At 44.5% G+C, this 144,179-nt stretch overlaps 5 protein-coding genes, 4 long non-coding RNA genes and 1 pseudogene across 24 annotated transcripts; 3 read left to right on the forward strand and 7 right to left on the reverse strand.

Moving 5' to 3' along the window:
- Nucleotides 1-6,564: 6,564 nt before the first annotated feature.
- LOC120679869 lies at nucleotides 6,565-9,138 on the reverse strand. The gene is made up of 3 exons (XR_005677367.1): nucleotides 8,918-9,138; nucleotides 8,454-8,599; nucleotides 6,565-8,326 (listed from the first exon to the last, which is right to left on the reverse strand). It is a non-coding gene; the product is annotated as an uncharacterized LOC120679869 (long non-coding RNA).
- Nucleotides 9,139-22,753: 13,615 nt separating this feature from the next.
- LOC120679912 (zinc finger protein 593 homolog) lies at nucleotides 22,754-31,030 on the reverse strand. The gene is made up of 3 exons (XM_039961569.1): nucleotides 30,746-31,030; nucleotides 30,297-30,359; nucleotides 22,754-23,332 (listed from the first exon to the last, which is right to left on the reverse strand). Exons 1-3 carry the CDS (start codon nucleotides 30,952-30,954, stop codon nucleotides 23,230-23,232), a joined length of 375 nt encoding a protein of 124 aa, XP_039817503.1. The 5' UTR covers nucleotides 30,955-31,030; the 3' UTR covers nucleotides 22,754-23,229.
- Nucleotides 31,031-38,404: 7,374 nt separating this feature from the next.
- Nucleotides 38,405-38,732, reverse strand: LOC120679039. The gene is made up of 3 exons (XR_005676942.1): nucleotides 38,709-38,732; nucleotides 38,538-38,645; nucleotides 38,405-38,463 (listed from the first exon to the last, which is right to left on the reverse strand). It is a non-coding gene; the product is annotated as an uncharacterized LOC120679039 (long non-coding RNA).
- Nucleotides 38,733-41,769: 3,037 nt separating this feature from the next.
- Nucleotides 41,770-44,542, forward strand: LOC120679933. 2 transcript variants are annotated; one of them, XR_005677393.1, is made up of 3 exons: nucleotides 41,770-42,424; nucleotides 42,549-42,580; nucleotides 42,672-44,542. It is a non-coding gene; the product is annotated as an uncharacterized LOC120679933 (long non-coding RNA). The 2 variants fall into 2 exon arrangements; XR_005677392.1 differs by having other exon boundaries at nucleotides 41,770-42,580.
- An 18,773-nt stretch (nucleotides 44,543-63,315) lies between these two features.
- On the reverse strand, nucleotides 63,316-66,087 carry LOC120677485 (G-type lectin S-receptor-like serine/threonine-protein kinase At2g19130). The gene has a single exon (XM_039958638.1). The coding sequence runs from the start codon at nucleotides 65,965-65,967 to the stop codon at nucleotides 63,565-63,567; it is 2,403 nt and encodes an 800-aa protein (XP_039814572.1). The 5' UTR covers nucleotides 65,968-66,087; the 3' UTR covers nucleotides 63,316-63,564.
- Nucleotides 66,088-83,444: 17,357 nt separating this feature from the next.
- LOC120678345 lies at nucleotides 83,445-88,490 on the forward strand. Of its 13 annotated transcripts, none has more exons than XM_039959470.1 (5): nucleotides 83,445-83,545; nucleotides 83,794-83,919; nucleotides 84,342-84,416; nucleotides 87,992-88,076; nucleotides 88,162-88,490. In XM_039959470.1, the coding sequence occupies exons 1-5, from the start codon at nucleotides 83,499-83,501 to the stop codon at nucleotides 88,180-88,182; spliced, it is 354 nt and encodes a 117-aa protein (XP_039815404.1). In that variant the 5' UTR covers nucleotides 83,445-83,498; the 3' UTR covers nucleotides 88,183-88,490. The 13 variants fall into 13 exon arrangements, 1 of the variants encoding a protein (XP_039815404.1); XR_005676487.1 differs by lacking the exon at nucleotides 83,445-83,545 and adding an exon at nucleotides 86,415-86,514 and having other exon boundaries at nucleotides 83,721-83,919; XR_005676489.1 differs by lacking the exons at nucleotides 83,445-83,545; nucleotides 84,342-84,416 and adding an exon at nucleotides 86,415-86,514 and having other exon boundaries at nucleotides 83,720-83,919.
- Nucleotides 88,491-89,956: 1,466 nt separating this feature from the next.
- On the reverse strand, nucleotides 89,957-93,387 carry LOC120677465. The gene is made up of 3 exons (XR_005676338.1): nucleotides 92,910-93,387; nucleotides 92,546-92,684; nucleotides 89,957-90,647 (listed from the first exon to the last, which is right to left on the reverse strand). It is a non-coding gene; the product is annotated as an uncharacterized LOC120677465 (long non-coding RNA).
- A 612-nt stretch (nucleotides 93,388-93,999) lies between these two features.
- LOC120677862 (BTB/POZ and MATH domain-containing protein 1-like) lies at nucleotides 94,000-95,115 on the reverse strand. The gene has a single exon (XM_039959065.1). The coding sequence runs from the start codon at nucleotides 95,113-95,115 to the stop codon at nucleotides 94,000-94,002; it is 1,116 nt and encodes a 371-aa protein (XP_039814999.1).
- An 11,217-nt stretch (nucleotides 95,116-106,332) lies between these two features.
- On the forward strand, nucleotides 106,333-110,160 carry LOC120677423 (annotated as a pseudogene). The gene is made up of 6 exons (XR_005676325.1): nucleotides 106,333-106,907; nucleotides 107,580-107,673; nucleotides 108,204-108,273; nucleotides 108,356-108,460; nucleotides 109,377-109,580; nucleotides 109,670-110,160. The product of XR_005676325.1 is annotated as a tobamovirus multiplication protein 2A-like (transcript).
- A 1,208-nt stretch (nucleotides 110,161-111,368) lies between these two features.
- Nucleotides 111,369-114,353, reverse strand: LOC120677425 (protein LSD1). Of its 2 annotated transcripts, none has more exons than XM_039958581.1 (6): nucleotides 114,201-114,353; nucleotides 113,393-113,541; nucleotides 112,891-113,004; nucleotides 112,407-112,523; nucleotides 111,835-111,944; nucleotides 111,369-111,695 (listed from the first exon to the last, which is right to left on the reverse strand). In XM_039958581.1, the coding sequence occupies exons 2-6, from the start codon at nucleotides 113,448-113,450 to the stop codon at nucleotides 111,660-111,662; spliced, it is 435 nt and encodes a 144-aa protein (XP_039814515.1). In that variant the 5' UTR covers nucleotides 113,451-113,541; nucleotides 114,201-114,353; the 3' UTR covers nucleotides 111,369-111,659. The 2 variants fall into 2 exon arrangements, with proteins under 2 accessions (XP_039814515.1, XP_039814516.1); XM_039958582.1 differs by having other exon boundaries at nucleotides 112,410-112,523; nucleotides 114,201-114,352.
- Nucleotides 114,354-144,179: the final 29,826 nt, after the last annotated feature.

The following is a 144,179-nucleotide window of genomic DNA, read 5'->3' on the forward strand; positions in this document are numbered from 1 at the left end:
CATCATTGAGTCTGCTGGCTATGAGACTCTGACAGTGAATGAGCTTTTCAGCAAGCTCAAGGCCACGGAGGCGGATAACCAGACACGAGCCAAGCTCAATGGTGCCCCTCCTTCTAAGAGCGTCACTCTTGTGACTGGCCCAGGTGGAACGAGCTCTAATGCTAACTTTGCTCTTGGCTTTTCTCTTGTCTCTTTGCCTTCTGTTTCAGATGGGCAGCTGGAGACGCTGGGCGATGATGACTTGTGCCTCCTCATCAGCAAGTTCCAGCGCGTCTACCACAACAGGCAGAGGAAGAAGAACCCCGGGTGCTACAACTGCGGCGACCTAATCCACTTCATCGCCGAGTGCCCAAAGAAGTCCGGTGGTGGCCAGAACAACTCCTTCGACTACTACCGCCACCGCGACCGCGACGAGGGAGGCTCCAACAAGGAGCGTCGGCGCCACAAGCACCGCAGTTGAGACCGGGTAGGACGCTTCGACAACGAGTCGCTCAAGAAGCACTTCCAGTACAAGGCCAAGAAGCGGGAGAAGGCCTTCCTAGCGCAGCTCAGCGACCTCGACAAGAGCTCCGACACCGACCGCTCTTCTTCACCGACCTCCGATGATGACGACAAGAAGAAGAAGAAGCGGGACAAGGAAGCCACCGGCTTCATCGGCCTTTGCTTGGCGGCCGGTCGGCGCAAGAGCTTCTGCACCATGGCGGGTGAAGCAAATGGTGCTCGTGCGTCTTCAGGTGGACATGCTACACCGATGCACGCCGACTCTGCTCCTGGATCTGAGAGTGATTTAGAGGTAAACTCCACGATTGACCTGCTAGATACAGAGGTTAGGGAGTTGTACGCTGCTCTCGACAACTAGAAGAGGCTGCTTAAGGTAGCAGCTAGAGAGCGTAGAAAGCTTAGGGCTAAGCTGGCTTGTGCTAGGGAGAAATCTAGTGAGGATGAGTGCGCTGGTTGCATATCTCACATGAACGATCTTGTTGCTCTCCATGCCAAGCATGATGAGAATGTCGTGAACTTAGATGTTACTAAGACTTCACTTGCTGACGTGTCTCATGAGCTCGCTAAGGCCAAGCATGAACTAGAACTGGTTAAGGACGCTCCAATTGTTAGCGATGTGTTTGAATGTGATGAGTGTCCTATCTTCAAGTCTGATCTAGCCTCTTTGCAGACCAAGTTTGCTACTGTTGTTTGTGAACTAGAGGAGCTTAGATCTAGGCCTGCTTTGCTTGGTGCTTGTAAGCTTTGTCCCACGCTTAGGTCGGAGCTAGAGGAGAAGAATGCTTTGATCAAGTCTTTTGGGAAGACTAAGGTCGTAGAATCTAGCCCACCTATTGACTGCTCTGTTTGCCCTGGATTGATTGCTGATCTAGATAGTCTTGCGGTAGATAAAGCCAACTTGGAGAATGAGAATACCTATCTTAGGGCGATTCTGAGTTGGGTTTCTAGCAGTGAGCCGCAGTTGGGCATGATGATCAAGCAGTTCAAGCGTGGTGATGGGTTTGGGGTTTGGATATACATACATGAAGTCAGACTTTGACAGGTTGTATGGTAAGATTGGCAAGGCTACTGGAAACATTGCTAGCACGAGCACGCAGCCTTCGCTTGTTGACCCCGCGGATGGTGTGCTTAAAGAACCACCGAAAGCACCTCCACAGAAGCAGGTTTGGGTTCCAAAGCCCAATGAGCTGAGGAATCCCCTCGACACGCTCCCTGCTGCCGCAGCCCAGGTTGCCCAGAAGAAGGGGCTGCTCCTCCCCATCCGCAGGCTAGGCCTCCACCTCCTAAGCGTGAGGTGAGGTACCACTGCGAGTTCTGTGACAGGAAAGGTCACCTGGAGGAGTTTTGACTCAGGAGGAAGCGGGCTGTGAGGCGAGAGCAGGAGAGACGGAATGCGGACATGTACTCTGCTCGGGTGCATGGTCCTCCTTGGCGTGGTGGTAGGCAAGATGCTAGGGCGCGCCGTGTAGGTGGAGGACAGGGAGACAGTGGTGGTTACCATGCTCCAGCGGGTGGTCGCTTTGCCGGCCGTGCTCCTAGTCATTTTCAGTACGGCTATGGACCACGGGACCGAGGTTTTGGAGGAGGTTCTGAGGCTCCATGCTTTTCTCGCGGTGGTGGTCATCAGCCTCGCGGTAGACGGGACAGGGGATACGCTTTACCTGACTTTGCTTACCCTTCTGTAGAGCAAATGGCTCGTCACTGGTTTGCTTCTCACTTTGCTAACCCCAGTGTCGAGACGTTTGCTCCTCCTCGTCTCGATGGTGATGCAGGTTGGAGCCCTGGAGAACAAGTGCTCCATGGATCTTGGTCTTATGCAGGTTTGATCAAGACTTGATGGTTCTCCAAGGCTGATGGATAGCCCATGGTGGCTGTTGTATCCTATGTACATTTGAGTTTGTCTTTTGAGTTCTTTGTACATTTTCTGCGTGTGACATGTTGTAGTTTCTACATCTCTACTTGTTTTGATTGCTAGGTCTGTGCTTGTGCTTTGGTGGACTAGCCACTCTGTATGCTAGTTTTTGTGATTTTCTTTTTGTCATAACTCTTGCTAGCTCAGGGTGTGTGCTTTGTCCAGTCCCCTCATGCTTGTGTAGCTTTTGCTCCTTAGTTCTGGTTGCTAGCTCAAGTATCTTCTTCATATAGTCTTGCTGCCTTGGTTCATATTGTTGAGTGCCTTTAGATTATTCTAGGGATATCTTTTTCTTGATATGTTCTAGAGTGTCTTTTGGTATACCCATACGTGTGGCTTGACTAACACCTAATCATTTGCATGAGTTTTACTCTGGATCTTTGGTGTTTGCTATCTTCTTGTGTCCTAGCTTCTCTTGTGCTAGGTATCATTTGTTGAGGGGGAGCTCTACCTCAGGTGCTGATGATGGTCTGGAGTTACTGTGCCGGCTGCAGGCTCCATCCCCTTCCTACTTCGGCTACATGGATTTGGTCGAACAGGAGGTGGACCCGCTGAGGACGCAGGGGAGGTGACCTCGAGCTTGCTATGCTCTAGGTCCAGCGGGATCTTCATCGAGGTATATAAGTGTTTGGCTTGTACGTTTTCCTCTCAGGATAGACTTGTGGTTTTATGATTGTTACCTTTTCCATGGTACTCAGTTGGATCCATTTTGGTCTAGTCCTGTGTCTTTGAGCCGTTGTACTTGCTGAGTGCTTCATTTGCTTAGCTTTTGGCTTGTCTTTGTATTTCTCTTAGTTTTAGCTTGGTTAGTTGCATTGTGCATATGCATTGTACATGTTTGCATTTTGCATTGCTTCACTGCACTGGCATTCTTGTATATACTGTTATGATCTTCTAGTGCTTGCTAGTGTAGTTTCTTAGACTTGATCATGTATAGCTTGCTCCACAGTATATGTCAAACCATCTGAGTTAAGCTATTTTGATTTGAAAATATGAAAACATGGTCACCCTGTCTTGGCTACTAGCATGATAGGATGTATATATTGATGTGCTTTGCTATCTTATTCATGCTAGTGTGGCTTGTAATCTTTGACATGAGCTAAAATTGTTAAATTTTTTTTAAAATATGTCTGAAATGGAATGAAAAGATCCAGGTGGGATTGCTTGTCGCACTGATCGAGCTTTCGGGACGGCTCACATAGCACTAGTGAGAACCCGGGCAAGGCTGTGCATGACTGAAGCGAGTGCCTTAAGCTTCTGACTGCCTTTGGCATAGGCTTGGCCTCGTTGCTAAGTAAAGCATGACAAGCTTTCAACCCCTGGCAAGATCACTTGCTTGATAAGTTTTGATATGCAGAATTAATTCATGATAAAATATTATGGCTGCTTTGGATCACCTTGTATGAGTTTGACTAGCACTGCTTTCTTTCTCCTACTTACTGTTGCTAGATCATGGGTGATGCTTTTATATTTTGCTGAACTAAACTTGGTAGCTCTAGACTTGATTGATATATCCTGGTGAGCTAGATTCAGTTCCTGTTTATGAAGCACACTTGCCTGTCACTCGATGATCATATCTTTGTATGCCTGAATGTTTCACGTACACCCTCTGCACAGCATTCATTGCATAGCATGTGTTGAGGGGGAGTAGGCATTTAGGTTGAGCATTTATCCAGGGGGAGTTGATAGTTTGAGTGCTGCACTCATGGGGAGTTGTGCATATTGTGAGAGGTTAAGCATTTTGGGGGAGTTTGAGCTTTTGCATGTTCTCGCATCGGTTGTGTTCTCGCATGACTGTGTTGAGCCCTGCCTCTTTCTTGAGGGGTCATGCCTTGTTGATCGGTTGCGTAGAGCCGTTGCCCATGTCTTTGGGGACCGATCTTTGGGCTTTGGTTTGTCTCATTCCGAGTGATTCTTTTTTACTTTTCTTTGGCTGTTGATCATTTGGATGAAATTTTCGGGTTGTGCACTTCAAACCATTTCATTGTGCTTGATTCGTGTCAAGTCACTCATCAAGGGGGAGAAATGTTCCAAACCATGTCATAGATACCTTGGTTTGCTTGGTGATGAGTGATTGACAACGCTTGTCGAAATTGGTTTGAGTGCTTTGCTTCTTGGGTCTTTCGAAGATATCCTTTGACTCCTTGGCGGCGTTGAGCTGTGATCCCTTTCTTTGGGAGCCAAGCAGTTTTTCTGTGGAGTCTTCTAGATCCTTGCTCATGTCGAGTGACCTTATTCTTGGTTTTTATCTGGCTTTTGGGCACTCGTTTGGGTTGTTCTTGCCTTCATGTCATCTTTTCGACAATGCACTCATCAAGGGGGAGATTGAGAGGTCAAGTTGACAAGTACGTTGACCTCATATATTGTGATGAGTGATTGTCGTGATGACTTGGAGGTTTTGGCGTGTTAGCTTGATTTTGGCTTGTGTTTGTGTCAGGCTAACTGCTGTGTGTGCGTTTTGTTTATTCTCTTGTGTTTCCTTCTTCAGTGTCTGTGTGGAGCGTTAGGTGCTGACGGCTGGTCAACACGTGGAGTGGACTAACTGTGGTGTAGTCGCGACTCTGTGGAGATTGCGTCATGCGCTTGGTCTTTGGATTGCAGGTACACGGGCGTCGAGTGTCGACGGAGAGCTGTCGTGGAGGTGCCGTGGCCGATGGACCGTGCGGTGGACGGCGGTGAAGGGCAGCCGGGACCGGAGCTCAGGCCGGGCGGCAGCTGTGGCGTCTACTCCTGGATCGAGGGCACAAGCGGCGACGGAAAGCGGGTTTCTTGGTTTGCGCCTCAAAACCAAGGAGGTGGACGGCGGTCGAAGACGCCAAGTCGTGGAGGCACAAGCGTCGGTCTCGGGACTGATGGAGGCGACGGGCGTCGACGGCGTCTAGGGCCTCGCTGCGGGCGAGGAGGTGACGGGCGGCGGGCGGCATCTAGGGCCGTCAGAAGGCCGAGGTGGGAACGGCGTCTAGGGCCACGGTGTGGAGGCGGGAATCTTCCCGCGCATGGAGTTTTGGCGGTTTTCTAAAAACCGGCCATCTGCCCGGGTTTCGCGGACCTTCCAAAACCGCAGACCAGATCTTCATCAAGATGGCGGCATCATGGAGAAGACTTCGCTTCGAAGAAAGAACCTTAGCCGTCGGATGAGATCGTGTACAGGGGGTGCTGCAGGCCAACCGGTCTGACCGGTCCCTGGCACTGGTCCGACCGGTCTAACCAACCGGTCTAACCGGTCCAGTGTACTGGTCTGACCGGTCCCGCGGGTATAAATACCCCTTCACTTGTGTTAGGTTAATTGCGGCTTTTGTAATCTGTTCGTGGACTCCTCTGTTCTCCAGGCCGCCGCCCCTGCGTCTCCCTCCCCCTGTTCTTCTCTTTAGAGTAGGATTTGATTATGGATTTGTGAGACTTTGTATTGCATTTGATTGGGAAAGGAGGCCCCATCCTCTTTGTGCCCTCTGGGCTTTTGAATCAATCCAATCCCGTCCCTCTTGTGATTTTTGTGATGGATTTTTATTTCGATTTTGGTGCACATGATTGCGACGGTTCGTAGAGCTCTTTGGAGTGATTCCCGTGCTTCCAGTTTCGTGCCAAACCCTCTGGAATCACGAGCTCTTTAGAATTGAAGTTCTTGAGTTTTTGAGAAAACCCCAATCCTTCTTGATCTCCCCTCGAATTCTTGAGTTTCTTTGATCTTCAGGACGAGATCTTTTGGGGATATATTCATGGGTCAATAGTGAAGGTATCCTCCAAGTTTCATCGGATTCCGTGGATGTTTGATCGAGATTCACCGTTTGAATCAAAGTTTTCGAGGTTTTCTGGGTGCCACCGGTCAGACCGGTAGACAAGACCGGTCAGACCGGTCTTCACGCCTTCGGGCGGCCACGACCGGTCAGACCGGTCCTGTGCACCGGTCAGACCGGTCTGTGTCTGCTGCGCTGCGGTTTGAGAAGTTTCTCTCGCCTTTGCTTCCGCGCTGCGACCTGGGTCTTCTGCTTCGAGATAGCTTGTCCATAGCTATTCTCGCTGACCTAGGTTCGAGGGCTTGCGATGATTTTGGGACATAGGCCGACGATTCGAATTTTAGAAGAAATTTTGATCGGCTCTCATTCACCCCCCCTCTGGTCGCCAGTTTCGGTCCCTCGATCTTGAGATTTGGGTACATCAGAAAAGCACATTCTGAGAATGAAATCGAATGGAATATTGTTTACACCTCCATGCTCATCAGTTGAAGACTCTTCTAGTATTTTAATCATAACTTCCAAGGTTCGGCGCCGGATTCTGCGGCTGTCCAAAAGTATTTTAGGTATGAAGTCACCATGCACAAAGTCAATGCGTGTGTTCTCTTCTCTCATCCAGTCACACATCACTTGGGCCTCCTTTGCAATACCCTTCAATTAAAGCCACCCATCAGTTTGTAGTTTGTACTGATATAACTTACTAGTAAAAACAAAGGTGTATGGAACATAATATTAAGTAGGTTTTTGCAGGCAGGCACATACCAACATGGCAGCAGAGGCAGCAACAGTCAGCGGCGGATCTAAAGGGGGGCTGGGGGGCTCCAGCACCACCCTAAGAGCAGTTAATTACACATAAATTACTGTAGCAAGAGTCTCAAATCACCATTAAATCTTCACACAAATCAACATCTCCATTGTTTCAGCCCCCTTGTCTCCCATCCTGCATCCGCCACTGGCAACAGTATAACATGGATGGCACCTCATAAGGCTCAAGGCACACAAGCGTATCTCACTGCTCTGTTCGAATAAGTAGTCAACCATGGGATCAGCGCCACGCCACATCAACTCACATGTCAGGTCAGCCTCTTTGGAAATGCACTGGAAAACATTGTGTTGCTTTAGTAAAAGCCAAGCAAAATAATCCAAATACCAGCCAACTCGTCAAGGTTAAACTAGGTGCCACTTTCTTCTTTATATAAAGCCTTTGGACTAGTTTTCTTATAAGCTACCCAAGATTACAACTATGTTAGTAAAGACGTATGCTACCCATATGGATAACAAAGGAAACAATAAAACTGAAGACTCGGCCACATTTACTATCTTGCAGCTGCTCCCACACAGTACATAGTAAACAAATAGTAACAATGTTTTTTTATTGATAAAGACAAATGCTAAATAGATGGAGGCGCCAGGAACTACTCCGATCCCTCCGTCCCAAATTCCAAATAGTTAGTAAAAGGTCATTGACCTTTGGATACAATGTTTGACCATTGGTCTTATTGAAAAATACATAAATTTTTCGAACAAGACAAATAGTCAAACGTTGTATCCAAAGTCAACAACCTCATAATTTGAGGAAGAAGTATTTCATGCTGCAGGTCATATTGAGGTTGTTGGAAATTAGAAAATGCACCAGGTTCTAGACTGCCAAAAGTATTAAGATCTATAGTAGTGTTTTCAAGCCAACTTTTCGAGAGGGGGTTTTCAAGGTTGAGAGATCAGATCACTTGGCCATTGGACCTACAGCATTATCTTGTAACAATAAGTAGCTTCCTAGGGAACAGCGATAACCGATTTAAGATGATAATAGGTTAAATTATAAGTAAAGAGATATTAAGATGATAATAGGTTAAATTATAAGTAAAGAGAAGAGGGGGTCACTTCCAAATAAAATCCCCTTTCACTTAATTTGGATGCATCATCGAGAGGATTATACAGCATTTCTGGGCCAAATACAAGAAGAAAAAAACTGTGTTTGGTTTGTTAGGGTCAGGTGGGGAACATATATACCATCAGCAGCACTGCAAGCATCAGAAAATCTGCAGCCTGCAGTCCAAATGACAGATTGCGCACACTCATGGATCAGGCAATTCAGAATGATTGATTTGCTCAGTGCAATAATATCCATGTCAGACCTCCAGATCTTCCAGGCAGCCGCAAGATTCTTCTCCTTCGAGAGACACTGCTTGAAACAATCAGCCAGTCGCACACCCGATTACCGCAGTTAAGTTGCAAACAAGGCAGCCGAAACAAATCGGTTGGAGCAGGGTATGATTAGTAGTTTAGTAAAGGGGCAGGAGGTTGCTTACAGTCTCAGCGGCAGCTGCAGTGGCAGGAAGAAGCTTAGCATTGTAACTGTAATATACTTGAAGGTAGTTGATATATTCAGTCCACGGCACGTAAATAATATCGAGTGGTACCAGCCTGTCCCATCCCCATAATCTCGGCAACAGATCTTCCGAAAGAAGTAAATACACAAAAAGAGAGAAAAACACAAGAAGATATCACCATAAAGTATCGTGTTAAGCTCTTGATTCATTTGTCGAACATATTCATATATAGGGGAAATGATAAGGGGACGCAGCGCATCAGGGAATTTAGCACATAGGCATGGAGTGCATGTAAGCATTCAGCAATAACGAAAAAAGAGGAGTGGGAATACGTAGATCGATCAGATTTAAAATCTCTAGATCAGATCCCATGATAACAAATCCACGGATCGATCAGATATAAAATCTCTAGATCAGATCACATAAGCATGGTGTTCACTTACCATGGTATAGGACAATGCGTGACTTCGGCAATGTCTTTGCATCTGTATCCGAGCCGTCGTACTCTTTCGCCTCCGCTTCCGCAGCAAATCTTTTTCTTTCTACCTCACTGCAACCGCGAATGGAATGTCTAACCTTCCTCTCGGAAGGGGTGTTCCGCAACTCCATGTTCGTGACCGCGTACAAAGTTGCGCCGCCTCCCTCCATCCTCGCTCTCGCTCTCGCTCTCGCTCTCCGACTACGACATCGGTTAGTAGCCGCCGGCCATAAATAAGGCCGCGACAGCGCAGCGCAGGCCACACCGCGATGGGCCGAGGCTTCAGATTTTCGTTTGGAAAAAAGTCCACCGGTCCATGTCGAATTAGTTTTCGTCTTTCGACTCGAACCGTTACGGCGGGTCGTAAAACCATATACGTACCGAGGCCGCTCTGATCGGGATCTGACTCCTCTCCTTATCCGTCGTAGCATCCGCGGACTCCCAGTGCTCGGGCACTTCTCCGCCATACGCGGCCCGCCGCGTGGCTGCGCGGACGAAGCGAAAGCGTGTGTGTGGCCGTGGAGAACCAGGAGTCTGTCTGGTAAACAATCGATTGTTTTTACTCTCCTCGACACTCGACTTTTCAATCATCCGATCGCGATCCAACGGCCAGGATCAACCCGCCCCAACCATAACCCCCACCCACCGCTTCGCCTCCTCCCCCAGTCCGCCTTGCTGCCGCCGCCTCGTCGCCTCCTCCTCGCGCAGTCGCCTCAACGCCCCCGCCACCGCCCTCCTACCGCGTGGAACTGCCGGATCCGCCGGCGCCGCCCCTTCCCCACTAACCAAGGCGCCGTCGCCCCCGCCTCCAGCGCCGGTCCGGCTCCGGCGGCATCCCCGCGCCTCCGCCACCGCCCACCGGCCACCGCCAGCTTACCAAGGCAGATGGCGCGGAGAGACGGAGAAGACGCCTCCGCCGGCCCGACCGCCGTCCTCCACCTCCGTGGCCGGCGGCTACCGCCGCCCCGCCGGCTCGCACCGCCACCACCGCCGGCCCGCCGGCCTCCCCGGCCATCCCTCTATGTCCGGAGATGACACAGGTAGGGGTGTAAATGGTACGGATATTATCCGTCCGTATTCGAGTTCGGATCCTTTTAGAAGGGTTGAGATCCGACTATATCCGAGTCCGGACATTCAGTATCCGATCCGTATTCGTATTATATCCGTATCCAAATAATGAAAGTTGGATATATATGATGTCGATGTCCATCTAAGTCTTATCCGACACCAACTATTAATATCCGTATCCGATCCGAATTCGAAGAAAAATATGAAGATAGGCAGTATCCGTATCCGATCGGCAGTATCCATCCGTATCCGATCCGATTACACCCTTAGACATAGGTAACCCCCACCCCAACCCCAAACCCTAACCCTCCCCCCGAACCCTAACTCGTCGGCCGGAGTTGGAGAAGATAGGCTGCGTGCCGTCCGGGGATTGGTTGGGAAAAATCGATTGACCAAATGGTTGAAACAATGGATCGAGCTATAGCATTTCTCTTCTCCAGCCCTATCATTTATCCGCACCTGTCTATGGGCCCCTCGCCTCCTCTTTTTTTTCGCCGACCCCGCCGGTGCCCTCCTCATCCACCGACGGTCGGCCCCGCCGCTTGACCCGAACCCGCCGGCGCGCTGCGCGCGGCGCCGCCGTCCGACCCAACCCCGCGTCTTCATCCTACCGCCGGCGACCCTCATGCTCCTTCCACGCTGGCCTGCTGCGCGCGGCGACGTCGCCGACCCCGCGTCCTCCTCCTCTCGCGTCGGCACCGTGCCCTGCCCGCGCACGCCGCTGGGACCGCCGCCTCCTCCTCCTCGGGCTTCCTCCGCGCACGGCGCTGTCACCGACACCGGTCCTCCTCCTCCCGCGTCGGCGCGCCTGGACGACGCGGCGTGCGCTGGTGTCCTCTACTTGGCCTCCTCACCTGCGTTTCGGCCATCCGCCCACACGACGGGAGCAGCTCGCCATGGCCGCCAGCCCTGGCGGCAGCGGCTCCACTTCCGCGCCGGGTTGTCGCCTGCCAGGTTGCCTGCGCTGGTCCACCACGGTCTGCCTCGCCCGCGCACTCCACAGCCTGTGTGTGCTCGTGGTTCCGCTGTCCTCTCCTCCGCCCGTCCACGTTGGTAGGCCCGTGCGTCGGGGGGAGCCCTGTTTTCTCTTGGCGCTGCTGTCGGTGCCTTTGTCAGCCCTTCCGGCGCCGCTCCGCCCTCGGACCTCACGCCTTCGCTCCAGTCCGCTCCGTCGGCGCCGCTTCCGGAGGTCCTGCTCCGTCTGTAACGATCCGGCCCAGGATAACTGTGACAGAACCGCCAAGTTAAACAGCTTAATTAAGCGTAATGACCATTATTTGAACACATCATGCGCATTTGCTTAATTAAGTGTAACCTGACAGCCTGTTTCCAACCCACAGGCCGATCGAAACACACCAGAAGTCTCGCGCGACGGCGAGCACAGACGGTACCAGCATAATATAATTTCACAAAAATAGATAATAACATAAATATTTACACAACAGCTTTAAATTTAGAATTTACATAAAATAAATGACAGCAGCGGAAGAGAATATGACCTGAGGAAGATTTTCATTAGAACCCAACTGAAATAACTAGTTATAAAACAATAACTACGGAGACATGAGGACGTCACATCGAGCCCACCGATGTTAATCCTGGTTAGCTTTTATACCTGAAATAGGGTAAATAACAAACCCTGAGTATAATAATACTCAGCAAGACTTACCTGACTATTGGGTATACTTAGCCCATATATCTAGACATACAAAGCTTTCTGGCTGGTAGTTTATTTTGCAGAAAAGCAACTAAAAGTGGATCCTTATTTTCCATATTTTAGCCCAGGATTTTGTATGGTAACCATCATGTAATATTTGCCTCCTAACTAGAGCAATCATGATGGAGCATTAAATAACAGTTCAAAATAATCCTCCTCACATATCATTCATATTCCAACTAATTACTACGATGCGGTGCTCCGATCAAGGTGCCCATATCCGAGAGCGACTGACGGCGAATCGATCCGATTTAACCTTGCAAGGTGGACCTAACCAACACGGCACGTATTAGCCCCGTCGGACCATACGAACCAACCATTCCCCTCCCCGCCTCGAACTACATAACCGCCCCACCTGCATATAGTCAACCGAGCCCTACGAGAGACTGCCAAAAGTAAACATATGCATCCCAATTCTCCGCGGCCACTCGACTGCCCTAAGGGGTGGGTAGAAGTTCTGTACTTTCGAAACAAGGCAGTACTCAGCTTACCGGTTTCGACTACCTCCTACTCCCGACATGCGGCTAGTACAATTCAAACGCGATCACAGGGCCAGACAATGAATGGTCCTTAATCGACACAGACGGGGCTAGCCTTTTCCCGCCTGGTCTCCGTTTTCTTTTCCTTCTCCAACCTATTCCAATATTCCATATACTAAAAAATAACGAGATATCCTATATCTCGCGAGTGACCAGAAATCACTCGACTTCTATCGAGAAGTATTAAGCATAGCATTTCTATCGTCCTATACATGCTAGTATAATTCAGGGAAACCTAGGGATCATGCAACTAGGGTTCCAATCAACTCCTGAAACGTAATGCACAAGTAATAAATACATATATAGATGTCATAATTTCAAATAATAGGATGTGCACCGGGGCTTGCCTGGGATTAACACTGAGTCAGTGTTAGTTAGATGACACTCGCTTGGCGAGTATTCCGGTCCAAGCATGTACTCCTGGTTCTTTGCCTCTTCTGGATATGTCCACCAAACATCGTCTTCGTGTTCGGTTCCAATATCACGTCCTTCACGTGGTTCATCTATCGTACCTAAATTTGGTGCAATGATGCATATGTATGAATGCACAGAGGTACAATAGACAATGCATCAAAAAGAACAAGCAAGCCAGACACAAGGTCACGACTGAGCATCCATAAGCATGAAGGTCATGAGCTAGCTTTAGCAAACATGCAAATAATATCAAGTTTAAACAAGAGTTGCATGAGCAACATCTAACATGTCATACATGACTTATGATCACCAGAAAACATAGCATCCAACCCCAAATTAATTTATCTAAAGCCTTTCTTAATTTATTTAGATAATAAGACATATAGGCATATATATATGATCATACATGTAAAGTGCACAATAAATACTACCAAAATCACAGTAGATCACCAATACTCCTAATAGTCTACTGCATAAATTTCACATGCTCAGGTTTTATATTTTATTGATTATAAAACAGACAAATCTTTATTGCACTTAATCGTGTGAGAGCAAGTTAAATGTAAAACTTCATATTTTCTGTAAACACATGTCCATATTATATTTTTTAGACCAAAATAACATCATACAAGGGCAGTGACCTCATATTTTCCATTTTTACACATTTCTATTATTTATAAACTATTTACTTAGCATTCAAGAAGTTAAATAAAAAACTTGGTAATACTGCCCTCAATGAACTTGAAATTTTTTCCACAGCGCACACATCACAAGAATAGCCTACCATAAAAATTTCATATCATTTAGAGCATTATAACTTCAGTTATGAAAAAGACAAGCAACACTAGCATTAAAATCTTAACAAGCATAAATCTATTTTTACAGCAAATATCTTCAACTAACACCCATCATATTATGATACGACTGCATATATCTACTCACAAGGATTCCAAAACATCTTAAATTGCTATTTTACGATTTTTCTACTATTTTCTATGGATTTTCAAAGTTTCATGCGATTTGGTCCCTGAAACACTATTCCTATGAGTCTATGACATTGCAGAAAACCCCCTGCACTTGTTTGAATTTCAGCCCGAAGTCCCTGGTCGCGAAATAGAGCAGGGGCGCTTGGGAAAATGCCGATTCCGGCGACGGGGTGGCTTGCCGGTGGCGAGGGAGGAGTGGAGGAGCATGAGGGAGGCTAGAGCTACCGGGTGGTGCGCTCGGTTGATGCCGGGGTGGCCGGAGGAGGGCCGGTGACGGGAGCAGTACTCGGATGGCGATGGTGGCGGCGTGTGGCGGCGCTCCGGTGAGTGGCCAGCGACAGGACGGCCATGGGAGGGTTCAGCGGGGCCAGACGAAGTGTGGGCGCTCGGCGGCGCGGCACAGAGGCGCGTGCGCGCGTCTCGCGGCGAGCAACAGCATGCCGGCGGCGGCATGGCTCGGGAACGAGCGCGGAAACTCATGGAACGCACAAGAACGAGGAGAGAACGAGCATTAGTGCCTCACCTAGCTTCGATTTGAGCCGCTGGACGAAGAAAACGGTGGCCAGATGATGGAGTTCGACGTCGAGGTGGGGGCTCAATGGCCATGGATGGCCGGTGGCCAGAGGATCAGCGATTCCCGGCTATACGGCGGTCGGAGCTCAGTTCCAAGGGGCTGGGGAAGAAGCTAGGGAGGTGAGGGAGCTTCAGGTGCGAGTGATTTGAAGATGGTGGAGCGGAGACCAGGGATTTGACCGGCGGGACGCAAGCTGCTCGAGCTCGTTCGAGCTCTGCTCGAGGAAGAAGAAAGGGAGAGGAAGGAGAGGGCAGTGGGCGAGCAACAATAGAAGGAAGGGGCGGCACGGCGGCAACGCGGGACACACGGAACGCGCGCGTCGTTCGGCAGTGCCGTGGCCAAATTGGCCTTGGTGCCCCCGGCAAATATCGGGGCGTTACAATTCTACCCCCTTAAAGAAATCTCGTCCCGAGATTTAAGTGGAGAGGAAGTAAAGGAGAACAATCGATAAACTAAGGACAAGGATTGGCCGATGTGGGTGCTAGTTTCTAGATTAATCAATATAGCTGATTTTAATGGTATAAATATTACCAGCTGATTTGCTAATTCCTTGCTCGACATGGTTCTGGAAGACATAAGTTGCGTAGCAACCAGACTGTCATTACCTAACTGAAGATTAACTGTGCCACGGTGTGAGCTAATCAATTGTTTTTCCACACTAAAAAGCTCCAGGGCTTCACCTTTTGCAGCAAGTGACTGTGGATAATATATGTGGATACAATCACCATCAAAGTCGGCTGAAAAGGGCCGGTTGATTGTTCTCGTACTAGCAGAAAGTAGGATTTTTACAAAGAGGAGAGGTTCTAAGCTTCTCAACAAATATGAATCAAGGAGATTTCTTGAAGAATTAAATTCTCAATTTGGTGGTGAATCTAGATAGAAAAGACATCAAAGTGAGTTTTAAGGAACTCAGGGAAACTGAAAAGAAAAGGCATCAAGGCAAGTTTTTCTCAAGAACATTCTCGCTCGATATTGTTGATTAATGAAATTGCATGATGCGTAATGCACATGATGCCATGCCAGTTAGTGGACAATACCCAAAAACTCAAACCTAAACAACCTGTCCGCACTGTTATTCGTCTAGGGCCTACCCCCTCAAAAGATCAAACCAGAGAAAAATGATTCCAAAGATTTCACAAAAAGAATTGGCGATGTAGTTTCGTCTACATGCACTCAAGCACCAGTGCGCACCTAGTAGCACAATCGCATGGTGGCCACACACACGAGGCCCTAGGTTCTGTCGCGGCACTAGAGGTCATGGGACAAATCTCCACCACATAAGAACCAATAATAACACCCCGAATATCACAAATAGATCGAACGAGATTACAGAAGTCGAAAGCAACCAGAGAACGTACTTAAAAGCATGCATACATATGGTCAGCCGAACTACCACCGATGTTTTCTTAACCCTGCCTGGCCCAACAATGCAACGTGATGTCATGCAATAGTGTGGTTGCCATGCAACAAATATGCGACCTCATTCATGTTTATTTGAGCAAGAATGTAAGCGGATCAGAGTTAGGTGTATGAATCAAGACGATTAGAATTGAACGAATATGAACGCTAGAAGAATAACATGATGCTTCTGATCATCGAGAATAGCCGGAGGTGCACTGTGGAACAAATGGATCACCACTAGTGTCACTGATGAAAGAAGCAAGATGGTCGGTCTCAGACATGGCAATGAGCTTTTGGTCCATGACAGCTGGGCCCGAGCCCACATGTCAAGTACAAATATCTACATAAGCATAAACTACCTGCTCCATCCCATGAGATAATAATAATAATACTAAATACTAGTACTCTACTACTCGGTTATTAGAACTACTAGCTCACTCTTCAGTGCTGACCTTGAGACTGAGGCCTGACCTATGTTCAAATAAATAAAACTAGGGCACCAGAAGCTGGTCGAACAAATGGTCCAGAGATGAGGACATACGATTCCCAATTAACATAGATCAAATGTAGAAAACACCAATACTTGAATAAATTGGAAATGTCATTGAGTCATGGCTAGGAAAAAATTTTGCTCGTGCGATAGTATATTAAGAAAATCGACTAGGAGATTCTTCTTTGGATAATATCCTTATTTGGGCTTTCAAAGATAATGAGAATGTTAAGAAAGACCTGACCATTACTACTGAGTCATAACTATAAGCATAGAAGGCACTAGATCCAGGGGCCAAGTTTAGTCTGGAGATCCATATGAACATTCCCCTAAGGTCGTTAAAAATTTCTATAATATGTAAATCTATAATTTCTCACATCCTTCTCATAATCAAGTTTTTCAGGAAAAATTATTTGGATAGCTAGAAGCTGGACCGATAGTAGTGCAGCGCAAAATTTCAAAACAGCGATATATGCTCTTAATGAACGAGTGGGTATTGGATGCACCAGAAAAACCACCCAAAACTCCACACATGATGATATGATAATGCATGCTCGTCTAATTTCGTCCTTTCCAAAATTTGCCAACATAATTATATGATAATATAAGTGAATACTCGGTGGCATACATACGTACTCTCCCTATTATATATCTAGTCATTTTGTACTCATTCTAACTCACGCAATCGTTTGTTATTGTACCTACAGAAAATCACATGATATACATATATATATCCACGACTGGACCCTTCGTGCCAGCACACACGAACGGCCCCCATGTGTCCTACGCCACATGGGTAACGCATATGCAGTTGCCCACATATTCACACATACATCACCATCTACTATAGAGATAGGGCCCATGCGTTTAACGCTGCATGGACAGCGCTGCATACGTTACTGAGGCAACGTATTCACTTCCCGTACAAATCGCCTTATGGGACACCCAAGGGTAAACGTGTCCCAAGGTACACGGTCATGGCCAATCGCATGACAGATTTACATCTCGTAACATTGCCTTACAAGATGGCCGTGATTGCAATCACACGGCGGGAAGTCCACACTCCATATCAGGCGGGAGATAGCGACAGGCTCATTTGAATGGAGCCTTATCACCTCCTCGTATGCTCATCATACGGGAACCGCGCACGTATGAAACACGTGGGCTATTCTAAGGACTACCAAGAATGCTTACCTTAGCGTAGGTGCGTCGTTACAATATTAAATAAAAGTTATGTAAGAAAGTAAGTTTTGACATAAATGTGATGTGCTGGAAGTTAGTTGTTATTATTTAGAGCCACCTGATTTAACTTACACTATATAGGGCTTACGTACTAATCTTCCCTAATCCCTTAAGCGCAAAGAATATTTTTCTAAAACTCATTTTAAATTTTGAAAACACTAAAGATAATCATGCTAGTACCCTCCCTGGTGCATTTCAGCTCTGATACCAGCTGTGACAGAACCACCAAGTTAAACAGCTTAATTAAGCGTAATGATCATTATTTGAACACATCAGGCGCATTAGCTTAATTAAGTGTAACCTGACAGCCTGTTTCCAACCCATAGGCCGATCGAAACACACCAGAAATCTCGCGCGACGGCGAGCACAGACGGTACTAGCATAATATAATTTCACAAAAATAGATAATAACATAAATATTTACACAATAGTTTTAAATTTAGAATTTACATAAAATAAATGATAGCAGCGGAAGAGAATATGACCTGAGGAAGATTTTCATTAGAACCCAACTGAAATAACTTGATATAAAACGATAACTACGGAGACGTGAGGACGTCACATCGAGCCCACCGATGTTAATCCTGGCTAGCTTTTATACCTGAAACAGGGTAAACAACAAACCCTGAGTATACTAATACTCAGCAGGACTTACCTGACTATTGGGTATACTTAGCCCATATATCTAGACATGCAAAGCTTTCTGGCTGGTAGTTTATTTTGCAGAAAAGCAACTAAAAGTGGATCCTTATTTTCCATATTTTAGCCCAGGATTTTTGTATGGTAACCATCATGTAATATTTGCCTCCTAACTAGAGCAATCATGATGGAGCATTAAATAACAGTTCAAAATAATCCTCCTCACACATCATTCATATTCCAACTCATTACTACGATGCGGTGCTTCGATCAAGGTGCCCATATCCGAGAGCGACTGACGGCGAATCGATCCGATTTAACCTTGCAAGGTGGACCTAACCAACACGGCACGTATTAGCCCCGTCGGACCATACGGACCAACCATTCCCCTCCCCGCCTCGAACTACAGAACCGTCCCACCTGCATATAGTCAACCGAGCCCTACGAGAGACCGCCAAAAGTAAACATATGCATCCCAATTCTCCGCGGCCACTCGACTGCCCTAAGGGGTGGGTAGAAGTTCTGTACTTTCGAAACAAGGCAGTACTCGACTTACCGGTTTCGACTACCTCCTACTCCCGGCATGCGGCTAGTACAATTCAAATGCGATCACAGGGCCAGACAACGAACGGTCCTTAATCGACACAGACGGGGCTAGCCTTTCCCCGCCCGGTCTCCATTTTCTTTTCCTTCTCCAACCTATTCCAATATTCCATATACTCAAAAATAACGAGATATCCTATATCTCGCGAGTGACCAGAAATCACTCGACTTCTATCGAGAAGTATTAAGCATAGCATTTCTATCGTCCTATACATGCTAGTATAATTCAGGGAAACCTAGGGATCATGTAACTAGGGTTCCAATCAACTCCTGAAACATAATGCACAAGTAATAAATACATATATAGATATCATAATTTCAAATAATAGGATGTGCACCGGGGCTTGCCTGGGATTAATACTGAGTCAGTGTTAGTTAGATGACACTCTCTTGGCGAGTATTCCAGTCCAAGCATGTACTCCTGGTTCTTTGCCTCTTCTGGATATGTCCACCAAACATCGTCTTCGTGTTCGGTTCCAATATCACGTCCTTCACGTGGTTCATCTATCGTACCTAAATGAGGTGCAATGATGCATATGTATGAATGCACAGAGGTACAATAGACAATGCATCAAAAAGAACAAGCAAGCCAGACACAAGGTCACGACTGAGCATCCATAAGCATGAAGGTCATGAGCTAGCTTTAGCAAACATGCAAATAATATCAAGTTTAAACAAGAGTTGCATGAGCAACATCTAACATGTCATACATGACTTATGATCACCAGAAAACATAGCATCCAACCCCAAATTAATTTATCTAAAGCCTTTCTTAATTTATTTAGATAATAAGACATATAGGCATATATATATATGATCATACATGTAAAGTGCACAATAAATTCTACCAAAATCACAGTAGATCACCAATACTCCTAATAGTCTACTGCATAAATTTCACATGCTCAGGTTTTATATTTTATTGATTATAAAACAGACAAATCTTTATTGCACTTAATCGTGTGAGAGCAAGTTAAATGTAAAACTTCATATTTTCTGTAAACACATGTCCATATTATATTTTTTAGACCAAAATAACATCATACAAGGGCAGTGTTCTCACACTTTCCATTTTTACACATTTATATTATTTATAAACTATTTACTTAACATTCAACAAGTTAAATAAAAAACTCGGTCATACTTCCCTCAATGAACTTGAAATTTTTACCACAGCGCACACATCACAAGAATAGCCTACCATAAAAATTTCATATCATTTAGAGCAACATAACTGCAGTTATAAAAAAGACAAGCAACACTAGCATTAAAACCTTAACAAGCATAAATCTATTTTTACAGTAAATATATTCAACTAACACCCATCATATTATGATTCCACTGCATAGATCTACTCACAAGGATTCCAAAACATCTTAAATTGCTATTTTACGATTTTTCTACTATTTTCTATGGATTTTTAAAGTTTCAAGCGATTTGGTCCCTGAAACACTATTCCTATGAGTCTATGACATTGCAGAAAACCCCCTGCACTTGTTTGAATTTCAGCCCGAAGTCTCTGGTCGCGAAACAGAGCAGGGGCGCTTGGGAAAATGCCGATTCCGACGACGGGGTGGCTTGCCGGCGGAGAGGGAGGAGTGGAGGAGCATGAGGGAGTCTAGAGCTACCTGGTGGTGTGCTCGGTTGATGCCGGGGTGGCCGGAGGAGGGCCGGCGACGGGAGCAGTACTCGGATGGTGATGGTGGCGGTGTGTGGCGGCGCTCTGGTGAGTGGCCGGCAACAGGGCGGCCATGGGAGGGTTCAGCGGGGCCGGACGAAGTGTGGGCGCTCGGCGGCGCGGCACAGAGGCGCGTGCGCGCGTCTCGCGGCGAGCAACAGCATGCCGGCGGCGGCATGTCTCGGGAACGAGCGCAGAAACTCGTGGAACGCACAAGAACGAGGAGAGAACGAGCATTAGTGCCTCACCTAGCTTCGATTTGAGCCGCTGGACGAAGAAAACGGTGGCCGGATGATGGAGTTCGACGTCGAGGTGGGGCTCAATGGCCATGGATAGCCGGTGGCCAGAGGATCAGCGATTCCCGGCTATACGGCGGTCGGAGCTCAGTTCCAAGGGGCTGGGGAAGAAGCTAGGGAGGTGAGGGAGCTTCGGGTGCGAGTGATTTGAAGATGGTGGAGCGGAGGCCAGGGATTTGACCGGCGGGACGCGAGCTGCTCGAGCTCTTTCGAGCTCTGCTCGAGGAAGAAGAAAGGGAGAGGAAGGAGAGGGCAGTGGGCGAGCAGCAGCAGAAGGAAGGGGCGGCACGGCGGCAACGCGGGACACGCGGAACGCGCGCGTCGTTCGGCGGTGCAGTGGCCAAATTGGCCTTGATGCCCTCGGCAAATATCGGGGCGTTACAATAACGGCTAAGATCTACTCTACACGTTGAGTAAACCACACCTGCTAAATAACTCTCTTGCGTTTTCGTCCTCGCTTCGCGCAAAAGGTTCGAACCGGAGTTACTAGCTTCCCAGCGACCGGCTATTTAAGTTAGTTCAACTCCCTTTCCGTTTCCAGTCTGGGACTAAAGGAGGCACTGTGCCGCGGCCGTTACAGTAACCCACGCGGCCCAGCCGGCCCGTGGGCCGTGACAATCTCCCCCCCCCCCCCCCCCTCGAACCGACTAACCCATACAGGACAAGGGAGCAGGATCCCCTCTCTTGGGCCACGTCCCATACGTCTAGTGTTAACGATCCCATGTGCCATGTCCGCGGGTTCACTACCAGCAGCCCATGTGTGTCCGTCCACATGCTGTTGGCATCTGTGTTTCCACGCGCCGACGTGCTCATGTACGCGCATTTCTGCCCGTACGTGACGTGAAACCGCGAGAGTATGGCTCTGATATCCCTGTAACGACCCGGCTCAGGATAACGGCTAAGATCTACTCTACACATTGAGTAAACCACACCTGCTAAATAAATCTCTTGCGCTTTCGTCCTCGCTTCGCGCAAAAGATTCGAATCGGAGTTACTAACTTCCCAGCGACCAGCTATTTAAGTCAGTTCAACTCCCTTTCAGTTGGGACCGAAGGAGGCACTGTGTAGCCGTAGCTACAGTAACCCCGCGCGGCCCAGCCGGCCCGTGGGCCGTGACACCGTCCTCCTCTCCGGTGGTGAGTGCACGCATCTCACGCGTTTCAGTCCCGACCCACAGAAACTGCGTATGACCTGCGAGTCATGCATCGCCGGACGCGATGGAGCTCGCCTGACCGAATGTGAACATGAAGAGAAGGGCAGGCAGGGTTGCAGGAAGCCAGGGCCCCAGAGTTTGACTTGATGGCTGTGTCACATGTGCAATGCAAGAAATTGCCGAATGGATTAGGAGTAGGAAAATGGCAGGCCTTTAGTGACTCCTTCCCATCCAGTTCTAGTACCAGTAGAAGATAGAGAGCGCTGGGCGGTTGGCCACTTGTTAAAGCTGCCAAACCAATTCCACCTTGGCATCACCCACATGATTGAGTTGAGTTGTGTGCCCCAACCGCAACGCAGACACCAGCAGCATACGACTGAATGGTCCATCCCTTCTGAATGAAATGAAATCTACTCCGTACAGTGGAAGGCTCACAGTCATCCTCCCAAGAGCCAAATCTGAGCCAGCCTATCCTCCCAAGAGCTGAGCCATCCGGCATTCCAACAATTTTCTGGGCCACGTACCATGTGTCAAAAAAAAGCCAAGCAACCTTTTTCATTGGCGCAGCAACTAGCAGTAGCTTTCAGGGAATAGCAAGTTGCATTGGTGGTGTTGCGGAGCACAGATCTGAACTGAAACAACAGCCAAATGGAATGGAGCTATCCTTCTACTCTAGTGGATACACATAGGGGGGACATTGCTTGAGATCAAAGCAAGATTTTCATGCCTCCCGGACATGCTCCTGCTGCTAATATCCATCATCATTTCATTTGGACCACGCCACGCTTGTGATCAACATCTCTTCCTCTGGTCCCGTCCAATTGGAGGCGGGGCAACAAACATCATACACAACAGTAGCAATTAGCAAGCTCAAATCCAACCAACATGAAATGAGCATAAACTTGCCAATGGATCAAGGGAAATCATCACAGGGAATGGAAGCTGACAACCCATCTCATCCAATGGTAAAGGAGGCAACAGCAGCCAAAACACCCGTCACGGAGACAATCAAATGGATCTAGGAAATCTTCACAGGGAATGGAAGCTGACAAGTGCTGCTGTTCCTGGTACCACCTCTAGCGTCTGTCTGACTCATGGTACCACCATTCATTACACACATGGAATAGCCAAGGTTACCTAACTAGTAACCCTACCACACTGTGTTCTAAGGGTACCTCGACACCTTGTAAAGTTTGTGTTGGACACCTTTTAAAGCCAACTTCTATTCCATAGACAACACACGATCTGCAGCCAAATGATACAAGACATTATCGTTGATCCATAACTGATTTCATGATACAGGCATTAACCGCCGACCCTCCCAAAAACCCTCACATCCTGATGAAGCCTCTCTTAGAACAAGTCTTGGACATTAAACACCATCTACTAACTCCATTAGCTACTGAGCAAAGCAGCTTCAGATGTATGACAGCAAGAAAAACACGGTACAAGTACTAACAAGAGGTTCCTTGTTCCTTTACATGGACATGAGCTTCAGTCCATTGTCAGGCATTCCCATTCCAGCAGCAAGTTCCGCGTCAAGTTGCGTGTGTGGAGCTGGTCCTGACATTACCTTCACCCTGCAATCGTCCAAAGGTCATAATTATATACAGAAGACGCCACAGTTCATCAAATTATGCTACCCACGGAATCCTTCCTACTACATTAGATATTTCTGTTAAGATCAGTTAGGGTTCTAGGATCGACTAGACACGGATCAAGAGGGGTATCTTCCGTCTTTCCTTTTTTACAAGTGCAAAAGAGTTCCTAGGTCTAGAACACAGAGAGTGCATTAGAGTACAGAGAGAGGGAGAGAGAGACCATCACCACCGGAGGAGCTTGAGGCGGCCATCACAGGTTCGCTGATGAAGATCTGCTCTAGGGCAGCGGCGAGCGATGCAGCAGCTGCATGGTCGTGGCGGCGTTGTCGTGGACGACAGTGCCGACGATGACGAACTAGGGTTGATGGTGGCGGCGGTGAGACTTCCCACTGCTCCAGCGCCTCTCTCTAGATCGGCTAGGGTTAGGGAATGTGAGTGAGTGTGCTGGCGGCGCGATGAACCTCGTGTCGTGTGCCCCGGCCCCTCACCCCTTTTTTATTTTGGCGCTGTGCAGCGGGGGGCCACCAACCATTAAGGGTTGGGTGCCCCCGATCAGGGCGCGGATTAAGGCCCTAATAGACCGTTGGGTCTATTAGGAAGGAGATCAATCCAACATTCTCCCCCTTGATCTCACTTTGTACTTTAACTTTATACTTTAACATGAAACTTTTCCTTTAGTTGTTCCATCACAGATTGATAAATAGAGCATGCTTTATCGTCACGGTCCAAGACCGATAGACTCAACAGCTACCATACACATCACTGTTTTGAAACAAATTCTTTATCTTTTGGGCCCTTTTTATTCTCCAGAAATCACAGGCTTTCCCTTAAACCCATGCCGGCTATGTGTTCCATGAACACATTGGGTGGTAAGCCTTTAGTTAGCGGATCCGCAAGCATTTTCTTTGTACTTATATGCTCGAGTGTAATAGAGTGATTCTGGATTTTCTCCTTCACAACATAAAACTTTATGTCAATGTGTTTGGCAGCACCACTTGACTTATTGTTGTGAGCATAAAACACTGCTGGTTCATTGTCGCAGTACATTCTGAGTGGTCTTTGAATGCTGTCTACAACTCTTAAACCGGGTATAAATTTCTTTAACCATTCAACCTGCCCTGAGGCCTCATAACATGCTACAAATTCAGCGTACATCGTCGATGACGCAGTGACGCTTTGTTTGGAGCTTTTCCACGATATAGTTCCCCCTGCGAGTGTGAACACATAACCGAACGTGGACTTTCGGTCATCGATGTCCCCCGCAAAATCCGCATCTGAGTACCCTTCTATCTCTAGGGAATCGGATTTTCTGTATGTTAGCATGAGGCCTTTTGTGCCTTGCACATAACGTAATGCTTTCTTTACCATAATCCAGTGTGCCTGTCCTGGATTACTTTGATATCTGCCAAGTATCCCGGTAACAAAAGCTAAGTTAGAGCGTGTACAAACTTGAGCATACTGTATGCTTCCTACAGCTGAAGCATATGGAACCGCTTTCATTTGATCGATCTCATACTGGTTCCTAGGACATTGAAATTTCCCAAATCTATCGCCCTTGACTATTGGAGCAGGTGAAGGCTTGCACATATGCATACTGTATTTCTTTAGAACTTTTTCTAAGTATGTCTTTTGTGACAGTCCTAATACCCCCTTTGTTCTATCTCGGTGAATTTCAATTCCCAAAACAAATGAAGCTTCACCGAGATCTTTCATATCAAAATTTGAGGACAAGAATTTCTTTGTCTCCAGTGGCAGACCAATATCACTACTAGCAAGTAGAATGTCATCCACATATAGGATCAGGAAAATAAATTTTCCACTTCTGAACTTTGCATAAATGCAATTGTCCTCCTCATTTTCTTTAAAACCAAATTTTCTTATGGTTTCATCAAACTTTAAATACCACTGCCTAGAGGCTTGCTTTAATCCATAAATGGATTTCTTTAAGCGACACCCCATATGTTCTTTTCCTTTCACGACAAAACCTTTTAGTTGTGCCATGTAAACATTTTCATACAAATCCCCGTTAAGGAATGCCGTCTTTACATCCATCTGATGTAACTCTAAGTCATAATGTGCCACCAATGCCATTATAATTCTGAAGGAATCTTTACACGAAACCGGAGAAAAAGTTTTGTGCCTCAACTTCTGGCACATTTTCCATAGGGGGCTGTTGCACCTCCTCCTCATGTCCAACCGCGGGTTCAGGTAGTTCCTGGATGACAGGTTCCAAACCTTCGCTCACTGTTGGTATGAGTGGAGTTGTGACAGGTGTTGACACCGTAATAACTGGAATAGTTGGCGCAGTAACAACCGAAGAAGGTACTGACGTCACTATTTCAGGAACTTTTGGTGCAGCATCAACAGGTAGTGAGAAAAAATGCTCTTGAATCATAGGAGTAGGCACATACACCCTCTTCTCCTCAAGGTCAATTTCTCTAGGTACCATGCTCTCCCTGATCATTTCACTTTCTAGAAAAACAGCATGTCTTGTTTCTACAAACTTTGTATGTCTGTCTGGGCAGTAGAAACGAAAACCTTTCGACTTTTCAGGATAGCCTATAAAATGGCAGCTTACAGTTTTGGGATCCAGTTTTCCAATATTTGGATTAAACACTTTAGCCTCAGCTGGGCTCCCCCAGACCCGTAGGTGAGTCAGTGAGGGTTCTCTTCCTGTCCATAGCTCATACGGCATTTTGGGCACCGATTTGCTTGGCACTCTGTTGAGAATATGGATGGCGGTTTTTAACGCCTCCATCCACAGACTCAATGGCAATGTGGAATAACTCATCATACTGCGCACCATATCCATTAATGTACGGTTGCACCTTTCAGCTACTCCATTTTGCTGAGGCTCCCCCGGTGTAGAGTATTGGGCAACTATACCATTTTCTTATAAAAACCTCGCAAAAGGTTCAGGAACTTGTCCATAAGGGGTATGTCGACCGTAGTACTCCCCTCCACGGTCTGATCTTACTATTTTAATTCTTTTGTCAAGCTGATTTTCAACCTCAGCTTTGAATATCTTAAATTTATCTAATGCCTCATATCTTTCTTTAATTGGATAAATGTAACCATAGCGGGAGTAATCGTCTGTGAATGTTATGAACGAATCATAACCATCCACACTTTTCACAGGAAACGGGCCACATATGTCAGTGTGGATTATTTCTAATGTTCCTGCACTTCGTTTGGCACCCTTTTTGATTTGCTTTACAAATTTTCCTTTAATGCATTCAACGCATTGTTCAAGATCAGAGAACTCTAGCTGTGGAAGAATTTCACTTTTCACTAATCTTTCAATTCTCCCCCTCGAAATATGGCCTAAACGACAGTGCCATAATTTCGATGAAGTATCTTGAGTTCTCTTTGTTTTCTTTGTTCCTTTCTCTGACAAGGATTCATTCACATTTACATTACATACAGAATGCACTTTATCACGCATAGATAATAAATAAAGATCATTGTAAAGGACAGCATCACTAATACAATTATTATCAAACCATAGTTCACATTTTCCATTCGCAAAATGACAACCAAAACCATCTGTGTCTAAGCGTGATACACTTATCAAGTTTCTTTGAAGCGAAGGAACAAATAAAACATCTTTTAATACAAGCATAAAACCATTAACTAGCTCGATGGAGACATCGCCAACAGCTTCAACCTCTGCTTGTACTCCGTTCGCGACTTTAATGTGTCTTTCGCTTCTTTGCGTAGTCCTTGTCGAACGGAATCCCTGTAAAGAATTTGCAACATGCACAGTTGCACCAGAATCAATCCACCAAGTATATTTAGAAAACTGTAAATACAGGGATTCATTAACAAATGAAATTACATTCTCACCATTCTTTGCCATTATCATCTTTAAGTAAGCGGGACAATTTGCTTTACGATGCCCCTTGTCAAAACAGTGGAAACACTCATCTTGAGCTGGAGTGCGCTGTTGCTGACGCTGTTGCTGATACTTCTGTGGCATAGGTGCTTTGTCTTTGGACTTTGGGGAAGAAGTAGCATGGAAAGGCCTTTTCTTGTTATTATGCACAAAATTGACAGACCCACCATTTTGTTTCTTGAGTCTATCTTTCTCTTGTGCACACATGGCAATTGCTTTTTCCATGTTCCACTTCTCTGGCTGTGAGTTATAGTTTACAACGAATGTTGCAAACTCTTTTGGCAGAGAAGCGAATACCAAGTGCACCATAAACTCTTCTTTAAGATCCAAGTCCATTGGTTTGAGCTTGGAGTTCAAAGCACACATCCCCATGATATGATCTCTTATTGTACCGGCTTTGCCATAGTACCTCTTTGTGATCAACTGCTCTATGATCTGTGTAGCATAAGTCTTTGAAGAACCAGTAAACTGATTCTTTATCTTTGCAAGGTACTCAGCAGCTGAATCACACTCTCCAATTGAACCCAAAATGTTAGGATCAATTGTGTTCTTTATAACTGTCACACATTTCTTGTTGGCGTTATTCCACTTTGTCTTTTCGAGATCATAAGCCATCTGTAAGGGAGCATAGTCCCTTTGCTTTTTCTGCCACTCAGCATCAGTGTCAGAATCTCCTCTCACTGGAGCCGGTGGCTCAGTGGGCTTTGGAGTGGTGATAATCTCATCCACTTCTCCACAGACGAAAGCAAGATCAACCTTCTTGATCCATTTGCCATAGTTGTCTCCTTTTAGAGTCGGGATGTGACTGATGAATCCCATCAAGTTCATCCCCGCTGAAAATTTCAAAAAATAGTGAGAACATAATAACAATAATTGCATGTAAAATTCCAACGTTGGTCAAAATAGAACATACAACTGTTTATGGAATTAAATCTATATCACCGTTGGGCAGAAATAGAAATAAATGCACAAGAACTATAAAATTACAGTATTGTAATTAACAACGTTGGTCAGAAAATTAACAATACCATAATCCTCAAAAAATTAACCTTTTAACCATGCTCTTAAACTTTAATTGTCTCGTTGGTTCGAATTAAAGTATAAAAGCAACTATATAAACTTAGCAGCGGAAACATGTAGAAATTTCTATTTCCAGAAGCAAAACTATAAACTTTTATCTCTAAACAATAAACACGTTGGTGCAAAATTGAATAGAGATTAAATTAGAATCATAACCATTCAAAAAATGCTTCTGAAAAAAAAGAAAAAACGATTAAATCTTTTACTATTCAAGTGGCACAACGCCAAAAACGGCCCGTGACGCGCCGCGCCAGGCCTTCGGCCCGACAGCCAACGGGTGGGCCACCAAGCCAGCCCATCGCTCTCGCCCGCCTGGGCCTCATTTGGCCCGGGACGCCGCGGAGCTCTCACGGCCGTCGGATCAGATCCGACGGCCGTCCGCCTCTTCCGCGGGATCAAAACCCACGGCGACACCGTTCACCATCAAACCCTAGGTCATTCTCCCCCCCCCCCCCCTTCTCTCTCCTCGTGAGCGGCGGCAACCACGGAGTGGAGGCGACAGCCAGGCGGAGCGTGCGGGACGGCGCCGCCGCGGCTTGCTCGCCGGCGCGCGCGCTCGCTAGAGGGTGAGCGAGCCGCCGTCGAGCTGGCCGTGGACGGAGCCAGGCTCTCGAGCCCCGCATGCGCGACCCCAGCGTCCCGGAGCGGCAAGCCGGCGGCTTCTCTGTGCCGAGATGTCCGGCGAGCGGCGGCGCAAACGCGTCCCGCGCACCGGCGGCGGCAGTGACACGCGGACCAGGTAGGCTCCGCGCCCTTTCAACTCTAGGGTTAGGATTGAGTTGCATTTTTGAGTTCGATTTGCAATCGATTCTCTCTGTTCTTTTCGATTTGCATCGTGTTCTTTATTTTCCTTCGATTTCTTTCAATTCACAGACGAATCCGTCTTTGCCCCTACTGGATCTATGCACTAGCATGACGACTGATACCATTGTTAAGATCAGTTAGGGTTCTAGGATCGACTAGACACGGATCAAGAGGGGTATCTTCCGTCTTTCTTTTTTTACAAGTGCAAAAGAGTTCCTAGGTCTAGAACACAGAGAGTGCATTAGAGTACAGAGAGAGGGAGAGAGAGACCATCACCACCGGAGGAGCTTGAGGCGGCCATCATAGGTTCGCTGATGAAGATCTGCTCTAGGGCAGCGGCGAGCGATGCAGCTGCTGCACGGTCGTGGCGGCGTTGTCGTGGACGACGGCGCCGACGACGACGAACCAGAGTTGATGGTGGCGGCGGTGAGACTTCCCACTGCTCCAGCGCCTCTCTCTAGATCGGCTAGGGTTAGGGAATGTGAGTGAGGGTGCTGGCGGCTCGACGAACCTCGTGTCGTGTGCCCCGGCCCCTCACCCCCTTTTTATTTTGGCGCTGTGCAGCGGGGGCCCACCAACCATTAAGGGTTGGGTGCCCCCGATCAGGGCGCGGATTAAGGCCCTAATAGACCGTTGGGTCTATTAGGAAGGAGATCAATCCAACATTTTCACATGTTCAGCTAGTGGAAACATCAGACTGGTAATATCTAAGTATACCTGCTTTCAATCTTAGGTCACTATCATAAGACCCCAAGACTTATTTAGTTACAGTCCGTGATATGCACACCGACAAACAGAAAGGTCGTTCAAGTCTTCAACTTATTCAGCTCTAAATAACTGGTTACATGCAGCTTGTTGTATTACAGTGTTCTAACTGATTGATTGCATTGCTCTGTCAAGCTATACAAACTAAGTGGTCCTCGGACATCTTATAAATTCGCAGCATGCTTTTTCTTCCGCTCAGAATAATCATGCAATAGGGCACATCTAACAAGCTCAAATCACAATTTTGTCCATCACACTGGAAGCATAAATCAAATGTTTTCGTTCAACTGGGTAGCCTCTGCAAGGCTAGCGTGTGTTCAATCCAGATTTTTCATTCTTACTCTCTGAGTAATAGTTACAAAATTACAAAGTAGACTTAGAACAAGGGCGATGAATCACCTTTTCTTGTGGCGCTTTGACCGGTAGTGCTCATCCTTCACGCTCTCGCTTGCAAAGTAACGACTGCAGCCAAAAATAACAAGTGTTATATGATAGCACTTTTGCAAGAGAACTGCAGTTTATCACAAGCATAGTGACACCAATAATCAAACTTATTAAATTCCTTGCAACAGTCGCTAATCTATCTAAATTTAGTCTATACTGAACTCAAAGTCGCTGTTTTATTTCGCCTACATTATTAACAAAAAAAAGGGGAGCTTCTAGTCTGGGTGGAAATCAGCAGCAGCATATAATTGCACACATAAAACTAATTTCATCAAAGGAAGGAACCCTAGCAAACTGAAATCGCCCTACTTTTTGAGTCGATATAACAAGTCGAGAGGATTCATCACAAATAGCTACGAGTGGGAAGAACAGACGGTAGATCGGCTGAAGGGGGGAGAGCATACTCGCAGTGGAGGCAGTAGAACTGTCCCATGCCGGGAAGGTCCTCGTCTACGGGGAGCTCCATGGCTTGGGCATCCTTCCCCTGGTCGGCCAGCTTGACGAGCTCCTCGTAGACGGCATCGTCGGCCTTGAGGAGGAACTTGCCACGACGCGCCGTCTTGTGAGAGAGGCGGCGCTTCTTGACCTTGCGGTGCGGGCACTTGCCACCCATCTCAAGATGATCTGCGGCGGCGGCTAGGGTTTTCGTCTGGCAGCAGAACAGACGAAGGAAGATGCAGGGAGGAAGAAAGAAGGGTTTTTTTTTTAATTCCTACCATTACAATTCTTGTGCTTTGGAGAAGTACCATTACAATTCGTCAATTCGTCTATTCGGAAAGATACCACCACAATTCTTGTTTTGTCACAAGAACGCCATGGAATACGTATGGAACGGCCTCGGGCCCACCTGCAGGCGTACCCGGCGGCTCCGTAGTTCCGTATGGGCGATTTTGCTCTCGGCTCAAGTGGATAACGTCCCCCACGGGGACTCTGTCTTCCTCCTTTCCCTCACTCTCTCGTCTCGTCTCCTCCCCACCCAAACCCTAACCAACGGCGGCGGCGGCGAGTCGAGATCCGGCGGCGGCGAGAACCACCCATCCCAAGCGCGCTACGATGCGCTCAATTGACCGGAATGAGTGATCCGCAGGCGCTCGTTCCGTTCGTGCTGGAGATGGCGGCCGACGAGGGCGACGGCGGGTATGGACCTTGTACCTCCCTCTCTTCCTAGTGATAGATTCTGAGCTCTCGCGACCAGTAGTTTTGCTGATTTGCTTTTGATTTAGTTACCCGACACTAGTGATTGATTCAATTTGGGGATTTTTCTGTTTTCTTGCTAGACCTTCATTGTTCTCGCTTGAGATTAAGGTTGAAGGATTTTGTTCCACAGACAATAGTGGTAGGAAAGTATACAGAAAGGGACGCTTGATTAAGTGGGATGTTGAAATAGGTTCATTTTCTTTCGATATGCTGTTAACAAGCCTGCGCAATGAGTTTCAGTGGTCCAGTAGCCAGTGTCCTAGTGTATGGTTCTATGACAAAAGGATGGGTGAACATGTGAAGCTAGAAAATGATTTGCAGATGCAGAACTTGTTTGAATTGTATAAGGACCAGATGCACTGCCAAGTTCTTGTTGGGGTTTTTGACAGATGTGTTAGAGGTGCTGATGAGTTTGATGATTTAGAACCAATTTGTGTCATTCCATCTGATGTTAACTCTGATGACAACCCAAATAGCAAAGACATACCACCTGGTTCTGGAGATGCGGAGTATCCATTAGAGCCTGAGCCAGAGCTTGAGCCTGACAGGGAGCCTGATTTGTTTGACAACGCTGAGGAGTACGTTGGTATTGATGATGAGGCTCTATTCATGCCTGTACCATCTGCACAGGCAGCTAACAATGCAGAATCATCTAACAATGCCGCCACCTCTAACAATGCAGAATTTCCTTCTTTTCATGATGCTGATGAATTTGATGGGGTTGCTGATGCTGAAGGAGATATTCCTCCTGAGGCAGAGGTAAATGATGCAGATCCAGAGGAGCGTCATGTTATCCATGACCCAGAAAACCCCAAGATAGAGTTGGGGGGAAAGGTTTCCTGATATTGTTGCATTTAGGAAGGCTATGAGGCACTATGCGGTTGTGATAGGGTTTGAGTTATCAAAAGTCATCACAGACAAGACAAGGTTCATTGCCAAGTGTAAAGCTGATGGGTGTCCTTGGCGCATACATGCTTCAAGGATCTCTCATGGCAAGGCAATAGAGGTGAAATGTCAGCACTTATGCTTCTATTTTGTACATTCCTACAATAAATTTCTGATACAATCTTTCCTTGTTTGCAGATCAAGGTATTACCTGCAAAGCACAACTGTCCTACTACTAAACTGAGAGAAGGAAAAATGGCTACACAAGGCTGGTGTGCAGATAGGTTAGGGGACTGGCTGAAGAGAAACCCCACTAAAGGTCCAATGGATTGTAAGGATAAATTAGAAGGGGACTATGGTATCAAGCTCAAGTACTCCAAAGCATGGTCTGGAATGAAGGTAGCACTAGAGCAGATCCATGGAAAGTATGAGGAGAGTTTTCAGCTTCTTTTCAACTGGAAAGCACAGATTGAACAGTCATCACCTGGCAGCATAGTACAGATAGACTTAGAGAGAGTTCAGAAGAAGCAAAGGTTTAGGAGGATTTTTGTAGCTCTTAAACCATGTATTGATGGATTCCTAGAGGGATGCAAACCATTTGTAGGTGTTGATGCATCAAATTTGTATGGCAAGTACAGAGGACAGTTGGAATCTGCAACTGGTGTAGATGGGCACAACTGGTTGTATCACATTGCATATGCAGTTTTTGACAAAGAGAATGGGGACAACTGGGTTTGGTTCATGGAACAGATGCACAGAGCCATTGGCAATGTTCCAAACCTAGTTATTTGTACAGATGCTTGTAAAGGTCTAGAGACAGCAGTTGGAGCTGTATTCCCTAATGCTGAAAATAGGGAATGCATGAGGCACCTGTACCAGAATTTTATGAAGCAGTACACAGGTGATGTCTTTACTGATCACCTGTATCCAGCTGCTAGGAACTACACAACTGGAATGTTCCAGTGGCACATGAAGAAAATATTTGAGTTTGCACCTGACACAATTGAGTATTTGGAGACACACCATAGTAGAATATGGTACAGATGTGGGTTCTCTGAAAACAGCAAGTGTGATTACTTGACCAATAATGTGTCAGAGAGTTTCAATGCTCAAGTGAAGAAGTTCAAAGGGTTGCTGTTGCATGAACTAGTAGACAAGCTGAGGGAGCTCATAATAGAAAAGAGATACTTGAGAAAGAAACTGGCTAGGCAGTGGTCAGAAAGAATTCTGCCTAATGTCATGAAAGAATTGAATCTGATTAGTAACCAGCTCAAGGTCATAAAAGTTATAGTGAGTGATGATTACATAGCTGAAGTCACCCTTTTGGACCATTGGAACAATAAAAAATGGCATACAGTGGACCTGCAGAATCACAAATGCTCTTGCAGGGAGTGGCAAGTTACTGGAAAGCCATGTAGATATGCTTTGGCCTGGATATTGTCCAATAGGGGGATCAAAATTGAAGACTATGTCCATGAGTATTACTCAGTGGCTAGGTTCAAGAAAGCTTATGAAGCCAGAGTTGAGGGAATACCAGATAGGTCCCAGTGGCCTCAAGTGGATCTTGGTTTCAAAGTGCATCAACCATTGTTGGGAAGAGGACCGGGGAGGCCAAAGCTGCAAAGGATTAGAGGGTGCATGGAAAAAAACCACAAAGAAAAAGGTTAAACGCAGCAGATGCCGTGCACTAGGCCATTTTGCAAAAACTTGCAAAGAGCCAGAGGTTGGTGAAGATGGCGCAAAAGGGTTGAGCAGGAATAAAAGGTAAGATTTCAGGCACAAAATGCATGAACTTGAACAATCAATTACTTCATGTCCAGGTACTGTAATTGTTGCATCTGCAATTTGTAGGAAGAAGTGCACAGAAGATGATGCTGGCCCCTTCAACGTGAAGAAACAGAAGACTCAAAAGAAAAAGATAGGTACCCAAAAAGAAGAAGACCCCTGCAAAGAAGAAGCAAAAGAGGGCAGAGGCAAACCCAGCTCCCACTGTTGTGACCAGCATCAGAAAATTGGTGTTTGAAGGACAGTGTGCATGAGAGTGTTGTGTTATATGCCTCTATGCTTTGGCTTTTGGGACAAAAATTGTAAGGTTATGTCATGCTTTTGGACAAAAAAACTTGTAATGTGTCTTGTTATGCTTCTGGCCACAAAACTTGTAATGTATGTGGTATTGATGATGTGACATATTCTGTGTACTAGAATTCTGTTAAGTCTGTGATTTGGATATCAAATGAATCTGAGACACAAGTGATGTCAAACATTTATGTCTAATATTTCTGTCAACTATATCATGACCAAGTGATGTCAAATATTCCTGTGAACTGTATCATGATAAAGTGATGTCAATTGTTGCTTTCCATTTGCACATAAAGGACAAAGACGCTACCAAAATTAAACACCCAACAACAGAATCAAACATAGCTCCGATTAGACAACCATACTGTTTAGAATTGATCAGAAACATAGATTCAATTACAACAAAATATAGGGCACCCCTTCCACTTAGCTCCAATTACAACCAAATAGAACATGAAGCTGCACTCTAAGCTAACACAGCTACATGGATCCAAAGCTACATTACATGGAGCTTCAATTCTTTCAGTACATGGAGCTTCAATTCTTGTGCTTAGCAACCGGCGCCTGGCATTCGGGGCAGTTGATAAGAGGGAGAGCCCTTCCCCGTTGCGAAGAGCTTGAACTCGTGGCGGCCATGTCAGAGGTAGACGCGCGGAGGCGGAGTTGGCGTAGACGGCCGGGTGGTCGATGACAGATGCGGATGCGGATGCGGAGGCGGCGTCCACGGTAGGGTCGGGGAGAGGGCCGTAGGTGGCGTCGACGGCGGAGGTGGGGTCGACGGCTGAGGTGGCGTCAACGGCCGATGCGGCGTCCATGCCGCGGCGGAGGTCAAGACGGTCGCCGGCAACGAAACCCTAGCACACGGGGAGGAGACGAGACGAGAGAGGGAAGGCAAGGATGAAGACAGAGTCCCCGTTGGGGACGTTATCCACTTGAGCCGAGGGCAAAATCGCCCATACGGAACTACGAAGCCGCCAGACGTTATCCACGCCGTCCCATACGTATCCCATGGCGTTCCTGTGACAAAACAAGAATTGTGGTGGTATCTTTCCGAATAGGAGAATTGTAATGGTACTTCTCCAAAGCACAAGAATTGTAATGGTAGCAATCCAAAAAACCCAAGAAAGAAGAGGGCGACGGACGGGCCAAGCAAGCCAAGCAAGCAGCAAGCAAAGGTTTTATTCCTTCCTTTGTCTAGCCCATTGGGCCAAATGGGCCTTCCGGAGCCCAGCAGCAAAACAAGTGCAAAAATACTTAGCATTCATCGACGGCGGTTTTTTTTATTTTTATATTTTTTATTTCCGTTTTTTACAAAAATATATTTTCGATATGGAAATTTACAGAAATATACCCCGGCCGCCCCGCTGCCGGGCAGCCGGGACCTGGCCGCCCGGTTGCCGGGCGGCAGGGGCTTACCTGCAAAAAAAAGACGAAAACAAATTGCAGACAGGTCCCTGGGAACCGGCCGCCTGGCAGCCGGGCGGCCGGCATCCCAGGCCGCCCGGCTGCGGGGCGGACGGCATTTTTTTTTGCAATTTAGCCCTTTTGCGAAATAATTTCACATATGTGCCCTTTTTTTTAACTTTTTGCAGAAATAGACCCTGAGGGTGGGCGCTGTAATATGTGACGCCGAGATAACACGTCTTGGCACCACAGATCACGGCGCCGAGGTGCCACGCACGCACAAGCAATCTAGTGAATCTTCGAACTTGCCTTTAATATTTTCGGACATTTTCAGGAGACTAGAATACTGTGAACCACACATCAAATATAACGGTAAGAATTAAGAACTAAAAACTGCATTACACAATATAAACCATAGGAATTATATCATAATACAACATTAATGAAACACACATCAGACATGCAGTGGCATGGCAGAACCCGTTGCAACTACGGTAAACAGATTCTGAACTAAGCTAGCATGCCTTAGGTAATTTAGAAAAACACAACAAACACAACGATGCAGCATGTGACTAGCACTAGGTAGTCCTAGTAGCCGTACCCCCACGTAGCAAACTGCGTTGAGTCTTCTCCGCAGTACCCACCCATTGCAGGTGGTGCAGGCGGTGGTGCCGGAGGGGCAGGGCCCTTCTTCTTGTGACAAGGGCAGTTGCAGTAAGGAATAGTGCATGGTTCATCCTGTGAAGCGGCAGCATTGCTGGTATCATCATCTTCGTCGTCTTTGTTACCCTCGCTCACTTCCTCGTAATGGTTTACCTTGCATTCTAGATCAAAGATCTTTATCTGGAGGTACTCGATGAACTCCTGAACTGAATCAATTGGTGCAGGATCGACCCACCTGGTAAAACCACAGTTTTCTGGAGCATCTGAAGACTGTAAAATAAATTTCATGTAAGATATCTCAACGAAGATAAAGAAATAAAACAACCGAGTAATACGCATGCGTGTGGGCATTTGAAGAAACGCCGACCGCCATCCATCCCGTCGGTGCACATCTGCACTAAGCAGTCCTCACCATGTCTGCATTTTGGCCACGGTTCTCTACGGTTATCGTATTGTCGTAGAGGAGTTTCATTGGTAAATTCACTCTTGTGATGTGGCGGAAACTCAAACACTAGTTCCGGAAAGGAATAAGGTCCAAGAAGCCCCTCCCATATTATGGGGTCTCCCTTTCTTCCCCCTTTTCCTTTCCCAAAACCGTAGTAATTCTTCCCGCTAGACCCACCTCCAGACATTGGGTATACAATGAGCTTTGTTGTTTGAGTGCTGCTGGGAGTTCACAAACTTCGAAGTATTTATAGGCGCACAAACTTCGGAGTATTTATAGGCGCACAAAGGTCTGATACCCGGAGTGTGGAGTGTAAATGGACCTGAAAAGCCTACATGACAACACAGTGAAGAGGATAGCTGACCGAACACTGAAAAGGCTAGATTCAATTATCGAACTGACTACTCGATGCATCTCTGCGCATGCAGAGCATCTAAGTGCATGCAGACTCACAGCACTGCATCGCTGCCGCTCGGTCGATCGTGCCTAGATGCCGCCTTCCCCACTACACGCCACAGACCTTCGCTATAGAATGACAGTTCCGTCGTCCTCACCCGAGAGACTGCTTTGAATGTGAGCTGGTGTGGTTGTCGTGTTGTCGCATCTTTTTGAAATAGTGAAAGGGCACTACTATTGGGCTGTCGTCTTTTGTCACGTTTGTCTGGGCAAACAATGCGACATATGCGAAACCCGTGATCGCCGTGCTGAGCAGTGGCAACCTGTGATCTCGTACTCGCAGCTAGATACACTATGGTCCCTATTTTGAGCTATACGAGCGTGTCACGAAGTTTACTCAGTATGCGGTAGTCGTCATCATCGTCGGCGGGATCTCGGCCGCTAACTCCTCCCGCAACTAACTTGTCCTTCATTAAATCACGGAAAAAATTCGCAAGAGCTTCCCTTATTTCACGAGCATTATGGAACCCACAAACATAACAAATTCACATCAATAATATCTATAGAAATAAATGACAAGTAAACTACCACAATCATAAACAACCATAATCCGAACAGTCAAAACAGTCCATAATGCCGCCGGAGAAACAAGTGCAAACAACTAACCACCCCCACCATTCCGACCTCTCTTACGTTGTGCGTGTACGTGATCTGTAGGGTAGCTATGACGTTCCGGTAGCCCCACATTTCTGGCAGGACGGCGTAACTGAGCCAGAGGTGTATGCAAGCTGGGATCATCGTCCTGGGCAGGTGTAGCAAACAACCGTGTAAACTCGTCCAAGAAGGCCGCAGCGTTGTCTTCAGACCACCCTACAGGTCACAAAAAAAAATTAAGTAACATTCAAAAGGTGAATGCAATTCCGTACAAATTATTGTACGTACCCTGTGTTGGAGGAGGTGGTGGTGGTGGATAGGAAGAAGCTCCTTCATATGTTCCTGGTGACGGCATTGGGTGATACGAAGATGTCCCCGCTCCGGTGAACTGTTGTGATCCTGAGTATAAATAATAACGTATGAGCCTTCGACCATAAAACATAAGCAAATAAAATTATGCACCACATATTTACCTAAAGTCCCTCCAGCATGTGGCATAGAGGAAAACTGGGTTCCATGAAATGGAGCCCCTTGCGAGGCACCTGGCCCTCCATAGGGCTGAGAACCGGGGTACCCGTACCCTGTGTGGAGTCGTATTTAAATAATGCATATAAACATACGGATCGGTAAATATCACACCATACCTTCTGCCTGTCGGTGGTATAAGGGAGGCTGCTGCCATGCGGGACCACAAGGAACCGATGTCGACGCTTGCGACGATCCGTAGGAATCCTCGTACTCCGTCCGCGTACCAAAGGCCTGAAGCATACCTCGGGCTCTATCACGTTGAGTGGTCCGGGCCTCGAGTTGTGCCGGCACGCTCATCGTAGACCCGCCATGAATCCTCATTATATTCAGTGAGCAATCTAATTCAAGCAGCCTGCATGCCTCGAACTGCAACCAAAAAAACTTAGTATACAAATATTAAAAGATCGAAAATGCCGTCAACATTTACTCACCGCCCCAGCTAATGCCTCATCCCTATGTCGTGCATAGCGATCCTGCGAAATCGCAACATGCGGCTGTGAATGCATGTCAACATACGTCAAATGGCAACGAGTCTTCGGTTCGTACCAGGTCAGGTATGCCCGAAACGAAGGCTCAGTGTGTGGACCGGTATCCTCAGCCAACTGCTCGTCTGCATCATCCCACGCAGCCACCCATGGTTGTAATCTAGTGACCCACATTGTCGAGAAAGGATGCCCAGCCCTTGATAAACTGCACGTTAAATAGAAATTAGTTTCACGTTATTAGTACATGGGTGCTCATACATTTTTGTTACCTATGATCGTGGCGCTGAACACGATCCAACGCTGAAGACACAGGGAAAGACTGGCGTCGACCGAACTGCCTCATGACTCTATCCGGGCAGTGGGCCTCAACTGCAACGTCGTACACCAAAGCTGCAGTAGTCATCCATAGGACCTGGTCCTGTGTGCACACCGAAGATATCCCCAACGGTGCACGTGCGGTTATAGCCGAAGGACTGTATGGCTCCCACACAATGTCTTCTGGGGTCAATCGATCAAATTCGGCAACAAACTCAGGATAAGACCGCCGGGTCTGTGCATGTGCCCATGTTTTCTGCAAAAATAAAAATTATGTGTCCATAAGAAAGGTATTGAGGGAATAATGTATGACCATAGTACGCATAGAATATAAATTTTTATCGGGTCCATACCTGTCGAGAGTACCAGAGAGTCCCCATGGTGGGTCTGTCGTCCTCCATGTCACCGTACATATCCGTCGTGTACGGTGACTGGTCAATCATGGGACGACCGATCGCAATCCTCTCGTAAGACCAAAGCTGTAGCAGAATTGGGCACCCCGTTAGGACAGCATTCCTATCATTCTGCTGTGATGTCTTACAGAGTCCACGATATGTGCATGCAAGAGCCGCTGAACCCCAACTATATAAGGGTATGGCATCCTCATCTGCATCGGCGATCTCCTGTGCGTATGGCTGAAGCACCCTATCCACACAGTGCCCGTGTAAGTTGTTGAACAGGATGTACCCAAATAACCACAGCAGGTATGTCTCGAGTGATCTAGTCACGCTGTAGTCATCAGCATGGGCTGCCAACAGATCTGGCTACAATGAAGTACGAACATTGAGAATAAGAAACACATGAGTTATTTCAAATCCATAAAATATATCAACACATCGTTTTATACGAAATTGTACCTGAAACTGTAGGAGCCATGACTTGGAAGGGCCTTTTGACTGTGGGTGCTCATTGAAATCTTCAGGATCAATCGTGGTGGCAACACCTGCAAAACGTTCCTCAAGATCCTCCAGCCACGTAGAAGGTATCACGCGGGGCCCGACAGCGTCTCCGGTGATAGGAAGACCAAGCAGCATCGCAACGTCCTGCAGGGTCGGTGCCATCTCCCCACAAGGGAGGTGGAACGTGTGTATCTCAGGTCTCCATTTGTCAACGAGAGCTGAAAGTATAGACCTGTCTAGCTTCACCAAAGCACTCTCAGAAAGACGAGCCACTGTGAGAAGACCTGCCTCGCTCAGCCTGCATCATACAGTGCTCAAATGTTAATACATTATATAACAAAATGTATAACGGATAAAAACAGAAAATATACGACATATCACCTGGGCACCCATCGTGGGTCTACAGCAACCAACTCTGCAAGTGGACGTGGACGCAGCACGTTTAGTTCTTGGTGCTGAACCTTCGCAAGGAAAGACCGGTGACCCGAGTCTATTGTTGGGTCCAGCAATGCAGGAGTAACCCCGGCCATACCTACCACGTAAGATCAAAACAATATAATACAATCACACACATCTAAATATTTCTAATATTTCCTAAATAATTTATAAGATTTTCTAACCGTTAATAATAATTTCTAATATTTTGTAACATTTTAGAAATTTTCTAATGTTATCTTGCAATTTTTAAGATTAATTAATTAGATTGCTAATGTATTATATCAACGCTAATCACTACAATTAACTACACCTAAATGTACCACTAATCAGTCCTAATAATAATTAAAATGATTGCTAATCTACTGTTTCAACAAAATAGTTTCTATAATTTTTTATAATTTTCTAACATTCTCTACAATTTTCTAACATTCTCTACAATTTTCTATAATTTTCTATAATTTTCTAATATTATCTTGCGTTTTCTAATACTTCTCTAATAATTTTCTAGTATTTTCTAATACTAAATCTAACACTTAATGTACTATATTAACGCTAATCACTATAAGTAAATGCACCTAAATGTACTACTAATCACTCCAAACAATAATTGAATTGATTGGTAATCTACTGTTTCAAAAAAATAATTACAACATAATCTATTTATAAAATGTGGAAAATTTTAGTTACCTAAAATCGCCGGCTTGAAAATCCGACAGGACTTCGCCGCTTTGCCTCTCCCTCACCCCTCCTCTCCCTCCCTCCCTCTCTTTTCTTTTTTCTAGATTTTTAGCAAGGCAAATGAGGGGGGAGGGGCAGCCAACACCCTTATATAGGGGTGGGGGGCCGGCCGCCCCCCAGCCGGGCGGCCTGGGAGGCCGGCCGCCCGGCGGCCGGTTCCCAGGGATCTGTCCGCAAATTTTTTTCCTCTTTTTTTTTCAAATAAGCTCCTGCCGCCCCGCAGCCGGGCGGCCGGGTATATTTCTATAAATTTCCATATCGAAAATATATTTTTGTAAAAAATAGAAATAAAAAATAAAAAAATAAAAAACCGCCGCATCTCACGCCGCCGCTCCGGTCTGCTCTGTCGGCACCGCTTCCGGAGGGCGCTCGCCTCCTGCTCCGTGCTCCTCTCTGGGCTCATATACGGCTCGCCTTCACATCGTCTTCCTCCTCCTCCTCCTTGCTTCCCTGCTTCTTTTCCCGGCCTTCTCTTGCACTCTCGCGGTCCGTCGCTGCTGTTTCGGCCATGCGCGTGGTCTGTCGCTGCTGATCCGGCCACGCCAGGCCAGATGAGGTCCGTGCGAGCCCCTGAATCAGTAATAGCACGAGGTCTGGTAATCGTTCCTCTTGCTCCTCAACTTCTCTTCACAGCACATTTCTGGGCTTCCCTATGTCATTTTTCTCCTCCCGCCTTCAAAGCTTCCTTGCTTGGCGTTAGGATTCTGATCAGGTTATTGTACCTCTACATACAAGCTCGGACTATGCTTTTCTCCTTCACCTATCTTTAGCAGCATTGGAAACTGTGTAATTGATCTGATACTGCATATACTTGCAATTATCATTTCTAAATGATTCAGTATCTGTTTTTGTACCTGCAACTGCAAATAGCTCTTCTAGATCCCCTTTTGCGCTTTATGGTTCATATACAGGATTTCCAGGATGGCAAGAAGGAGCAGCCTCTGGTTCGTCAGATTTGTAAGCTCCTTTTTCTTCAGCTTCCAACAGCTGGTTCATTAGATTTATAAGCTCCTTTTTCTTGAGCTTCCAACAACTATTTCTGTTAGCTTAGCTTTCTTTTGTGTTATTTTCACATTTCAAGACAGACAAGACGATGTAAACTCAGCCCAACAGGTAAGCTACTGAATAATGTTCAGTGATATTAGACATAAGAAAAAATTATTCAGAATCTAATTAGTTTCCTCTTGGAAATAAAATGCGTCAGTACATGTCAGCATCATCTGGTCTCCATGAAACCTGCAACTTTGCGAAGGAAAACTGTAACTTCTGCCTTACTTTGTAGTTTACATTCAGATGCAGCAAATGGTCCATGTTACTTTGTAGTTTGGTTCCATGCCTTGCGGTTTGCTGAACTTTCTTTCCTTCAAAATGAGGAACAAGGAGGGCCAGCGTAATCATGGCATGGACACCTCTATGCAGGTATATATAGTTTTCTTCATCTTTTTTTTTACCTTCAGCTAAAATGGCAGCAACCAATCAAGATAGATTTGAAAGGTTCAAACCAGTGTACCTTATTTGCCCTTTAGGGTAGTTGCTGCTCTTGCCCAAATTAGATTTTACATTTCCTATCCATCTTTCAAAATATGCTTAGCAATTTTATTTTACTGCTCTGCTAGATCTTGCACACCAGACTCTATGCTCATAAGATTTGTGAGTTAAGCAGATTAATTATTTTCCATGATTGCATTGCACTCAATGGTGTGATGAGGCTGCTACTTCCCTACACAACAGCCTTGACCTCTCGCTAACCCAATTGTGTTACATGAAAAATTCTTTCTAATTTCAGTTTCTATTTCTTTTAATACCTGCCTTTGGATTTCATCTCAGAAAAAGGTTATTTTAAGGATTATCTTGGACATTGTGAATTTTAGAGCATTTGCAAGTAGTTTGGTATTTTCTGTAACAGGTAGGATAATTATTAGATCAGCATGCCTAATTCTTTTCCAGCTTACTTTTTTTGTTTTGTTTTCCTTCCTTTTCGATTCTCTTACAGATCAGGATCAAATTAAAGCCTTACTTGGGACCCAGGAAATGCTGAATTCTAAAATTTTCTTCATGCATGTGTACTTTACTCTTTGGTAACTAACTCTATTATCATCACCTTTAGCTTCCATACATGTTCACCCAATTCTACATCATTGATACAGGCTGAATTTCTATATAACCCTGGAAATATCTGAATATGGTACTAGCACTCTAGGGTAATTTCAGATATTGCAATGTCACAGAATATATGTATCCCTTACAGATCCCCAGCTTGCTTTAATGAAATGGAACTTGATCAACATGTATGTATGGAAGCTTTGATGAAATACAAATAGATTAGCATGCATGCAAGGTAAACATTCAATGTTGGTTCAGTTCTAATTGTCATTTTGACCTCATGCTAAATCATCTGTTTCTGTTCTGATATTCTAAAAAGAGGTGCTGAATCTAGGATAGCTGTGACCTGCCATCGATTGCTGCTAATTGTGAATTTTAAAATTACATAGCCTTTGAACACGCAATGAGATCTCCTGTACATAAAAAATTAGTAGTTTTTGGTTATTAATGCTTTCTATTTGCTTGCCATGGGATTGTACGGTACAATTTCGTTTTACAGATGTTCCTCATGGTATTCTCTATTGTCTGCAACAAAACCTCTGCACTTCTCTGAAGTCTGAACAAAACTTTGGTACAACAAAGGCTTCGAAGTGCAGGGATCCTTTCAACAACACTACTAATTATTTTACACTAGGAAAATTAACATAGTTGATCTATACATGCAGGTAAAAGGTATAGAGAACACCTGCTGCAGTATGGTCTGCTCGGCCTAGCCTGCCTATGTTGCATTGTGTTTGCCATCAAGGTTTGTATCAAGCGATGTTGCTGTCTACTCCAACCAATCTATACAGCACCATAGTGTCTGTTTCCTTGCTATGGATGGTTTGGAATGGCTTTTGCCAAAAAGATTAGGTGTGATTTATGTGTGTAATTAATCCGCAAGACTGTTTCTTACTCTCTTCAAATGCTACCTGTCTACCTGGCCATTGCTACTTCCATACTGAGAAATAGACATTTCTGAACTAAACATTTCTTGATTGCCCCTTGTATACTTTCTCATGTTGCCGTAGGCATAGAAAGATACAACACACCGTCTCACCATGGAAAAAAATGTATTCACTACAACGTTGAGTAGGCATGGGCGCAGCGAAGCGCGCCTATTGCCCTAGTATGTTCCACCCTCGAACGAATCCGACGCTGGTTTCGCTGACGTGTAACTGGGCCTACCGTCCTACAAAATGAACCCCCCTATAGCAATGCATATATGTGTTGTTAAAAGCTTGTATAAGCGTTGCTAGGGCCTATACCAACGCATAACTATGTGTTGCCTATGCTGCCGTTGCTAGGGTCTACTGCAACGGATATTTATGCGTTGGTAAGTCCTATTAATAACCGTTGCTAAACTGCAATGGATACTTATAGGCTACAACAATGCTTATATGTGTTTGTACCACCCATGGTCAGTTGACATTTATACACCACTGCAACATTTAAATTATAATGGTTGCAACGCTTATATACATTGCAAAGAAATAAACTATTTAAAATATAAATTTAAAATTTTCTATTTATTTGGCATCAAATAAATATGCACAGCATATGCAATGCACATTTGGAAATTTCAAAATCACCACAGGCCCACACATGGTAAATAAGCACAAATCAATTATATTAAATTAAATAGTCAATTTACATAGTACCATCCATAACTTATTTATCACATAATGTGTCTTTATACTAAGTTTTATGATATTTACATCGAGAACCTATTAATTTGAACTCATCACTGATCTTCATCCACATAAAATGGGAAGCAATGCGGTCATTCCAATGCAAGTCCTCCCATCATCTTGGCCAGGCTGGTCCCAAACTGAAAACAAAATGTAAAGATAATATTTAGAACAAGTGCATGAGCTAAAACAGAGTACTATTACTAAAAGTTTGAACTATATAGGACAAAAGCCGTATCCCCTGGATAATAATTCTCCCACACTAATACAGAGTACTATTGCTAAAAATTAATAATTCGTAAGCACTGCATGTTGCATAGTTGTAAAATGTAAGTACTTGAATGCAAAAATATTACATGTTCAGAACATACCAATGTTGAGCTTGATATTTGTTATTCTACACGAAAGTTCAGAACATATCCTGTAATATGAACAAATGAAGTTGTAAGCTTCAGTGAGTTGCAGGAATATTGAGATCAACCTTTGAGTCTTGTACAAATTAGTGTCGGATCTATCTAAAGTGCCATCAAAGTACAAGAACACTAATGCTGCAATGAAATGTAATGGAAGGTAACTTAATTAATGACAAGATAAAAAGATATATGCTAGAATGACAAACACTAAAAAATAGTAGAAAGCCCATAAAGAGACGCTAGTGCTAATTGTAATAAGGAATTATAACAGTGATATTTGTGGTAAGTTTAATGAATTTGAAAGAGTCAAATTCCAACTAAAGGATACCAATTTATCAAGATAGGTTATAATATCGGCACAAAATGCATTGTTTGCTGGAAACTGAACAACTGCATGAAAACTAAGTAACTAGCTACTAACAGAAAACAACTAGATGCTTTATCGATCATTTTTCAGTTATTTCAGTAAGTAATATGAAACACTGCAGCCAAAGGGCAAACTGAATCTTAATTAAAATAGTGTGCTTCTAGTTTACTTATTTGTTTGGTCTCAACTTCTTTTCTAAGATACCACATCGTGAAACATCTGCATGGCACAATAAGAACTTCAGTTTGAAGCATGAAAGTGGCGGTGTCTCGTTTGGTTAGTAATTAATAATTCTTTAATAAATAATTGATACTTGGGATCTAAAATCAATGAACTCTCGCCATGAAATAGTTTCACACGCTGAGAGGGCCAAGATGGCATGATTTTCAAGTAATTCAACTAAGAACAGTTTATTATTGTCTGGTAGGTAGAATATTAAGAAGAGAAGTTTACCATCAATTATATACTTTTCACTTCCCTTCACTGCTTTCAGTGCATTGATGTTTCAGCAAAATGAACAGATCGAAAATCTTTCTTATGCACTGGCATACGGTAACTATACATATAGTACTTAAAAAAAAGCACATTCAGAAAGATTGTTCTTCTATAGAAGGATCGAGTGTTAATGAAATTACATTATGGTTGCAAATAAAGTTCTAATTAGATCTCAAGAAAAATATACTGCATCTAGGATTTGTTCACATAGAAACATCGAGTGGCTCATCTGTACAGAGTGAAAGAGACCAGATAGATATTCAGGAAAAGCAAACGCATCACAAATTTTTTTTTTTGAAACGCATCACAAATTAAATTAAATGTACAATGAATAATTTGATGATCTAGGATGAATAGAGTGGGGAGATGGTTGAACGGTTAACATGCAGTTGATGATCTTAATGTGAAGTTCACTAGAGGTAGGGGAGCAGCTTCAACCATATCTAATCTGCCTTGGTGAAAGACAAGAATAGGACATGGATCTAGGAGAAAACAACAGGAGGTCAGAGATATCAAATCGAACACATAGATCGGAAAAGAATGCAAGCAATGGAAAAAAAAACTTAAAAAGCATAATATTAACACAGATGAACAAGGGCGAGGTCACCAACTGCTCATCCAGGAGCTACCAACAGTGCTGCTGTACAGCCTGCGCATCGGGGTTTTGCTGGTGTCGGCATGTGCTTCTACGAACTACAGCTGCAGCCGCTGGCACAACGCTTCTGGCAGCCGCCTCCAGAACTGCACTTGTAGGAGCCGCCACCACCACCAGTGTTGCAGAGAGGCACCACCATCTTCTAGAACCATGCCTTCAGTACCTGATCCAATTGAGCAAAACCATATGCGATGAACGTGGAGGGATAATACCTTAGGGCTTAGGGAGACGCTGTGCAGGGGCCAGGGCAGGGAACCATCGAAACAGAGAGGACACAACAAGTACCTCAGATCCGGTTGCCATGGTGGCGCCCAAGTCCTCTCCGCCGTCATCCTCGTGGGTGCCGGGCTCCGGGCTCCCCACACCTCAAGGCACGAACGGATGAACGGCTGCCGCCGCCGCCTGGGCGCCAGGCTCCGCGGCGTCTGCGCACCCCATGGCACTCGCGGATTAAGGGACGCCGCCGGCCTCCTCAGCTATGCGAACTGGGATTGCCTCCGGTGATTCCCACTGGCCACTACTGCGAAGAATAGGGAGATCACGATTTGAACGGGCTGCGAGCCAATCCGATGGATTTTGGTGGAGGTTACGTATCTATGCATGGTGGGCCAGCGCACAATTTTTGGGATCGTTCCAAAACAACAGAGAATTCCTTATTTGGCCCAGACTGAAGATGGTTTTTTTTTCCTTCCAAAATCAAAAAGTTCCCTATATGGCCAGAACAAAAATTTGCATTCCTTTCTTGGCCATTCCGTGAGCTTCTGTCAATCCCACCGTTAGCCAAAGCCTCGCCCGACGCCCGGCGCCGGCCAGCCTCGCTCAATGCGCCGGCTCCTTCTGCTCCGTCCGCCCGGCTCCGGTGTGCGCTGGCTCCTTCTGCGCCGCCTCCATCCGTGCCATCACCGAGCTCCGTCCGCCCGGCTCCTTCCGCGCCGTCACCGAGCTCCGTCCGCTGCACTCTGCCGCACGCGTCGCAGAACGCTTGGGCGCCCGCACCGCCCACGCCGCCGCCGCCGCGTCCCCGTGCGCCGTCTCGACGCCGGGGCCTGTCCCCGTGGCTCGCACCGTCCCCGTCCCCCGCACAGCACTCACTTGACGCTCGCTCGCTCCCCGTGGCCATGGCGTCCGGTGCGCCCCGCTCCCCCGCGCCGCGGCCATGGCGGCCTCGCGCTCGCGCGCGCCCAGCTTGCCCCGCGTCGTCGCCGCGGTCATGGTGTGCGCTTCGATGCGTCGCGGCCATGGCGTCCACTTCACCTAGCCACAGCTGGCTTGCCCCACGCCGCTTGCCCCTTGCGCGCCGTCGCCGAGCCCCGCCATAGCTGCCACCCGCATCCACCGCCTCCATCCCCGTCGTTGCTGCGCTCTGCCGTGCACGCGGAACGCCTAGGCGCCCGCGCCGCCCATCCCGTCGCCGCCGCATCCCTGTGCGCCGCACCCGACGACGGGGCCCTATCCCCATCGCGTGCACCACCATCCTCCGGCCTCATCCTCCCCGGCCCCTCCGCGTGACCAATCGGCTCGCCGCCCGTGCCGAGGGCGGCCAGACAGGGGAGCGCGGATGCCATGGCCTAGGGTGAGCTGGCCGCCGGCGCTGGGGGCAGTCAGGCAGGTGAGCACGCCGGGGGCAGCCAGGCAAGTGACCACGGTGTGGGGGACGCGGGCGCGGGTGAGCGTCGGGTGAGCCTGGCCGGGTGTGCCTTAAGGCTATCTCCAACCATTCGCCCCATCCAACTCCCCCCAAACGTACTATTTACTATATTTTACTATCTCTCTCCAAAAAATTTCTCCCCCTATAACTCCTTCTCTCCAACCATTCCCCTCATATCTATTCCCTCTATATACTATCACTCATTAACTAACTATTTATTTATCGTTTTTGAATTTAAAAAAAATCATACAGTATTTATACTGTCATAATACACATTATCATCATGTTACGGGGTTCAAACGAGATTAATATTATGAAGAAACAGTGTGATTAGATATATAGGGGGAGTTAAAACTCACTCTATATATGGAGGGAGTTTCAACTCCCCCTTTATATAGGAGAGCTTTGGGGGGAACCGTTGGATCGGATTTCCCCCCAAAGCTCCCCCCTATGTGGGGTGGGGGGCCATATACAGGGAACCTTTGGAGGTAGCCTAACGGTGGGATTGACAGAAGCTCACGGAATGGCCAAGAAAGGAATGCAATTTTTTGTTCTGGCCATATAAGGAACTTTTTGATTTTGGAGGCTAAAAAAGAAACCCCATCTTCAATCTGGGCCAAATAAGGAATTCTCTCCCAAAACAATGGACGGATCGGAAGTCGTACAAACCGGCTAAATAAAAACACAAATATAATAAAATAATTAGGAATATAAATATTTTGAAAAAAAAATACAATGTATAATCCAAACTAATTTCATATAAACTTGATCCATATAAAAGAGAATAATGTATGTTAGAAATCGAGTCATATTTAGTATCTTTAAAGTTTTTTCTTTCATTTCAAGGATATCATGTGTGTGTGTGCGCAGCCATATTAGGAATAAAAAATATTATAAATTTCCATTTTGTATTATTTAATAATATTTGTTAAAGGGAGAGCTGTTTTGCAATGCTTGCAATGCATGACAAACGTGTCGGATAATTCGCATATTTTATTGATGACACTTGCAACGCATGATAAGCGTTGCTAGGTGATTTTCTTGCAACGTATAAGTATATGCGTTGCTAGCCTCCGTTGCTAAGAGCATCTCCACTAGTTTGGCAAATCGAGTTGCCATCTTTGATTTTTGGCAAAAATGTTAAAAATACTCCTCCAACAGTTTGGCAAAAGACTTGGCAATTTTTGGCAATTTGGGAAAAACCAGCCTCCAGCACGTAAATATACGCGCGTGGCGCGCGGTTGGCATCGTGTTTTCTAATCAGGTGGGAGGATGAAAAAAGAAATAAATAACAGAGAAGGGTTCCTGATTTAAATTTTCAAGAGGTGGAAGGGCATAAATATAATTTTGTTTCTCTCTCAGGGTTTCTGATGTAAGTTAGAGCATCTCCAGCAGTTTGGCAAATCGATTTGTCATCTTTGATTTTTGGCAAAAATGTTAAAAATACTCCTCCAACAGTTTGGCAAAAGACTTGGCAATTTTTGGTAACTTGGGAAAAACCAGCCTCCAGCGCGTAAATATACGCGCGCGGCGCGCGGTTGGCATCGTGTTTTCTAGTCAGGTGGGAGGATGAAAAAAGAAATAAATAACAGAGAATGGTTTCTGATTTAAGTTTTCAAGAGGTGGAAGGGCATAAATATAATTTTGTTTCTCTCTCAGGGTTTCTGATGTAAGTTAGATTTGGATTTTGGCAAGTGAATTATGCCAAATTATTGGAGATAAGCTCTTTTTTTACTTGGCATATCTTTTTAGAAGTTGGCAAAACACAAGATATGCCAAGTAAAATATGACAAACTCTTGGAGATGCTCTTAGATTTGGATTTGGCAAGTGAATTATGCCAAATTATTGGAGATAAACTCTTTTTTTACTTGGCATATTTTTTTAGAAGTTGGCAAAACACAAGATATGCCAAAGTAAAATATGACAAACTCTTGGAGATGCTCTAATCAATTTCTTGCAACGTATAACCCATTCCGTTGCTATGTATACATTGCTATAGGGGTGTTTGTAGGGATGAAAGTGGGACGGATATTTTCCGACTATCCGTCCGTCCGAAAGGTTCAAACAGCATTCGGATAGCAAATTCGGAAATTCGGATACCTTAATCGGATAACGGATACGGATATCGAATAGTGTGTCGGATATCAGATACGGATACGGGATGCTCGGTATCCGTCGGATATCGAATATCCAAGCTATTATCCGTCTGGACAGGAGCACACGAAAACGAGCACCAAAGTCGCATACGGACTCCGTTTTGGACGTTCTATATATAGATGGAAAGCTAAGAATATCATCTTTCCAATACAACTAATTTCATTTGATGTTCTAAGACTATTTGTGTATTATTAATTGTTTTTTGCAGTAAATCATAAAAAGGATATTAAATGTAAAAAATATTGCAGTGTTGTCTAAAAAATACAAATAAGTTGCCAAGACCAATAAACATGCTATAATAAAGTGCCCTAAAGTCCCAATATGAAAACAATAAAGTAAAATATTGGTTAGGTTGAAACTTGGATAATTAGGATAACATCACTGTAACCTAAACTACGAATGTAAGCCATATGAAAGAAACACCGGCACCATATGAAGTTTTTTGTCCAAACTTTTTTGAGGATCCTATGGACATATTTTTCCCCTCTGCCAAATATCATGAATTTCTTAATCTATTTGTATATTATTAATTTATTTCTGCAGTAAATCATGAAAAATAATATTAAATGCATAAAATATGTAGTGGTGTTTGAAAAATAAAAATAAGTTATCAATACTAATAAATGCTATAAGAAATTAACCTCAAATCGGTATATGAAAATGATAAAATAAATTATTGGTTATGTTGAAACTTGGATGATTAGGATGAATGACGTGTAACCTAAACTACAGATGAAAGCCATATGAAGGAAACATCGGCACCTATGGAGTTTCTCGTCAAAACTTTTTTGAGGATTCTACATTGAGATATGTTCTCCATCCACCAAATATCATGAATTCCTGAGTCTATTTATATATTATTAATTTATTTTAGCAATAAATCATGAAAAATGATACTAAATGCATAAAATATTGTAGTGTTGTATGAAAAATGCAAATAATTTATCAAGACCAATAAATATTCAATACACAGGTAACCTCAAGCTCCATTATGAAAGTAATAAATTGAACGATGGGTCATGTTGGAATTTGAATAAGTAGGGTGACTTTACATGCAACCTAAACTACGAGTGGAAGCCATATGAAAGAAACACCGACACCCTTTGGAGTTTGTTGTCCAAACTTTTTTGAGGATGCTACGTGGACATATTTTGCTCCTCTGCCAAATATCATGAATTTCTAAGTCTATTTGTGCATTATTAATTTCTTTTCGCAGAAAATCATGAAAATGCAATTAAATTCATAAAATATTACAATGTTGTCTGAAAATTGCAAATAATTTACCAAGACCAATAAATGTTCAATACAAAAGTAACATCAAGCTCCCATATGAAAATAATAAATTGAACTATAGGTCATGTTGAAACTTGAATAACTAGGGTGACATTACATGTAACCTAAACTACGATTGAAAGCCATATGAAAGAAACACCGACATCCTTTGGAGTTTATTGTCCAAACTTTTTTGAGCATGCTACATGTACATATTTTGCTCATGTACCAAATATCATGAATTTCTGAGTCTATTTGTGTATTATTAATTTCTTTTCGCTATAAATCATGAAAATACAATTAAATTCATAAAATATTACAATATTATCAGAAAATTGCAAATAATTTACCAAGACCAATAAACATGCAATACAAAGGTAACTTCAAGCTTCCATATGAGAATAACAAATTGAACTATGGGTCATGTTAAAACGTGAATAACTAGGGTGACTTTACGTGCAACCTAAACTACGAGTAGAAGCTGTATGAAAGAAACACTGACACGGCGACACCCTTTAGAGTTTCTTGTCCAAACTTTTTTGAGGAAGCTACGCGGACATATTTTACACCTCTGCCAAGTATCATGAATTTCTGAGTCTATTTGTGTATTATTAAATTTTTTTCCACAGTAAATCATGAAAATGCAATTAAATTCATAACATATTACAGTGCTGTCGGAAAATTGCAATAATTTACCAAAACCAATAAACATGCAATACAAAAGTAACCACAAGCTCCCATATAAAAATAATAAATTGAACTATGGGTCATGTTAAAACTTGAATAACTAGGGTGACTTTACACGTAACATAAACTACAAGTGGAAGCCATATGAAAGAAACATTGACACCCTTTATATTTTTTTGTCCAAACTTTTTTGAGGATGCTACGCGGACATATTTTGCCCCTCCGCCAAGTATCATGAATTTTTTAGTCTATTTGTGTATTATTATTATTTTTCCACAGTAAATCATGAAAATGCAATTAAATTCATAACATATTACAATGCTGTTTGAAAATTGCAATAATTCACCAAGACCAATAAACATGCAATACAAAAGTAACCACAAGCTTCCGTTTGAAAATAATAAATTGAACTATGTGTCATGTTAAAACTTGAATAACTAGGGTGACTTTACACGTAACATAAACTATGAGTGGAAGCCATATGAAAGAAACACCAACACCCTTGTCCAAACTTTTTTGAGGATGCTACGTGGACATATTTCGCCCCTCTGCCAAATATCATAAAATTTTTAATATATTTGTGAATTATTAATTTCTTTCCGCGGTAAATCATGAAAATGCAATTAAATTCATAAAATATTTTAGTGTTGTCTGAAAATTGCAATAATTTACCAAGACCAATAAATATGCAATACAAAGGTAACCTCAAACTTCCATATGAAAATAATAAATTGAACAATGGGTCACGTTGGAACTTGAATAATTAGGGTGAGTTTACACGTAACCTAAACTACGACATATGAAAGAAACACCGACACCTTTTGGAGTTTTTCTGTCCAAACTTTTTTGAGGATACTACGTGGACATATTTTTCCCTTCCGCCAAATATCATGAATTTCTGAGTCTATTTGTGTATTATTAATTTCTTTCCGCAACAAATCATGAAAACACAATTAAATTTATAAAATATTACACGATTAAGCATAATTTGGTAGTATTTTGGACTCAACAAACATTTAAGTTATCATAACATACACGATATATGTGGATGTTGTTTTTACTTGATATCCGATAGAAGATTCGTATTCGAGGCTATCTGTATCTGTATCTGACAAAATTATGTCTGAATCTGTATCCGAGAAAAAATATAGGATCGAATACGGGATTCCCGATATCCGTTCGTATCTGATCCGGTTTCATGGCTAGGTGTTTGTATTGTAGTGTCTCTTCCATCCCCATCCACACTATATGACCTCCACCATGGACGCATTCACCCCTAGACGGCCGCATGTAGGACCGAGACGTGCGACTAGAGGGGGGGTTGAATAGGAGCACTTGAAAAAACTCAAACTCAATCCCCCCAAAGTGCGCTTCTCACACAAACACACACACCCCCGATACCATCCACTGAACAGATACGTATCGGGGACAAGCGGAAGCACTCGAATCCACGTCCACATAGAAGAACGCAAGCCGAGTCAACACATGCGCTACACAATTGTGCAAGGTTGCATAGCATGGAGAAGCTATCGACCTTAGGACATGAAATCAACTCCTAAATGAAAGCACACGACTCCTAAAACACTACACTAGTCTAGTGTGCAAGGTTGCATAGTATGGAGATACTATCAACCCTAGGACACACTAGAACATACACCAAAATCTATCACCGACACACTACAACTAAACTAAACATCTCAAAGTGCAAAGTTGTGTAGTATCGAAAATTACCAACTTTAGGACACTTGAGAACCTAACTCCAAGAACAAACAAAGCGAGAGAAAAACACGCAAACAAAACACAACACAAACCGAGGAAAAACAAAGCAGAACAAAAACCAAAGACCGAACAAAAACAACCCTAAGACCGGACAGCAAGGCGGACAAAGGAACTGGAGCTACACACGCCAAAAACCACCTCAAGACCGGACAGTCCGCCCTAGGCCATAAGGCCTGACCGGACAAAACAGCTCGAGAACCAGAACATTCAAGAACCAGAGGGAGACCGGACAGTCAGCTTGGCCTGACCGGACAAAAGACCGGACTGTCCGGTCAGGTCTTGATGACAGCCCGAAACTGGAACAGAGAAAAACTGCCGCGAACCCACCAAAAAAATCGACCAAAACCAAACCAAACCAAACCAAACCTCAACCAATTTCTACGATAATTTGCACAGAGGATCTTGAATCCATTCCAAAGCAAACCCCCAAAGAATCAACTCAAAATGATCTAGGGATTTACGGGAATCGCAAATCTCGTGGAGATGGTGAGAAAAGAAGCAAGAACCGAAAAACCCCAAAATCGGCCCTTGCTCGTGGTTGAAAGATTCTAGCTCAAGGCTAGTATGATTTACCACTTCCTAGCAAGGCAAGATCAAGGCAAAGAACGGATCCCATCCATGGACAACGCAAAACACCCAAAATCCATGAATAGAGACCAAAACCGAACAAGAGAGAAGGGGAAACGAGCACACAAACTTGGAGAACGAAATCACTTGGATTAAATTCCCTAGAAGGGTCTCAAGATCTGATTACAACCAAGGAAATTCGTCCCAAGCAACCACCCTCTCCTTCCCACTTGAATTAGTGGTTAGATCTCACCCTAACTCACTTGGAAATGAAGCTCAAAGCTTGAGGACGAAATTTTCCCTAAGCAAATGAAAACCTAGCAGCCAAGAGATTTTCTAATGACCCCCTCTTAGCCTATTTATACCTAGACTCGGTTTTTGCAGTTTTACATAAAGACCCCTAACACTTTAAATGCCCTGAGGTGCTGAAACGAAGAGGTACAAGATATTTCGGAACGGACGACCACGATGAAGTCTTGATCTTCGTAAGTTCCACGCAATCCTCGGATGTTCTCCACGTGGCCAGTAGTCCAATCCGTGATCTGCCCCCGGTTTTGAAGTCAGAAACCGAGAAACTTTAGGAAGTCTCCATTCGGGCCGGATTGGGCCCTTCTCTTCTATCTTGGCAAGTTGTGGCCCAACTCACCAAGGCTTTGAAACCTTGGGTGGCAGTTTTGAGCTGAAGTCGCCAAATCCTCCCTCGCACGCCTTCGCGCCATGCACTCGGGTTGGAGCACCACGGTGGCACCCAGCTTCTCCAGTCCATCGGAGTTGCCTCGCAGTCCATCGGAGGACTTACACCGCCATTGCCGAACCGCCCCTCCGTGTAACGAACTTCCATGGCTGACCGACGCCGAGCTTTGCCTCTAGTCCATCGGAGGGCTTGTGCCTCAGTCCGTCGAGGTCTTCATCTACATCCAGTCCATCGGAGGGCTTTGTCCTCGTTGACAATCACTCATCACACCAGGAGAGCGATGAAGCCGGTCCATTGGCTCTCACCACCCGCCCGCCCGACATCGCCCTGCCCCTTGCGCGTGGTCGCCCTCCTCTGCGAAGAGCGGCGGCAGCAAAAGGAGGACGCCATATCCTCACTGGCGATTTTGCCCTTTGACTTTTCTCTCCTAGATCCTCTCCACATTGTGGCAATGGCAGCGCCCGCTTGCGGGCTCAGTCGTGGAGGCCTCGGCACCCGCCCGTGAGCCGGCTTGGCGGCAACGACGCGACAGCGTGGCCCCGGCACTCGCTCGTGGCGGCGGCCTCGGCATCAGCGCGCGTGTGCTTATGGCGGCCTCAGCGCAAGCGCTGCGGTGGCGTGGCTCTGGTACCCAGTCATGGTGCGGCCTCGGCGCCCACCCGCGAGCTGGCTCGGCAGCAGCGACGCAACGGCGGCCTCAGCGCCCACCTGCGAGCGCAACGACACAACGGCGGCCTCGGTGCCTACCCGCGAGCTGGCTCAGTAGCAGCAACGCGGCGGCGGCCTCAGCGCCCACCCGCCAGATGGCTCGACTCGGCTCCTGTGGCGTTGGCGGCAGAGGCCGTCGCTGCTAGTGAATCTGGCCCCCGGGTGAGAGCGGTGCCCCTAGAGGAGTGCTGCAACGCCACCGCCATCTCGCTGCTCGTCTCTCTCATCGAGACCGGCGGCGCACAGGAAGAAGGATGTAGCCACGGCGGCGTGCGTGAGAACCGCAGCGCGCCGTCGAGGTAGACACCATGCGGCCCGTGCTGGACCTCATGGCGGACCCGAGCCACCTACGCCTCCACTCTGTGGTACACGTGTACATGTTAGGTTAGCGATCCATTAACATGATATGTGGGCTCGGGTACACGTTTACATGAAGACGTGGCAAGGTGTGCGTCCACATCGGCCAAAACCATCGTCGGTTTCATTCGAGGACGCATCGTGACCGGTTTCACAAGTTCAGGAACTCGCGATATTTTCCTTATTTTCCTATAATATTCAACAAAGCATAGAAACAACAAGCATACTTGAATATGGGGTTAATTGTTAGTAAAATATGACTTCATCGTATGATTTGTCCTAGAAAACTCATGAAATCATGTCAATATGGAGCATAAATATCATTGTTATCTTGCGCCTATGGGTTTCAGTTGTGAGCCTAATCAACCATGTGTTTGGTTGGATCCACTTGAGAACTATGCAATGGTTATTCTGAACGCTGGTTGTAATGGTCCTGTGAATATTTTAATATATGGGAGTGATTGGGTTTAAAAAAAAGAGAAGGGTGTAAAAAAGGGCCGGTTGAGATGTCAATCCAGACTCCAAACCCATGGAGCCTGACCCATTGCCCAGACAGCAATTTCTGATGGCCCAAAACTTCGCTGGAACTAGGTCTCATTGTTCTCCGGGCCAGGTGTAAGGAAAATGGCCTCATGTGCCATATTTCCATAGTTGTGTTTTGGTGATTCATTAGAAACCAACACTTGGACTAATGAACTTGTCTAGTTGCACATTCTTAAGTGTTTAGGTGCAAGGGATAAAAGAAGAAGAAAAGCCAAAAGAAAGGCCCGAAGGGCCCCAGATGGTATGGTCTGTGAGACCGTCCTATGACAGGACCAAGTTTCCCGAGATGGCTGAGAAGCTGAAGTGATCAAGTATAATGGACCGGATGGTACGGTCCTATAGATTGCCATAACCATCGGACCATTCTGACCGAGGAGTGAAGATGTGAAGACCGGAAAGTACGGTCTCAAAGGATTTGAGTAGACCAGACCATTTCAGCAAGGAAGCAGTGGAAGCGACCAGGATTACACTGACTGTATGGTACGGTCTAGAAGATTGGACTATAGGTCAGACAATGTTGGTCGAGGGTATGAAGCTTGAAGCCGCGAACGAATATAATGGACCGTATGGTACGGCCTATTGTTGGCGGTCATTATAACCTATTTTGACCACCAATACTTCATGTAACAAGAGTGATTTTTATTCAAAGTTCATACATGTTAACCGGTTCCACGGGTTGTGTATAAAGATCTTGCAGGAACACATGTTGCGGTGCAAAAACACGAAACATATGGTGAAACAAGGTGCACAAAGAATAACTAGGCCAGCCAGCCGGCCAGGTAACCAGGTCGCCCGACCTCCACCTTCCCTTTGGACCAAGAGGCTGACACCAAGGACTAAGTCCCAGGTCGCCGGCTGTTGGCGTTTCGTAGCCTAATGAATTAAATCCGTAAGCGCACGGAAACACGTTGTAGCTTTTCACCCAAGAGTATTCCAGGGTATCGAAATCCACGAGGAACGAGGAGTAACTTAACGTATAACAGGTAGAACCGAACAGCAAATGCAGAGATAAAGATAGAGTGGAGCAGGTTCAAACAACTTAACTTTACTAAACAAACTAGTGTTCTACTCAACAGGTATACTTGGACACTAAGCCTATAGAACCACTTCCGGATACCAGAGTGCTGATAACCCAGACGAGAAAGGCGGGCACTATAGAACAAAGCTATGCGTCGATGACTGCTTATCCGAACGACGGGGTTGGACTACACAGGACACACACCCGCTGTCACTAGGTGGGACTACCAACCAAAACTGCGTGGGACAAGATACCTTCCAAGGCAAACTCTAGTCTAGACACCACGTCTACACAACCGAGTTTACTGCTACGCTGGTTCGAAGCCAGAGAGCAAGCACAATTGTATAGCTAAACCAGAGCACACTTGGCACCCGTAAACTACTGAGCAAGACACTAAGTATGTAAATAAAGTAAGTATGAATTAAATAAAGAAGGGAGCAAGGAACTTTACTGAATCTTGGAAAGAGAGTAATTCCTCTGAGAATAAGAGCTCGGGGACAGAAGACCAGAGAGAATTCTGACTCCTTCACTCTACAACTCGCTACTCACTCTTGATACAACTCGGCTCTCTCTACAATGCCAAGGGTGGCTTCACTACAACACTCTACACTCAACTACACAACCACACTTGTATTCTATTGATCCACCATACCTTGCAAGTGACCTTCACCGGGGTATTTATAGCTAGGATGGCTGAGGGGGGTACTTGTAGGTGTGCAAGGTCAGTTTGGGCAAAGGTTGGTGGTCGGGCGACCTCCCTAGAGGCCGCCCGACCCTCCGATGAACCGCCTCTGCCCTTCAACGGCCTGATCTTGCCTCTTGATGGTGGTTGGCAGTTACAGCAGTTGAACCACGTGGTAAATGCTTCCGGGGGAAGGTCGGCCGACCTTGGGGGAGGTCGGGCGACCACGTGTTAGCCCCAGATTCGTTGCATGGCCTTTCCCTTGGATTGGTGACGTCTTTGATCCATGGGTTGATGGTGTTTCGACGCTTGGATTCATTGGATTCTCCATCCAAAGGTTGTGATTGATGTCTTTTGTGTTTCCTTGCATGCAGGTCGAGGATCGGTGACGTGGCCGGGTCGGGCGACCTCGGTAGGGGGTCGGCCGACCCTGTGGTAGGTCGGCCAACCCTGTGGCTGGTCGGCCGACCGTAGGGTCTGGCCCCTTTTCCCTTCCTCTTGCCTCATCACCTCTAATTTGTACATTCTTCATTGTTTAGGCTGTTAGGTGCTCCTGCATACAACTTTTATGCACAACTTGTGGAACTAGTTAGAGACAGATGAAAACTTGGTAAAGTATACTATAAATCATGAAATATTGGTGGTCGAAATGGGTTTTATTGACCGCCAACACCCCCCACACTTAAATCTTTGCTCGTCCTCGAGCAAAGAGGAGAGTAAAGCATAAGTGGAAAGAGCATAACATCAACGAACACCATAGCAAGCACAAGGTTATTCCTGACTATTTCATCTTGCCTAGGATTTCAATGGTGTCTACACTTGGGTTTTAGGATGTTGAAACATGGAACAAGAGCATCAGAGTTAACTTCAGGTTCCCACATCACATGAGCAGAGAGGTTTTCAAGATTTTCAAAAAGTAAGGCAAACCAACTCTTCTGATCTCAAGTCCAACTCTCAGTCACTCACAGGACGGAATGTCCTTGTCCAAAAACTTATATTCCTCACATCCTACACTACTAAGGATTTTGTGGAGGTTTGGGTAGTGGGGAGAGTGAGGCTTTCCTATCATGTATATATATATTGTCGAATCAACGCAAGTGTCACAAAAGAATTTATAATCAAATGAGATTTGGCCAAGTGCAAGTGTAGTGTATGGAATTGTCTTTTGTGGGTGCTTTGTTTGACTCCCATGTTTGAGCAGAGGGCATGGAGTCCATCTCTTTTTTTTTCTCATTTTTTTCTTCTCTTTTCCCATACTTTTCTGTTTCATTTTTTTCGGATTTCCATGCCTCTCCTTCTTTCAAACGGAACTTGAATAGGATCATTGACAATTCAATGTATACCCTTTTTGAGAGACTTTATTTTATGGAACGTGCATGTGAAGGCCAAAATTCTCAAGTGATTCGAATGCTTATAATGGCACAAGATTTGATAAGACTCAAAACAATCAAGGAAGCATGAACGTGTATAAGTTTTGTTTTTCATATATGTGGCACTGGTGAAAGAAGATAGGAACTTGAGATCATCCAAGATAGAGCCCTTATTTTATTTTACAAAATAAAACTCTTTACTCATGTGGGAGGTTCCTTTAGTTTTCTCTAATTATCTCATATCTCATGAATCAACAAACTAAACATCAAGTGGTTCCCTAATCATAAAAGTATCCAAGACAAGATTACTTTGGCATAAGGAATAAAATGGTGCAAGCACAAGTTGAGTGATATCATGATCATGTAGAGCATAATTTAGCAAGGTTTCATGTGTAAGGCACACAATTTTATGGAGGTGTACAGTATGAAACGTGCAAACCTGGCCTCCAAAACTCAGGCTCGAGATGGGGTTGGGCTAGCAGGCCTAGAACCAAGGTCGGGCGACCTAGGTTAGGGTCGGCTGACCCACCTTAGGTGAGGTTTAGCCCGTGCGCGTGTTCGTTTCTGCTGAGAGAGCCTGGGAGAGATGTGACGGTGCGGTGTAACGAAGTTATCGTGCAGATGCAAGGTCGGGCGACCCTGGTGCAGGTCGGCCGACCTCTCCATCCTGTCCGTTTCTCCTGAATTTTTCTAGATAGCGAGTTGGGTTTGCCTCCGGTGAGCTGCACGTTGCGCCTCTCTGCCTGCTCGTGCCTCTCTGCTTGGTACGAGGGAAGATGGAGCTCCGTGGGAGAGAAAAAAAAGTTTAGGGGTGCAAATGTAAAATTGAAAGATGATGTGGCATTTGGTCCCCGGTTTGGTCTTCATCGCTGTACTCAGGCCCTGTTTAGATCTTTACATGTAAACGCAAAAAAAACCGTAAACGCATTAAAGTGAAACGGAATCTTGCTAATTTGAAGTACTAAATGAAGTCTATTTACAAAACTTTTTGCATGGTTGGGCAGTAAATCGCGAGACGAATCTAATGAGCCTACTTAATCTATGATTTGCAACAGTGATGCTACAGTAACCATCCGCTAATTATTGATTAAACATGGATTAATTAGCATCATTAGATTCGTCTCGCGATTTACAACTCATCTATGCAAAAAGTTTTGCAAATAGACTTCATTTAGTACTTCAAATGCCCTCTTTACATCTTTACACAATTTTGCAAAATGAACTAAACACCCCATCAGCCTAATTGCCGCATCCAGTGCGTCTCGCGTCCATGCCCCTTTCACAGATTGACACGTGTCGTCTGGCTGCCCTGACGGCCTATCATCATACCGTCCAACGTGTTGCGTGGATCCTACGCAAAGCGTAGTTGCGCGTGTCCTTTTGCATGGAATGAATCCTGATTCGTCGGCCCCTACCTTCCTACCCTACACGGCTGCCGCCTCCTTCCCTACGTCCGCCGCTCCTCGGCTCCATCATCGTCCTACCGCGCTGTGCTAGCCGATGCTCGGAAGAGGAGATCGATGTGTGGCGCTCGTGCCCCTCCATCTTATCTGTCACCATCGCCTCCTCCTCCTCCCAATCTAGGCATGGCGACAGCCAGTGGCCGAGCTCCATTCCCACACCGAACATCTTCGGACAGTGCGGCAACATGGCGACCAAAGCACGGGTGGTCCTGCCTCCCCTGTCCTGTCACAACCAAGGACTAGGTGGCGTAATATAGGATTGTGTACCATGTTTTTCCTATATCATGGTTTCCAAAACAGAGTTTTGTAAGAAGCAACCAAACACTTTTTTCTCTGAATACTAGAGTATTCATGAATAGGTACCATTTGGAACCTGTAAAAATACGGAAGACTGGGAAGTGGGGAGAGTTACCAAACAGGCCCTGATTGTTTTTGGGCAGATAACTTTACCGAATGACCTTACTGCCCTTCTTCCACCTTTCTCCATCTCTTCGGAGCACGGAAGAAGCCACTGGCTCTCCCGCAGTCCCACCGCCTCTCCCACGGCCACGCCGCCGGCCCACTCCGTCTCTCCCGCGCCCACGCCGCCGGCACGCGCGCGAGGTGTCGGAGCTCGGTCATGACGACGACGTTCGCAGTGCACGCCCTCGAACGCGGCGCACCCCCGAGAAGGCTTTGAACACCTCCGCCCCCAGTTCCTCCGCCCCGCGCTTCCGGAAGCCCGTCCATTGGATGCACGAACGCACGATGGACATCGCTACTGAAGTCGGTGAACAGGTACGCTCGGTGGTCGGTGCCGAACTGAATATTTGGAGGAGGAAGGAATGCTACTGAAGCCTGGCAGATGATAACTGCCGCTCTCGATCTGGTTAATCCTCCTTTTCCTTTGAATTGTATGGAAGTTAATTAACATAAAGATATGCATTGTGGAACTATTGCTATCTGACGCGAGTCAATCTGATTACAGTTACAACCCTTTCTAAAGATACTAATATAAACAGCCTTACATCAGAGCTGTACTCCAGCACATGGATATATGTACAAAATCAACATCAACCATTACAATTAGAACCCGCTACATTTAATGCTGTATATTTTTTTCTTTTCTCTAATTAACATGGTAGTTTCTAGAGGCTTAGGACTAATGTTGAGGCATCTTTTATTGGCCAATTCCTAAGATATAATGAATAACAACCTTCTTTTGCAAAATGAGAAATACCACAAAGTTTATTTCCTCCTCCTTGGGTATCAAAAGTTTCAAGCATCATACATATGTATTTGTTTTTTTTCTTAAAGACTATCGCCCCCAGATTACTAGCATGCCACAAATGCCAAGTTTACATATACTACTCTGATGTAAACTACTATGTTCTCACGGGATAGCTAATTTTTTTCTAAGTACTATATACAAGTCTGTGGCACAGCTAAACAGATGTCAAATAAACTTATTATGGTGACCCTCCTGTGATAGCTTTGAGCAGTCTCGGCACCGGAGGCATGTCGAGCTCAGAAAGACCCTCAAGAAACTGCACCACCTCGGTCATGGTCGGTCGATCAAACTCACTGTCTTGAATGCACCAGCCTGCAACTCTGCAAACTCTTTCAACCTCGTCAAGATTTGCAATACCATGCAAATTTGCATCCACCAGACTTCCAATGTCTCCGCTCAGAAGCTTGCGTGCAACTTGCAATGGGAAAAATGCTGAATAATCACCATCATTGAAGTATTCCTGGCTTGAATTCCTCCTGCCTGACACTATTTCAAATAAGACCATTCCGTAGCTGTAAACATCCACTTTAGATGTCACAGGTGCTCCGCTAATCCACTCAGGCGCAAGATATCCGATAGTTCCTCTCATTGTAGTTATTGCATGACTAAATTCTCTCCCCAAGATCTTTGCCATGCCAAAATCTGCAATTTTAGGTACAAAAGACGCATCAAGAAGTATGTTCTCTGGCTTGATGTCACAGTGTATAATGCAATCCCGACAACCAGTGTGCAAGTAAGCCAGGCCTCTGGCAACTCCAATAGCTATTTGGAACCTGAGATTCCAATCCAGAACCGTATCACTAGCTTTGAATAAATGCACATCAAGGGAGTGGTTTGGCATGTATTCATAAACAAGTAGCCTCTGAACACCTTCGCAACAAAATCCGATCAGTTTGACTAAGTTGATGTGCTGGATGATTCCGACAGAGCTCACTTCTGCTCTGAATTGCTTCTCTCCTTGCTTGGCGCCATCGAGCCTTTTCACTGCCAAGGTAAATGAGTCACTTAGGTATCCCTTGAACACGGAACCGAAACTGCCTCCCCCCAATTTCTCTGAGAATTTTTTAGTTGCTCGCTCCAAATCAACATATCGGAATGTAAGGATCCCAATGCTACCTTGAATATCTCCCAGCTGTGTGCGAGCGAACCACTTCTCTTTTCTCCTCCAAATCATCAGACCAAGGATCATCAGGCCGAAAGCCGCAGCGCTTGCCCCAATGGCAGCACCAATGCCAATGGCATTACTGTTCTTCCTTGCCGCCCTTGGCACCTCTGTTGCAGCAAGGCGGATGTGCAGTATTTCCCCATTTCCATCAGATCGTTGTCTTACATTGGTCAATTTGCCATGCCAGACAGAGCAGCCTCCTTTCCCATAGGAATATGCAGTGCATGAGCAGTTGCCCAAGCAAACCTGTGAGCAATCATCTTCACTTGTTGCAGCCTGCATTTTCATTGCATCATTGGGCAACCTGACCTGTTGCACAGCATAGAACTTATCTGTGAGATCTGTGTTGCTGCCGTCGTCGATTCGGCAGCGTCGCAGTGGAGTATTCCTCGTGCACCCATCTCTCCGGTTCCCCAGCTCCCAGTCTCTGGGTGAGCTTATTGAGAAACCCTTCATGCAGTTGCAGACTGGGTCCTCATTTTTCTCATTGCAGACAGTGAATGGTCCACATGTTGCATAGGCATCACACTGAAGTACAGGCTGCTTGTAAATTGTCACCCAGTCCTGCGATTCGTCCATCCAAATACTCACCAGGCCTTGGCCAAAGACATCTAGTTGCGAGAGCACGATCATCGTCTGGTCGTGCAATATCCATGTGAAGTACACCTCTCTGTCGTTATTGACATACCTGAAAGTTGTCAGATTGTCACTGTTGCCTATCAGCTCCGGCGCTGCGCTGAAGTATTGGCCATTCCATTCCCCGGTGGACTCGATTTCGACGGTTGAGTTCCATACGAGATGGCCAACCCCATTGCGCTGTAGCTCCGCAGTGTACAGGCCAGGAGCCTGATCTATCAAATTCTTTCTTGAAACAAGGCGACGGTTCAGGCCAGTTACCTTGTCCCAGCCAATCTTGGCACCAGCGAAGAAGTTGTCTGTCGGGTAGTCGAAGCTCTGCCAGAAGATGTTGGATGAGTTGGAGGAGCTTCGGAGGACGAGGTTGCCGTCGTTCTGGAGCACGGCGATGGTGTCGGTGGTTGTGGTGTTGGCACGGGTAGACCAAATGATGGACCTGGTGGCCCCGTCCATGATGACCAAGTTCCCGTCGCCGACGATCGCAAGCTCAGGTGAAGTGGGGTCGATGACAGGGCTCTCGCCATTGGCGCTCCAGAGTGGAGTTAGCTTGGGGACCTTGTTGAACCATATGCCGAGGTAAGTGTAGGGGTTGGTGTAGTTGAAGGACTTACTGTCCATCTTGAAGAAGCCCAGCGCGAACTTGCTGTTGTTGGAGACGAGCCTGCTGCTGCCGGCGAGCCCATTGCCTGGTGTCACCGTGTCCGTGGCGACGGAGCAGGACGGGGCGTGAAGGAAGAGGAGTCCAAGAACAAGAAGGACAACGACATGAAGGAGAGCCATGGTGGAAAATTACAGGATCGATCAGAGCAGGATTGCTGCAAAGTGCAAACTAGCTGGTCGACTTGTTTGGGAGGGCTCATCAGTCCAGTGTATTAGATATAATCTTGTTGTTTAGGAGTTTATGATTTAGATAGTGTGTGTGTTAGTGTGGTCAAGTTGTGTGACCAAATGTGTTCGAGCTGCTGGCCGGAGTGGTGCGGCGCAGTGGCTTGTGGAGTGCGTGGTGGACGCGGCTGTCGAGTGGAGGCCGGGTCGCGCGGATGGTTGGAGAACTGCGCCGTGCATGCATCGTGGACGTGGAGTTGCCGTGAGACTTGGGTGCTGGGTCAAGGTCCGTTGGACGGAGGAGCCGCGCCGAGGACGTTGGACCAGCATGCAGCTGCTGGACGTGCCCCAGTTTTGGGGACCAGATGGAGATCGTGCTTTCGTGGAGACTTGACCAAGCGTTGTGTGTGCAGTGTTAAATACCGGGGTGTGTGCCGGTATGTGTCCTGCCAAGAAGCTCTGTGCGTGTGTTCAGAGCGCAGAGAGAGTGCGAGCTCTGCCGTACGTGTGCGTGCTGTGAGTGTTTTGCTGGTGATTAGTGAATACACAAGAGAGTGCTTTGTGAGTGTGATTTGTTTGTGCGTTCGGTCTTCCATCCACCGAGAGAGGCCGACAAGAGTGAGTGCAGCGTGTGTGAGTTGAGAGAAAGGAGCTGGGCAAACACAGTGCACAGGTCAACGAGATGGGTGGGGATGTGGGTGCGGACATCTCAAATCAGTCTGTCATCAAATGATATCTTCTTGACGTATCATTCAACAACCTTTGACAATTTGGACAGCTTAGCTGAATTTTTTTGGTCCCAGTCAAACTTCTACAGTTCTACGTATGGGGATGCCCACTGTATAGTAAGAAATTGAAGGATGTTTGTTTCGTATTATCTGTTCTGATCGTAATCTATAATATGTGCCAACAAATGCCATCGTCTTGTGAACTCTGAGTTGCACTTGTCATGTGAACTCGTTTTTAGACTTGGCGTACAAACTCTGTGTAGGGCTTGTATGAATAACCAAAGGGCACCGTCTTATCCTTGAATAACCTAAGATTATCTGAATGATCTTCGTCGGTCAATCCTCAAAATTAGAGGGCGTCCATTGTACAGTAAGAGAGGTTTGTAAATTGTAATTTATTTTATCAGTACTACATGTGCCAACAAATGGCATTGTCTTAACATGTTGTTGTATCCATGCTGCTGCACTTGTTTTGTTGTTGTATGAATACCTAAGGATTTAAATTCAAATTTATTTGAATTTATAGATTGTTAAAACCTCAAAAACAAGAGTTTGAAAAGTTTCAAAGAAAAAGTTCAGAAAACATCCCTCCCTTCCCTTTTTCTTTTTCAGCCCAACCCCACGCTAACCTGGGCCTCGATCCAACCTTCCTCTCCCTTTTCCCTTCTCGTGGCCTGCCTCTGTTTCCTCTCCCTATCTAGGCCTTGGCCCAGCTCTCTTCCTCTCTCTCTCTCCCACAACCCTGCGGCCCGTTTTTCCCTCCCCGCCTGGGCCGTCGCAATATGTATTATCTGCCAATAAATGCCGTCGTCTTGTTGGACTTGTCTAGTGAACTCATTTTTGCTCAAAAAAATGAACTCATTTTTACACTTGGGGCTAGTTTGGCAACCCCCATTTCCATGGGATTTGGTGGGAAAATGATGGAAATTGAAAAAAATAGCTAACTTTCTCTCCATTCTTACCATTTTTCCACCAAATCCCATGGAAATAGAGGTTGCCAAACTAGCCCTTGCATATAAACTTTATGTTGGACTTTATGACATAAGTCCACTACTTAGAAGATGCACTTAACACCGACCAAAAAACACATATCAAATCATATATATGTCATAAATTTCTAAATGAACTTTGTTAGATTTGTCTTGATGAGATCTACAAAATGGACCTGACTAACATGTAAAATGATCACTTTACTCCTATTTATGCTAAATAAATGTTTAGTCACTTTTTTCTCATAAGTAATGTTCTGTATATCTAAAAACCTTGAAAAAAATATCAATGTGCATGTTATGTTCTATATGTGCATGTATAAATTTATCGTGGTAAGAAGTTGATGTTTTCTTAAAAAAACAATGACTTTATGAATTATGCTCTTTTACTTGTTGTACTACTCAATAAATTGCACAAAAATCATGTTACATGTATTTTAGTCAGTGCATGTGGAAAAGTTTCATGGATAATGCTTGTTGTTTTGGGTTCAAAATAAATACAAATAAATTTTAATATTTAAATTTGTTTTAGCATTTAAACAGGGGCAAAGTGGTCATTTTACTTGTCAAGGTTAGTCCCATTATGTAGGTATCGTCAATACAAAGATAACAAAGCTAAGTAGATTTTATATTTTTTTTGGCAATATACATAATTTGATATGTATTTTTTTGTCAGTGTTAGGTGCACACACTAAGGGGTATAGACCTATATGATACACTTTAAAAAGTTTATGAATCTAAAAAATAATTTTCTGAGTTAGTGGATCTAAGGCGGCGTTTGGATATTGTGGGATAGGGTTTGGGATAGGGATATGGTACAAAAAATGGAGATGGGATCCACCACTCACATTTATTTCCCTATCCCCTATCTAAACATGGGATAAATCATATTCCATCTTTCTATCCATATCTCACTCATCTTATCCCATTATTAAAATACTCTCTAGTTAATAAGTTAATGGACCTCTGGTGCATTTTTCTTTAAGTCTATATATGTTGGACTTGTCAAGCAAGTTTATTGTATCATCTGAAGCAGTCTATGTAGGACTAGAGGGGGTGAATAGGAGCTACTGAAAAACTCGTATTCAAAACCCCAACATGAAACCCTACCATAGAAGGTTAGATATCGTACACTGCACATATACGTATCTAATCCAAAGCAGAAGAACTCGCTCAAACGTCCATGAGAACAGACACAAAACGAGCCAAACAGCGCCAACAGCTCGCACCGGACGGTCCGGTGTGCAAGTACCGGACGGTTCGGTGTGCACAAAAGCCGCCCGACCAAAACTCGAGAAAACCCGTGAAGAAACGACCTTCCCCGTACGCACCGGCTGGTCCGGTGTGTACAAAGTACTGGAAGGCTAAGCCGGTGCGAAAAGATCCACACAATGCACCGAACAGTCCGGTGATGACTGCACCGGACGAATTGGACAGGGAGGCTTCTGAACCAAGCGAACCCTGAGATGAACGCACCAGGCGTTCTGGACAGCGAGAATCACAAAAGCACCTTGAGGCCAGTTACATGCACCGGACGGTCCGGTAGTGTTAACACCGGACGGTCCGGTGTGTACAAAAATTGCTCCGAAACCCTATTTTGTCCGTGGATTGTCCAAACTTGATCCAAACTCAAATCAAACCAAGTCCAAATGAGAAGAAATTTTATGCCTACAATGTTTAGGCCATATGGAGTGTAATCCCAAAAAGATCTAAGAAAAAGGTCACGGGATCACTAGGAATTGTAGTTTCACTCACGAACAAGGCAAGAACTTGAGCACCTCGAAAAGTTCAAGATCCAAGTGAGCTCACAGGGTTTCAAAGGCAAAGATCACTCAAGATCTATCCACCCACATCATAGCATCACGAAAGAACCAAAAGATCATGAGTTCATCCTTGGCAAACACAAAGAACACAAAAACCAAGGGAAGAACTCGAAGAACCAAACAAGAGAAAGGGGGAGGGTGCGCTGCAGCACAAGTACATGATTTGGACGAGGAATCTTCCTTGTATTGAAAGGGAAATCAAGTTCTTACAAGGATCCCTACAGCTACCACCCTTCATATTATATATATATATATATATATATATATATATATATATATATATATATATATATATACACATATACATATATATACATATATATACATATACATATATATACATATACATAGATATATATATATATATACATATATATAGAGACATATATATACATATATATATACACATATATATATATACATATATATATATATATACACATACATATATATATATACATACATATATATACATACATATATATACACATATATATACATATATACATACATATATATACATATATATATACATGGTTTATAATGTTGAGGGTGCAACCCCTAATGGGCTAGCTTTTTAAGGGGAGTGTCGGCCCAACAGACCTAAAACCCGCTGCCGTGTGTTCGGGCTCGTGTGTGGCGGCCCGACGGCCTGGGGTATGTGGCGGGCACGCTGTGCGTCGGCGGCCCGGTTCCAACAATTGGTATCAAGAGTAGGTTCGTCGTGGGCTCGCTCCCCTCGCTGGTGGCGTGCCGGCGGTGGCGACGTTCGCCGGAGGCGTGCTGGTGGTGGCCGGCACAAGGCGGCATTCGTCGGCAGCTGCGATGGGATGAAGCTCCGGCCGTATGTTGCCATTGGAGGTGCGTGGTCCTGCTGCCTTGGTGAGGCAGAGGCGTTGTGAAGGCCCCATGTTCGGGCGTGGTGCCTCAGCGGCGTGTGTCGCCGGAGGGCGTTTGGCGCCCGCAGTCTGCAAGTGTGCCAGCGGTGGGATCGTGTGGCGATTCTTGCAGTGATGGTGGAGGTGTCAACCAGTTCGTGTTCGAGCACGACGGCATCAATGGCGTGCGGCGCCGGAGGAAGAAGATGGTGGCTGTGGCGGTGTGTGGCGCCGTCCCCACGAGAAAGGAGATGGGGCAGCAGCGTGTGGCGCTGCTCCCGGCACCCTGCAAGGTTCGTGTCGTGTCGGGAGGCCGTAGTGGCGGCCGTGGCGGCGACACTTCTGTAGGTCGGGAAGCGTTGTGATGTCGTGGTTTAGGGGGAGATTGTTAGGAATAAAACTCGCCATGGTGTTCGTGGCCGTGGCGTGCGCGTGTGTTGTGTTCGCTGGCGCATGAGTTGGTGCTTGTGTTCGCGTCCAGTGTTGAGTCCAGGACGTTGATGGCCACGTCCTGTTTAGGTTGTTAGGATCTGGGTCGCGTGCGTGCGTTCTTGTTTGAGTTAGTTAGCTTGTGTTTAGGGAGAGTCCGTGTCAAGCTAGGACGGCGGTGTGGCCACGTTCTAGGTATCGTAGTAGGCTCGGCAGGATGGTACGCGTGTATGTGCTCGCGTTCGCGTCCAGAGACGAGTTCAGCATGACGTGCGGCGCGTGCTGGTGGTTGAGGAGAAGTTGCAGCCGCATGGATGGTCAAGCCGTTGGACGTGGCTGCGGGCAGAACGGAAGACCGACTCTCACGCAAGAGTCTGTTGCTCAGATCGTGGAGAAGGCAGGGTCGCCAGGGAGGGCGCGTACGTCCGGGTCGAGTTCGCCGCAGTGAGCTGTGTGGGCGCTGCGTCGCCAGAGGGGCTATAAAGGGCCATGTAATCGGTGTATGTAACTTGAGTCGAGTCGTTTGATTGAACAAGAAGCCAACATACAGGCCGTATGCGCGGCCGGGGCGTTCGGCGCCATATTTGAGTGTCTTACTGTTCATCTTCTACCTCCGTCTAGCGTGAGAAAGAGAGCGAGCTGTAGGCTAGACTCCAACATTTGGTATCAGGGTTCAGGTCGCCCTAGTGCATTCTCAGATAAATCTCGGCCCAATGTGTGAGGGGGAGATTATTGGGAATAGTCCCACATTGTGAGTTGTGGGTGGGCAAGCATGGTTTATAAGGTTGATGGTGCAACCCCCTAATGGGCTAGCTTTTTAGGGGAGTGTCGGCCCAACAGACATAAAACCCGCTGCCGTGTGTTCGGGCTCGTGTGTGGCGGCCCGACGGCCTGGGGTGTGTGGCGGGCACGCTGTGCGTCGGCGGCCCGGTTCCAACAAACGCGAGCGGCCGCCTCTCTCGCACCCGGCGCGACCTCGTCGGCAGTGACCGCAAGCGCCGGCCACCGACCTGCCTTGCCCCATCGCGTTGTTGCCGCCCGTCACCTGCTCGCTGCTGTCCGGCGCCCACACGCCGCCGCTCGGCGCCCATTGGGCGAGCTGGCCGCGAGCGAGGGAGGCCGGGGAACAAGAGCTGGAGCCCCCGGCCGCCGCGCTCGCGCTAGCCCCTCGCGGCCGCCGTCGCCCGCGCAGCGCGAGCTGCCTGCACCGTCGCCTGCGCGGGGCAGGAGGCCCTCAAGCGCATGCCGCCTGCGCTGCTGGCCGCGGCCCGCGCTCGTCGCCTACGCAACCGGCGCCCGCACAAGCCTTGAGGAGCTCGGGCGCGCCCCTGCGCCGCCGCCCGCGCGGGATAGGAGGCGCGCGCGTTACCTGCACCACTGCCGGGTTCGCCTGTCATCTCACCTGCGCTGCTGCCCGGCGCGCTGCCGACGGCTGCCTCGCCCACGGCCAAGACAGCCAGCGTGCGCCCTCGGCCTCGGGGGCATGCCCAATGGCAGCGGCGGACGGAAAAACTAACGGAGTGGATGGAAAGGCAAGGAAGGAATGAATCCAAAATTTTGGGTCACATAAGAGAGATGAAAAAAATTTAGGCCAAGAAAGTAAAGAAAGTAAGCATCAACTTTTTTAGGGCCAAGAAAGTAAATTTCTCAACTCTTTTTGCTATTTATTTGATTATGATATTTATATATGGCTTCACAGTCTGTTCTTACTGTAAATTCTTTGAAGCCTAAATATAGACGAAAAGCATTTATAGCATATATAACTGCTAATATCTCTCGATCAGTATTATTGATTGTTTTTAGTTTATAATTTCCTGAAGCATATCTACATATTTTTTCTTCTACCTTTGGAGAATATTTATTTGGCTTTTGCTTTAATATGGCTCCCCATCCTGATATTGATGCATCGGTTTCTATGATGAAATAATTTTCATCTAAAGGGAGTTCTAAAGGCTTTAGGTTTTTTACCTTTTCCTTTATAGTTTGAACTAACTTAACATCTTCTGAATTAAAATATCTTTGCCCACTTTTTCTTAATTTAGCATATAGTGGACCAGCAAGTTTTGCTAAGTTATCAATATAATTTCTAGCATAATTTTTGTAATACTTTCTTATCTTCCATTTTATCTGGGAAATCGAGGATCTTTTTCACAATATGATCTTGTAAATATATTTTACCTTCGACTATTTTATGGCCAAGAAAATTGACACTTTCTTTACATATCTCCATCTTCTTTTTAGATAATATAAGCCCATTTTGTTCTACCTTTCTAAAGAATACTTCTAAATGAGCAATATGTTCTTTATATGTTTTTGAGAATACTAGAACATCATCAATATAAACTAGTATATATTCTAAGTTTTCATTGAATATATTCTGCATTTTTCTTTGGAATAATGCAGGAGCGTTTTTCAAGCCTAGGGGCATGACAGTCCATTCGTAATGTCCTTGTGGACATGTGAATGCTGTCCAAGGAATAGATTCTTCTGCCATTTTTACTTGCCAGAAACTAGACTTTAAATCAAACTTTGAAAAATATATACTACCTTGAATTCTATTTATCCATTCTTGCTTATTAGGAATATTGTATGCATCATCTATAGTATTATCATTAAGCCTTTTATAATTTATTACCATTCTTGTTTTTCCTCTAATGATTTCATTATGATTTCTTACTATGAAGGCAGTAGATCTATGCGGACTTCTGCTTTCTCTTATTGCCTTTAGCTTTAATAATTCTTCAATATGCATTTTGAATTCTTCTATATCTTTCGGGGTAGCTTCTATTGGAGCGGTTTTGATTATATAATCTGGGTTTATAATATTTATCTTGCATATTATAGCATTCTTTTCCCAATGTTTTATTGGGATTTCTCCAATTATTTGTATATCTTCTAACCTTTGCACTATTCTATCAATATCTTTTTTAGATTTTATATCTCTATACCAGTTTGGGGCAAATGATTGCAACCCAATGCATTCTATATGGGATGTTTCTATATTAGTTTTCAATATTTTCACCGAGATCTATTATTTCTAAAGCTTCTTTATTATGGTTACCTTCAGATTTTCAATATCTTCTATTTGTAGACATTGAGTTTTAAGCTTTTTAACTTCAGAGACAAATGGAACATTATCATGATATGGAATAAATGTTACGCCTTGTTCTGTTATTATTAAAGCACTTATGGAGTATTGTAAAAACCTTAATCCAATGATCATGTCATCTTTTATAGCAGATAGATCTCTTATTGTTATTTCATCTATTATATATTTTGTACCGTTTATATATGATTCAATATTATACGCGATTTGGTTATGAATCTTTTTCATTCCTGACATATCTGTAGATATATCTGCCTTATCGTCATCTATGGTTGTTACTAATTCAGGACACTTTGCAAAGTATTTATCATGGATAATATTTTTCGTACAACCTGTATCTAGTAATGCTAGAATTTTATATGTAATATTTGGTTTTAATACTATTTTTATTGGAATTCTGATTCCTAATATATCTTTAAATGAAAACTTAACTATATATTTATTTCCAAAACTTTTAATTGCATCTTTTAATTGTATTAGCTTATCTCCTTTTTTATCTCTTATGGTTATTGATTGGTCTTTTAACTCACTATTTTCTATGATTATATCTTTATTTTTATTGTCCATATATTCTATCTTGTTTCTTAAATATTCTACCTCTTCTTCCATATAATTTATTCTGTTTTCTAAATTCCTGATTCTACTGTTTAGTATTTTACTTTCTGGTTCTACTTCTATTTCTATTCTCCAATTTTCATTTTTTGATTTTAAGCATTCGCAACACGCTTGTATATGGCATAGACTACATGTGGCTCTATTATCTTGGCTTGGATAATATATGCAGAATGCACACTTAATATTATAATCACCTTTTCCTCTAACCCAATCATGTTGGCATTCGGAATTAGATGATTCTCCTACAATATCACCGTATTCTATAAAATTCATACTATTATTTGAGTTATCCTGATATTCTTTCTTTTCATCGTTTTCTTCATAGCTTTCTGAAAGAAATTTATTGTTTATTTCCCATTGCTCTTCTTCACTTATTTCTTTTTCTTGGACTTCTTTATTTTCTATTTTCATATTCTCAATATCCACCTCTTCAATATTTTCTTCCTTCTTAATCATATTCTCCATCTTTATATTATTAGTGTTAACTTTAATATTTTCAACATGTTTTTGCTTTTGGAGTTTCTTTAGCCTATATATTTGTCTAATAAAATATACTTCTTTTTCTCTTATTTTTGCCTAATCTGATATTACTGAATTACTATATTCGTTGTCTATGGTTTTCAACAATCTTTCATAGTGTTTTATTTCAGTATCAATATCTGCCTTCTCCATGCATTCTGTTATACTATTAGATGGTTCTGCTTCTAATGATTTTAGCTTATAATTCGTAAACCTTATACTTGTTCCTCCTAAGCAATTATTATAGCTTATATAACCTTCAGGCTGCTTTAAAGGCTTATGCTCTATTAAGTCACTTATTTTTCATTCTTCGCCTGCTCTTTGTTCAGAACTAATTTTAAGAGGGCTCATGAATTTTATACCTTTTGACTGCATATTTTCTATAACATCACTGACATTTACCTTATATTTTGTTCCACTTCTATTTATTAACCTTCCTATAAACTCTATGCTTACGAGCAGATTTGTACCTTTGAAATCTTCATATCATTTGGTTTGAAAACCAAAGCTCATCTTTTCTATGAATTCTCTTATTGGCATTATTAAATCTGGAGCTATATATGTTATGAGACTATTTTCATTCATATCACCTTCTACAAATCCTAGGGCTGCTTTATCTATTGAATCCCATCTTTTATCAAGTAGTGTTACTAAAACCTTAGTTCCAAGTTTTTTTCTAGTCATACCTTTTATTCCTATGATATACATACCTTGATGAATATATTTATAGCCTGAATATTTTAGCTCGTTCTCAATATTTTGACTAACTATTTTTAGCTCAACTGGCTGTGTTAAGACGCTCAGCTCTATTTATCTAGATATTCTATATAAACCGCTTCTGCTTTCAAACATTCCCATTTGATATAATTGTTGCGGCCTTAAACTTCTTAGAGTATTTTTCTGATATCTTTCCATATCTTTTTCAATATTTATAACCTCTTCGAGGCTATCGATATCATCATTTCTGCACTTTATCCTGTTTATAAAGGTTAAAGGCTCTGAATCTTGTCTTATTAACTGGGGTCCTCTATCTCTTCTAATGATACCTTTAGATAATTCTATTTTTCAAAATTTATTGCTTTACTAGATGACACTATTCCTGATGACGATAATATTATTTCTTTATTATTTTGATCAGTATTGAGTTTTTCTAATATTTTTATTAGCAACTGTAATATTGTATTGTTCTGCCTAATTATGACTCTCGAGTCTTCTTTTGGAGTATCAAGATTAGAAAAGCCTATTGCAGGTGACAGATATGTCGTTGTTTCTTGCAGGGCTTGATTATATTCGTACATATACTTATGAAAGAACTAAAGCTTTTACTTCTTCTATTAGCTTCTTTACTTCACTAATATTCTGAACTATATTTGGGGTTTGAGCTTCGTGTATAATATTCGAAGAAGGGTATTTTTTTATACTGCTGCAAGATATTTCTTTAATATAATCGCTATTCTTGCTGATATTATTCTGTATTGTTTTGACTTCTTGAAGCATATGTAATATCAAGTCTATTTTATTGCTCAATGTGGAATATTTTTATTTTGTATGCTGATATTCTTTGTTCAATCTTTCAATATTTTGGTCTATATCGTCTTGCCTTTTTCCCCAAGTAATGTAAAAATTATACAGCAAGTCGACTATTAAATTCAGCTGACTATGAGGCGTATGCCAAATATGATCTTCGTTACTATTGAGTCTGCACTTTATATTCATATGGTCTATAGTATCCACAACCTTTCCTGTATTAACTTCAAGATTAAGATATTTTAATCTTTCAATATTTGAAACCTTGGCTCGTATACCAGGGAGACGGAATAAATATAAATTATAATATATATAATTCGGTAATATACAGATACGCTTAGCAGATATACGGTACTCAGACTGGGATATTGTTCTTGTATCAAATATTCTGCCGAGCAAAATATAATACTATGGTTTGTCCTCTTGTGATTAGAAGAGGGTTAAAATATTTCCTAATTAGGAAATGGAATCTGCGTAAGTATATGAGTATTTAAATAACCTTTCGTCTTTATATGCTTTAGGAAGGAATCTGATTATTAAAGACTTCGTCCTATATGCTTAGCAGATTCAGATATAATATGCTGCGATTATTGAAGATTCTGTCTTATATGATTAGCGTATATAATATGTGTACTGATATTCTATATTCCTCAGGACCTTCTCGGGCTGGCGAGGCAATCTGGACTGCCGGTTGCTTCTGCGGTTGTGTGATCCTAGTCGGTACTCGCCATACTCATCGCACGCACGCGCCAAAGAGCAAGGACACTCTCTTCTTCCCCGGACTTCTACGAACACATACGCACGGACGTAGACGGCTATCATCTCCCCAGGCGGTTCCACCCGAATTCGAAGGGAACACTTCTCGGCGGACAACACGCTCTCCAATACGCCACACTCCGGACTAAATGAGAGCAACTCAACGCCAGAGGTTTTTCCTATAGAGTCCCTAGCATAGACGCCCGCACCGCACAGCCATGCCATAGCATGAATAGGGAAGAACAAAGGAAAACTACTCCATTAACTTATGCATGCTTACATATGGCTTTCCCTTTCGGGAGGTCCCGGACGGACGAGGGATTACCTTACAGACGACGTCCATGGCGCCGGACTCAGACTCAAACGCGGTGTTATGTTACAGTGGAGTGGAATACAGACTCACACACACTCTTGCTGGTGGCTACTGCTTCTAGCTGCTGATCGCCGATGTGGTTGCTGATGTTGATTCCCGATGCCTTCTCGTACTGCAGCTTCCGTTGCCTTTTATAGGCTCAGCAGTGTGCGTCCTTTATTTAACTTTGCTTCGCGATGAAGGAGCTCGGGTTCTTATCCAGCCATGCAACGAGCGCTCGGGGCACTCTCGTCTTCACACCGCATCGTGGCTTGAACTGAAGTTAGGCCCATGCCTCCTTGAGACTTGCAGCATGCCACGGCCATGCTGCACTGCTGCGGTCGAGGAAACGACCGTCCTCTGTACAAATTTTTTTTTCAGCTGCCGGGAGGGGTCTTCCACGCCCGAACAATTGATACTCCGGTATCAATTCTCCGCGCATATATATATATATATATATATAGAAATTCCTTTCTACATGCGCATGTAGCTACATTTGCCTATGTATCTCGTGATTGAAGCCGTATTTGGCAAAACGAAAGGTATGTACACGGAGTATGCAATGATACTAGACCATTTGAGGTGGTATATGCACGAGGTATGCGAGTATACCTGAGGTATATGGACATACCCCGTTAATGTACTAATATGAAGGTATTACAATAATATATTAAAAACAGGGGCTGTTTTGTAATTTTTTCGAGTGGTGATATTTGAGGTATCTTAAAATAAGTAAATGAACATACTCAAACTGATAAATGAGTATGCGGACATACCCCTATTGGGTTATTGACTGTGAGTGTAGCTACATGAGCATGTAGATAAAACTCTTCATATATATATATATATATATATATATATATATATATATACACACATGCGCACAGGGCTATTCGGAGCCTAGGGCTTCTAGTAGTTATGGGAAGCCCGAGCCAACCAACTGACACGTCAGACACGTAACAGCAAGCTAACCAGCTGCCCCTGCGCGCCCCTCTCCTCCTTTTGTCGAGGTCATAGAAACCTATGCTATAGGCATAGATTGTGTCGAGAATGGCATATAATCTTGAGTAAATTCCTTCTATGCCACTGTAAAATACAAATCATCCCTTATATGCCATTGAAAAATGTACAATCCTTTCAGTGCCATTGTTTATAATTCTTGATCCACTCAGTGCCACTGCCGTTTGTTTTCACCGTGAAACTACCGTCGACGACCCGCCAGTCCATCTCCACCCTTCTCTCTCCCCCCTCCGGCACTATATCACGCAGCACTCCACCTCTCGCCCACGCGCGCAGGGGCAACGGTGGCGGCGCCGCCGCCACAGCAGCAGCGCAGCGCAGGGGCATCGGCGGCGGCGGCGCCGCCACAGCAGCAGCGCAGCGCAGGGGCATCGGCGGCGGCAGCGGCGCAGCAAGGGGCCAACCGCAGTGCCCGGCATGGAGGAGCAGCAGCGGCAGCGCGCCGGCCGGCGGAGCGCGCAGCCCGTGAGCAAGGAGAGCTCGCGGCCGGTGGTAACGGCGCTAGGAGCACGGCGGCGGCTGCGACGCAGGGAGTGCGGTGGTGGTGGCGAGCTGGGCGAGCGCGGCAACCAGAGCTCGCGGCCCACCCCCTCCCCATCCCGACGCCGCCAGAGCCCCCTGCCGCCGAACCCTAGGCTCTGCCGCCGATCTGAACGAGCGGCGCGCCTCCCTCCCTCGCGCGGGCACCCGCGGGCCTCCCTCCCTCGCGCGGGCCCCGGTGCCCCAGCCCGGTGGGACGGAGCCAGTGTTGGGGGCAGCTCCTCTCCGTCTCCTCCGCCCATGGCGCCGCCGGAACCTTCGTCCACGCGCTGCTCCGCCTTGGCGCCACCTCCGGGTCCGAGCTCGAGGTCGCCGCTGCCTCTTCGCCTCGCCGCGGCCGGCCTCGAGTGTTCCTCGCCACGCGACGTCGCGCGCGCGCGGCGGCCTCGCGTGCACGCCGCTGCGGTCGCTCCGCCTCGCCGCTCCGCGGCGAGGGGCGCGGCAAGTGGGCCGCGGCAAGGGGGCAGGGGAGGGAAAGGACGGTGCGGCTCCGCGGGTCGCCGGAGTAGGGACAGGGGAGGGGCCGCGCTCCATGGCCGGCCGCGCACCTCACCGAAGCAGGGGCCGCCTGCTCACCGCCGCCGCCGCCGCCCGGCAAGCGCGCCGGCCACCGCTCGCCGTCCCGAGCTCGGCGCCGTGGAGCTCGACGCCGCCGAGCCCAGATCTAGCGGCGCTCGCGGAGGAGGGAGGAGGGAGCAGGAGCCGCGGCGGGAGGATGCGCCGGCCCTGCTCGCCGCCGGTCTTCCCCGCCGCTCGGATCCGCTCGAGAGGAGGCCGCGAGGATGTGGTGGAGGGAGCAGGGGAGCACGGTGACCTCCCGCGCGAGGGAGGGTGGGCCGCTCGGGAAAAAAAACAAGTAACTGGAGAGGGAACGGAGGGGTATTCTGGTCTTTTCGCCATACCCTTTAACGGATCTGTTAGGGAGGCTTAACAGCAATGGCATGGAGGGGATGAAAAATTATAAACGATGGCATAGAAGGGATGAGCTTATTTCCAATGGCACATAAAGAATCACTTCAATTTTCCAATGGCATACAGGGAATTTACTCTATAATCTTCACACTCAGGAAAGTGCCACCTGACACATCCTGCCACATAACGTGTGCATGCAGTCCAATATAGATTACTTCCTTATTTTTGCGATAATTCTTCGCTCAAACATCCAATTCACAAACGCTTTCCACCACTAGATTGCTGATATTTTTGTGCACATTTTGACAACGATTTTGACCATTTTTGTTTTTTTCAAAAAAATATTTAAATCAGGTACCAGCATAGAAACTTGATTGTGAGCATAGAAACCTGTGTGCGCAAGCATAGATTGAATCGTTCGGATGCATAGAAACCTGTAGGCGCAAGCATAGAAACCTGTATTTGAAATTTGAACCTGCTAGGGGTTTGTGTGACTTTATTTGATAGAGTTGTGATCATAAATATTAGGTTGCCGAATCGTATAAACTATGCGAGGTAAGCATAGAAATTATATGGACTTTACTTTGAATATTTTAGATTTTCTTAAAAATTATGTAAACCAGGTACAAGTATAGAAACATGTACCTACAAGCATAGAAACACGTCCCTCTCTCCTCGTTTCGTCTTGAGCATATAAATCGGTGAGTACGAACATATAAATGGTTTCTATGCTCACATCTTGGTTTCTACAAGCATAGAAACACGTCCCTCTCTCCTCGTTTCGTTTTGAGCATATAAACTGGTGAGTACGAGCATATAAACAGTTTCTATCCTCATTTCGTTCTGACGTGGTAGCTGGTTGGTTCGGTGACTTCTTCTATAAAATTTTGAATTTGACTAGGTCATGTAATTTTGTTCGATGTTCAATGAGGCGGTCTTAGAAACATGCAACCGCGGAGTACAATCCTTCCCCGCAAATCATAGAATCCTATCACCGATGTCATAAAACTAAGTTTCGTTATTTTCAACTCAAAGTGATAACCGCCTGCTACGTAAGGATCGTATATTTCTTCGAGAAACGTCGTAGAAACAAGCAAGTGATACTTTTCTCGCTTTCCCGTAAAAGCATAGAATCCGTGGTAGTGGAATAGATCATTCAATGCTATTGGAAGCCCATGGCTTCTTTTACTGGGAGAAGCCCGAGCCAGCCCACCAGACCCGACACTAGGCCATGTCAGACACGTAACAGCGAGACAACCAGCTGCCCCCACGCGCCCCTCTCCTTTCATCGAGGTCATAGAAACCTATGCTATAGGCATAGATTGTATCATGGATGGCATATAGGAAAGTGCCACCTGACACATCCCTGCCACATGACGTGTGCATGCAGTCCAATATCATTCCCTAGCCTACCCCTAGGTTGCTCCTCTCCTACCCCCTCCTTAGCCAAATCATCCTACCTTCCCTTCTCCTCTCCCCGCCCCCGGCAAGTCCTCTCTCCCTCTGGATAGAAGCAAAACTCCAAGGATTAAGACAACTCGTGGATTGATTTCTAAATTAAGTCTATAGCAAGTTCATATAATTCAATAGCAACTTCGTAAAATTATGTAGCAAGTTCCTGCTATAGCAAAGTTTCTCAAATTTGTTACCTGACACATTTTTAGGGGGTTGTAGCAAAAATTTCTGAGTCTTTTTAGCAATTTATGAGATATTTGTAGCAAATCAGTGAAAAAGATGATGTTTTCTAAAACAACAGAAAATTCATATAATTCCATAGCAAGTTGGTATAATACTGTAGCAAGTCCTAGAATTATGTAGCAAGTTCCTGAAGTTCCTGCACAAGTTCCTGAGTTTTTATAGCAAGTTTGAGATTTTTTGTAGCAAATCTGTGAAAAAAGCTATGTACTAGATGTCTAAAATAACAGCAAGTTGCGTGCGTAGATGACACCATGTTGTGTGTAAGTTAGATGATTATAAAAAATCAGTAGTTCTTGCGAGACGGCTTGCAAGTTGAAGCCGCGAGGGAAACGTTGAAGGCCCATAAACCCAACGCATGGGCCGGAGGAGCGGGGTCGCGAAGCGCGCGGGCCGAGCAAGCTGCGGAGTGGCAGATCCAGGATTTTTTATGAGCCTGGGCGGACTTAACACTTACAAAAACATATTTGTCCGTTACAGTTGGGGCGTTGGGCTGCCATCGTTTGTTGGCTGGGCGAGTGCCGAGTTGGGCCATTGCCTTCATATGAACCTGTCCAGTGTCAATGGACGATGGCCATTTTGTCGCTAGTACTCCAAACTCCAGTCAATTCTCACCTGATACCTACACTATTGCTGGCCGAAGAGCCCGGGCAGGTGCCCAGGCTAGCCCATGAGTGGGTCCGCCCCTGTCACACGCTCAGCCTCGAGCGCGACCCCTCGCGCGGCACATATATGATGGCCCAAAAAATACCCCTGATCCATAAGACTAGGCTCACCAAAGGGCCTAAAACGGAGCGCCCATACACTGTGCGGTACTGTAAACAGAGAGAGGTAGTTGGAACAGTTGATGGCGGGGTTGGATGGGCGTCCCGGTGAGCCTAGTCTAACAGTCGAAGTATATATCACGATCTTATGAATACATGGTAAATATAAACAATGTCCATCATATCGTTGTTGTATAATACTACGCTTGGATGCTGGTGAGCGGTGAACGGACCGTCAGAAGGAAAATCTTGAGCCCCGGAAGAAAGATATCGAGAGAAACCTTGAGTCACAAAATGGGGGGGATGCCGCACCAAAGAGAAATAGGCAAAGCAAAATACACCGCGGGCTCTAAAGTCACTCGTGCTGCGTGGATCCCGCTTCCTCCAATCCATCTTCAAACCCTCGGCTATCGCTTCCGATCTAGCCTAACCAAACACAGAGTAACATGAATTGATAACGGTGTACGTGAAGCATTACGGGGGCAAATACACCGAACCAAGCACCATCTAAAAGTAGCTGTACCCTATACTAATAGGGTAGAAGGAATAGTTCATTTACCATGTATTTATGCTATCCCTGATGGTCGAGGACCTACTGAAAATCAGTTGCATCTATGCTAAGTAGGAATTGGAAACTTGTATGTTGCCAGTTAAGAAGAAGACAAAAAGATAAAGGAAGAGGGAAGGTAATTTCGGTAGATTATTATTACTTGAAATGGCAATCTAAACTCAAAAATAGTTATACCATGGAACAGAATTTGAATCATAAACTAGTTCACAAGAGATAATATATTAATAAAAGCAATTAGGGAATCACCGGTACGTAGAACACAATGCAAACAGGTTGTAATGCAAAAAAAAACAAGAGATTAGGTTTGGTAACTATTTAGTTGATTCAACATCTTCGAGGAGATTCAACATCTTCGAGGAGAGGTCCAGTACATATCGAAAAGTCCTTACCACATGCATATGTGCTCACCATGTGTTGCCAAGGCCCCGCTCCGGGCCCATCTCCTGCTGAGGTCACGAAAGGGCAGTGAGGGGTATTTTGGGCAGTGGAAAAAATCTTCCTCTCTTCTTCCCCATCCGTAGCTTCACTTTGCCCGTCCCTGCCTCATCCCCGATTTCGGCGATTTCTCCTCTCCTCGTCCTGCGATTTCTGCGATTCAAATGGACTGGCAATCCCTTCGGCAATCCCTCTCCGCGCGCAGGCACCAGCAATGTTTCTCTGTTCGATTCAACTTTTCTTCAAAGGTTTGGTCTCGATCTTAGTTATCCTCGTGGCTTCTTGTTTGGTCCCGATTTAACATGCTGCCTGGCCGCTTCGTGGTGCTCCCCCAAATCCCTGATGCCCTTGTTGCGCGGCCGCCTCATGTTGTCGAGCAACCACCCATCCCCATCTTTCCGCGGCCTAATTTTCTAGGTCTTTCTCCTCCCCTTGTTGCGCCACGAGGAGACGTGGGCAGTGGCAGTCTGTTGCGTCCCCAACTTTGCAGGATCTCAACCCTGCCATGCCCTCCGTGCCCCGCCCTTTCCTCTTCACCCTGAATCCTAGGTCTTCTAGTTTTTATGGTCATTTGGCTTGGTTTTCCTCTGTATCTGAAGAACCTTTTCGTGATTGGGAGGTATGCCGTTTCAGATGGTTGTCCCCTTGTCCTTAAAATCAGTATATGCAGTTTCAGTGTACACTTGATGATAGCTCCAACATTGCCGGCTCACCTGCATCTGAAGACACGTTTCATGGGCAGGAGGTATGATGTTTCTGAGTTTTATCACATTTTAATGTTTGTTTGTTGTAAAAGTCAAACATTCTTTTTGCCTGCTTTCATTACATAGAATTTTTGAGATAACCCAGTTTATTATAGCTCTCCATTAGTGTCAGCAATGGGTGGAATCATTGGTTTTATTTATTTTCGTCATTGAGTTGACTCGGTATTTGGTCTTCAAAATTAGTACTACGAATGTTTTTTTGGCTTTGCATTGATGACCAGAGACTCAGATTTTTCAGGTTTGACTGTAAAATGGAGCTCTCTCATGATGTTAAATATTTTCTGTTTTTAGCAGTACTCCCCGGCTGGCTAGTTTTTTGCTGGGGAGTTTCAGTTCTGTCACGAATTATGCGTTGCTTGTTTGTGCTGAAGCATCTATATTTCTAGAGCTGGTTGTTCATATTGAATGTTTAATTGCTCCTTTTCCTGGTTTAGTTCCTGCACAACCAGATACTCAGATGTTCGTTGTGCCATACTCCCATTTTTATTGAGCAGTTAGTCCCTTGTGGGCATTATTTATCTCATTTACTGTGATACCTTAGTGTTATTAATAATGTTCTGCTTCCTTTTGTTGGATTAGAACTCATGCCCTTTTTCTATTTAGTTGTTGCTCAACCATAGTTAGTTCCTTTGCGGACATTTTGCTTAGCCATGATTTTTGTGACTTGTACATTTCCAGATGAACAACATATCCGCCGTGTTCTCTATCAATTCAGAGACTGATTATCCTATCAAGGGCCATCTTGTCTATGCTACTAGCCTTCGCGTCTTGCTCGTACTAGTGCTTGCGACCTTGTTTCTCCTGCATAATTGCTATATATAGTATACAAAGGTTCAAAGAGTGATTTTTGTGTTATTATTCTCAAGTTCATGTTGATGTGCATACCCCTGCTGCTCTGTTCTGCATCTACATAATGAGTGTGCATGAATCCCCGCAGGTGTGCATGAATTTTGCTCCCCATCTGCAAACATTCGATGGCAAAGTTCAGGTGTTTTCATAAAAAATTAAAGTGTCTGTCAGCTAAGAAGGATTCGACCTACACCTTTGTTTTCCTCCTAGCTTTGTTCAGATCAATTGTCAACCTTCAACTGGTTCAATCCTGGGTGTCTCTTGAGATGAATAATAACATTAAAAAATATTCAATCCAGTTGATTGAGAAACTTCTTTCTAGCAGAAGCAATACAATACCTAGTATATTAAGTATTAGAATGCTCTAAATAATAGAATGTGGCAAGCAACTCGTTCCTATTTCATCATGAACTTATTTGTAATTGTCCCTATCTAGAAATTACAACCTGCTCACCTTTTGTTCAGCTGCTATTGTGTGTTTTCAATATGCTAGGCAAGAAAGGTCTGTCCAGACATTTGGTCTAGATTATCCTGAACATTTTGCATAGCATCGCATTCCCAATTATCCATTCGATCAGTGTGCCTCTCTCTTACAACCCTTTCTGTCTCTTTTGAACTGTTTCAGTTTGTTTAGTCTTCTCCAGGCATTATTGGACTGATTTAATCTATTATGAAGTGTCAACCTTATTAGTTTCTAACATGTCAACCTCATTTGTTTGTAACAGTTTGTGAAATGTCAGTTCCAGCAATCATGTCCCTCTTCTACTCACTCTTTACTATCTACAGTCACTTAAATGTTCACTAAAAGATCAAAGTATCTGCTTCTTTACCGATCACATAATCCTTTGCATTTCAAACATATATAATTTAACTGTGTGTATGCTTCACCATTCGTCCTTTTCTAAAATCTCGCAGTTCTGTTACCAACAGAAAATAGAAAGACTACACAATTCTTCTAAATTCTCCTAAAACTCCATACTTTGTGAGTGAATGATAGAATTATACATTTAAATGACTTCTAAAACTGCCTATTCTTGTGCTTGACTGACAGTTTTACACTTACTTAAAGGAGCCATATGAACCAATTTAAATAGATGCACTTCTGAATAGGTGCACTTTCTTTTTTGTAGCTCATTTGAGCTAGTTCAGCAAAAGCTCACTCTATGATGTTGCGGCATAGACGGCACTGATGAACTTGGTGCTGAATGTTTCCCCCGGGTCTCGCTTCGGGTAAAGGTTTCTTACATATTCCTTGTCTGTGATGGAATTGCTTGCAATGTTTGATAAACCGCTAGTAGCCATGGACATCTTTCTGGTCTCTGCACTCACCTGTTGCTATTCCAGGGCTTGTTTATGATTTTTTTTACTATCCGGTTCTTATGATTCGACATACACTTCTAAAACTGCATAATTTCGTCCTATACTGGATGTTTCATGCTTCTTTAATGAGATGCTATAAGAACCAATTAAAAAAATTCTTCTGAAATTACATATATTTGATGAAGCAATGAGTTATTCTTGGCTAGCTGAAGTGAACATTGTCAAGAATATCTGAATTATTATCTTTGGAAGAGATCTTGTCTCAACAACACCTGAATTTTAAAATTCTAAAGGACTTAGATGATGTTTGCAGTTTGCATGCTATACAACTAGTGGTATATTTATGTTTTTCCATAAGTCATCATCCCTTTTTTGTTGGCTGTAGATAATTGCCCTTGCTGTTATCATGTTGAATTGGTGCAAACAAACAAATAATAAGGATTTAGTTACATATAAAATCTAGGACACAAAAAACTACAACACGAGAAACAAGGATTACGAAATTGAACATTATGGTTGACTACCAATACATTTTGGCCTATATCATAACATTTCATCATGGTACATAGAGCAGAAAATGTACCAGAACATAGAGTAGAATTTCAAGAATAAATAGTTGGCTACACAAACCTTTTGCTACACAAATAGGCAAACTGTATGTTATTGAGAATGGCCCACATAAAGAAAACATGATGTATACCATAGGTGAACATTACTTATAAGCAATTTGAAATTGAACTTCAATTATTTGAATTTGGAGACTTCCATGCTTTTGTGCTATCTTACGAGGCCTAGGAGCTAGGATACTTCCTGCTTTTCTGCTATTTTTCCTGGACAAAGAATTTGAAACTTTCATCTAGAGGAATTTTTCTTGCAAATAATTGATGCTAGAACTTGGAAAGACATTTGATATGGATTATAGGAAGTTATATCTGCAATACCCATACGCATGGGCGGGAATCTGATTTTTTTAGTCCACAATAACTGTACTTTCCTCATCCTTCAAATTGTAAACATTTTGTTTATGGTATTTGCATTGAGTATTTTCCATATCAACAAGAGAAGTACTCATAGATAACGAGAGGGATATCACACTGTTTCTGATATCGTGACCTTTCTGATAATCCAAAATGAAGATAACGGAAAATTCATGTGTTAGACCCAACCATGATGAACACCTCTTCCTTGAACTGTACTTTCCGACATCAAGAACTGGTGACTGCAATTCACAAAGCATTAATTTCCTGCATCAATTATTTCTTCAATGGATAGGAAGTTCCAGAAGATTGTTGGGAATATGAATTCCCAGTAGACATAAGTGCCAGATGCAGATTGCAAGTATTTCCTGCATCAATTATGCTGATTTTTTTTTGCATTTCCCCATTAGCGCGAACACTGGCCTCTACGTTGTACACTATGCTCGTGCTTTTGATGGACAGTGGGTTGATTTTGATCTCAAAGAACAATCTGAGGTTCTCAAAATTTCCCATGTTACTCACTGTTTTTTGTAGCCTTTTATTTTTCCTTTGTAGTGCTTCACACTTTTCCTATTTGCAGTGCAATTTAGCTGAGCCCTGAGCGGAGATCCTTTACTCCCTACTAACAATGGTTGGCAATGCTGGTTATCAACCTGAAGATCTTCTTGAGAAGCTTGGTTTCCAGGTCTAGAAGCTTGTTCCTCAATGTGCAAGGCATTGTGGAAGCATATTTGGGGATGCTAAACTAGTTTCCACTGCTATGTATTATTTTGTTGTAGCCTTGGTTCATCCCCTGTACTAATGCTATGTACCCCGTGTGCTAGTCTTTTACTATTTACACTACATTATGTTATCAATGCTTGATACATTTGATTTATCACAGCAGCCTCTGACCTCTCCCTTGTAAAATATTTGTTGTGTGCCATTCAGTACATATTGGACCAGGGTTTCGTATTACACCTAGGAAAAAAATGTTTGAAGACCCACTTCCTCTTATATCAGACTCATTTAGTTTGCACACATCAGGTCTATTTTGAGATACAATGCCCTAACAGTGCATACACTCATTTTGTGTAGTTTGTATTGCTTGCACAGAGCATGGTGTTCTGTACTTAAGTGGTTTGCTAAGTGCCAGTTGGATACTTGGCTCTACCCATATATAGAACTCCCATATATACATCTATATATTTATGAAATCGCCATGCCTTTAAAGTCTATTTGCTAGCGCCGCACAGGATGGAACTTGCCAATTATCATGCCTTTTTTTAAGTTAACATTACATTTTACCTTCCTTATGCCCCTTGGACCTTGGTGAACACTTGCCTCTACATATAAAGTTGAAAGTGTTCTGATGTTTGATAACTTTTGTTCATCTGGCAAAGACTGGACCTTGCCATGATAGTTCTTTATGCAACCTTTTCACTCTGAAATGTACAATTGAAAGTGTTCTAATGATTGAATAATTTTTGTTCCTCTGACCAATACTGAACATTGCCATGATATATTTTTTTATGCGACCTGTCACTCTAAAATGTACAACACTTCAACACTTCTGCATTGAAAATACATCGATGACCTCTTTACCAGCAGTCAGACTAGTAGATGACTTCCTTGGCTATATTCACACGAATTGTATACATATACACATCACTCAGTGGTGCTATAATCAAGCAAAAGTTTTCTTTACTTTGAACTTCAACCGGCAATGAAAATTAAAAAGGCAAAATTAGATTTCTAGTATAGAATTTGGGAGATGGTGCAATAGTGACATCATGATAAGTTTGGGGCCCTTTTTATCAATGTTTTGCGAACATACACAAAATATTGATAAAGTAACATCAAAATAACTTAAAAAACCAAATAAATGAATTATGTATGTTCACCCCAAAGGCATCAAAACTCTTTTGGTATAACTAAAAGCCATTCATATGTCATACAACATTTATAGCAAAGTAAAAGTAGTCATCAAAACATATTATATAGTGTGCCTCCTGCAAGGTTCTAATCTCAGCCCACAACTTTTTTTTGTCTTGCCCTATGTGTCTTTTGCTTGCAGTTCGAATTTGTTGACCTCTGGTTGTGTAAATCTTAGCATTTTCTCCCATGTGTACACAACAAGCTACTATGGAACAAGTATGGCTCAGCTCTTGAATGAAAAAGCATTCATGTGACTCATTAAAAATACGAAGCTTGATCTTGTTTGAAGAATTTTGTCACTACCTTTACAGGCTACAACCATGCCTTGCACCTGTAGGGGAAAGGTAATTGAACATTCAGAAGTAGTAGATTGGTGCCCAAGAGCAGATACTAATAGTTCACCTCAGTTTTCACGATGTTTCACATAATTAACTTTGAAGACATTTAAACACTATAGATGACTGAAGATTTGCTTGGCAACTGAATTCTTTGAATTGGTACAGACTAAGCGGGCATGTTGCCCCCCAAAAGCTAAAGATATAAATGTTCACAGAGTACAAAATGTCATCTGTGCTCAAAGCTAAAGATATAAGTGTGTACATTCTGCTATGGCACGATATAAATGTTCAAAGAGTACAAAATGCCGTCTGCGTTCAAAGCTAAAGATATAAGTGTGTACATTCTGCTATGGCAAGATATAAATGTTCAAAGCATTAGAATTTCTAATGCCGTCTGTGTTCTCAAATCTCACACTTCTATTATTGACCGAAAATAGAAAGAGTACAAAATGCTTCTAAATGATCCTAAAATTCCACACCTTTCGTGATTCATTAACGGACATAATGGCACATTTAAATGACACTTCTAAAACTGCATAATTCCATGTTGTACTGAAAGATTCACACTTCTTTAATGAGCTGCTATGTGAATCAATTTTAAAACTCTTCTGCAACTACATATTTAGATGAAGCAGCAGGTTATTCTCGGCTAACTGAACATTAAGATTTAGAGACCACAGGGACTCATTAAGAACCACTTTCGGTATATGGCTGCCGTTGGGGGTGTGTTCTTGTAGCCTGCAGGGTGTCTCCCCCGTACTGTTTCTCTCCTTAATTGCAATCAAGTCAGTTTTGCACTCCTCGAATCCTCCTGCATGTGCCAAAACCACCACAAAACGGGGATGAGAAATGCAAAGGACATCAAAGCGACAGAAGTTCTTGTATATGCAGCTCAAGTAACTTTTTAAAGCATAGAAATTCCCCCAAGGAGCAAACTGTGTATGCAGCCAGAGGAAGAGTGATTCTTGTTCAGAGACGAATTGGAGGAAGAACAAGGCCAAAGAAAACAGGTGTAACAAGAAAAGGAAGAACAGTAGGATGTAGGATAATTTATTTGTTTTTTATTCACACTAATCAATTAGTGTCGAGCAAAACATTCATCGGTAGAAAAAGTCCTGATTGTATGCAGATAAGAATAAATCAACAATGCCAATGAAGAACTTAAGAACAAGAAAGTCTGATTTATCTTGGCAACATCTCTAGTGCTTCATCTTAAAACTAATTCCTGGGTGTTAGACATTTAGAAGATAAGTTATCAGCTAGGCAAACCATATGCTAGTCAAATATGCAAATTGTATGCTTTTGAGAAATTTTGCTCTAGTGTTCAGCAATATGCAAAGTTTATGCCAACCATATCAGCTAGAGTCTCATGGCTTTTTGTACCAATATAAATTTATATTAAAGATAGATAAATAAAATGTTCAAGAAGTAGTAATTCTAAAATTACAAGAGAAAAAAACATAGACCATTTTACTCATGGTCGTACTGTCATGATTGGTATAAGTGTTCACAAAATGATCAAATAAATGCATCAACAAGAAACATAGATATTATACTACATCCGGACATTTTGTTATGCTATATAGAGCAGAAAATGTACCTCAATATCAGACATTTCAGCAAATATCTAAAGATCTCATTATGCTATATATAGCATGAAACGTCCCTCAATATCAGACATTTCAGCCAATATCTAAACATCTCATTATGGTATATAGCATAAAATGTTCCTCAATATCGGACATTTCAGCCAACATCTAAACATTTCATTATGATATATATGGCATCAAATGTTCCTCAACATTAGACATTTGTCACATTTCAGCCAACATCTAAACATTTCATCATGCTATATATAGCATGAAATGTCCCTCAATATCAGACACTTCAGCCAACATCTAATCATTTCATAATAATATATATAACATAATATTTGATATTGAGGAACATTTTATGCTATATATATATATATAGTACAACAAAATGTTTATCTATTAGCCAAAATGTTAGCTGAGATCACAAGCTGTTCAATGCAGGTCGACGTGGATGCGACTCATTTTATTTTTGACCTATGAACTCACTAGTTCTTTATTACACAGTTATGAACTCCATTATTTTTTTGCCTTTTAAAATTTTGTCCTAGTCATGACCTACGCAGAAATGTGACTGCTTCAAATACATCTACATAGGAAGGAATTATTTTCTGTCAATATTAGAAGTGTGAGACTTTAGAACACAGATATTGCAAAATCTAATACTTTGAAAATGTGAACCTTGCCATAGCAGAATGCACACAATGAGAAAAAATATAGACAAGCCCCGGAATAGCAACCGGTGGGTGCAGAGACCAGAAACATGTCCATGGCTACTAGCGGTTTATCAAACATTGCAATAAGTAGTTCCATCACAGAAAAGGAATATGCAAGAAACATGTGCATTTTGTTATTTGGAATGTCTAATATTGGGGAATGTATTTGAAATGTCTAATATTGGGGGTAAAGGGGAAAGAGGTCTCACTATTTTTCTTACAAAATAAAATCCACGAAATATAAAAATAGATTTTATGATAAGATTTAGGTCATTACACATTGCACAACTAAACTTCATGATGAAAATTCCAAAATACCACAAGAAAGCACCAATGACTCTAATGGCATGCTAGTAGGCAAGCTCTCAACAAGATTTAGTGAGATGTTGATGCAAAATTACCTGCAACCAATGCACATGTTTGCTTCAGCTCCATCACCAATAAAGAACCATCTCCATTTTGTCCAATCTAGACTTACGCTTGGACAGTATGTCCTTAGAAAATAGTGTTAGAAGGGATCGCTTTTATCAGCAGTGGCTCCTACATTGGAAGTAAGAAGAGCAGTCTCAATGGCACTCCTATCCAATGCTAATATATTCTAAACACTGTAAGCTCATAAACTATAAATATGTCTACAAAATGCTTCAACTATTCATGTATTGCGGTTTATAATAACTTTGCAAATCTACTGACCAAGCATCTTTCCCAATCATTAACTCTCCATGGCAGCAAGCAATTGCAAGTTCCAAATGCGTGGTATTTTACCTGTGCTGGTTAGGAGCACCGGTGCCAGCGGCGCCGCTTCTGGAGAAGTAGGCAGCGGCCGCACCGGCGACGTCCCTCGCACCATCGCCGGGGAGGGCCTTCCTACAGGCGCTACTCCCCCTCCCTCGACACCTGCAGTTCCAAGATGGTACACTTACCGGGGGATGGGGATCCCAGGAACGGCGACACCGTTGCCGGACATTTCTCCTTGCCGGAAGATGTTGGTCCCCCTGCCATTTACTTACTAGGGAATCCGGCCAGGCGCCGGCGGCGAGCGCTCAGTGGATTGGGGTGGAACTTCTCGCCTCCATTCCTTGGAGAAGGGCAGATGAGATGTCCCGGCGGCAAGCGGAGATTAAGGGCGAGGGCGCAGCGCCGTCGTTGGCGGCGAGTTGTGCCGCCGGCGGCTCCGACGGGGACGGCGCAAGCGGAGCCGAGAGCGCCGGCGTTGGCGGCATTCGAATCGCACGCCCGGGAAAAAAGAAGAAGGAAGACGTGGGTCTATACTACTTTTCGGCATCCTAAAGTTCCCATATTGCCCTTAAGGCCAACATCAGTACATTTTTCTCAACGTGCACGAATCTTAGCACCCCGTCTGGCTTCAACGGCTCAGATAGTACCTGTGAGCACATGTGCACTTGTAAAATCCACGAAAAGTCCTTACCACATGCATATGTGCTCACAGGCATAATCTCCACCGTTGGATGTGTTGCCATGGCCTAGACCTGGGCATCCTCCGGGCCGGGTCGGGTTCGGGTCGGGCCAAAAAAAGCCCGGTGTTTTTTCTAGCGGCCCGTGCCCGACCCGACCCGGTGGCCGGGCCGTAAAATTGAGCCCGCACCCGACCCGACAGGCAGTCGGGTCGGGTCGGGTTCGGGTCGGGTCGGGCCGGGCCTATGTAAAATGTCGGGTTCCTTCGGGTTTTTCGGGTTTCGGGTCAAAATTTTTAGCCCGTGCCCGGCCCGTCAGTCATACCGGGTCAAAAATTTTGACCCGAGCCCGCCCATCAAACTCTTCGGGTCGGGTCGGGTCGGGCTATTTTCGGGCGGGTTGGGTCGGGTCCGTCGGGTCGGGCAGCCCATGCCCAGGTCTACCATGGCCCCGCTCCGGGCCCATCTCCTGCTGAGGTCACGAAAGGGCAGTGAGGGGTATTTTGGGCAGTCTCATGCAGTTCCTTGAGAAGAGAGGGGAAAATGCCTAACAAATACTGGCAGTCATCGCACCCCAGAGCCACCTTATTGTCCGGGGACTTGAGTATCCTTAAGCATGCCTCCTTGAGCCGATGGCATCGATGCTGCTCAGCAAGCACAAGCGTAGTCGCCGCTACACTTGCGTTGAGGTAGGTGCAGAGAATGTACTCGCAGATCGATTTGAGCCTCTGAATGTCGTACTTGTCCGCCGCAACAAGCAGATGCTGAGCCATCACTACCCTTTCCGTGGGCTCAATCTCCGGCAACGAGTCGGTGTAGATGAAGCCCAGCAAGGCCTTGAACACCCTCGGCTCCATGTCGTCGATCTTGGCACGATCGCCGGTGTTCTCCATCAACGGGCCGCCGAAGAATTCCACCTTGAACACCGGCGACCGCGCGGCGAGCATGCTCTTATGCGCCTTGAACTCCTCCTCGCCGACCTCTAACGTCACGTCCGACCCAATGCCGCTGGCGAGGAGGTCGGCGAGATGCCGGTGCAGCTCCGGCGGCGGCACCAACACCTCGGTGCACACCTTCTCGACCACCGAGAGATCACACCTTACGCTGAACCTGCCGTCTCTTACATAGGATGACTCGAATTCCTTCCTCCGAATGAACCGCTGGAGCGCCAAGGATTCAAATGTTCTTGCGAAGGTGAACTTGTCAGCTTTCGTGTAAGATGGATCTCCGGCCTCATCAAGCAAGCTGAACTTGGCCAGTACCGTGACCTCGCGGCCGCCGACGCCGCTGCCGGTCGCACCACGCTTTTCAAGGTGGAGGCCGAAGCATATCCAGTCCTTGTTGACATCCTCGCTCAAACCGTCGGGGAAGAACGTGATAAGCCAGCTGTGCCCTCCGACGAAGAAGGTGCTCGATTTGATGTGCCTCATGGCGCCGATGCCATTGAACTCAGAGTACTCGGCCTGGAAGACATGCCACCCGGTCTCCTTCACGGCGAAGGTGGTCGACGCGCTGCCGCTGCCGTCGCAGTCCCACGACGCCGGAGAGCTAGACATTGTGCCGTGCTAGATCGACGTACTGCTGCTGCTGCTGTTGTTGGACACCTGCAGCTTGTAGATCTATGTATACTACATATATATTGATCGGACTTCAGTTTAGTTCGTATTTTGATAGGACATTATCGGAAGGGCCCAAGAAAAGGAAACCAAATGGAGAGTTCTGTTCCGATACTCATATATGATTCCTAACAGTGCAACCACGTAATCTGAACTAGCCTATAAAAATATAAATCTATATCTATCTTATCTTAATATTAATTAGAGACTCACGCTCCACATTAATCCTCGCAAGACGCGATAGAAAAAACCTTAAAATTTTCACAATAATCAGAAACATCTAACCATTAATTTAGTAGTCTATAATCAATAATTAGCACCGGCCGTGGTGGCGGGCGGCTGTGGAGGTGGCGGCGAGCCGCCGGTGCCGGGCGGCCAAGCAGCGGGGGCGGGGGAGCACGGATTGGTCCGGAAAGATGAACAACAACGACCGAACACATGGTAGTATGAGGAGGTGTGCAGGTGGAAGCGCTGTCGCGTGTGCAGCAGGTCCCAAATATATATATATATATATATATATATATATATATATATATATATATATATATATATATATATATATATATATATATATATATATATATATGTTTTTGCAACACATCCCTTCCCTATTTCGACTTGACAAATTCAATTGACTCCTTTCGATTCGATCGGCTCACTGGTTACTAGCATTCGTTTCACAGCCCATCTCCACTTACAAAATCTTGGCGCCAATAGAATCATGTACTCCTTTATCCAAAAAAAAATGTATTTCTAGATTTGTCCTAAGCCAAACCATTTATTAAAAAGTATTATAACTTACCCTTCAAATAAGTATCACTAGATTTATCGTGAAATATATTTCATAATATAATTAATTGATAATATTAATCATAATGCTCTCCTCCGTAAATGTAGTCAAAATTAAATTATTTTAACTTAGGACGGAACAAGAATTACATTGTTTTATGGACCGAGGGAGTATAGATGTACTTCTATTTATTATTTCGTGTAATATAAAATAGTTTTAATTTAATTGCAGACATAAAAATGTTTTAATTCACTTTCAGATAACGAAGTACCTTTGTAAAAAAGAATGTTTTAGCTTCTTACAAAAATATTATATCTTTTAAAAAAGAATGTTCTAGATTCACAGAATGTTCTAGGTTCTTTGGTTCTATTCTAGCTTTTGTTTGATTTTATTCCTCGCTGGAACAGAGCCCAGTCACGTCTCTTCGCTAAATATTTTTTCGATAAAGAAAGCTTTATAAAAAGTTACCAAGAGCGTTACATCAAGAAGACCGTGCTTAGTGCTTCCTGGCCGGAATTTTTAAAATACATTTCTCCTCCGAATGACGAGGCCAGGCCAATGACTTATACTACTGTTGAGTTGTTGCTAGAATGTTTTATACTCATATATACACTTTCAGGTTGTTGAATTGGCGGCTATATTCGCTGGCTCTTATTTGCTCATGGCATTTTCTGTATGTATTTTCCACCCCTGATATCTTCGAACGTAATCATGCATATTATTCATACTACACTGTGGAAATTAATTATTCTCTATTCTGATAAATATTAATTTGATTCCACAAAAGGTTATTTTCGCATAGATAACGACAACTACTTCGGCAATGCATAAAGACTTACGAGCACCAGCCAAGAGAGGCTAGGGAGGGACACATTGAAGAATCAATTTGTCCCAAAATTCAGATATTGTTTGGTGATCGTAAAGCTATGAAAAGAAGGCGGCGCCAAGCCTCTCTTTGCCTCCGCTGACACGCTTCCGCTCAAGGGGCTCATCCACATTTTCGGCGACTACAGCTTTGACAAGAGGGTCTCCGACAACCTCTTCGCCTCCGCCGACATGCTTCGGCTCAAGTGGCACTCCAACACCTTTGGCGTCCCAACTTCGCTTCCACCAATATGCTTCAGCTTGAGGGGCTCGCCTACGTCTTCGGCGATGAGAGCGACCCTATCGACCTCTTTGCCTCCAATGACACGCTTCGACTGGAGAGACTCGCTGACACCTTTGGCGTCTTCCACCACATTGAGAAAAGCAAGCAGTGAAGTCCTTGCCGCTTATCGTCATCGACGATCCCTTCCTTCGATGCTGAAAGAGACATAGACCTCTTAGATTGTACACTTCATACTTGTGTAGGCCTGATAGGCGTTCATGCTCTTTTCTCCATCTTTTTTTCCATAGGATTTTTGGGAAGATTTTTTAGTGAGACGTACGCGCTGGTGCGGGAGTGGTGAGGGCATTCCTCACTACCAAAGTGATAGTAGAAGCTAGGCATTTTCCATATTTAACTACTTCGCCTTGTTTTACCAACCAAGCCAAAGTAGATGAGGGGCTACCATTGGGGGAATAGACCTAGTGAGGTGTATCTGTAATAACAAAGGATATATTTGTAATATCTGGAAAAAATAATGAAACACGTGAAAACAAGCACCCCCACTATATAAGCAGCCCTATGGCTGGGGGAAGTGGGATGACTCTCTAGCTCACACTTTCTCACGAGAGGTCTTTAATTATGTCACCAAGTCTGTGAATAGTCCCGCTTACATCCTTATATTTCTGTTAAGAAATGAGTTTGCTATCAGTTTTGGAACATCTGTAGGCTAACCAAACACTGTTGGAGTATGGTACATTGGTACCAGCACGTTAGTGCCGGTCAAATAGGAGCCGGCACTTACGTGCATGAACCGTACAAAGCGGGTACGTTAGTGCCGGCTAGAAACTCCAGCCGGCACTAACGTGCCATCCCCCAACGGTCAGCCCGTCTGCCACAACGGTCAAAAAACACGTTAGTGCCGGCTGGGGATTCTAGCCGGCACTAACTTGGTCAATTGCATGTTAGTGCCGGCTGGTAGATCTAGCCGGCACTAAACGTCCACACTTAGTGCCGGCTAAACCCACTAGCCGGCACTAACTTGCCCCATATAAGCCAGGCACTCCTTCCCCAGCCCGACCATTTCATTTGGCCGAGCTCCTCCTCTCTCTCATGGCGTGTTAGAGGGGAGGTGCTGCCCATTTTCCCCTAAATTTGTGAGGATTTCACACATCCAAGTGCACCAAAGGTTAGTAGCTTCTTCCACTCTTCTTTCACGGTGTTTATTCTTTGTTTCATGCTTTCTAGATAAAAAAATAGTGATTTTAAGATTGAGGAAAAATGAGCATAATTTTCCAATTTATTCACTAATTTGAGTAAAATAGAATTGATTTGTTACTTTTTAGAGAAGGTTTTATAGATAGTTTGACTATGACACATTTAGAGTAATTTTTTTGAATTATTTCACGGGGACATGTGTATATGTTATTATGCAAAATTTTAAAGATTTTAAGGATGAGGAAAAATGAGCATGATTTATTAATTTGTTCATTAATTTGAGCAAGGTAGAATTGATTTGTTGCTTTTTAGAGAATGATTACTATATAGTTTGACTATCACACATTTAGAATGAGTTTTTTTTGAATTATTTCATGGTGACATGTGTATATGTTATTGTGCCAATTTATTTTGCTATTTAGTTTAAATTTACTAGATAGGTGGTCTATGACACATTTACATTTTTTTTGAATTACTTCATAGTAACCTGTTTTTAGGGATAATGAGCATGATTTTTTTTTTAATTTGCACAGATGGACCGGCAATGGATACACGGAAGCCGGAGCACCTCGGCGTGGATTCAGGGTTTAGATTTTTTTTCTCAAAACGGCAATGGCAAATAGGTCGCCAAAGAGTTTAATGTGTTGTCCATGCAGTGTTTGCGAAAATAAAAAGGAATTCCGAAAAAGAGATACTATATGGAATCACCTGGCCTTGAATGGTTTCATAAGTAACTATAGCCTTTGGACTAAGCACAGCGAAGTTGGAGTTATGATGGAAGATAATGAAGAAGATGACGATGGTGATAACAATCTTCCAGATTGGGCATGGGTTCATGAAGCAGGTGGGTTTCAAGATGAACCAATGGACGAGGGTGAAGCAAATGTTGCACAAGAGGATCCACCTGACGAGCTAGGTGCGTTGCTTGATGCACAGAAAAGACAGTGAGACTGTGAAGGAGGCATTAAAGTTCGAGAAGATGTTGGAGGATCACAAAAGGCCGTTGTTCCCTAATTGCAAACCAGAGCAAAAGAAGTTGGGTACCACGCTGGAGATGCTGAAATGGAAGGCAACTAATGGTATTACCGATAAGGGATTTGGTGAGCTATTAAAGATTGTAAAGAACATACTTCCTGAGGTTAATGAACTACCGTCAACAACATACGAAGCTAAAAAGATGGTTTGCCCTCTTGGATTGGACGTGCAGAAGATTCACGCATGTCCTAACGACTGCATCCTGTATCGCAGCGAATACGAGAACTTGGAAGCTTGTCTTGTTTGCAGCGCATTGCGGTATAAGATCAGGCGAGATGATCCAGATGATGTTGATGGGTAGCCGGTAAAGAAGAGAGTTCCCGCAAAATTGGTGTGATACTTCCCTATAATACCACGTCTGAAGCGCTTTTTCAAAAACAAGGATAACGCCAAGTTGATGCGGTGGCACAAAGAAGACCGTAAGGAGGATCACATGATCAGACACCCAGCAGATGGGTCCCAGTGGAGAAACCTTAACCGAGAGTATCCTCAATTTGACAACGACCCAAGGAATATAAGATTTGCTCTAAGTGCGGATGGAATGAATCCGTATGGTGAGTTTGGCAGCGCTCATAGTACATGGCCCGTGACCCTATGTATGTTCAACCTTTTTCCTTGGTTGTGTAAGCGTAAGTTCATCATGATGCCGGTGCTTATAGAAGGGCCAAAAGAACCTGGCAACGACATTGATGTGTTCCTGCAACCCTTGATGGATGATCTCTTACTACTCTGGAAAGAAGAAGGTGTATGTGTGTGGGATGAGTATAAACAGGAGTCCTTCAACCTCTGAGCTTTGCTTTTTGTATGCATCAATGATTGGCCTGCACTTGCAAAACTTTCGGGACAGTCGAACATGGGATACATGGCCTGCACCCACTGTTATGATGAGACCAATAGCATTTATTTGAAACACTGTAAGAAGTGCGTATACATGGGCCATCGTCGATTTCTTCCTACCGATCACCCCCTAAGAACCGAAGGGAAGCATTTCAAAGGAGAGCCTGAAACTCGTCCTAAGCCTCTATTCCGTAATGGAAAGCGTGTGTTCTCGATGATCAAGGATGTGAAGGTAGTATTTGGAAAGGGTCCCGGTAGCCAACCTGTTCCCAAGGATGACCAGGGACATGTTCCAATGTGGAAGAAGAAGTCTATATTGTGGAACCTACCTTATTGGCAAGTCTTACAGGTTCGCAACGCAATTGATGTGATGCATCTGTCGAAGAATCTTTGCGTGAACCTACTAGGCTTTCTGGGTGTGTATGGTAAGTCAAAAGACACATTGGAAGCAAGGCGCGACATGCAGCAGCTAGCAGGACGACAAGGCTTGCAACCCGAGAAGAGAGACAAAGGATGCCACTATTTAAAACCTGCCAGCTATAATCTGAGCAAAGAGGAGAAGGAAAGTATGTTCGATTGCTTGAACAGTATCAAGGTCCCGTCTGGGTACTCCTCAAATATACAGGGCATAATAAATGTGAAAGAGAAGAAAATCCAAAACTTGAAGTCCCATGACTGCCACGTCCTGATGACACAATTACTTCCGGTTATACTGAGGGGTGTTTTACCAGAAAATATGAGATTGGCAGTTGTAAAGCTTTGTGCGTTCATGAATGAAATTTCGCAAAAAGCAATTAATCCAAATAATCTAATAAAGCTGCAGAAAGACATTGTCGAATGTCTTGTCAGCTTCGAGATGGTCTTCCCACCTTCCTTCTTCAATATTATGACACACCTTCTAGTTCATATTGTGACAGAAATAACTATCATGGGTCCTGTTTTTTTACACAATATGTTCCCTTTCGAGAGGTTCATGGCCGTATTGAAGAAGTACGTGCGCAAACGTTCTCGCCCAGAAGGATGCATTGCTAAGGGCTATGGAACAGAGGAGGTCATTGAGTTTTGCGTTGACTATCTTCCTGATCTCAATCCGATTGGGCTCCCCGTGTCACACCATGAGGGGCGACTAAAGGGAAAAGGCACACTAGGAAAGAAATGTAATATGAACATCTCTTGTAGTGAATTCAGCCAAGCAAACTTCACGGTTCTTCAGAATTCATCCAAGATGGCTCCATATATTGATGAGCACATGAATATTATACGGTCCGAAAATCCACAGAAGAATTTTGCTTGGATTACACGCCAACATATAAAAACTTTTGGCGGCTGGTTCAGACAAAAATTATTGGGCAACAACACAGTTGATCAAGAACTTCAATGGCTGGCCAGGGGACCATCAATAACCGTCCAGCAATACCAAGGGTACGAAATCAATGGGTATACATTTTACACGAGAGCTCAAGATAAAAAAAGCACCAACCAAAACAGTGGTGTCCGTATGTGTATAGTAAACAGTAATGGAGAAAAGAACAACTACTATGGTGTCATAGAGGAGATATGTGAACTTGAATATGGACCCATAGTTGTCCCTCTGTTTCGTTGCGAATAGGTGGCTGGAGGAGGCGTAAAGAAGGACCGGTATGGGATGACCATAGTCGATTTTAAAAAGATTGGATATAAAGATGAACCATTCGTTCTAGCCAAGGATGTGACACAAGTGTTCTATGTGAAGGACATGTCGAGCAAACCGAAGAAGAAGTCGGATAAGACGTCTCAAGCAGACAAGGCTGGAAATGAGCCGAAATGGCACATAGTTCTTCCAGGAAAAAGAAAAGTTATTGGAGTCGAGAATATTTAGGACAATTCGGAAGATTATGACCAGATTAATGACCTTCCTCCATTCTCAGTTGACGTTGACCCCAGCATCCTCTTATCCAAAGAGGACACGCCTTACTTACGCCGTGATCACGTCCAAGGCACTTTCGTCAAAAGGAAGATTATCAATGTTCCAGTAGATAATGATGATGAGTAGTACTTTTATATAAATTATATATTGTATTTTCTCATTAAGTGATGTAATGTAACGCACCGCGTCGTATTTGTCTCAATTCTCGATACTATTCATCCAATTAGGACACAATATCATCTTCAGATAATATTATATTTTTGCATGATATAAATATTATTTACATTCACTAATTTTGCATTACTAGAAGCATTGAAATATTAAATTACAAACAAATAATCAAGTAATATGCGAATTGATTACATCATTGTATATGCTACTATTGAAATTTTTTTTGAATATTTTTGCATGGATCAAAATGAAATGTTTTTAATTTATTATGAATAACAGAATTATATACACATATAAACCCTATACGCTACACATAATTGATAATGGTTGCATATTCGTTAATTTACTTCAATTACTATTATTATTGTGTAGATATAATTAACAATATACTTAAAAAATTACGATATCAATTTTCAATTTATTAATCTATTTATTAAGCCAATTATGAATACATTTACTAATATTAAAAATTTTGTGTAAAAGAGAATTGGCGCAGCCAAATTTTCTTTCCTGCCAGTTTGGACAAGTTAGTGCCGGCTGGTAAACCTAGCCGGCACTAACGTGCGCACGTTAGTGCCGGCTAGGATTACTAGCCGGCACTAACTTGTCTCGCTGATGTCATAGGGGCATGTTAGTGCCGGCTGGTAATACCAGCCGGCACTAACCTTCCCAACAAATCCCTTTTCTTCTCTCCCCCAAATCACAGAATTTAGATCGACATGGTCGTTGCCCCGCCCGCGCCCCCTGCTTGCTCGCCCGCGTTCGTGCGCCGCCGCGCCACCCCCGCCCCCGGCTGCGCGTGGATCCCCGGCCGGCCCTCGCCCGCGTGCGCCGCCGCGGTTCGCCGTCGAACTCCCCGGCCCGGCACGCCGCGCCGGCACGACGTCCTCCGGCGCCTCATCCCCGGTGCCGCCCTGCCCCCGCCGCCCTACCCCGGCCCCGTGCGCGCGCCGCCACTACCTCGTCTCCGGCGCGGCGCCCCCCGACGCCGCCCTGCACCAGCCCCGTGCGCCACCGCCCCCGCCCCCGCTGCCGCGCGTGGATCCCCGGCCAGCCTTCGCGCGTCCCCAACGCCGCCCTGCCCCCGCCGTCCAAGGCCGCGCCCCAACCTCGTCGTCATCAGGTGAAAATGTTGCTGTATTTTTTGGGGATAACTACTTGTTAATAATTTGTTACTGGAATTCGTCCCTCCTTGCTTGGATCTTACTGCTTTGACATGAGTATGTGTTGTTGAACTTGCACCGACAATTACTTCATTTGTGTATTTCCTCATCATTTAAATCTTGTGACAGGAGCAGTAGAAGTGTAGAACTGTGGGCCTGAATCTTCAGTGTCCAAGAGACGCCTGATCGTGATTTCTTCCTTTTCCAAATCATTCTAGGTAGTAACAGATGCTGTTCTTTTCCTTTCTTTACCGCACTAGCTTAAAGCATAAAAATCTCACGCCTGATGTTCAGGTTTAACATGCTATTGAGAATTATTGTCACTGTATATTAGTATAATCACAAAATAAAAGGGCCCATAAGTCATATATGGCCCACACAAAATTTTCAGTCACAAGGATCCCAGAAATCCTGCATCTACTAGTAGATAGTATATTAGTATATGGTATCATCCGATGGCTGAAATAGTAAAGGGGACAATGCTTTGGACACAAGTAGGAGTACATCATCATAATTCATTACTTGCACTTGCAGAAACACAGATTCTACACAGCATGGCATGCAACTGATGAGAGCAGGTTGACTCCATGGAAAGCTGCCTTAAAACATGTAGCTCCATGAGAGCTCCCCCACATTGCACAATTACCCTAGCACTAGTATGTAGTACAATAATTAACTTCTAGTAGTTTATATGAATCAAATAATCCTTGATCGTATATATAATACTGTTTATTGTACCGTGATCAATTCTTGATCACGTCTGTTGCGGTAGTGATTAATCAGTCAGTGTTGAGTTGATGAATGAATGATGATGATCACTTGAGGTTTGACCACCGAGCTGATGTCTGGTGGAGGAGTTAGCAGCTGATCGATCAGTTGAAAAACTATAATAAACAGAATACCTTCAATTCGTCGGAGTCTACAGTCCGGAATCCTCCAACTATGCCATCCAATCCAGCTTGTCCTAGAAGTTCACCTCAGTGAGATTATTGATCTCCAGGACCACGTCACTACGGGCACTCATCTTGCCTATTTCATCATAATGTTACAGTACAAATCACCTCCACGTAATATTATTGAAGTCAGTCTTACCAATTATTAAGTTAATTCAACATCTGGGCATTTAGTTGAAGTAACTAACTGCTAGTCGCGGACATGAACAAGCCCGTCGGGCAGTTTATAGAACAATTTACTGATTAGTTGTGCTTTTGTTCGAAACCATAATTTGTGTAGCATGATCTAAAATCATCTTAATTATCACTTGTTTCCACCAGGGCAACTACACAGAGGAACATTTGAGGGAGCAGCTTGATACACTAAGAACAATAACTGTCAGCTCAAGGGACACTTCGGACCTGGTAGAGATCAACATGAAACTCCAGTTACTGAAATCGATCATAGGAGTGGAGTGAACATCTAAGAGAGAATGGGTGTCCCAACCGTTACCTATTGGGCGGAAAGCTTCGCTCTTTGCGACTGTTTCAAATTCAACTTGTGATCTTGACTCATAGTCTCATAGTCTCATGCTTGCTCTTTTAGCTTATTAGTCTCATAGTTAGGCTTCGGATTATTTTTCGATTTCTCTGTATAATTGCTATGATTGCCTTGGTGTTTTGATTTCTGGATCTAAATAACCATGTGAGCATTTATGAATATAAACATGTGTACAATATTTTTGCTAATATGTACATTTTATTAGTACTAGAAAATACTTAATGTTTTTTATTGTTTCAGGTAGTGGAAATGGATCCTACGGACAACCAAGATGAGTTAATGCACGACCTCATTCGTGATAGTACTGCGTACGTAGCTCCAGAGTTTGATGAGGACGAGAACGATGGCAGCCAATTTTTAAACTTGCATTATCATGGCGACGAGGACCAAGATATTAGTGGGGAGGAAGAAGAAAATGTCGAGTAAGCCGAGGTATAAAAGTTTAGTGATTCTTTCAGGCATCAGGATAAACGATTTCTCAATATATATGTTAGGAGCAAGATATTGTTTGTGACACATACAGCCCAGCTGCGAACTATTTGTGTTTTGTTGCTAGCTTTGTTGATGATTTCAGTCCTTGTGTAAGCAGTCGTGCTCCAGCTAAAAATTCTTATGAATGTTTCAGTCAATAAGTTACCTAATATCATGATAATTTTCGATCTGGAACTCTTGCTTGCGGGTTATGCAGGTTACGCATACCTGCCGCGACGTCCATTAGTTGCTAGCAAACCGCATGATAAATTTGCGATTCTTTCAGGCATCTGGATCGACGAAGCCTAAACGGAAATGTGGCTCCAAGAGGAAGATGGTAGGATGTACGACCATCACGGAGATCAACGAAGCAACCGGCGAGCCACTAGCCCCTGGTCAAATTAAGATGACATTTGTAAATCAATTGGGATATCTTGTTAGGGAATCCGTCCCCATAAAATACAAGTTTTGGAAGAGAAATAAAGTCTCTGATCGACCTGAAGATATCGTGCAAGATTCAGAGAAAGAATTGTTATGGAAAAAGGTGTCGTTGCACTTCAACTTTCCCCCAGACAAAGCTGACAAAGTAAAGGGAGGGCATTTAAGAAGATGGCAACTCAGTTCGGCTCGTTCAAGAAAAAATTAGTGGCAAACTTTGTCAACAAGGGCCTCACACCAGATTTTGATAAAGTCTGGACGAAGCAACGAGAGTGGTGGAATGAATTCGTGAATTACAAACACAGTGCTGATAGCATGGCAGCCTCGATTTAAGGCAAAATGAATGCTAGCAAAAAAAAACTTCCATAGAGTCCTGATATATGCCAGGGGAAGCAAAAGAAAGATGTCCTCTTTTTCACCCCAAAAATAAAGAATAGTACTTGTTTGAGTAATTTACAGTAACTTCCGGTTAATAATTTTTTTAATGGAACGGTTAATAAATTCTTCCTTGCGGCTTACGAGGAAAATAAAAAACGCACGCCACGTGGTCACCCACCCCCCGTCGCAATTCCATCTTCTCCAAATCCACCCCAAACTTCCAACATCCCAACGGAGTCCCCTGTTCTCGGCGCGATCCGCCCCTCCCTCCCCTTGCTCGAGGCCGGCTGCCCTGAATCGACCGAGAACGCCGAGTTCCGCAGCCGGGATCGCCCAAAGGCACCTGCTTTCCGCCGAATCCGCCGCCGCTGCCGCCATCGTTGATGCGCCGGGGCCGGGCCGTCGAGATTCCGGCGTGAGGTGCGGTTCCTGACTTCCCGTGCGCGCGGAGAGGAGCGCCCGCCTTCCGGCCCCGTCGGCCATGGCGTGCCGGGGATTCTTCGAGTACGTCCTCAAGCTGCTCAACCTCGTCGTCATGGCGGTCGGGCTGGCCATGGTGGGCTACGGCGCCTACCTGCTCGTGATGTGGCTGCAGGTGGTGCCGCCGCCGCCGCCGCTGCCACCGTCTCCGTCGCCGGTGGCGGTGGCTGCCAGCGGCGAGCTGGTGCGGCTCGGGAGGCCGCTGCTGCTCCTGGTCGAGGCGGCCGCCCTGTCGGACGGGACCGCGAAGAGGCTCTCCAGTGCCTGGTGCGTGCGTGACGAGTGATCCCCTCTGCTCACCCTGTCTACGTATAAAGCTAGGAATTCATGTGTTCATGGCGCATCTGTGATTTGTTTAGGAAACGCAGCGGACGCTACCGCTAGTGTGTATTTAGAAGCTTAACAGTTAACACCCCCGCATGTTATGTATGGACAAATGTGGAATCTTGCAACTTGATAATCACTTAGTTGCACGTAGTCGTGGCAATAATCTGACATAATAGTACAGTATGCGGTGGAGTAATATAGCCCCACGTACAGATCTTCCTTTCCTTTTCTGCATTTTTTTCAGTAGTTATCCTTTAGCTAATATGTTATTTCCTTACTGTATTGGGAATTCGTCATCATGTTTTTTTTTTCAATTAGGGTTCTTTTAACTTTCTGCTGGAATTTACATACTGTGCTATGCTCTTAACTTTATGGAGTTGATATACTGTGAAAAAAGAAGAGATGTTAACAAGTCCATTGTTGAGCTACCAATCTGCTTGCTTTAATTTTGCTCCTCGTAGTAATGTTCTGATCGTAATAGGATCACTTAAGGATTACGATTACAATCAAACACTGTATATGCCATAGTCACGTGTGAAGTTCCACTATTATTTGGATGTTCTGCTTTGTGCATCATCTCTTTTCTAACACTTTGTTTTGAATCTTTTGCAGGTTTATTTTTGCGGTCATTGGTGTTGGTGTTGTACTCTTCATCACATCGATCTTTGGTTGTGCCGGAGCTAGGAATGGATGCTGCTTGTCTGTTGTATCCAAATCAACTCTAGATTTATATTTATATTATCCAATTTGATTGCTGTGTTTTGTTTCTGTCTCGTCAACTATCAAAGTAATTATGCTCAGTGGAGAAAGGAATAGAATAGTACTACTAACTAAAACCATTTATAGAAATAGCAATGACCTAATATAAAGATAATCGAAATTGAAAAGAATTGTCTTTTTCTGTATACTTTCCCATCCTGTTGCTACTGCAGGTCTTATGCTATCAATCGGATCATATAGATAGCAACCACAATATCATCAATACGGATTCATATCCTCAAGGCACATCAAACTGTAGGAATATTGTTTGACTGACATTTTACGCAAGGTGCAACTAGATGTTCAAAGGCTTGATTGATTAATTACAAAAGGTTTCACATGTAGCTTCAGATGCTAATCATGCTATGATGTTCCCTATTTACTGATTTTGATAGCAGTCACCCATTAGCAACATGCCATCATATCCTACCTTGTTTTCTGTGGTTGCGTACCATGCTTCCTTGACATTTCAAATAGTATTCATTCCTCATTATTTTGTTCGCTTGCTGCGGGAGGCTTCATTTTCTTCAACCATAATTGGAAAGAGGTGTATACACTTTATGATCAGTCCCTCTTTTGTTGTGTGTGATTTTTCTTCTTGAACTTACTTTCTCATTTGGACTTTGCAGGTGGTCCCAGTTGACAAAACTGGTAACTTTGACATGGTGTACAACTTTCTGAAAGAGAATTGGAGAATTGCAAAATGGGTTGCACTTGGAGCTGTTATATTTGAGGTAAAACAGCTGTCCATCCCTTGGATTATTGGATTTCTGTATAAAAGCATTCAGGATGCAAAATACTTCTGCGCATGCATTAAGTCATACCTACATAGAGTGCATGCTCTAAATTTGGTATCACAATGTAGTGGCAATCATCCAATTAAAGGCAACAATAATTTTAGCAGTAGGGGAATTATGAAATGAAACAGAGCTCCTGCCTTTGTGAAAAAGTGGTAGGGATTTTACAGCTCAGAACAGTGTTATTATCTACTTTTAGAGCTATTTGGGGTAAAACAGTTTCAAGAAGCCTATAAAAATGTATCCTAGTGATATGCTTATTCAGAGAGTTTAAACAGGATGGTCAGTCTTGACATTTTAATAACCTCTTTATGCTGCTTCTCTTAGTTCACTCTTGCTTGCTTCAGTGCAGGTGTTTTTCTTTTGCTGTAGGTTAATAGGTTCTACTCTTTGGGAGAAATAAAGTAAATGCCATGCTTTCTAATTTTGCGCATTGATTTTCGGTTTGTCTCTTTGAGGTTACTTTCTTGATTTTCCATCACTAGCCTTGCGCAAAAATAGGTGTGTGTTTTACCATGGTATAGGTCACCACACCAAAACCTAAACATATATTTTCTAATGTTTGGTAGCATGGTTACTGACATCAAATTGAAGTCTGGTATATATGAACATGGACCTATACGGGTAACTGCATCAAACATATATTGGACAGTAGTAATGTTAGACGACTTGAATGGACATGATTAGAACATATTTGGAAAGAGTTGAAAGGATGTCTATTTAGTGTGTTAAATTATTTCTTGCATTATTATCGTGCTATGCCTCACCATTTTGTTTCTTAGAACTGTAATAGTATCACAGCATGCAATGTTTCAATTGCCAGGAGTAAAAGCAGCAAACTGCTTTTTTGCAGGCATTGCTATTCACTGTGGCTATCATAGTACAGTCAGGCAATCAAGCTGATTATGACAGTGATGATGAATACATTGGCCCGAGGTCTGGAATAAGACAGCCATTGGTAAATCAGCATCAGCAAGCTGCTGCTGATCCTAGGGTGCCCAATCTCGACTACCGCCCAATCCGGAATGATGCATGGAGCCAAAGGATGAGAGAAAAGGTGCAACTCTCTCTTCTAACTGCTTAGCTTTTATGGCACTCACGTGTTTTCTTTGTTTTGTTGCTCACACCGGTATCTTGTTGTGGCAGTATGGGGTGGATAGCTTCGATCCAAACAGGTTTCAACAGGCCACCATATCTCCTGCAGAGCAAAGAAACCGATGTACAATTCTCTGAGGCTTGGTTGATATCAGGCACTAGTGATTCCATGTTTATATGCAACTGTGCAATTACATCGACTCCTGGATAATGCACGCCTGGTTTATCCGATGTTGCCATATTGTGTAGAATATGGAGAGTTTTGCCTTGGCCTGCCTGTGGCCGTTGGTTTGCAGGGTCAGAACTCCATACTTCCACTGGTATAGGCACTGAATCTGTCAGGGTTTTGTGTTAAGTACTGAACCTAGTTTGTGTTTCAGTTAATGTTTCAATGTGCATAAAACTTCTGTCTTCTGTCTGTGAAGTGATTTTCACTATATGCACCATGTTTAAACCAGACATGTTTGTTACTCCAAAACTTCACATTGCCTGAGATCTCTATGCACATATGAATGAAAATGCCGGGCCTTCTGTTCTTGCAATAATTAAGCTTGGATGTGGCGACAGAGCATATTCTATTATTGAAAAAGGGTTCTGTTAATATGGTCCAAAAAGTGAGATGTTCTCTGTCAAAGATCATTCGCTGTGTTCGCTTGGCTGTGGCTGATGACTGGTGCTGATTTGTTATGAGAGAATAGTATTGCTGATTGGTAGCTGGTGCTAATTTAGTATGAGAGAACAGTACTACTGGCTGACAAGCCAAGCGAACACAGCGATTGAAACATGATCTACAGAAACTAGTCGCCTTACAGATCAAGATCTGACTATGAGCGTCTGATTTAGTGTTGATAAGACGGTAGAGGTTAGGATCTTAAATCGAGGCCTTGTGCCGTCTGTTCCTCAATAGAAGGTTTAGGTTTAGGGGTTGGTGTTCAGGTTAGGCCTTGTGCCGTTTGTTCCTCAACTCCTGCTACTGTACTGCTGACTCGACTGAACCCCATCTATTATGAGACTATGACTCTGCTTTTATCAGTGTGTCTTGTCTTCTGAATTTTTGCATTAACTTCTCTGTACTGTGACGATGCATTATTGTCAATAAGTGGATCAGTGAACACAGTCCTAAGGTGTGTTTAGATCCGCGAAAATATGGTAGAAAAGATTACACCGGATACTGTAGTACACTGTAGCACTTTTCGTTTGTTTGTGGTAAATATTGTTCTATTATAGGCTAACTAGGCTCAAAAGATTCGTCTCGCAATGTACATCAAAACTATACAATTAATTTTTTTATTTACCTATATTTAGTACTCCATGCATGGGTCATTTGCTATATTTAATGTTTCGATGTGATGGAAAATTTGGAGGAGTTTGGGGGAGTGAACACAGCCCTAGTCAGCATGAATGATTCACCGACCTCTATCGTACCTGCAGAGCTGTATGGAGCCATATGGCAGCCCTGCTTGCTGGTGCAGGGAGAGGGTACCAACTACCAAGTCTGCAGTTACAGTTGGATAATAATAAACAGAGGGACGGTGCCCGGTGTCCCAGCAAGCAACAGTGTTTCTCCGATTGTGGCATCTGGGTGGTGGGTACAGTTTTTGCACGTCTCCTAAAGAAGTTTCAGATAGACAGAGACAGCAGTGTCAATGCTTGCTCATGCATCCGTTCTTCAAGAATTGGCAAAAAGCATAAACCATAGTAGAAAAATGGTCTTCAGAAAATGGAGGGAAAAAGTTAGATTTGAATCAAATGCAGTCAAAAGGAACATTCAGAAATTCAGAAACACAGAAAACACCATAGGTTTATGTATATGTCTCATTCAGTTTTACAGACAAGTCGACGAAGTTGAGCACTAGATATTTCCCAAAACTCTCATTATTCCGCGGGCTCGCCAGGTCCATCGAATGAACGCAGAATGGATGGGAAGAATGGAGATCAAGGAGGAGAAAATATTGCTTCAGGGAAGAACTCTATACATGTGCACTCAAAGCATCCTTTTCAGAAGCTGCCTTCATAGGTGATCTCAGTATTTTCAGGAACATCAGCTGCTGGGCTTCTGCTCTGCACCAGGTGAGGCCTGAGAGGAGCGAAAACTGGGGTTAATTCTTAAATATCATGATATGAGCAATACAAGTTGCTTTACAGTGGCAATAGAACTGAAATGATGTTAGTTTTATACAACATGAGCAGTTAAGAGCACTCTGATGAATACTTACCCCAACTGATGTCACAAAATTGCAGACTGCACATTTCACAGACCTAGCGCCATACTGGTACATAAGCAGCATACGGCAGTTCCCGCAATTTACATGGGCGACCTGATTCGCTGAGACAGAAAATAAGGGAAACATTCATCACTTGCAACGTTTAGAATTAGTCAAGAATTCTTTATCTTTCTGAAGTCTGAACTCTGAACAACTGATAGAATTTCTCTGCTTGTGAGAGTTCACAACTTGATGAATGGGACTAAAATCTTTGTGCATTTTTCAGCAAAGGTTTGGCAGACTAAAATAGATGTATGAGATATTCATCCAACTTCTGTGATTCTAGGATATCCCTGTCAAACTTTTCAGATTTCTGAATAATAATCTATTTTAGTGAATAGGACTTCGAGATAGGCCAAATCTGTGATGTTAAAGTGTTATTGGCTGATTGCAAGAGTTTCCGACCACAGAATATATTCTTTTCAGAAGAAGGATTTTGCAAACAGGTACCAGAGACACGGAATATACTTGTTGCAACTGAGGAAGAGGAGAAATATATAGTAGTTTCATTGGTGTACTACTACTACCTTCCATAGCCAGGTTAACAGTGTGGCAGCAAGAACATTGTACACTTGTCGCGCCACGTATGTACATTAGGAGAGTGTGGCATCCTCCGCAAACTAACTGTGCCATCTCAGTTCCTGCGCAAAATCCAGATGGCAAATTTACTCCACAAAAGATGTATTTGAGGCCAGCTGCCAAATGCTATTACTGCATCAGCAAATTTTCAGAAAACTGCAAAGCTTCAATGGGCAAAGGTTTCCCGTTTGATCTCCCTAAACTATCATGAAACCTGCAACTAGATCTCTGTACTGAATAAAACTTTCATCCCCTATGCTATACAGTTTGCAAGCTGCAAAATTTTATATACAGCAAATGACACTTCTTATCCTGATAAAAAGAACAGAACGAATGGGCAGTATGACAAAAAATCAGCACAAATGTAGCTCAATGTTCAGATGCTGCGTTACTCGCAGATTCATCAAACCAAAATGTTGAAGCGCGTACCCGGAGCCGGCACGGCGGTGACGGTGCTGCAAACTGCACAGCAGACAGACGTTGCACCAGCTGGATACATGAGAAGATTCCGGCACCCGGTGCAGACAAGCTGGCTTTGGGCCCCTGAAAATTGCAGGACAAATGACACTTCGGTATGTGAATTCACAGCTACCAAATAATCGAAATCTTTGTTTCAAAAAGGCCCCTTTCATGCATTGCAACATCCTAGTCAGCAGATAAACCTCTACAGTTCATTCCGGCAGTTATTTTTGGTTCCATAAGAATATAAGAAAATTCACAAAGCAGAAGGAACTGCTGCAAGTTCTGAACCAGGAATTGCAGGTTCTAGCTCAAATCAAGCAGCGTATCAACTGTATGGCATACATGCCTTGGTAAAAGAAATACCTTTTTTTTCTAACATTTCCTTGGTTATACCGAACAACATTTACATGCAAAGAGAAAATTATCTTCTGTATATCTGCAGTGGTAATTGGGGGCAAAAAAAATTTACCATTGGGGGGTGTGAATGGCACCGGAGGAGTTGGATACGGGGCAAGGGGAACCGGCATTGCCGTGCCGGCTGCCTTATCCGACGACGCTGCTCGTGGAGATCTCGCAGATTCCGGCGGCTATCAGGCGTCGGAAACTGGATGCTTTGCCCTGCATGCAAGAGGCGCCGATGAGAGAGCAAGAAAGTCTTCAGCGGTGAACTCTGAAATCAGTAAAAGTTGCAAACAAAATATACACTAAAAGTGCTTTACTAACAACAAGAAACTAGAGGATTTCTTTGGGGAACAGAAACTGCTTCTCCAAATGCACATCAAGTGCAAAACTTTTAAGGTTCCAGTTCCAGAATCTCATCAAGTCCGGTGCTTCAGTTATATGAACAAAATAGCAGAAACAAGAACAGCTCCACAACCCACCAGCTCGGCCAAAGGCTATTTTGAAAAGGCAACCAAACTTGAGGAAATCTTGCTAATTTGAAGAGATTAAATCTCCTATTTTGGATGTCCATGAGCAACCACAACATTCATGAAAACCGTTTGCCATTGCTGGCCTGATAGAAAATGAGCAGAACAAGTTCAGGATAAGGCAAGGGGTTAAAGAAGTCACAACTAATCCAGTGGCCCAAAAGAACAAAGGAATGCTTGCCATCTCACATAGCAGGTAAATAATCACCAACAGGACCGGAGCAGGGCAAATAAAAAAATGAAGGAAAAAAACAAATCCTAAGATGCAGTTGCCAACCAATCATCAAAGAACAAGAGCAAGGAGGGAAGAAGGAAAACAAAGAGCAGGAAGAGGAAGGGAAGCAGCACCTAATAGCAATGCTTATGGCTGTCGCATGCATAAGAGCAGTTCATGGGTTAGCACATCTCTCTCTCTCTCTCTATGTAGTATAGAGAGTCTGACAAATTTATAGGGGAGAAGATAAGAAGACGGAGCATATCATGGGTGGCCGAAAAGGTATCCAAAAGCTTCTCTCGGCTTACAGGAACCTTTGTTTTTGTGCTCAAAATAAAATGTAGCGTCTGAATTTATTTCCAGTCTGTTTAATGTTTGTCCATTTGTAATGTGCAGTTCAGTGTATAAAATTTTGAAACTAAATTTTGGTAACCTATGACTCAACGATTCATTATAGTAAAGAACATTGATACACACTACTACAAAAATGTTGATTTGTTCCGGTTGGGAAACCGCTGTTGTCCCAGTTTTCCAACCGGGAACGCCAGTCCGGGACAAAAAGGGGTGACCTTTTGTCCCGGGTGTGGCAACCGGGACAAAAGAGGACCTTTTGTGCCGGTTGGTAACACCAACCGGGACAAAAGGTGCAGCCAGTGCCCACGTGGCTGGCGCACCCTTTTGTCCCGGTTGGTAAGACAAAATGTCTCTTTTTTTTCATGTTTTTCTTTTCTCAATTCTTTTTCTATTTCAATTATACTTTTGCATTTCAATTAAACTTATGTATTCGAATTCAGTGTGTATGATCTCCACTAATATATACATATATGTATAGTTACTTATATAATATTTGTCCTAGATAGTTTTCATATATAAATTAATTCACTTATATATATATGTATACACATATCTATACATGTGAATTCCTTTACATATGAAAATGTCTAGGACCAATATTATATAAATATATATATATACACATATATATTATTGGAGTGCTTATATATATAATACATACATACTCCATCATATTTGCATAGGTATATTCGTTCTTAATTACATAGTAGAATTCACCTTTTGGAAATTTAATACATACATACATATTCATAAATAGAAATTTAATACATAGACACACATATATATTTACATAGTTATATTCGTTCTTAATTACATATATACGCGTATATTGTCGTATTTGCTGTGATTGTCAATATTAGATATTCCATCATAGTAGAATTCGCCTTTTGGATCGAGGACTTGCTCAACAATAAATCCGGAGAATTGTTCTTGAATCGCCATAATCTTTTCCTCCGGTATGAGTTTATCGCGCATCTCCCCGACCTATGGAAAAAAGGGATAATTAATTTCGACTAATTAAAATACGAGCTCAAATATTAACAAACTTTTTACTTACTTCCTCCTCCCAATCTGTCTAGCCCTTTGGAGGACCTACCAGACTATGGATGTTCTTGCATACATAGTATGCGCACAATACAGTGCCTGGTTTCTGCCTCATACACTTTAAGAGAGAAGAAATTATCAGGTATTTACATGAATATATAATAAAACTAATGAATCGTGCAACGAATCATCCAAGTTCGTACCGAAAATTCTGTCTTGATCTTCAATTCCTTGTCAAATTTGCCTGGATGATTTTTAGCGAATTCTTTCCAAACCCTGTGCATGATTAGAACAATAATAGTCAAGTAACAAAGTGATTCAAATTATCGGTCATCGACGGAGTAGTTGTAGAATTACTTTTTCATCATGTTAAGAAGATTTTCGTATTGTTCTGGAGGTCTCCTCAATGAGTCCATAACCACGAGTAGGCTCTTCTCGGGAATTATGACAATTAGGACAAAATGTTCACTGCAAGATTATACAGAGGCAGTTCTTGGTAGTTAAGGTTTAAATAATTCGATTACAGAATAGAAAGAGTTAGACGGAAGGAATCACTCACGCAAAGTTGTAAGGAAACAATATCATTTGCTTGTTGTGATGAACGCTTATGTACTTGAACAAGTTTTGGAATATCTCATCGGAATTGTCACGCAGAAGCCTCCAATTACAAGTAATTGGGTTGATGAAGCCGAGGTGAGAGTATCCCTTTCTTCTGCAAGTATGTATCTCCATTCTACATGATACCGAATAAATCAAGAGATCAGTATGTTGAGATCATGCAAAATAATACGTAAAGAGAGTAAAATACTTACAGAACCCACAAGCCGACCATAGAGATGTTGAGGGCCTTCTGATGGAATAGTTGGTAAATTTCTTCCCAGTTTATCCATATAATGGCCTCCCCCGTAAGAAATCATCATCTTTAATCTTTGCGCCCTGCATGAAGATGCAATCAGCCATCGCACGCATGTAGTGCTGGTGCAGCTTATACATTTGCGTTGGAAGCACAGACACTACTTCGGGGGGTACAAGAGTTTTGCCGATCTCAAACGTCCATTTGACGACCACATCGGCCTTTGGAATATCTTCTCCCCCTGCAATCTGAGCGGCCGTCAGGTTTGATTCTTTCAAAAATGTAACAAAGTCTTGTTCTTGCGTCGTCTGTCCCACTACGAGAGGCTCTATTGATTGTTTCTTTTGGGCTCCGAGCTGTGGAACGTCGGACGACGACGACTTTGATTGTCTCTTCTTTTTCTCAGTAGTTTTGGTAATTGTGTGTTCGTAGTCTGAAGGGGGGTATCTCGGAATGAATTTTCTCTTATTTGCTTCGCACATTCCCTTAAAAAATTTCAAATCTATCGGATTTATCACTTTCTCGGGCTCCGGCTTAGGCTTCGGCTTGAAGTGCTCTTTAACTCTTTCTTGAGTTATCCGATCGCATTCTTCAAGGCTCATGTCCCAGGGTTTAATAGGAGCCTCCTTGGTTTTCTTCTCCTTTTCCTTCTTTTTTGGAGGCTCCTTAGCCGGTGCAGCTACCTTCTTTGCCGGCGGCCGTTTCTGCTTCTTTGCCGGCGGCAGAGGGGGTGACCATGGAGGCGACGGTGACGCTTGAGTGTTCATCGGCGCATGAGATGATGGTGATGGAGAATGTGCCGGTGAACCTTGCCGAGACAGTGCTGCCATTGGGGAGTTTTGCAGAGATGCCGGTCTTGGAGAGGCATGCTGAGATGCCGGTCTTGGTGTTTGATCATCCGACTTTAGGATAATGTAGCGCTTATCCCATAGGATGTAGCCATGAATGGCTTCTGCTAGTGTCCTCTCCCCATCGCCTCCAGGAATATCAAGCTCGAGCGTCTCCCAACCCTGGCACACCTGCTCCACGCCAACTCTTGTGTATCTAGGCGAAATTTGCTGCCCGTGGTACACGTCGCCTGGTTCAGTTGGCATGGCGGTACCATACGCAACAGTGAACATTAAGTTCTTAACGGCAGTCTGCAGGTCACAAGGTGTCCGGTGGGTGATCTCATCCACTGGAAATCGCTGCAGGGCCGACGCTTCTACTGCGTCCTGGATCCCCGTGGGCTCGGCGATGGCGACGTCTGTGGAAGCGCAGGTGCTTTTCCGCTAAGACAGGTGATCGGCTGCGACACTAGGCTCTGGAGGCACCGTTTGCGCTTGCTGTTGCTGGCTCATTGCTACGGCCACTTGGCGTTGAACCTCTTCCTCCAGTCTTTGATCGTGTGACATGAGCCGTTCCTCTAGCCTTCGCAAGTGCTCCCGCTCATCATTCTTTCTTCTTTGCCGGCTTCTATTTGAATCAATGTAATCCCTGAACCCATACTTCCACGGAACCAAGCCTTTGCCTCTTGTGCAGCCCGGATGCTCTGGATTCCCAAGGGCGTAAGTCAGCTCGTCCCTCTCTCTATCCGGTTGGAATGTTCCCTCAGCCGCTGCTTGTATGGCCTCCTGTAGTCTCTGGGCTGCTCGCTGGATGTTTGGCCCATAGATGCAGTCACCAGTCAATGGGTCCAAGCTTTCCCCGTGACCATAAAACCAGGTCCTTGACCTTTCAGGCCAGTTCATGGTCGCAGGTTGGATGCCTCTGTTAAGCAGATCCTACTCCATCTTCTCCCATTTGGGTACTGCAAGCTTGTAGCCTCCTTGGCCTAGAGTGTGATGGTACACTTTCTTCGAGGCGTTGTCTTTGGCCTTCTGCACCTTCTGAAGCCCAAGCTCTGAAGACTTGTATTCCACAAATGCATCCCAGTGACCCCTGAGCTTTTCAAGCTCGCCGGTAAATACGGGTGTGGTCCCGGTCTTGATATATTTCTTCGTCAAAATTTTCTTGAATGATCGCAGCTATTCGGCCATCTTACTCAGGGTCCAGCGCTTGCATATCTCTTCGGATTCAGCTGGAACCGTGAAGTTTTTCTTAAACTCCCGCCAGCACCATTCTTTCTCTTTCGGGTACCGCATCCCGTTCCTCGCTTGGATTGGAAGCTTTCCAGAGCCTGAAGCTGATCGGGATGTGGTCCCTGACAATACATCCAGATTGTCTTATGAATTTTTTGGCGGTAGCTTCTGGAGCGATCGGTTCGCCATCTGGACCAACTTCCGTTATAATGAACCACCCTTCCAGTTTTTTTTGTTGGGCCTCGCTTCGTCTTTTTCTGCTGCGACGATGATCCAGACGGCTATAAAAAAACATTCATAGTATTCATATAGATTCAGATGAAAATATGATTGTCACTACAAATAAGTATAGTTGTGATATGTACATTAGCACTTTGTTCAGCAGCAGCGTCATCCTGAATAGATGGTGCCTCAATTCCATCACCGGACATATTCAAATATATGTCGTTATTGCTGCCATCATCAGCTTGTTCAGCAACATCTCCTTGACCTTCGCCAATCATATTCAACAGGAACTGTTCGTCTTCCGCGTCTATGTGTCGCGGGTCCATCGTAACTAAAATATGAATACAAATAAAACCCTTAAAAAATTATCTAAATAATCCACATATTTAGATTGGTAACGATCGGAAACTATCGGAAACGATTCGGTCAGGATCGGTAATGATCGGAAACTATCGGAAACGATTCGGTCGGGATCGGTAACGATCGGAAACTATCGGAAACGATTCGGTCGGGATCGGTAATGATCGGAAGCTATCGGAAACGATTCGGTCGGGATCGGTAACGATCGGAAACTATCGGAAATGTTTGTGTGTTAGCGCGAGTTTGCGAGCTCGAGACATAATTAAAGAATAAATACATGATAAATTGAACTCTTTGAATGACATAAAAAATAATAAATACATGATGAATTAAAGTCTTTGAATGACATAATTAAATAATGAATACATCATAATAGAAATTCTCTGTAATTCTATATTTCCTTCTCTATTTCTCTCGAAATTCTATCTAATAATATATCCATAATTTGTTGCTAATAATATATCCAAAATTGAATTCTAATAATATATCCAAAAGTGAATTCTAATAATATTTCCTTAATTAAATTCTAATAATATTTCCAAAATTGAATTCTAATAATATTTCCATAATTGAATTCTACTAATATATCCATAATTGAATTCTAATAATATATCCAAAATTGAATTCTAATAACATTTGCACAAAATTTGCACCTAATTCTAATAATTGAATTCTACTTAATATATAATAAATTAAATTAACACTACTCATACATGATAATTGAATTCTAATAATTGAATTCTACATAAACATAAAATTTGAAAAGAAAAAAGAAAATGCGGCCGGCCACACTACTCACACAGGGCGGCGGGGAATCCTAGGGGCGCGGCACGGCCCTGGACGATGAGGCGGGGAGCTGGTGGCGCGGTGGCGCGCAGCGGAGAGGGTGGCGGCGTGGCGGCGTACAGTGGAGGCCGTCGGGGGCGGCGAAGACGAGGGCGTGCGCGCGGAGTGGAGGCCGGGGCGGCGAAGCCGAGGTGGCACGAGGCCGGGGCCGGGATGGCGGACGTCAACAGCGGCGGCGCTCGCAGGGACGACGACGCTCGGTGATGTTGGGCTCGCACGGCGGGGCTCTGGTTGGCATCGTCGACGGCGCGGGGACGTTGAGCTCGCACGGTGGGGGGAGCAGGGGAACGGACGGCGGCGGCACCAAAAGAAACAAGTGTTTGGGGGAAGGGCGAAGGAGGGAGGAAGGAAATATATGGGGGGGGGCCTTTTGTCCCGGGTGAAGCCACCACCCGGGACAAAAGGACCTTTTGTCCCGGGTGGTGGCTTCACCCGGGACAAAAGGGGTTTTTGGGCGGGCCGGGAAAATTCCCGCCCGCGGCCCACCTTTAGTCCCGGGTAGATCTACCACCCGGGACAAAAGGGGCCGTTTTCTCTTGTTCCCGCCTAATGTTATGTTTGTTTTTGTTTCTTTTTACTTCTCTTTTAAAATTGGCTTTCATTTGTTAATTTAGTTAATAAAATTATGATTCCAAAAATTATGGAACAAAATTTCTTATCTCTATATAAACTTGATACACGCAACAAAAATAATTAATTTTCATTCAAGTGATTGGGTCAATGAAATATCTAACTTTTTTGAAATCATATTTGTTATTTTGACCATGCAAAAATATATTAGGTGAATTTTTTTTCAAACTGTTGCTTTTCGACAGAAAGTGGATTCTATCACGATATTTACGTTTAAAAAGTGAATTTTAGATAAAATTAAGCAATTTCATGATATTAATGAGTAGTGTGTGAGTTTGAGAGATAGTGTGTGTTAGTGAGATTGTGTGTGTTAGTGAGAGAGTATAGTGTGTTAATGTGAATGTAATTTCATGAAATAAATAAAATTAGTTGAGTAATCCATTATTGAATGAAAATTATAATTGAGTCTAGTAATTAAGTGAAAAATATATAAAATAATATATATAACACATAAAGTATAATTGTACAGTACATATATAATAAAAGTATTCGAATTGCGATTATGTTTTTATACAATAATATAAAATGATTCAAGTACATGAAGAATTAGCGGTAACCGACTTTCTCTTCACAAATGTCCCTTGATTATGATCACGGCGCAAGTATGGAGCATCATCATTGGCTAGCAGGATGCATAGATCAGCATTTACTTCGAAAGGTGGAATGGCAACAAAATTATTATATTCTTCTGAAAAGTCTGTCTTGTCCTCCACTCCAACGATGTTTCTCTTTCCTGATAGAACTATGTGTCGCTTAGGCTCATCCTTTTGCTTGTTTATCCCCTTCTTTGGCTTGCTGGACATGTCCTTATTGTAGAAAACCTGAGCGACATCCTGGGCTAGGACAAATGGCTCGTCTCTATACCCAAGATTGTTGAGATCAACTATTGTCATCCCATACTCATCTTTTGTTACCCCTCCTCCAGATAGCTTAACCCATTGGCAACGAAATAGAGGCACCTTGAAATTGGGACCGTAATCCAGCTCCCATATCTCTTCAATGTAGCCGTAATATGTGTCTTTTCTTCCATTATTGTCCGTGGCATCCATACGAACACCGCTGTTTTGGTTGGTACTCTTTTTATCTTGGGCTATCGTATAAAATGTGTTTCCATTTATCTCGTACCCTTAGTATGTTAAGATATTCCAAGATGGTCCCCTAGCCAATAAGAACAGTTGTTCAGTTATATCCATGTTATGCATTAGATGCTTCCGCAACCAGCTGCAGAAAGTGTTCATGTGCTCATGTGTAATCCATGCCTCAGACTTTTCCGGGAAATTGGAGAGCAGAATTTTCTTGTGTTCCTCGATATATGGGTCAACCAAGGATGATTGTTGAAGAACCGTATAATGCGCTTTTTTGAATGAGAAATCATCTGTGCAGACATAAGATTTCTTTCCTAATGTACCCTTTCCAGTTAGTCTCCCCTCATATCGCGATTCAGGGACTCCAATCGGTTTAAGGTCATCAATAAAGTCAACACAAAAGTCAATGACCTCCTCAGTTCCGTAGGCACTGGCGATGCTTCCTTCTGAACGAGCTCTATTACGAACACATTTCTTGAGTACCCCCATGAACCTTTCGAATGGGAACATGTTGTGTAGAAATACTGGTCCGAGGATATCAATTTCTTTGACAAGGTTCACTAGAAGATGTGTCATGATGTTGAAGAAAGATGGTGGAAATATCAGCTCAAAGCCAACAAGACATTGCACCACATCATTTTGCAGCTTTATCAAATTCTCCGGGTCAATTATCTTCTGAGAAACTGCGTTGAGGAAGGCACATATCTTCACGATGGTTAACCGGACGTTATCAGGCAGAATCCCCCGCAGCACAACCGGAAGAAGTTCGGTCATAAGCACATGACAGTCATGGGACTTGAGATTTGTAAATTTCTTCTCTGTCAAATTTAAAATTCTATTTATATTGGATGAGTATCCAGATGGAACCTTTATACTGCTCAAGTAGTCAAACATGATTTCTTTCTCTTCCTTGCTAAGAGTATAGCTGGCAGGACTTAAGTATAGTCGTCCATTATCTCGCTGTTGTGGATGTAAGGCATCTCGTTCTTCCATACGTTGCAATTCTTGATGTGCTTCTACTGTATCTTTTGTCTTTCCGTACACTCCCAAGAATGCTATCAGGTTGACGCAAAAATTCTTCGTGAGGTGCATCACATCAATTGTATGACGAACATCTAAGACTTCCCAATATGGTAGCTCCCAAAATATAGATTTCTTCTTCCACATGGGCGCCATTCCGTTTTCGTTCGGAACAGGTTGGCTACCAGATCCCTTTCCAAAAATAACTTCTGGATCTTTTACCATGTTGAAGACGTCTTTACCACTACGGTGCATCGGTTTTGTTTGGTGGTCCGTTTGGCCTTTGAAATGCTTGCCCTTCTTTCGTACCGCATGCCTGATGGGAAGAAACTGACGATGACCCATGTATACAACCTTCTTACAGTGAGTCAACCATATATTATCGGTATCATCTAAACAGTGTGTGCATGCTTTGTATCCCTTGTTCGAATGTCCTGACAAGTTACTAAGAGCAGGCCAGTCATTGATCGTTACGAACAGCAATGCTCGTAGGTTGAAGTTTTCCTGTTTGTATTCATCCCACATCCGTACACCTTCATCGCCCCAGAGCAATAAGAGTTCTTCGACCAATGGTCTTAGGTACACATCAATGTCATTTCCGGGCTGCTTTGGGCCCGGGATAAGCACTGGCATCATGATGAACTTTCGTTTCATGCAGAGCCATGGTGAAAGATTGTACAGACAAAGAGTCACAGGCCAAGTGCTATGACCACTGCTCATCTCACCAAAAGGATTCATGCCATCCGTACTCAAACCGAACCTTATGTTTCTCGCATCCAAATCAAATTCAGGGTACATTCTATCTATTTTTCTCCACTACGACCCATCAGCGGGGTGTCTCAATATCGAGTCTTTCTTGCGTTCCTCTTTGTGCCATCGCATCAACTTAGCATTATCTTTATTTCTAAACAGACGCTTCAAATGTGGTATTATAGGCGAATACCACATGACCTTCGCAGGAACTCTCTTCCGGGGAGGCTCCCCCTCGACATCTCCAAGATCATCTTTTCTAATCTTGTAACGCAATGCACTGCATACGGGACATGCATCCAAATTCTTGTACTCGCCTCGGTAGAGGATGCAGTCGTTGGGGCATGCATGTATCTTTTGCACTTCCAGTCCCAAAGGGCAAACAAGTTGTTTGGCTTCATACGTTGTGGCAGGCAATTCATTGTCCTTAGGAAGCATTTTTTAACAAGTTTGAGTAATTCACCAAATCCCTTGTCGGATACACCATTTGTCGCCTTCCATTGCAGCAACTCCAAGGTGGTGCCAAGTTTCTTAAATCCATTTTGACAATCTGGGTACAACAACTTATGGTGGTCCTCTAACAACTTCTGGAACTTCAACCTCTCCGTTTCACTCTCACAGTCTGCCTGCACATTGTGCAATGCCTGCCCCAGATCGTCGCTGGGATCATTTTCTGCTACATCTACTTCAGGCTCTTCCATGGGAATATCGTCATCGAATGCACCGATTCCAGCATTCCCGGGAAAGTGGTCGTCAAAATCTTCTTCTTCATTGTCTTCCATGGTAACCCCCTGCTCTCCGTGCTTCGTCCAACAAACATACTTCTCCATGAAACCATTTGCAGAAATGTGGCTGTGTAGGATTCTTGAAGATGAGTAATCCTTGTTATTGTTGCAATGAACACACGGGCAGCACATAAAACCATTCTGCTTGTTTGCCTCAGCCACAGACAAAAAATAATGCAGGCCATCAATGAATTCTTTCGAACGTCGGTCAGCATTGTACATCCATTGCCGGTCCATCTGCATTTTAAATAAATCGATTTGAATTCTTTACATGTATCGAATAAATAAAATATATCAAACCTAAATTAAACTAAATGTAACATAACATGAATAATTAAAAGATATGCAATATCCATCATGCATCTTGATTAATTAAAAGGATTACTTAATCCATTACAGAACTTAACAAAGGAGTATTATACATGAAATTTAAAAATTCGGTCAACAAAACATAGGTTTTCAACCGTCCTTGCGTTGGAACGCAGAATGCTCTAACAGATTTCTTGCTGGCGCAGAAGAAGATGGCGGAGCTGAAACCTCCGAGTTTGGTGGTGACGAACCATAACGCCACAATAAATCCTCAAGATCAAACGGAGGTTCCTCGCCCCTTACCATGCATTCTCTATATTCTTTTTCCAAATAACGGAGCGCTGCCCTATGAAAAGCACTAGGTTTTTTGGACCGACGACCTACTCGAGTTGTGCCCTTCTCTCCAGAAGGACAACGATCACCCCCACCGGCGCCACTCTCTCCAGCTGCTGAAGCCATATTTTACTGAAAAATACCTTTATTTTCCACATAATTATAAATTCTTACCATTACAATGCAAAAATTATTTACTATTACAATTACAATGATCAGATTAATAACTCTTGCAAATAACAATGAAATCATATAAAAAAGACGAAATGTATCATTAATCCTAAAGAAATCTCTAATTAATTGAAAGAATTCTCTATAACTTCTAATTACTTTGACACCCTTTAGTTCCAGGAGTACACTAGAGTACTGAATAAATACATTCATGAATAATTCATTCATATTACAAAAAATTCTAATATACTCATTTCATTAATTCATTCATGAATACAAAAATCAACTATCCACAATATGGTCATGTATACAAGTACATCACATGAAGTGTCTACACTCATTCTAAAAATTTCTACTATCCACATACTCATCTAAATCTAAAAGAAAATCACACCTACATATGCAATCTAGCTAAATGTCCAAGAAATGAGCTAGCTACACATTTTCTCTATTTCTAAAGCATGAAATGAGCTATACAAGCCAAGGAAGAAGAGAAAAACAAGCCCCAAACCTTTAGCGCCGATGGATGGACGGGGAATCAAAGATCTTCACAAATGTGGTGAAGAAATGAGCAAGAACTCCTCCCTCCCGAGCCGAGAACAGCATGAAACAAGTGAGCTGAATGGCTCGGGCGGGGGGAGAGGGAAGGGGATAAGGTGCCAATGCCTTTTGTCCCGGTTGGAGACACCAACCGGGACAAAATGGGGGCCTTTTGTCCCGGTTGTTGGTTCCAACCGGGACAAAAGGGCCCCATTTTGTCCCGGTTGGTGTCTCCAACCGGGACAAAAGGCCTTGGCCCCCCGCTGACCCGGCTAGCCGTTGGACCCGGGACAAAAGCCACCTATTGTCCCGGGCCCAAAGGCTGCCGGGACAAATGGCCTGGAACGAAGGCCTATTCTGTAGTAGTGACATCAAAAAGCATAAAACAGGATCTATATTTTCATAATAAATGAGGTGTGAAACTTGAAAGATTGATATAATGGTATGTAATTAAATACCAATCATATAGCACAGTAACATTCAACTCAACTCCTAGACCATAGAATCAGTCATCAATTTGCTTTCTTCAAGTATCCTAGTCATCAATGATGCAAGAGTTTCCACAAAATTGGTACATGTAGAAACACTAAAGCGTAGTTCAACTAACTTGAGAACGACATGAAATCAATCGATCCCATGTTCCAGCCCACCGTTTCAATATGATGACTAGGCAATGCCGCAAAGAGAAAATGATTTACAATTAGAAAAGGGAAAAAATCTAACATCAATTCTTCGTTAAATGATTAGCGCAACAGCGTGTTTATGATATTCATTTATTAGAAAAACAGCACTTTTTCGAAATATAAACCTCCTAAGAATAGAAAATTTCAGGTTGATGGTCACAAAAAAATTTCGAATTTGCCAATCCTTGCAGTGTGCGGCTCCACCCTTGCAGTGAGATGAGAGATTAGATGCCAACGCTATAGGACTTCACGTTTGAGATGGATGTAGTGGCTGAGGAGATGCCACGTGCACACCAGACAAGTCACGAGGCTCGTACAAAAAATTCTGGGGCTACACACGTTATCACACAGTAAAAGTGGTGTGCTGTGGAGGGCACACGAACTGTCCTCGCCGCCCATTTGCAAGATGGGCTACCTACTTCTCCACGATCACAATGCAGCTTTTATTGAGGAAAACAACAACAACAACAACAATAATAATAATAATAATAATAATAATAATAATAATAATAATAATAATAATAATAATAATAATAATAATAATGCAATTCATGCTCTTGACATTTAGCGAGTCGATCTCGTCAGAATTTTGGTTTGTCAGATTTGTTTAGCATTTGTATTTTCGGACAGCCTTTCCCTTCTTCGTTGTTGAAGAATGATCCCACAAGGGTTTTGGGAGGTTAGGTTCGACATTGAAGAATGATCCTATAAGGGTTTTAGGAGCTTAGTTTTTTTCTGTGGTCACCGAAGGGAGAGCATCCCTACCTAAATTGTATTCAAATGGTGTGGCAAAGCACATATCAAAGATCTTATTTGTTAGGGAAAACGAGACAAAATCCTAATGCTCGGTTAATTTAGGAAAATCCGGCAAAAACCTTGATAACCTACCTAGCTAAACTAGGTCTCATACAACACATCCTAGCACAAGGGTAAATTGGCATAACCACGGGTAACAATACCATGTCCTAGCAAAAGAACGAAAATATAGCTTAACCACGGATAGCACAACCACGTTAAGCACAAGCGCGAATTGTAGCAGCAACCACAGTACCGCACCATGCACAAGCTCAAGATGCCCATCTTCGAGATAATGCCTCCAACGAGAGCTTGACGTCAAAATGCCAATGTTGCTCAATCCGATAGAGTCGGATCTTGGTTTTCACCTGGAGAAAATAGGCTACCAAGAAATCTATGGTGAAGGTAGATTCGGAGGTCTTCGACAACGTCTCCTGCGAGAAGTGTGACATCTGAGGATGCCACCGTCTTCAACAGAGGTTTCGCCTAGAACCGCCACCATGTACAGCTATGGCCATGGTTGCTGCCGAACTTGAACGAGGAGCAGCAGGACCATAGGAGTAGCGCAGATCCATGGCCGATTCAACCCCCACGCAGGTCCATGAGAGGAGGCATTGACGCACCAGCTCCAAAAGCAGCTGCACAGCTACATCGGCAGCCACCCCTCTGACCAGGCTCCACATCGAGGTTGTCGTCGACTACCGCCGCCGGCACTAGCACTCGTTGTTGTTGCAGACCACCAGGCATGTGCCCACCACCATGGGCGCCACCCCCATCTTCACAATCGGCCCGAGCTTCGCGTGTGCTGCTTGGAGCAAGCTTGCCAGCAGCCGCATGAAGCGTCCCCTTATAAGAGGTGACTCAAATGTGATACAAATATCAGTCTCAGGAGGCTGATAACACATTTATTACATTAGATAGTACATCACCGTTGTAGCGAAAATGGCCTCTCATGCCATATTTCAATATAATATTTTGGCGATTGATGACACACACAACACTTGGACTAATGTGATTGTTAAGATGACTATTCTCAAGCTTTTAGGTTCAAGTGATGACAAAGAGAAGAGAGGCGTAGCAAGGCCCGAAGGGCCACCCCTACGGGGGTTCCGCTACCCGTAGGTCTCAGGGCAGCGCCCTGAAACCTCTTCGGTCCAAAGGACAAGAATCGAAGAGACTGTGAAGAAATTCAATACACCGGTTGAACCGATGTTAAGGAAAAGACACACGCCGGTGTAATTGTCCAGAATCTGGAAACTGAAGATACACTCACCGGATTAACCGACGTTGAAGAAAATACATACGTCGGTGCATTATCAAATGAAGACCGAAGAAAAAACATACACCGGTTGAACCGACGATGCATCGGTCAATTGCATCGGTTCAGTTGTCCAGAGAGGTGGTTTTTGGAGGAACGTGAAGAAGTTACAAATCACCGATTAAACCGACGCTAATTTTACATACACCGGTTGATTGCATCGGTTAAACCGGCGATACACCGGTTATTTGCTAACGGCTAGTTTTTCAAGTAGCAGTTTACATACACCGGTTGAACCGATGATGGCTTTTGGGGTACGTCGGATTAATCGGCGTTAAGCACTTTTCGGGCAGCTTTTCTCCAACGGCTATATTTGCTTGTGCTGCCTATATATACCCCCAAGGCCGGGTCATTTGAGAGTGCTGGAGTTCAAGGAAGTATACAAGAGCTAAAGATCATCTCCAACCACCATAGAGCTTCATTGTACATCATATAGGCTTAAGCACACTTGTGAGAGTGCTTAGTGCTTGTTTAGGCTTAGTTCTTGAGAGAACTAGCTTGAGAGAAAGTCTTGCTGCGGCAAGCAACTTGTGTACTCGTCGTGTGACCCTCCGACTTGGTGTGGAGTGGCAACGACACTTTGTGCGGGGAAGGAGGCCCCTACTTGGTGTTAAAGCTCCAAGATAGTGAAGACGGTGCCGTGGTGACGCTTCGAGATAGACGGTGGCGGTGACCTCGTCTTTGTGACTTGGCGTCACTTAGCCTTTGCTTGTGCCTTTGCTTGTCGGGAGCCTTGGAGGCGTGGCAAGACGGTGATCAAGCGAAGAGACTCGGCATCCCACTTGTTCTTTGTGAGCAAGTGGCCGTGGACGTAGGGAGGGACTTTGGTGTCCTATCCGAACCACGTTAAATCGTGTGTCTTGGTGTCTTCACGGGAGTTTGCATATCCTCTCCCTTACCGCTTTACTTACCGCATTACGTTTCCGCATTTACTCTTTCTTGCTTACCTTTACTTTCCTAGTTAGTTTGATTAGGATTGGCTATAGGTTGCAAGTCTTTTGGGGTAAGTAGAGGGTAGCATAGATAAACCTTAGTCATAACTAGCATGTGTAGGACGTGTCAGGTTTATCTTATGCAATTAGATTGAGCCATAGGATAGAAAAGCGATTAGCGACCCTATTCACCCCCTCCCCCTCTAGGGTCGGACACCCCGGTGATCCTTACAACAGTACAACTCTGCGCGGTAATAGGCAATGAAACGCCACTATTGCGAGGATAACAACTAAAATCCAAACAACGATATTAACTACGAAGAGGTCATCAGAGTCTTGCGCCATACGAAGCTTCCTGCGGGTGACCCTATCCACAGGCAAGGTTGGGTGCAGAACCGAACCCCTACTCAACATCCTCGGGAATAAAGTCTGGATCTTCCTCTGTAAAAATTAAGCAAGGGGTGAGTACAAACGTACTCAGCAAGTCCAACCACACCCATGGAGGGGGTATAAACAGATGCACATGATAAATCAAGGGTAAGGCTAGGGTTTAGTTTGCGGAAAGCTAATTTTTATGCATGGGTTTGTTTGAAAGAAAAGGATTTTCAGAGCATTTATCTTGACACGTAGAGTTGATCCACATAGGATCCAAGCTTTAAATTGCTATCGGACTCCTCATCTGCCGTAGCACACAGCACCGCTGCCAGACGCTTTTCCAAAACAACACACGCCATCCCAACCATTCCCAGAAGAAACACTAGTTATGTGATCAAACCGTAACTCACTCAATACCGTGAGCATGGCTATTCGAATAGCTTTTAACTCTGCAGAGGTGTGCAACTTTACCCACAAACGGGGTACCACAGCACGATCACCTTAGTGTCGGTGCAGATCCCAACAAAGCCATTACCCACCTTAGCTAGACCTGACTAGCCAACACGGGATCCACCAAGGGGTCATTGACCTATCACCGTGGTTTAACCGGGGTATAAGTCACACAGAGCTTATCCCTTCTCCTTGATCACCCGTTGCTCTCAGCTCTCCTAATGGCTGTCAGACTAACTAGTGGGGTTTATGCTAAGCCGTTGCCACACATAATGGTCGAGTGGTTTGCACAATAGTTGAGTTAGGCAAGATGACACATCAACTCAGTCCTTAATTGTGACAAGATGATATCTCCCAATCTTCTTGCTCAACCACCAAGGTACGAGCACACCTTTTGGCAATTCACACAGAAATGCCATCCATCTCATCGGAACACATCTTTCATTTATTTTCCAACAAATCCACCTTTTCCCTTCCCACACACTCACACATTTTCCTTTATAAATACTCATATTTAATTTAATGTGTAGTGGAGCGAGTACAAGATCCTAAGCAATTCTAGCAGTAATTAACATCCACACAGAACGAATCATATATAGACATCAATCTAAGTGGTCAAGGAATGGTTATAACAAGTCAAGGGGTGGCTATCCAACCATGTTTCAGCAGTAAAAACATTTGTAATTTTGTAAAATAGGCCAATAGGTTATGTTTATAAAACTGGGACAAAATATGCATCAAAGGATGAGATTGAACTTGCCGTTCACAAAGCCTTGCGGGAAGTCCTGATCGAGGTACTATCCTTCGGGTTCGGGGTCGCGGTACTGGTCCTCGCACACTTGCTCGCGGTACTGCTCGTCGACAGGTTCTTCCTCGTTCACACCTTGATCTACGACGCACACAAACAGGCACACAATAAAGAAAAAGAAATAAAGGTTTTATCGTTGAGCTCGAATCAGGAAAAAAAAATTAAGATATGGATGTGGGAAGAATATTTTAAGGAGATTTTCTAATGGTACGGCCAAAATTATGTTAGAAATGGTGTGGTAAAGTTTCGGGGCAAACAGAGGATTTTTGGCGCATGAAATGATAGATCAAAGAGGTGTTTAGGCGCTAAACGGGGGTTCAGGGGCTTCTTTGTAAATATTCTCGGGAGTGAAAGGACTTAGATAGAATTTTGGAAAATGTTTGGGCTTCTCTAGAAATGGACAAGGGTTTATTTAGAATTAATTTCATATAGTGGAGGGGTTTATTCTTTAAAAGGGAAAAGGAGAGGGTCTCTTTTGGAAAAAGATCTAAAGGGGGTAGAATTCTTAATTAAAAAGGGGAAAGGCCATGGGGTTAAGGGCAAAACTGCCTTCTTCTTCCACCCTCCCGCGACCAAAACAGGGGAGGGGAAGGGGGCGGCGCCGGTGGCCCTGGCCGGCGGCCCTTGGGCCACGGCGGCGGCCGGGAGGAGGGGGAAAGCGCGAGGGGGCCCAGGGGAGTCGATTCCCTCACTTCGGGCAGAGGCGGCCTATGGAGGCTGCGCGACGACGGCGGACAGAGGTGGCCGGAGAAGGTGGTGGTGGTGGCGCTGCGGGCGTGGATAAGGAGCTGGCGGTGGCGGCCAGGGTTTGTGGGGGGGGGGGGGTAGAGGGATGCGGGGAGGGCCTTTTATAGGCCCAGGCGAGGTGGGAGGAGGGCAGGCGCGGCGGCGGTGGCCGGTGAGTTCAAGGACGAGCTTTAATGGCGCGGGGCCGGCGGTGGCGCTCGAGGCGACGTTGGGCGGTGGTGTGTAGCGCGGTGGGGCGATAGGCGGCGCAGAGGGTAGGCGCAAGTGGTGGAGGTGGGGCCGGGCTGCTCGGAGCGCCGAGCTCGGCGTGGAGCGGCCGGCCGCGGCGAGCGCGAGGGACGAGGCGGCCAAGGGGGGTATGGCGGCGCGAGCGATGGGACGGTGAGCAGGGCCTCACAAGTGGGAGGGCTGGAGGTGGCCGGTGGTGGTGCTGAGAGGGGGGGCCGACGTGGTGGCGCTCGACGTTGAGCAGAGCACTCGGCGTGCAGCGCGTGGAGGAAGTAGGGAGAGAGAAGGAAGAAAGAAGGAGGGGAAAAAGGAAAAGGAAAAAAAAGAAAAAGGGAAGGGGGAAAAGAAAAAGGGAAAAGAGAGAGGCGTCAGCACGATTCGCGGCGGTCGGCCACGCGCGTGCTGCGGCGTTCGGCCGGTCAGCGACGAGCACGCGGAACGAGGAAAAGAAAGAGATAGGACAGTGATTGGTACTGGTGTCGGGACGGCGGATCGCCGGTGAAAATTTCGGGGGATCAGGATCTCGGACAGAAGGATTTGGAATGAGTTGAGCTCAGCGTCGAAAAGATTTTGAAAAAAATATTTTTAGCGAGTAATTTATTTGGGTGAATTTTTCGGGGTGTTACACCGCCTTAGGCGGGCGAGCTCTTCCGCGAGCAGGCCCAGCTCAATCGATCGCGGACCCCTAGGGGCATCGGATTCGACCCCCTAGCTACTGCCACCAAGCCCGTCGCCAGCGTCGGTGTCTAGGGGTAGGACCACCCCGGGGCTGGTGGGAGGAGCCCTGCCGCCACCTTTCCAGCAGGCACGCGGGCTTCCGGTGCCTTACTCCGATGGCGGCGAGGTGGAGAGGAGGCCGGGAGACGGGGGGGGGGGGGGGGTTGTGGCGGCGGGAGGTAGGGCGCCGCCCGAGTCGCCCCATGAGGAGACAATTCGTGGGCTTTGAGGAGAAAAACCATCTTTGGAGCTTTGGTTCATGAAGCTGCTTCATTAGTGGTCGTATGGTGATGGTGTCACGGTAACAACTTCTTGGAATGCATCTTATGATTTATATCTAATCATCCGTGCTTTTCTTAATTGGTTACACATACATAATATAATATTATTATGAAGCCACCGAAAGTTTGCATTCTTGAAATTGAAATACTTTGTTAGGTCCGGCTCTTTGGCATACTCTAAACCATGATAAGAAAAGGGCCGTGTTTGGTTTGGGGCGTAGCACACGTAGCACAAATTTTGACTAATAATTATAGGTATTAAATAAAGGTATTTTATAAAACTAACTTCGCAACTCCTGCGCTACTTCACGAGACGAATCTAATGAGACTTTTAGCCGCACGATTAGAGGTTGGTTACTGTAGCATTACTGTAGCCAATCATCGATTGATTACCGTCGTTAGATTCGTCGCGAAAAGTTATATCCATCTGTGAAAATGTTTTACAAATAAACTTCGTTTAGTACTCCATGCATGAAAAAAAAAGTTGCGCTAGGAAGTAGCACGCGCGAACCAAACAAGGCCCTTGAACCTACAATTACGCATACCATACATGCAAAAGCATGTGGATACCTAGGCTGGTTGAACATTCTAGTTAAGCAGGATAGAGTTGAAATGGAGTTGAATCTGTTGCATGCCGGGCTGAGTCCTCACTGCTTTTTGTCCATTTGCTATTTTGCTGTGGTAACTGAGACAAAGAAGGGGCGAGTGGCTGCCAAAGGGCACGTCTCCATTGGTAGATCCCCATGATCTCTTGGGCGACCCTCTGTATCTACACAGCATCTCGCCATCGTGAAACCATAAGCATATCCCTGAACCCTCCGCACCATCCTGAAAAATGGGAAGCAGGAACGAGAGATGCAGCCGAAAAAGACGAAAATCGAAAAGTTAACACCCCATTTGTAATAAAGGAATGAGTTTTCATGACTGATGCGAGTGTCAATTTTTTTTTGGAAGAAATGATGTTTCAAGTTGTTTTTTCCATCGTTTAAAAAGATAACAGCGTTTGAATTTCAGTGAGATTTCTGCGTTCCAAATGTATGCTCCTGATTTGCATTTTGAACAAATTCACCTTTTCTTTTTTGTTATAGCATAATCAGCATGGGACTGCTGTTGACTGATATCCCTGTTCAAGGTGCCCTCTTCTTCAGGGTCATGTGAAAGCAGCACACAGCACAGTAGAAGGGCTTGGTTTATTTGCTCAGGGACAGAATGACATGTCTGCCCCAGCTAACCACCCACTCCCATAGCGGATAATGGGATAAGGCCCAGGCCAGAGAAGCCAACCCATTGATGTCTCAGCACAGTCCCCTCCCCTGGAGCTCCTTTGATGAGCAAGACTTTCTTGTGCCTGAAACTCTGCAGGCAAATGTCAAACTCTCTACACACCAGGAACAGTGTAAAGACTGGAGATGAGATGCATACAGGGACATAAGATTGCCTGCCTGCCTGCTACTGATTGATATTTGTTGACAGCCAAATTTGGCACCTGCTGAGGTCTACCGGTCTGACCGGTCTGGTCTGTACAGTCCGAGTAGAATTAGGGTTTTTGTAAAGAGTCCTCATGTAATCCTACTCATGAAGGGGTACGTCTTCCCCGGCCTATAAATATAAAGGCTAAGGCCGATTGAGGTGATTCCCAATCGAATCAATACAAAAAATCGCATTACTTTTATCTCTCAAACCCTAGCCTTTTCCAACCCTAGATTGCTTTCTTCCTTCACCACGGCGGCATTTGAAGACGTTCTGAGTGGCCTGCCGACCTCATAGCAACCCTACGATCACGAGCTCCGACGGGGTCCCTCCCGAGCTCGCTGTTCTAGGTCTTCGCGAGTTCCCTGCCTGCACCGGTCAGACCGGTCGGCGAAACCGGTCAGACCGGTCCGCCCAGGGTTTTCGCTGTGTTGATCGTTTTGACGATCGTCATGCGTTCTAGCGCATTCGAGTGCGTTGGCGCAATTCTGTGTCAACACACTTTTTGGCGACTCCGCTGAGGAGAGATTAATCTAGCTTTAAAACCGATCTAATCTACTCCTTGAAGAAGATGGGCTCTTCAGAGATCGACAAGGAAAACATCATCACGGCTGCGATGGAGGAGCTCACCGAAGAACGCAATGCCTACCTTCTTGTGGAGGAGCATGTCAAGGCACAATTCTTGAAGGGCTTCAAGAAGGATCGTGGTGGCCTTGTCAAGAGAGTGGAAGAGTTCGTACTGCCGTCTCTCAAGCTTAGCAAGGATAAGGTTGAAGAGATCTCCAATGTAAGCCTCTCTCCCTCTGATATGTTTCATAGAATGTCATCCATGATGGATCAAAAGATTGTTCCTGCACAAGCCGCTACAGGTGATATTCTAATTAAATTGAGTAGTGATGTTGATGCGCTTAAAGGTAAACAACCCATGTCAGATCCTAACTCATCAGATCCGAGTTCGGCTACCCCTGAGTTCACATCTGAACCACTCTATAGTATGCCGCCGAACTCGTTCTCAGGGCAAACCCGCCACCGTCGACCGTGCACACAGCACCGGTCGGACCGGTCTCACAGACTGGTCAGACCGATACGACCGGTCAGACCAGTTACCAGACCGGTCAGACCAGTTACTCAGTGCCGTCGCCGACGCCTCTCGAGACAATTCCTGGTTCGGCTGCCCCTAGCCGAACTAATGAGTTGTCGCTGTATACGCCACCTCGCCCTACTACTGTAGCGGGAGGGCCATGAGGATCTGGACCTAACCAAGGACCGATCCCAACTTCTTCACAGACGATGGTGCATGGAAACCCTAATGCACATCGTTTTTTTGAGTTTTATACCAGCCAGCACTATCAGGCTGATCTTATTAAGTTCAAAGAAGATCTGGCCAATGCGATTAAGAGTAAGCTTGGGGTGGACATGGGTACTACACATTTATATCAAAAACCTTATCCTGCTGAGTTTGATTTTACTCCTTTTCCTGCTGGTTGGCGTATTCCTGAGTTTACTAAATTTAATAGTGATGATTCTCGTACAACTTGGGAACACGTTAGTCAATATGTCTTGCAATTAGGAGAAGCCAGTTTCAATGATGCTTTGCGTGTGCGTTTATTTTCTTTATCTTTGACTGGAACTGCTTTCTCTTGGTTTTCCTCGCTTGCTCCTAATTCTATTCGCAATTGGGCTCAGTTGGAGTATAAGTTTCATGATCACTTTTTTAGTGGGGAAACAGAAGCGAAATTGTTAGACTTAACATCGATTAAGCAAGGACGTGATGAATCTTCTTCGGATTATTTCAAAAGATTTAAAGAAATTAAAAATTAGTGTTTTAGTTTGACGATTTCCAAAAAAGATTTGGCGGATTTGGTGTTTAATGGTTTATGTTCTTATTTGAAAGATAAACTCGAGGGCTTTGAATATCATACTGTGAATTTCTTGCAAGTCAAAGTCATGGGTTTAGAGCTTAAGCTTAAAAACACCAATGATACTTTCAAGCCTCATCGGTCCAACACGCACATTATCGATCGTGATTCGGATAGTTCGGACGATGAGAATAAAGAAGTATATGCTGCTGAATTTGTTTGGCCATCGAAGGCCAAACCCGGTTCAGTTCCGTCTCTCAAACCGATTCAAAAGAATCGGCAAGAGGAGCTGAAATTTACTTTTGATGTTTCTAAATGCGATCGGATTTTTGATGAATTACTTAAAAATGGTAACATCCGATTGTCACATGCTATTCCATCTCCCGACAAGCTCAAGCGACATGCATATTGTAAGTGGCATAACTCTACATCTCATGCTACTACTGATTGTAATGTTTTTCATCGACAAGTACAATCGGCCATTAATGAAGGACGATTGGTACTTTCTAAGATGCAAATTGATAAAGCTCCTTTCTCTATTCATACACTGGAATTGAACAATCCGAAGGTGCTCATTCGGCCGGAACAAGCCGAAGGAGCTAAGGGGAAGCAGGATGTCATCGGTGATCCAAGACCGATGAATACAAGTGACAAAATTCTTGCCCGGGAAGTTATCAAGGAGAAGACTGATGATGGCAAGGATACTCTGAAGACCATTATCAGAAATCCCAGACTTGGGGGGCAAGGAAGCTCTCCACTAGAAAATCGGTCTGCTGATCAGGCACGACCGGTCAGACCGGTGTCTCCGACCGGTCAGACCCGTTCCTCAAACCGGTCAGACCACCCTGGTGACCGTCCCCGGACTTTCAAGCCAAAACATCCAGAAGTGGGTACTTGGAAGACCAATGAGGTGAAGGTGCAGGGAAGAGCTACTAATCAGAAGCTCACCTTCAACCAGTTGTTGAACAAGTACACAAAGGCCGTTCAAAACGATCGGCAGCTAAAAAAGAGACCGCGATCACCACCGCGCCAAGATCGTGCAGCGTCCCCGAGGGGGGAGTTCAGCAGGCGCAGAGGTGATGTTGTCACATTGTATCCTCCTCAGAAGATGTATGCTACCATGCCATGGATGCCACCAGCGTCAAATGCAATAAATCCGGTGTGGGAGCATGAAAGGATATAGATGCAGTGTTTTCCGATGCCTTATCCTCCACATTATCAGAGGGAAAGCTCCAGAGTATCAGTACATGACCGATTGGGACCACGCCAATCTGGTCTAGTGCAGCAGGCTGCACCGGTCAGACCGGTCTCATCAGAGGCCGGGCCAAGCTCCTGTTCCAAGGTTTGAGTATCGCGTCAAAGAAAAGAGGGAGGAGCAGAAGACCGTGGTTGATTCAGAAAAGCCCAAAGCCGATGTTGTTCAAATCGGTGAAATCAAAGTGCCCATAAAAGATACAGGCAAGAAACCGATGGATATAGATACATCGGTTGATGTTCCTTCACAAAAGCCAGTCATTGCCAATGATCATGAGGCCGGTAGCAGCATGGGTGCAGCGGATAAGTACCATCCGCCTAGATGGTGCCCTTCGGGATTAACTGATACGCTAAAAAGGAAATTGCAGTGCCTCCGCAATAAAGAAAAGAAGGAACAGGAGAAGGAGAAGATGAGGGATGAGGAATTCAACAGATACAGGCCTATGTTCCCTCAAGGCAAGGTGTGGAAGGCTAAGACAGCTGACCAGCCAGACAGACCGATCGGACCGCCGCAACCGACCGGTCAGACCTGTCAGACAGACCGGTCAGACCGCTCTGACCAATCGGTCAGACCGGTCGAGCCCAGTACAGAGGCAACAGCCGAATCGGCGCCGCCCGTTTCGGTTTCTTCTGTTGATGAAGCCCCAGCAGTTCCTCCGACATCAGAAGACGAAGAGTTTGTAGACTACGAAGCGTCTCCAGAGTGCACCAATATGGAGATCAATGTGGTGAACTTATCTTCGGATTACTTCGTGGTTCCGGAGGAGGATTTGTCTCATCTTCAGTTCGGGCCCCGTGAAGCTGTGTTCCAAAAGCCAAGCGAGAAAGACAATCATCTGAGGGCTCTTTATATGAGGGGACACATCAACGGGAAGCCGGTGACTCGCATTATAATAGATGGTGGGGCCATTGTAAATCTTATGCCCTACTCGCTGTACAAGAAGCTCGGTGGCCAGGACGAGGACTTGATCAAGACAAACATGACGGTCAGTGGTGTTGGAGGGAGCGAGCCCCTTAGCGCCAAAGGAGTTGCTTCCATGGAGCTCACCAGTGGAAGTAAGACGCTTGCTACAGCTTTCTTCGTCGCGGAAGTGCAAGGTAACTACAATTTGATTCTTGGGAGGGATTGGATTCATGCAAATTAGTGTGTTCCTTCTACCTTGCATCGGTTTCTTATTCAGTGGATCGGCGATGAGGTTGAGATTATCCATGGGGACACTTCATCCTTTGTTGCTTTGGCCGATTCGGATTCTATTAGTGCACATGACAATGTCAAGTGTTTATCAGGCATGGATCTGTCTGATTATGATTTGATCAGTTGCACTAAAGATGGCTTTGTTTCTGCTGTGCTAAAGCCGATGAATAATCAGCTAAATCATTTAATGTAAATCAGATGAGTACAACAGAAATTCCAAAGGTGACCGGTCAGACCGCCAGTGCCGACCGGTCAGACCGGTCCTATCCCGTTCGGCGCACAAGGCCGACCGGTCAAACCGGACACCCTGACCGGTCAGACCGGTCTAACGCAGAATGGCTACAGCAGAGGCTAGATCAATATCGGGCGTGTACGAACGATATGTGTGAAGCCATTGAAGATTCTGGTGATCTAGATAAGCTGGGACAAGGGTTTACATCGGCCGATCCTTTAGAAAAGGTAGACATTGGTGATGAAACTATTCCTAGGCCGACCTTTGTAAACAAAAATTTATCGGTTGAATATAAAGCCGATTTGGTTAATTTATTAAAAGAATATGTTGATTATTTTGCTTGGGAGTATCATGAAATGCCTGGTTTGAGTCGTGATCTTGTTGAGCATCGTTTACCAATTAAAGCCGGTTTTAGACCATATAAACAACCGGTTAGGCGTTTCAATCCCATTATTTATGACCGAATTAAAACTGAAATTAATCGTTTACTTGATGCTGGATTTATTCGGTCTTGTCGTTATGCTGATTGGATCTCTAATATTGTGCCTGTTGAGAAAAAGGATTCGGGGAAAATTAGAGTGTGCATTGATTTTAGAGATCTTTATAAAGCTACTCCCAAGGATGAATATCCTATGCCTATAGCTGATATGTTGATTAATGAGGCTTCCGGACATCGTGTCATTAGTTTTCTTAATAGTAACGCCGGTTACAATCAAATATTCATGGCCAAAGAAGATATATCTAAAACGGCATTTAGATGTCCGGGATTTGTCGGCTTGTTTGAGTGGGTGGTTATGACTTTTGATTTGAAAAATGCGGGTGCTACTTATCAAAGAGCTACGAATTTAATCTTTCATGATTTGATTGGTGTCATCTTGGAAGTGTACATTGATGATATTGTCATTAAATCGGCCGGTTTAGATCATCATTTAGCCGATTTGAGACTTGCTCTTGAGAGGATGTGCCGGTATGGTTTAAAGATGAATTCGCTCAAATGTGCTTTTGGTGTATCGGCTGGAAAGTTTCTTGGCTTCATTATTCATGAGAAGGGAATAGAGATTTATCCTAAGAGAGTTGAAGCCATGAAGAAGGTTGAAGCCCCGACATGCAAGAAGGATTTACAAAAGTTCTTGGGCAAGGTAACTTTCTTGAGAAGATTTATATCTAACTTGTCCGGGAAGATCGATGCTTTTACTCATATTCTTCGATTAAAAGATGAAACCGAATTTACTCGGGGGGCAAAACAACAAGAAGCATTTGAGAAGATCAAGATTTATTTGTCTTCACCACCCGTACTCAAAGCACCTAGGAGAGGAGTAACTTTATGTTGTTGGTCGAAACCCACCGGCGAGCAGCGACAGGAAACACGAAGAGCCGGGAGGTCACCGGGGCGCTGGCAGGCACTGCTCCCTCATCGACGGCCCGCAATTCCGTCACGCGCCCGGAGGTTCCGTGGAAAACCGGGCGTGCCACCTGACCTATACCCGATCAGGAGGGTGCGAACGTGCTCCAAACAGTTTTCTGCGTACAAAGACACGTGTAAACATAAGTCCGAGCCGTGATCGGCTCCTCGGGACGACTCTTGCATCGGCTTTAAAGAGCCGATCGAGTCACGGTGTCAGATTGGATCTGATTGTATCCAGATATGATAAAATAAGCAAATAACTGTGAAGCTGCTTCAATTGAATCTAGTCAATCCAATCCACGATGGTAAAAGCTTCACTGTTAGATCGGAACATCCTACACATGACTGGGCCTAATGAACGTAATAGATAACTAAACCAAAACCCAAAACAGAGGCCTAAGAACTAGCAAGAGCCAATTCCTGGAACAATCCCTATTAAGGCTAAGATAAAGCATCTAGTACGCCACCGGATCATCCAACCCATTTGCAAGGCCTAACCTAGCAGATATTACGCCAACTCTTAGAGATAAGAGCAAACCATAAAAGATTAGATCTACTAGACATAAAAGAAGCAGAGTGTTGTCTCTGTGCGACCAATTCTATGCGACAAGAACTAGCATAAGATTGAAACGTGACTGCACAGAGACAACGTGATATTCGTAGATGATAAGCAACGAAGCACAACGGATCTACTAAAAGCCATGCTACGAACATCAGGATAACTAGCATTACTCGCCATCAAAAACGCTTCAGTACGAGTAATACCAAGGTAAAAGCAAGAACAACGCTGCCCTGATCGCGAGAAGCAATCAGGGCAGCATGGCGCTTACTTGGATGAAACCCTATGATTAGGGGTGGCGATGCGCCGAGAGTTGTTGTTTGCGAGACGTGATGACGATCTCTCTTTCATGAATAACTTAGGGTACATATTTATAGTCCAGAGACTTGGGAAACAATCTAAGCTAATCTTGTCCCGATTGGACTCTATCTCTAATCTTGAGCTAAATCTAAGATACATGGCCTATGTGGCCCAAATGCTCACGCAGAAGCCGATTTACAAGCCTTCTTCAATCTTCTGCTTTAAGCCCATCTTGCTTTCGGCCCATAAATTAATCCTGTTAATTTATGGCGATAACACATGCCCCCCTGGTTTTGGCAATGATAGTTCCAAAACCACTCTGTCGCTTCATCTTCCCGTTAATGCTCATTAAAACCGCTGCAACCACCAAGGAAGACACAACGTCTCTGCAACTGGCTCCTCGTAGAACATGAAACTGCCGATCCGTCTTTCACCTTTTCGCTATTTAATCTCTCCCCGAATCGGCTCTTTTTCACAGCGAACTCCTTCTTCCTCCCAAAGCCAGTAGCGCAGAAACCCCAATCCTTCACCAGCCATGGCCATCTCTTCTTCCTCGGGCTCCAACTCTTTTAGAGATTCCTCTTCTTCCTCCTCCTCATCTCCTTCTTCTTCTTCCCTCTCCGCCTCCTCCATCAACTCTATTCCGGAGAGTCGGGAGCCGACGCCGGAGTGGGACCCAACTGTAGCGTATGAAGCGCTGGCTCCTCTGCACTGGGATGCAGAGGAGTTCGACTTCGGGATCGTCTCCGAGGAAGACGAGCCCGAAACTAAAGGAGAAGAAGACCTCCAGTTCCTGTTCCAAGAGGAACTGGAGAGCAGCGAAGATGGTGCCTTCTCCTGGGAGGGGGCCGACCCTTCCGAAGAGATCGACTCTTCCTCCAGCGACGACACGACGTCAGGAGGAAACCCCCACCAATTCCTCAAAGCCCCCATGGAGGGGAGCGAAGAAGGAAGCAGCGGCGGCGGCGGACGAAGCAGCAGCAGTGCCGATGACAGCGGCAATGGCAGCAGCAACGACGACGACGACGATGATGACGACGGCGGAGACGCACCGTCGCGAAGACCGAAGCACCATAGGCATTCAGATACCTACGACTGGTAGATGTAGGTAGCATCGTAGGGGTAGGATCACAAAGCCGAAGGATTGATTCCTTTGTAAAAATCGGCTTTCTTTGTAATGAATTTTCCTTTTAATGAAATCGAATTTCCTTCAATTCCGCGAATTTGTTTACTTTCCAAAAAGCCGATGGCAACGCATCAGGCTTCTATAAATATCCAAGAGCTGATGAAATTCAAACTAGAAGCAATCCGCACAAGAGTAGAATATCACTCCCAGCTTGAACCGAACTCCAGCTTGAACCGAACTCGACGAACTCTCAAATTCGAGCATAATTCGAAAATCAAGCTCTACAAATCTGAACAAGAACTCTCCAAGCAGCCGGAATTCGAATCAGAACCCTCAGCAATCAAACCCTAAGACAACGCATTTGAACCATGGCAGATTTTGCAGCTCCGACGACAAGCTCTGCAATCGATGATGCGGCAATCTGCGGCCTGAAGGTAATATTCGGCCTAATCCTTTAGTTTTCTTCAGCTTACTAAGCATCTGAAACTAAAACTCTGAAACATGACACCATACGCATACTTCTGAATTTCTGAACTTCAGGTGTCAGACATCCTACTGCCGCATCCCTCCAATCCAAAATCTTTCTGTCTTGGCCCACAAACCCATGAAAACCCCAAAGATTTGATCTCTTGTGAAACAAATAGGATCCCTTTTGTGAGTCAAAACATCGATCTGAACCTTTGGGTCCACTACTTGAGGGCCTGGCCTAATCCCCTGAGAGCTGGATTACATGGTACAGCAGAGTAGCAAAAGCTCACATGCCCTTATGGCAGGATTTGAACATAGCCGATGCACTTAGCTTATCACTGTCACCCCTTGACAAAGATGAAAATCTTCTAAAAACCATCGGCTATTTCTGGTCTGATGCTCTGAATTGTTTCCTCTTTGGTCATGGACCCTTGACCCCTACTCTGCTGGATGTCACCATGATCACTGGCCTAGACATTAGCTCTCCTAATCCTGCTGCTCACAAAATGGCAAAAGTCCCCTTCAAATTTTCTTCCATGGTTAACTGCACAAACTGGGGCACTTACATGAGTCAGCACATGAAAACAAAATGTCTAGTGACGGAGAAGGAACACACAGCCTTCTTAAATCTTTGACTAGAGCACTTCATATTCTGTGGCCCTTCTTTAGCCCCAACTAAGAACTATCTCCCCTTGGCCTATCACCTGGTCCATGATAATCACGCCGGCCTAGGCAAACTTTTTCTTGGAGAAACATACAGATATCTCTATTTAATGACATCTAACTTGCTTAACAAAAAAAACTGAGAACTGGAGGCCCTTGGTGGTTTATTCAGTTGTGGGCACAACTGTACTTTCAGCACCATATTCCCAACTTCCAAGGCCTGACCAAGAACTCTTTCCCTGATGAGAGTGGCAAACCAATCAGATGTACTAGTTATGGCCAAGCTTTATTCAGTCTCCCTGGCAGTAAACTGAATTCAGCAGATGTAGCAAACTGGTTCAGAGTCTTCTACAAAGGACTAGATAATCCCCTCTATTTCCCATTTACTGAATCTAAATCCTTTGAAAACCCAACTGCCTTCAGACTAGATAGTTTTGTCGATGACGACAGCGCTCGGCATCTGTATTCTTTGATGATTCGACCTGGCTTCCTCCCTGTTGGCATTAGCACCTCTAATAGAATTATCAAGCCAGGTTATGAATCTTACCAACCAGTCACAGCAGCTCGACAATTTGGCCTAGGATAGGTCCCTCACCACTTCCATATTCACCACTTGGTGGAGAGCAGAGCCGATCTGTCTGATGGTCTCACCAGCTCAAGATGCTACAACATGTTTGATAACCTCCACATTCCAATACCAGCCGATCTGTCCATCACCTCCTCATCAATCAGCTTCAGCACATGGTGGGGAATGTGGAAAACACATGTATTCAGGAAAGCTCTAGGTCTTCGACTGCAGCAAATCGATCCTGAATACGTAATCCCTGAGGAAGAGGTACCGAATTTATGCATTCATCCTTCTAAGTCCTCCATCCTTTGCATG

The sequence above is a fragment of the Panicum virgatum genome, chromosome 6N (assembly GCF_016808335.1).
Source record: "Panicum virgatum strain AP13 chromosome 6N, P.virgatum_v5, whole genome shotgun sequence".
NCBI classification, from domain to species: Eukaryota; Viridiplantae; Streptophyta; class Magnoliopsida; order Poales; family Poaceae; genus Panicum; species Panicum virgatum.

What these genes read in the sequence shown, in the direction of transcription:
- LOC120679912 (XM_039961569.1), bottom strand. Translation starts at nt 30,954, where the DNA reads ATGGGTGGCAAGTGCCCGCACCGCAAGGTCAAGAAGCGCCGCCTCTCT. An exon ending in TTCTACTGCCTCCACTGCGA is followed by an intron (nt 30,360 to 30,745) that starts GTATGCTCTCCC and finishes TTTTGGCTGCAG; the next exon opens with TCGTTACTTTGCAAGCGAGA. An exon ending in TCAAAGCGCCACAAGAAAAG is followed by an intron (nt 23,333 to 30,296) that starts GTGATTCATCGC and finishes GGACGATTGCAG; the next exon opens with GGTGAAGGTAATGTCAGGAC.
- LOC120677485 (XM_039958638.1), bottom strand. Translation starts at nt 65,967, where the DNA reads ATGGCTCTCCTTCATGTCGTTGTCCTTCTTGTTCTTGGACTCCTCTTC.
- LOC120678345 (XM_039959470.1), top strand. Translation starts at nt 83,499, where the DNA reads ATGCAAACAGGTTGTAATGCAAAAAAAAACAAGAGATTAGGTTTGGT. An exon ending in GATTCAACTTTTCTTCAAAG is followed by an intron (nt 83,920 to 84,341) that starts GTTTGGTCTCGA and finishes CAGTATATGCAG; the next exon opens with TTTCAGTGTACACTTGATGA. An exon ending in ACACGTTTCATGGGCAGGAG is followed by an intron (nt 84,417 to 87,991) that starts GTATGATGTTTC and finishes TTTCCCCATTAG; the next exon opens with CGCGAACACTGGCCTCTACG.
- LOC120677862 (XM_039959065.1), bottom strand. Translation starts at nt 95,115, where the DNA reads ATGTCTAGCTCTCCGGCGTCGTGGGACTGCGACGGCAGCGGCAGCGCG.
- LOC120677425 (XM_039958581.1), bottom strand. Translation starts at nt 113,450, where the DNA reads ATGCCGGTTCCCCTTGCCCCGTATCCAACTCCTCCGGTGCCATTCACA. An exon ending in GCCATTCACACCCCCCAATG is followed by an intron (nt 113,005 to 113,392) that starts GTAAATTTTTTT and finishes TGCAATTTTCAG; the next exon opens with GGGCCCAAAGCCAGCTTGTC. An exon ending in CACCGCCGTGCCGGCTCCGG is followed by an intron (nt 112,524 to 112,890) that starts GTACGCGCTTCA and finishes GATTTTGCGCAG; the next exon opens with GAACTGAGATGGCACAGTTA.